The sequence below is a fragment of the Furipterus horrens genome, unplaced genomic scaffold (genome assembly GCF_987537825.1).
Source record: "Furipterus horrens unplaced genomic scaffold, mFurHor1.1.pri manual_scaffold_31, whole genome shotgun sequence".
NCBI classification, from domain to species: domain Eukaryota; kingdom Metazoa; phylum Chordata; class Mammalia; order Chiroptera; family Furipteridae; genus Furipterus; species Furipterus horrens.
Window position 1 is genome coordinate 797,540 of NW_028327201.1, and position 144,179 is coordinate 941,718.

General features: G+C 42.3%; 2 protein-coding genes across 2 annotated transcripts in view; both read right to left on the bottom strand.

Moving 5' to 3' along the window:
- Positions 1–32,554: 32,554 nt before the first annotated feature.
- LOC149990062 (A-kinase anchor protein 4-like) lies at positions 32,555–119,410 on the bottom strand. Its single transcript, XM_090265683.1, has 6 exons — positions 119,294–119,410; positions 40,751–40,846; positions 39,396–39,446; positions 38,768–38,869; positions 33,463–35,598; positions 32,555–32,827 (listed from the first exon to the last, which is right to left on the bottom strand). The coding sequence occupies exons 1-6, from the start codon at positions 119,408–119,410 to the stop codon at positions 32,672–32,674; spliced, it is 2,658 nt and encodes an 885-aa protein (XP_090121809.1). The 3' UTR covers positions 32,555–32,671.
- Positions 119,411–134,247: 14,837 nt separating this feature from the next.
- The window catches only part of LOC149990063 (A-kinase anchor protein 4-like), a 41,097-nt gene continuing 31,165 nt past the window's right edge, over positions 134,248–144,179 (bottom strand). Inside the window, exons 3-7 of the mRNA XM_090265684.1 lie at positions 142,494–142,589; positions 141,150–141,200; positions 140,522–140,623; positions 135,210–137,345; positions 134,248–134,570 (exon numbers count right to left, since the gene is read on the bottom strand). Of these exons, the coding sequence (XP_090121810.1) occupies positions 134,415–134,570; positions 135,210–137,345; positions 140,522–140,623; positions 141,150–141,200; positions 142,494–142,589 (2,541 nt within the window). The 3' untranslated portion in view covers positions 134,248–134,414. The remainder of the gene's footprint in view (positions 134,571–135,209; positions 137,346–140,521; positions 140,624–141,149; positions 141,201–142,493; positions 142,590–144,179) is intronic.

Here is a 144,179-nt window from a genome sequence, read left to right on the forward strand (position 1 = left end):
ATGCAGAAGGTTGTGAAATCCCTGCGGAACCCAAGACTAAGGATGACTGCTTTCTGAAGGGAAAAACACACAGCAATGGTAGGCCGAACCATGGACTCTGCTATGGACAGAAAGAAGTCCTACCCTTCTCTTAACTCAGGTGTAGTTTTTCCCTTATGCGATCCCTTTGCCAACCAGGAGGAGCCGTGACCATCTGTACCATCGGTAATAGGCTTGAGAATCGTGGACCCAACTATGTTCATTAAAGCAGTTCATAACTTGAGTGTAATAGCACTCTCTCAGAATCACAAGTCAATACTGCATGCACAGTGGACCACCCAAGAGACCCAGTAGAAATCACAACTATAGGTGTTCCCATAACAGGGATGTAGACCTCAGACAGGGTTGTACATGAAGCAATCCTGTGAACAGGCTTCAGTCCTCTGGGACAGCAATTATGGAGGCAATCACTTCAGTTTTGAGCAAGAGAGGTGTTCGCCAGCTACAATCATTCTGCGCAGACTGGATGATGTTTCAGTTCTTTCAAAGTTACATCAGCATAAGGCTCCCTGGATCTCAAACATCAGGCAACCATAATGGCCCAAGAATATTAATAAAGCTCCTGTAATCAATACTAAAATAAAATGGAGACCCATGAACTGCTTCAATAATAAAACAATACTTATAAAGGAGCTCAGTGAGCAGCAAAAGAACACAGGTAGATAACTAAAACTCAGGAAAACAAGATACACAAAATGAGAAATTTTCAAAAGAAACAGAAAATGTAAGATAGAATCAAAAATAAATCCTGGAGGGGAGCTGAACTAAAAATATACAATAGAGACCCACCTTGAGCATCTGTCTCACCGAGGAGGGGTGTCAATAGAGGGGCCTGAAGCTAGAGCCCCAACTCCCCACCTCACAGCTCATCCCACACCCCTCCACCCTAGGAGTGCAGGACCCTGAGGAGCTTCATGTCCATGAACAAAATTTTAACAGGTTTGCAGGTCGTGCCAGTTTATCTCTTAAAAAAGATGTGGGAGAGACAAGAGAAAGATGGTGGCAGAGTAAATAGCAGTGTGGTCTGCCTGCTCCCATCGCGGAAGGACTTGGAGTATACACATGGAGCAGAGAGTGAGTGAGAGCAGCTTTCAGAGAGGGCGAACAGGGATGGGAGTGTGGGAACAGCGTGGGAGAGGCCAGTAACCATGGCCTGCACTCTCCAAGCAGAGTCACTGGGCTTCGTAGCCCAGCACCTCTGATGTACCAAAAGGGGCAGCTGCTGACCGGCTCATTAGCCGGGAGCTGCTTGGAAACTGCACTACCACCGTAGGCGTCCTGACCAGCGACATCCGGGAATGGAGTCAGCCAGAAGGTTTGGTGAAACAGTCGGAGGCACAGGAACACAGAGGCCAGCCCTGACTGCAAGGAACTGTGTGGATTAAGACTTGGTAGGGACCCCCGGGGCGGGCAGCCCTGCGCCCATGGGCGCATGCGCACAGAGGCTCTGCCAGACACAAATGCAGAACTGAGCTACAGAGAGGGATGCACATGGGGGAAACCTGAGGGACAACCTGGGATTTGGTAGGGACCATGGTCTGGCAGCCCTGTACCCACGAGCATGCACACACAAATGTTCTGCCAGACAAAAACACAGACAGACCAGTGCTGCACTTTGGAAGCCACACAGAGACTTTTTTGGAAAAGGAGAGGATAAAAGGCCCAAGACTGGGCAAGGACTATGGGCATGCACACCAGCTCATCGGCAGAGTAGAGTTGCTAAACAAAAATGAAGAGCACTACAGGGTACCACAGAACCAGTGGAGGGGGAGACCCCAACTCAGTGCAGGTCATAGCAGAGAGCTGTGGCAGACTCACGAGCGAGAGAATAGCAGCCCTAGAATTTAGCTATATCTCCTCACAGACAGAGAGCCGGAAAGGAAGATATGAAACCCATGGAACTCTGACCAGGGCCAGATCCAGAAAGAGATGAAAGCAGTAAAAACCAGATATTACTGGGGAAAATTCCACCATGGTATTTTTCGTGAGTTATTGTTTGTCCTCTCAGTTTATGCATTTTAAGTCACTATATCAGTTGTTATATTATAGTTTATTCCAAATATCATATGTTGCTCCCCCCTTGTATTACCCCACCTTAACCTCCGATCTCCTCTTCTTACTTTGGTCTTAAATTCTATCTTCTCTCCTATTTCTCTCATTCTGTAAGCTTAAATATGAAAAAAAATATTTTCCTCTCTTAGCATGGTTTTCACTCCTCATTCTTAGTATATCATCTCAGATTCACTTCCCTCACCTTTGGGCATCTCTTAAACTTTTCTTTCTTTCTTTTTACCCTCTTAGTCCCATCCCACTTATATCAACCATAGCCCAAAGGTTGTACTGGGGGAAAGCTCTTTCTTTGGTCTGTTTCCTACCTTCTCTCCCTCTTATTCTTATTCTTCTTTATGGTTTTTGTTTGCCTTGTTCATGCTCCCTCTTGCACTAAATATATAACATATAACTTCTGTATAAACGTAATACTATACACTTCCACTCTCTCACTTCATTCTACCCTCTCTGTCCCTTTTTCAACATACAATGTAAATATTACTTACTGTCTCACATTGCCGTGTCCCTACTCACTACTATTATTACTCCTCCACTTTCCCTCTCAAAAGTCATCTTCCTTTCAGTTAGCCAACTCTTATCTGCTTTTCCTTTAGTATAATAGTCTTAATCTCTTTACATCTATGTTAATGCTACCTCATTTGCTGCTGCTACAGTGATTATGGGTGGGGGATCTTTTGAGGGCATGGGTTTCTTGCCAGGGTTGTTTGTTTGTGTTTTAACATCATCTCCACAAAAGAATTGAACATGTGGTGGGAAGAGTGACTCTCAACTAGTGAGAGGAAAGGTTCCCCAAAAGAGCAATAGAACAACCACAAACACTGAAATACCACCAGACAGCCTAAACACACAGCATAAAGGGAATTCCAAGAGCATCAAGCTCAGGAGATCGAAGAGACTGCAACACTGAATCCCCCAGGTCTCCTATTACAGAAGGTCATACCATGAAGGCAGGAAGTCAAAGCAGACAAATCTAAGAAATAAAAACAAACAAGAAGAGGCACCTAAAATGGGGAGACAAAGAAACAAACCCCCAATGGGAACAAATAAAGGAGGAATAGCCAGAAAAAGAGCTAGATGAAACAGAGGCGAGCAAACTATCAGACATGGAATTCAAAAGAATGGTTATAAGGAAGCTCAATAAACTTGACAAACTCAGAGAAAACTACAACGAACTCCAAGGGAATTGCAGAAAAACTCCAGGGAAACTATAAAGAACTCCAGGGAAGCTATAAGGAACTTACTGAGAACTACGCCAGCATTAAAAAGGACATAGAAACTAGTTATAAGAGCCAGGAGGAAATGAAGAATACAAGTTATGAACTGAAGAACACAGTAGAAGGAATCAAAAGCAGGCTAGAGGAAGTAGAGGATTGGATCAGCGAGCTGGAGGACAAGGTAGAAAAAAATTCCCAGACAGTGCAACGGCAACAACAACAACAACAACAACAAAACACTGAAAAAGAATGAAGAAGGTATAAGAGAGCTTCAGGACAACATGAAACATAACACTATCCATATCATAGGGATACCAGAGGGAGAAGAAGGGGAGCAAGGGATAGAAAGCGTGTTTAAAAAGGGAATGACAGAAAACTTCCCTGACTTGAGGAGAGGAAGACATCATGCAAGTCCAAGAAGCACAGATGGTCCGAATGAAGATTAACCCAAAGAGGCTCACGCCAAGACTCATCGTAATTAAAATGGCAACATTCAAAGGCAAAGAGAGAATCCTAAAGGCAGCAAGAGAGAAACAGTCAATAACACACAAAGGAGCTCCAATAAGACTATCAGTGGAATTCTCAACAGAAACACTACAAGCCAGAAAGGGATGGCAAAACATATTTCAAGCAATGAAAAAAAAGGCCTACAACCAAGACTGCTCTACCCAGCGAGGCTCTCAGTCAAGATGGAAGGTCAAATAAGGAGTTTCCCAGGCAAAAGAAAACTAAAAGAATAAACTTCCACCAAACTGGCATTGCAAGAGATGCTAAAGAGACTGCTTTAAGAAGGTGAAGAAAAAGAGAAAGAGAGAAGAAGAAAGGTACAAAGGGGGGGGAGCACAATGAATAAGTAACTATCTATAATAACCTTAAAAGTAAATAGATTAAATGTTCCAATAAAAAGGCATAGGGTAGCTGAGTGGATAAGAAAACATGACCCACATATATACTGTCTACAAGAGACCCACCTCAGAACAAAAGATCTACACAGACTAAAAATGAAGGGATGGAAAAAAGTATTTCAAGAAAACAGACATAAAAAAAAAAGCGGGGATAGCAATACTTTTATCAGACAAAATAGATTTCACAACAAAGACCATAAAGAGAGACAGAGAAGGACATTTCATAATACTTAAAGGAACAACACATCAAGGAGATATAACCCTGGTAAACATATATGCACCAACATAGGACCACCCAAATATATAAAGAAAATCTTGCAAGACTATGAGGAGAGTATCAACAGCAACACAGTCATAGTAGAGAATTTTAACACCTTGTTATCACCAGTGGACAGATCTTCAAGCAAAGAAGCACCAAGGATATTGAGGCATTGAACAACACTCTAGGTCAAATGAACTTAGTTGATATATATAGAGCCTTTCACACCAGAGAAGCAAAATATACATTCTTGTCAAGTGCACATGGAACATTTTCAAAGAGAGACCACATGGTAGGACACAAAACAAGCCTCAACAAATTCAAGAAAATTGAAATTATATCAAGCATCTTCTCAGATCACAATGGCTTAAAATTGGAAATCAACCTCAAGGGAAAAACTCAAAAACACTTAAACACGTGGCGAATGAATAACATGATATTAAGTAATGAATGGGTTAACAATGACATCAAGGAAGAAATCAAGAAGTTTCTGGAAACAAATGATGATGAATACACAACAGCCCCAAACCTATGGGACACAGCAAAATCAGTCCTGAGAGGGAAGTTCATAGCAATACAGGCTTACCGAAAAAGGACAGAGGAATCCCCAATAAAAAATCTAACCCTACACCTACAAGAACTAGAGGAACAACAACAAACAAAGCCCAGAGTGAGAAGAAGGAAGGAAAACATCAAGACCAGAGCAGAATTAAATGACATAAAGACTCAACAAACAATTCAAAACATCAATAAAACCAGGAGCTGGTTCTTTGAAAAGACAAACAAAATTGACAAACCTTTAACCAGGCTCATCAAGAAAAAAAGAGAGAGAACCCAAATGAACAAAATCAAAACTGAAAGAGGAAAAATCACAACTGATACCACAGAAATACAAAAGATTATAAGAAATTACTACAAACAACTATGTGAAAAGAGATAGGAATGATATGAAACCTGGATGAAATGGACAAATGTCCGGAAACATATCATCTTCCAAAACTGAATCAAGAAGAAACAGGAAGCCTAAGTAGACCAATAACCAAGTGTGAAATTGAAGCAGTAATCCAAAAACTCCCGGCACACAAAAGCCTTGGACTGGATGGCTTTACAGGTAAGTTTTACAACACATTCAGGGGAGAACTAACTCCTATCCTTCTCAAACTACTCCCAAAAATCCAAGAAGAGGGAAGACTCCCAAAATCTTTCTATGAAGCCAGTACTACCCCAATTCCAAAACCAGGTCAAGACACAACAAAGGAAGAAAACTACAGGCCAATATCGCTGATGTACATCGATGCTAAAATCCTCAACAAAATATTGACAAACCGGATCCAGCAGCACATTAAAAAGGTCGTCCACCACGAGCAAGTGGGATTCATCCCAGGCATGCAAGGATAGTTTAATATTCACAAATCAATAAACATAATGCACCACATAAACAAAACGAAAGACAAAAAAAAAATCACATGATCATATCCATAGATGCTGACAAAGCATTTGATAAAGTAAAACACCCATTTTGATGAAGACACTCAGAAAAATGGGAATTGAGGGAGCATACCTCGACATAAATAAAGGCCGTATACGAGAAACCTGAAGCCAACATCGTATTCAATGGGCAAAAACTGAAACATTCCCCCTAAGATCAGGAACAAGACAAGGATGTCCACTTTCTCCTCTCTTATTCAACATAGTTTTGGAAGTCCAAGTTACAGCAATCAGAGAAGAAAAATAAATAAAAGGCATCCAAACTGGAAAAGAGGAAGTAAAGCTATCATTATTTGCAGATGACATGATAGTGTACATAGAAAGCCTTATAGATTCCACCAAAAAACTACTCTGCCTAATAAGTGAATTTGGCAAAATAGCAGGGTACAAAGTCAATATTCAGAAATCAAAGGCATTTCTGTACACCAACAATAAAATGTTAGAAATAGAAACTAGAAAAAAACCCATTTGCTATAGCAACAAGGAAAATAAAGTACTTAGGAATAAACTTAACCAAGAAGGTAAAAGACCTGTACTCGGGAAACTACAGAACACTGAAGAAAGAAATTAAGGAAGATACTGATAAATGGAAGCATATACCATGTTCACGGATGGGAAGAATCAACATCATTAAAATGTCCATACTACCCAAAGCAATTTATAGATTTAACAGAATCCCTATTAAAATATCAACGACATATTTCACACACCTAGAATAACTACTTCTAAAATTTATAGGGAACCAAAAAAGACCACGAATAGTTGCAGCAATCTTGAGGAAGAAGAACACAGTAGGAGGACTCACAATGCCTGATATCAAACTGTACTACAAAGCCACGGTGATCACGACAGTCTGGTACTGGCATAAGAACAGAAATATAAATCAGTGGCACATAGAGAGCCCAGAAATAAACCCACGTCTCTATGGTCAACTAATATTTGACATATGGGGAAGAAACATAAAATGGAGTGAAAAGAGCCTCTCCAACAAATGGTGCTGGGAGAACTGGACAGGGACATACAAAAATATGAAACTAGACCACCAACTTACACCACACACGAGAATAAACTCAGGATGGATCAAAGACTTAAATGTAAGCCGTGACACCATAAAAGTCCTAGAGGAAAACATAGGCAGGGAAATCTCAGATACTCAATGTAGCAACATTTTCACCAACATATTTCCTAGAGCAAAGAGGAAACAAATGGGAGCACATCAAACTAAAGAGTTTCTGCTCGGCAAAAGAAAACATAAGCAAGATGAAAAGTGAACCAACCATATGGGAAAACATACTTGCCAATGTTACCTCAGACAAGGGTTTGATCTCCAAAATATATAAAGAACTTATAAGGGTTGGTGAAATATGGGGTGGTCTTCGGGCTTCACTTTAAAACTGGATTCTCTTTTCTATCCTAATGGCTTGGACATAAAGCGCCCAGAGGTGTGTGTGTGTGGGGGGGGACTAAAATACTCCCCTCAGCCCAAAATTAGTACAGTGGACAAAAGGGCTTCGGACAGGTGTGATGTGTCTTGCACACCCTCTGTGAAAAAAGCCTTTTTCTTTTTCCTAAAGTGGCACATGGAAAAATTGTCTTCGGTAAAGATTTATTTCATTTACTTACAGCACATGGGCATGAGGACTAAGGGAGTAGGAGGTGAGCAGATTGGAAAGGTGCCTGGCAAGCACACAGTAGGTCTGCAATAAATATTAGCCAAGCAGGATTTCTTGGGCTGTATCCTGAGCCCCATTCTCTCTCCTCCCTACACCCTTCCTCTCACTTCTATTCTCTCCCAGAACTTTGACTTCTTCTGTAATGATTCCCAAATGTATTTGCAGCATGGAACTCTTTCCTGAGTTTCACATTCCTGTAGCCATATGTCCCTTGTTAATAATAAATATAAAGTTTATGAATAAACCATGTTGATTGCTAATAAGCCGTCTTCCCTTAGAAGCAGCACTTACAAGAATGTTCTTGACTTTTTATTTGAGCCAGTCCAAGTTTATTTATTTGAACAGTCCACTTCAACACAGGTGTCCAGCTCTAGTTGTAAACTGGGAGAGGAACATGAAAGGTTGGGGAAGGAAATTAACAGTGTGTGTAGGACTGCCTCTGAATTTCTGCTTGTTATCCAAAGCAGGTGTATATTCAAAGATAGCTCTACCCTTCAACCCTTATCACCTTCCTACCACAAAGTCATGAACACTGGGATTGTTGAGAGTGTGGTCAAACATGTGATCTCAAGGACCCTGACAACAGGCTATAAATGCTCCAGAACAGGAGACATATTCTGGTGATAAATAGCTACCTGGCACTTTGTTAAGGCTCCACATGCCTTAACCCACTTAAACATCATTATCAACTCCAAGGTGAGTGCTGACAATAGTCACATTTTCAGGTGGGTTCACGCTGGAATAGTAAAAGTTGCTCAAGATTACACAACTAGAAAGTAGAGGAACAAGAATATGAACACGTACTGTCATACTCCAGAGCCTCACTCTGTTCATCAAGGTTCCTTAACCCCAGCACGAGTGACATTTGGAGCCAGATACCTGTGCTGTGGAGGACCTCCTGTACACTGTAGGATGTTTAGCAACACCACTGGCCTCTACCCACTAAATGTCAAAAGCAAACCCCAAGTGGTGACAATCAAAAATGTCTCCAACATTGCCCAATGCCTCCTAGGGAGTAAAATTACCTCCCATTGAGAATCCCTGCTATAGATGGGAGTGGGCTAGTTTAGAGATTAAATAAGTTGCCGATCAATGATAACTAGTAAAGAGTCCAACCTGTATTCAAACCTAGCATGACTTGATGCCATATATTATGGCATATTAATCAATATGGCAGAAAAAACAAGAGCCTCCTCCACCACCACCCCCCAAAAAAAGAAAGAAAGGAGGAATAAAAGAAAATAAATAAGATGATTCTTTTCAAATGATTTGCTTTTGTTTAAAGCAAAAGAAAGAGAACAGAAGTAGTCCCTAAAGACTGTTAAAGAAACAGACTGTCAAAGATTGTTTTAAGAAAAAGAGTCTCTAATGTACTTAAACTTAACTAAGAGTACGCAGGAACATTCTATGAAGCAGTGTTTCCCAGACTCAGCTGTGTATTATAACGTCCCAGGGAGCTTTAAAAATACTGATATGAGTCCCAGCCCCAGGAGATTCTCATTTAATTGATCTAGGATGTGGCCAGTGTTTAGGGATTTTTAAAGCTCTCCATGTGTTGCCCGCATGAATCCAAAGCTAAGAACCACTGCTATAAACAATTAAACTAACCTTATCAATTATGCATATTAAATTGATTATATTTCTTTAGCTTAATAGAAAACCAAATGGTTACTTAATAAACTGACTATGTACACTATTCTCAACATCCATTGAGCTACTGATCATCAAATTTGTAGACATCCATAGCATTCTATAGCCAGAAGGGAAGTATTCTCTAGTTCCTAACCTTTGGGCCATCTAGCCTCCCATCATTATTTGCAATAGAAAATGAGCAAAAAAACTTGGAAAGGATATTTGTTATTTCATAATTTTTACAACATCGTAAAAACAAATTTTAGTTATTGGATAAAATCTGGTTTAGAATGGTTTTGAGGCTCTAAACATTCTTTTTATTATTCCAATATGTTTGACTGAGTGGTTTTTTCTAAAAGTTAACCTTGTCTCTACTATCATGAATAATCTAGAACTCAGTAGATGCATCAGTTTCTAATATGTGATTTATTCAGATGACAATAGGGCCTTATAGGTTTTCGTTAAGATAGTCTTCAAACTATGGAAATGATAACCATTTTTCTCAGCGAGCTTTCTGTCACAAAGACCAGGGAATCTTGTCTAATATGAACATAACCCTGCTGTTCACTCCAAGTATACTTCTTTTCCTTCCCTGGGCAATCTACACCTGCACATAAGCAATAAAACAGTGTGTGCGTTCTGATCATTTCTCCAATACCGATGACCATTTCTAATCACACTGGACAAAAACTTGTCTAGCAATTTGCATTGATTCTTAGAAGACGGTCATTTCTCAAACACGCATCTAAATGTAGGTCATTTCTCACATACTGATCCATGGAATCTGCAAGGTTCTTCAGAATTAAACAAAAGAAACCAAAAATTATGTCCCGTTACAAGTTATCTTTCAATCACTACTCTGAAGATTAAGGGGTGGGTTTGCTTATTCTGTTTTGTGGTTTTTGCCCATTTTGTTGGGGCTTTTTTGGAGTAAGAAGAAGGCTGGGAAGTATAAAAACCTTTCCCCAGCCCTGTAAGTTTATAAATACCTTTCAAGAGTTGGATGGAGCTCAATAAGCTATGGTAGAAATGCTCTTCAAAAGAGTCTATACTTCCGTAATGGCTACCATTACATTGGAGCCTTACTTTAGACACCAGAACTCAAAATAGCACTGACTCTGGGTAGCAGCAATATCTGAATTTATCTAACACCTAGATTCCCAAAGAGTTATGTGTAATTTAATTACATTTAATTCTGTTTTACTTATACAAACGGTCCACTATATCCTGCAGTTAACTCTTTCATTTAAAACAGATGAGGGCAGAGAGCACAAATGCTTACTTCTTTTGAGTCTCCATTGCATCTAGTAACCTGGTTTATGTTTAAAATATGCTTTTGTGTTCAAAATACGTGCTATTTCTTGGTTGTCAGAGGTAAATGATTCTTGCATCACAAATGATTATTCTCTAATTTCTGCTTTTCCTTGTTCCATTGCTCCTTCTAAACTAGAGAGAAATTTAGACCAGGATAAAGCCTATGAATGGAAAGGATGAAGTGACAAGGAAAAAGAATGGTGCAGATGTGAGCGTGGGTTTTTTGATGACTGTTGATTACTTGACTCTGGCTTTCAGTTTCCATCGATTGGTTGGGGTCGACTGGATTGACTACCATTATGCTTTGTTTCTGAGAGTGAGCATTTTATTTTCCGTGCAGCAGCATGCCCCTCGTGCATAGGTCATTTCCCTGAGACCTCAAGTATCCAGGAAACAGTCAAGAGCTAGGAAATAAGTCTGAACACTTCTGAGCATCCAAAATAGATATGGCCATTTCCCCACTGTCCAAAACCTTACATAAAGTGGTAAGCCCTTTAGAGCTCCCTGCACGTAATTCTCGTAAACTGAACTGTGTGAGTTTCTAACAAGGCATGTTAGAAGCAGCACATTTGTTAGGAGGTTTGCAAAAATAAGGCTGCCAAAGCCTGAGACACTGGCAACCACGAAATGGCACCTGAGAGACAGCAAGAGAGAAAAAGACCAAACAACAGCAACAAGATAGAAAACCTGACAAAACAAGAATCAGGGAATCAAAACTCAGATATCTGATCATGCCTTGTAGAGGCAAATAACCCTATAGTTGGACTGCATGTAAGGGCAACATTGTATTCTAATGGGGAGAGGTTGAGTCATGGTGACAAAACTGAGAAAGCCAAGAGTAAGATACACCCAGGAAACTGTTGGAGGGGGCAGAAAAGTATGCAATATGCTTTAGATCTATAGCCAACATCGTTTTGCAGTTGTTTTTGTGTTTAAGTGAGCGAAGATCATGGGGGGAAATGATATCTTAATTCTTAACCAGTTAACAGTTTTTAACAAAAAATCCATTCTTATTTAAATGATTTAAATAAGTCATTTAAATATGCCACATCCTCCGTAACATGCTGGATACATTAGGCATTACTGTATTTCGAGCAAAGCATGAAAATCTCTTTAGAAGTGTCGTGTTCTACGAAGTGTCACCATTACAGCAATGGAAGGAGAGACAGAGAGAGGAAGAGATACAGAGAGACAGAGATTCCAAGTTCTGTCAGGGTTATTACAGTTCCATCTTCCTTGCGTTTCTTTTCCAGCCACATGTGCTTTCCATTTTGACATAGTTACTAACACAATATTTAATTCATTCTGCTTTTATTTTATTTACTATCCACCAGACTTATCTTTCCATGTACCTCCATAATAGTCACAATTTTCGTTTTGATGGCTGCCATGTTCCTAAATTGCTTCCAACTTCACTAATTATCCATAAGAACTAGTGTAATAAATAAACATCTATACATATATAGCTATTATGTGCTTTTGTAGTTCTGAATTACAAATGTACCTAAGGTAGAGTAAGAAACGTACCTGAAGAGTGACCAGCTTTACAAGACTGTGGTAAAAATAAGGTCAAAACACTAATCAAAGCCCTCCTCCTAAGATTAGCAGTAATCTAATCCCTGGAGATCTGTTCTCCCACTGCTCTGCATTGCCCAAGATCCTGGGGATTCATTCAAATTCTTCACTGAGAGAAAACTAGGTACTTACACCATCTGGCGGACACTTCGTGACACTGCTTCAGTTAGTCCTGTACCGTGGCCCCGACGACCCCATGCACCTCATGGGCAACATGCACGGCTCTTATACTGGGAACACTCCTTGCCCACCTGTGAAGGGGGCCCGGTGGGCATTAGCATTCCTCTACTAACAGAAGAACACAGAGAAGCTCTGAGAAGTGGTTCCCTGACCAAGGCGTCACAACCAGTAAGGGACAAAGGCAAATGTTTCATCCCCTAAAACAAACCGTTGTCCATTTCATCACATGATCTCATCATGCCAAGCAAAATCTGAAAATATTGGTGGGGGGGCACTCGTCGTCGTCGGCAGCCGTCCGTCTCGAGAGACGATGGTGTAGCTTCTTAAGAGTCTATCTGCACCGCCGAGAATGGCTGTGCAGTCCGACTCGGGAGTGACATGGTATCTGTCTCCTCCCGTGTTGAATCGACATCTTGTGATGACGCTGAAGCTACAGAGCCTGGGCAGGGTAATATGGAGGGTCTGCTGTTGCCCATGCAGCAGACCCCCCCTCTCTTCGCAGCTGAAGGGTCCAAGGGAAAGACGGAGTCGATACAGCTTGGGTTCAGGTGCGCCGCAGGAGTTGCCGGTGTTGACTACAACGTCAAACCGCCTTAGGGACTCCGGCTCCGGATTTTCTGTCGGGGTTTACTCCCTTAGCCTTTCCCCTGAAGAGGTATGCCGCAAGGCAGCGGAGGTTTTTTGGAGTCAGAGTTTTCCTTCTCTGATGTACCCTGACTGGAAGATCGAACCAGCGACACTTAGCTCGCAGGCCGACGCTCAATCCACTGAGCTAAACCAGCCAGGGCACAATTCACCTGATTTTTTAACTGTGAGGGACACACTGTACCATATATATAGGTCTGCTTCTGTATCATAACTTTTAAAATATCTTGTGAAAACAGAAAACATACCATATGTGAAATGATGCTCCAAAACACCCTTACACATTATTGGGCTCAAATAATTTTAGTCAGTTGAAATTAACAGTGTTATTCTTTTCCTTTTCATTGAATATATTGGGGTGACACTGGTTAACAAAATTATACAGGTCTCAGGCGCACGGTTCTACAGCACATCATCTGTACACTGTATTGTGTGTTCACCACCCCAAGTCAAGTCTCCTTCCATCACCAGGTACCCTCTTTGCCCTCCTCCACCTCCCTAGACCTTCTCCCCCTTGGAAATCACACTGTTGTTGGTGTCCATGAGGTTTTTTCCTCTCTCCTATTTGCTCAGTCCCTCTACCCAGCCACCCAACCACCCCCAGACAGCTGTCATCCTGCTCTCCATCTATGACTCTGTCTCTATTTTGCTTGTTAGTTCAGTTTGTTCATTACATTCCACATAAGAGTGAAATCGTATGGTAATACTTAGAGATTAACATAAAAAACAACGTGAAAGAATCGAGTTGGAAATGCAGTCTCCAAACAACACATTATGGAACTTCAGATGTGTAGTTACACTCATTTCCATGTGATGATATGTCACTGCAGCCTATGGCTGTGAGATGAATTCACTTCCTATTTGCTTTTGAAAGTGTTTCTCCAGCAATAACTCTGTATAGCTGTGCCCTCTGCTGGATGGAAATGGGTACCACTTTGTGGAGCTGTGCAGAGATGTGGTGTGTTATAATTCCATCTATTTAGGCAGAAATTTTCATTACTTGAAGTCTGAGTAATATTTCATAAATTAGTTGGCTCCATCCCACGCCATTCCTCACTCATCTTTATAAGTTACCGGTAAAGAATCTCATCTACTGAAGATTCAAAATACTGTTAACGATTAGGTCAGTACTGTTTATCTGCTGATACTGACTTGTTACTTCCAAAAAAAGTACTCATGAATTAATATAATAACATAAATACAGATTAATCTTTTTGGAGTCTCCCGTGGTTCAAGAAAATGCATCATGAAACCTCTCATTAGAGTATTTAAGTTTGCAAATATCCAAAGAACCACAAGTATCATCCCATTTAATTTCATTGGGCCATTAAGCAAGTGTTCATTTCCAGGTGGTATGCTATGTTTCAAAGACACAGAACCAAATAAGGCATAGCCCCAGTTCTCAGGAGTTTTACCATGGAACAGAAGATGCTGAGAAGGAAATGGACAATTGTGGAGTAACACACGTCATGAACACTGGGCATAGCTCAGATGCCCCTTCATTGAAGGACTTGCTTCAGCCTCAGAAAGCCACCTCACCCAACACCATGCCCCCTTCCCGGGGCTCCTGTCCAGTGACTGCTGCCTATGAGAGAACAAAGGCCCTGACATCTCAGTCTAACTTGGACAACTGAGAAAGGCCATTTTAGCTCCTGAGATGCCTGCGGGTTCCACAGAGGCTGTTGTTAGGCCACATCCAAGTTCAACTCTTCTCTCTAGCTCAGTGCTTCTCAACTGGGGGTGATTTTGCAGCCCCCCTCCCCCAGCCGCATACTTGGCAATGTGGAAACAGTTCTGGTTGTCACAACTTGGGGAAGGAGAGTGGTGTGTGGGTGCTACTGACATCCAGAGGGTAGAGGACAGGGATGCTGCTAAACGTCCACAATTAGCAGCCCCACCGTAAAGCATTACCCATCTAGGTCAATATGCCAGCAGTTGAGAAATCCTGTCTACCCAGTCCTGCTTCTTTCATTTCCCTTTCATAGGTGTTGGCCCCGAGGTCATTCCTTAATAAACATCCTGCACACTAAATTCCGTTGTTGAGTCAGCGTTTGGAGGAACGGTTACAAAAGGATCTATAACAAGAACCCATTTTGGTTTTATATGTGTGTATATAAGCAAGAGAGTGGCATGTATGTGTTGAAATGTATTAGTATAACACAAACCTGGAAGGACATACTCTAAAGATGAAGAGCCGGTATTTTACAGTAATGGGACTGTGTCTTGTTTCCTTTTGTGCTTAAGTGCCTGGTTTCTGAGATTTGTGTATTTCTTCTTGTGATCTGTTCTGTGCAGAGAGCACATGTTACTTTTGCAACTTGGGGAGGGAAAGTGGGGTAATTGCAAAGAAAGAGGGCATGGCCAATAGTATCAAACATTGCAGAGAGGCCAAATAATGCCAGATAATAGCTAGGAAGAAGCCAGCAGAGAGCCTCGGGGAGGTGGCTGTAGAAGGCGAGGGAATCAAAGTAGGTCGTTTTCTACAGCAGTAGGACCACAAAGAGAAGTTGAAGAATAGAAGAGTAAGGTGCAGGAGATGAAAAGTCGACCAAACCGATTGCCAAGATCAGAGCCTGGACGAGATTGATGCAGACGCAAAAGGGGCTGGGGAGAAGACATGTGCTGATGTAAGACAGAGGTGTGTAATTGGGCAAGGTGCGTGTGAGGGCGTGGGTTTGGATGCCAAGAACACAAGAATGGATTGGCCCAGGCAGAAGCCAAGAGCCCTCTTCTTCTAAAACAAGACGCACGGTCATTACGGAGTTCAGATGGCAACACATTTTGAAGTGATAAATTCTGCAACTGGTCATCTTCAATTTTTCAGTAGGAGGTGAGGTCGTCCACTGAAAGAGCGTCTGGGTGGCGGGACAGGAGTTTGCCAGGAAGGTGAAACGGAAGGGAAACGAGCGACCCAAAGCCCTGCCTGAGAGGGCATGCTCCTAGGAAACTTACCTTTCCTTTACCCAGTTTCAAAGTAAAATCTCAGGAGTGTTAGCACTACCGACATCACCGAGGCCAGGGAACGGGCTCCCAACCAGCGCTTCTCTACAACACTCAGGTGGCAGAGGGCTCCCGGAGGGCTCTAAAAGGCCCACCTGGCAGGATCAGCCACACCTGTACATCTCCACGGGGCTTTTGGGCACTCAGTATCACAGTCTGGGATTATTCTGTGCTACTTCCTGCTTTAGGGAACGGTGTCTGAAGATTTCCTTGCCTTGCCGTGGGGTTTCAAGAAGCTGTACAACCTCTCGCCGGGTCTTCTGGCATATCTCAATCTGATCTCCAGCTGCTGGGACTTCTCCAGAGTATAAAAAAGAGGGCATGTCATGCTGCAGCTGGAGCCTCGTTTTCTCCTAGCTCTCCCGGACACACCTGTCCACCCCCAGGACACGCTGATATGAGATCATTGTTAGCATATGGTCTTAATAGAGCGTGGAATTTTTAGGTGCTTTGTTAAAAGAAATGGTTCTCAACTGGGAGTAATTTTGCCTCCATGCCAAGGGGAGATTCGGCCATTTTGCTGAACATCCTACAATGCACAGGGCAGCTTCCACAACGAAGAATGATCTGTCCCCAAATGTCAATAGTGCTGAGGGTGAGAAACCCTGCTTTAAAGAGTTCCTTATCTGCAAGGACCTTTTCTTTTTTAAAATCCTCACTCCAGGATATGTTTTTAGTGATGAGAGAGGGAGACGGAGAAGGAGAGGGAGAGGGAGAGAAGGAGAGAGATTGATTGGTTGCCTCCTGTATGCACCCCGACCAGGAATCAAATCTGCAACCTATTGGTGCAGGGGAGACACTCCATCAACTGGGCCACCCAGCCAGGGCTGCAAGGACCTTTTTAAAGTCTTCCTAAAACCCATATAAGGGTTATTTTTAATTTGAAATTAGTGTCTAAAATAAATCAAAGAAAATGCCAGATGAGAGTGACGAATGGTAGGATTTATAAATGTCCACAAGATGGCACTGAAACACAGACGAAAATTCAATCTTCTCCAGCCTCCATTTCAGAATGCAGTTTCTCACTCACCCTGGTCAGCTTTCTAGGGTAACAAAAGCCCATCCTTTTTCTAAAGGGCTTGTCACTTTTTTGTGCCTAGTGTTCCCTACCACCAGTATTTTCATGCAAGTGAATTAAAATGATTAATGACTAAAACTTAGCCTGGAACATAAAAAGAACAGGGCCACCTACTCGATCAGCTACAGAATTTGCGGGAGAATCTGCTAGCTTCTTGCCTTCTTTTTAGCTTAACATTTAGCTGGACACCTGGCTAGCAGACATTTCCAAGACTCCAGTACCCTTAGGATGGTCAAGTGACAAAGCTCTGGCCACAAGTGGGATTTAAGCAGAAGTGTTGTTGGAGACTTCTGGGTAATACCCTTAAAGAAGTGGTTCTCAACGGGGGGGGGTGACTTTGCCCCTAGGGGACATTTGGCCATGCCTGGGACATCTTTAATGGTCACAACTGGAGGATGCTAGTAACCTGTAGTGGGTAGAGCCCAGGGATGCTGCTAAATATCCTACAATGCACAGGACAGCCCCCCAAACACAGAATTACCCAGCTTCCAATGTAAATTGTGCCCCGGTGGGAAAATGCTACCTCAGAGGAACAGGGCATGCCACGGCTTCCCATACCTCTCTTCCCACTGGCTGTGACGGTACAGTGGTGCACCATCTTGGTCCATGTGGGCCAAGGCAACAAATCAGGGAGCATGAAGCTACAAGATAGGTGGCATCTGAGTCCCTGAGCCAGTGAATCTACCTTACCACTCTGAACACCTTCCACCCAGAGACAGAATATATACACACACACTCATGGCACTATAGTCCACATACTCGTAGTACTCCAGTAACTGCTCTACCTCAAACATATCTACTCTAGACCTGTCTGTTCTGCCTTACCCAGGAGGCCCTTGGCATTTTCTCCCTCCTACTTACCCCTATTTTTCTCATGGTCCTTCTCCCCTGATGTGGCCTCTTCCCTAAGGCAGATATTTCAACAGCCCCCAACTGATTTATCAGCCTCACTCCATACCTGACCTTTCCCAGAAGATACTACACTCCTAACCACTCCCCATACACCCCCACCTCCACCCCCATTCTATCCATAGATATTTCATTTTACCCCACATTCATTTCTTAAACAGAGCAAAACTACTAAAAAATGTCAGTATCATGAAAGAGCAATAAAAAAATCTGGGGAACTGTTCTAGATTGCAGGAGACTAAAAGATGGCAAAACGAAATATATGGATTGTGGATAGGGTAGAAACGAGTGGCAGTAGAGGCCATTATGGGATAGTTAAGGAAAATTGAATATGAATTGCATGTGGAAGAATGTCCTTGTTCCTAGGAGATGCATACTGAAGTATTTAAGATTGAATATCATGGTGTCTGCAACCAACTTCCGAATGGTTCAGCAAAATAAGGATTATTTTATATAATAACTACATATTCATAAGTTTAGTCAGTTGGGTGCTAGATAGATTTTAGATAAAGCAAGATGGCAAAACATTAATAATGGGTAAAACTGGATAAAGGGTCTATGAGTACTCATTGTACTGATTTTCCTTTGGGTTTTATTTTTTCCCAAAATATAAAGGGCTAATAGAACATCACTTGAAGAATGTTTTTCATAATACACGTGCTTCTGCTGTAGTCCAAAACCAAGGAATCAAGACTTTTCCTGGGTGGGACTTGGGAATCTGCATTTTAAAAGTCCTAGCGCCCCAAGTAAGAAACACGCCTGTGAAACTGCATCTCAGACCCGCCTCTGCCTCCTCTGGTCCTGGATTTCCTTCAGAACTTAAACCTTGACACTAGTTATTTTTGACAATGTTGAAAGCAGGTGCAGCTAGGGATTGGGGGTGGTGAGAAGAGCAGTGAACTGAGGATATGTTCGGGAGCACTCCAGTATTTTAAGATGGGCAGACAAGGAGAATTCCATGAGACATCAACAAGGAAGGGCCAGGGAAGTAAGATGGTAGAAATGCCAGGAGTGCACGTATATACTTCAAAAGAGGATAGAGATAGATGACAAGGCATTCTAGGTGCGCCTGCTCTAGAAGTTGCATCAGGATGAGGAAAACTAAGTTGTTACATCAGTTCAGAAATGGGTCATTTGATGCCAGAGTAGATTTTCTTGGCCAGCCCTCTCTTCCTTCCAGTTGCCAGTATGTGCCGTGGGACTGGCTGACAGAGCCACCTGATATCTCAGACGGGAGAAATTTCTTTTCCAAAAAAAGCAAGGTCTCTGGGAGAGAGATGCTATCAAGCCCCAGAGAGAAAGTTTAGCAGTTAAGGGGGGTTTCCTTTGCTTCTTCCTCCTGCTGAATTCTGGGACGGGATTTATAGTTCTTGGGAGGCAGTGTACAAAACCACCTCAGAGTCACAGAAAATACTCCTGTTTGACATTTGAGAGTGAAGCGGTTGGGGATCATGGAGCCTGGAATCTACGGCTCCTAGAATTGGGTGGTAGTGAGAGTGTTAAATACAAGCTGTGAGACTTGACGAAGGGAAGTAAAAACCTACCACTCCTTCACCAATTGACTCCATCACAGCTGGGGTTTTACAGCCCCAGTCATAAGGGGCACCCTTTCTCGCTCTTACTTGCCCCGCTAAGACGTGTGTGGACCCAGGTATGGATAAATCCTCTTCACTTTCAGTGGAGCTCAGTGAGGCATTTTTAAAAATGTAAAATGAAAGAAGGATACAAACAGAAGTTAACAAAGGAAGTAAAGAACAGTTGGTCAGGACAACGGTCCATTTGATCCATTCTTCCCATAGCAGACGGAGCAACTGCTCCAGAACACAAATCTCACCCTGAAAATGCCAGGCTCAGACCTTTTAAGTGGTTTTCCATTGACCTCAGAAAAGAGTCCAAAATTGTAAATGACACACAAGGCCTTTCTGATACTAGCTGACGTTTGGCTTTGTCACCCATCACTTCTCTTCACACACTCTACACTCCAGTTACCACTTTTGTATCTGTATGGCCACTGAAATCAAGCACAGTAGTTAAGAGTACAGACTCCAGAATCAGGCTACCAGGCCTTAATCTCAGACGTGAGCAAGACTCTGATCCTCTCTGCCTTCATTTCTTCAGTGACAAAACGAGGCTACCAACAGAGGTGCTTTAAGGATCAGATAAGAGGCCTGCCACAAAGTCAGCACACAATATATGTTAGCTGTTCCTCAACAAACAATGATTGGCTGACTGCCTGTCACGTCCATTTATCACATGCTACTTCTCACCTAGAGGAAAGGCAGACATGTAAACAGGACATTATCATACGTTGTGATCAAAGTGAGGATAGAGCTGTGTGAGCCAGAGGGAATAACTCGTGGGTTTCCTCCCTCGCACCCTTCCCTCAGCTACATTCATCAAAGGTGTTACTTCAAATTCAACTTTTAGCCAGGCCCTGAGGCTTGAGAAAAGTAAATAATTTCCAATTTAATGCTGGCATTAGAACTTTAGGCACTGGCATAGTCCTACTGCCTGTTAAAATATCAAAATACTTTCATATTGCTTAGCAAATGCCCTGAGCACCTGAAGTGTTCTGGCTCTCGGGAGCACTGACTGGACACCATCAGCGTCCACCCTCGTTCCCCCTATGGCACATGTGTGGCAGCTTGTCCGACACTGTTCTTTTGCTCTCATACCCCACCCCGATGGTAGCAACTCTAGGCACTGTGAGCAAATGGGAATTACCAGTTTGTTCAAGCCAGCATTCATTTGGATATCACCTTGGCTTGCACTTGGGGATACCGCCTGCTCTATGAGTCCTAGGAGCTGTCTCTGTTTGCTTGTTGAGACGCCTGTTGTCTTAGGATAGCTTTTGGCCTTCTTTTGGGCCATGGCCTATGCCTGCAATACTCTTTGGAAACCTGTGCCTATCCACCAGCCTGGCTTCCTTCTAGCCATCTATCTACCCCACGTGAGAGGTTTCTGTTGCCTCCTAAAGGCACCCAATCCATTCTGTCGGTATTACCAGCTCTACGTACGCTAGGACTTATCATGACATGTGGCATTAGGAACATGTCCTGGTATCTATGAAAGAATACAAAGTGAGAGATTTGGAACCAGAGCTATCTGTCCTTGAATCCCAGCTCTACCATTTCTTAACTCTCTGAACTTGAGCAGGGTATTCAGCTTCTCTGGGCCTCAGTTGCCTCACCTGCAAAATCAGATAATACTAATATGTACTTCATAGGGCTTTGGGGAAAATTAAAAGACATAGTAGTGAAAAGCACTTAGAAGAATGCCTGGTACATAGGAAAAGCTCAGTAAATGTTATTATTGCTATTGTTACTATTCTTATTATTTTATATCGAAGCTTTAATGGGCACATTGAGCATATTTTCAAATAGTTTTACCTTGCTTGCCTTTTCGAGTGGCTCAACACCTCCACAAATGTAGGTACGAAAGACATTGATTAGCATGCCAATTTCCAAGGGGAAGAAACTGATGCTCAGCTATATTAAGGGATTAAGTGACATTAAGTGGCAGTGGTGAATGACACATTTTTGACTCCCTATTTTCTGTCATTTTCCCCACCTGGGAACACTGAAATAGGTGGATCATTATTTATTCAATAAAAATTTATTAAATGGCTACTATGTACCAGATATTGCGCTAAGCACCGAGGATACAGTAGTGAGCAAGACTGACATTCTAGTGGGAATAAACAGTCAATAACCAAACAAATAAGAATATAAATGACATATCAATTGGTATGATGAAAATAAAACAGGGTGATGTTTAAAGAATAACTGTGAGAGTTCGGTGAAGGAAGGAAGGCTTTTCTGAGGAGGAGACTTTCATGACAAGAAGACAAGCTGGAACCCTTTTCTTTTCTTTTCTTTTCCTTTTTTTTTCTGTGTGGTTGCCTCTCACTCGCGCCCGCAACTGGGGACCTGATGTGCAACCTGGTAATGTTCCCTGACTGGGAATCGAACCAGCAACACTTGATTCTCAGGCCGATGCTCAATCCACTGAGCCACAGCAGCCAGGGCTTGGAACCCTTTTCACATTTGATATGTGACTGGGATCTGGGAGGGAAGTTCTCACAGAAAGGAACTTCCTGCTCTGGGCCTCCACAGACAAGTGGAAGAAGCAGGAGGGAGGGCTGCAAGTTAAGGGTGGCTCAGGGCCTAAAGTCAGAATTAGAGACTTTCTGGAGAAGCACAAAAGCAAAGAAACTTGTGAATAGTGCAAGGCATTTTCCTTACAAGTATTTATTAAGTCTATATTTTTCAATTAACTTTACTGAGATATAATTTAGATAGAATAATGTTCAGATAGAATAATGTTTACTAATTTCAAGTGTATAGTTTGCTGAGCCTTGAGAAATGTACACATAAACCTGCACTAACCACCCCCCTCTGTTATTATCAAGGTGCATAGATGACATTTCCATAACCCTAAAACATTCCCTTGTGAATCTTTGCAGTCAATTATTGTGAGGTATTTTGTATAATGTCCCTCGATTTGAGTTTACCGAATCATTTTCATGATTACGCCGGAGTCATGCTTTTTTTTTTTTTTTTTTTTTTTTTTTGCAAAACTGCCATAGAGGTAATGTGCCCTTCTCTTGACATCATGTCTGGAGGTAGGTGGTGTCAATGTCTTTACTGGCAATGTTAACCTTGATCACCTAATTAAAATGTGACTGATGGGGTTTATCTATTGTAGTTACTCCTTTTCCCTTTGTAATTAATAAATATTTTGTGGGAGGAGTGATATCCCATAAAGATTTACACTGGCATTGTATGAGACCTATGTGTTGAATTAGAGAATATTGTTTTGTTTTATTTAGTTATAGTAGAAGCATAGTCTGTTTCTGTATTTATCAGCTTTCCTCTATTTTCCTCGTTCATGTTTTATGGCTTTGTTTTTTAATAAACACGGGTTCTGAATGAATAGGAAAACAGTGTGAGAAGAATGGAAAGAAACATAGAGAAGCAAACTTGGATTTGAATACCAACTCTCCCACTTACTGATCACATGACCTTGCAAAAGTCTTTTAAACCTAAGCCTCTAGTTTCTCATCGGTAAAAATGGCTAATAACAAACCACGTCAAAGGTTTTAGGAAGAATTATAGCACTTAGTAGTGTCTGGCACTCAGTAAGTGCTCTGTAAATGCCATTTCTTGCCTTCCTTAATATGCCAGTGTTTAATATTGTCATTGTCTTTCTCTGACTGGGTGGCTCTAGGATATAGAAACACAATCAATTTTTAGATGTTTTTCATGTTCTGACAGCACAAAGACTTTAGTGCAGGGGTAGTGCTCAACCTTTTACATGTTTCTGAGTCGCTGGGGAGAAAGAATCTGGAACTGTTTTAGTTGATGGCAAATTCTTACACCTCACTAGTATTTTCTATCTTATACTTCTGCAAAGTTCACTTATTACTTCTGGTATTAGGGGACGTGATTTTCATGGATGTACAAATATATATCATTTGCAAAAGTAGCATTTTTATTTGTCTTTTTTCCGTATTAGAACTATTTTAAAGCAGAATTTTGAAAGGTCGATTTTGTGTTGTCCCTGTTTTCAAGCACAATTAATGCAATATGAGCTTTGTTGGGAAGATGTACTCCTATGTTCAGCAAGAGAGGAAACACTACAGACATCCTTCTCCTTCTCCCTGATATTTGTAAGGTTTCAGTGAAACTTTGATTTCTCTGCTTTTTCCTTGCTCCAAGTTTTATTTCCCCTTTCCTAAACTTGTTTGATTTGTTCCCTACGTTCTTTAAGCAGGAGCCAATGTATTGGCTTCTTTTGTACTGATACACGTTTTTAGGACAAGACGTTCTCTAAGTACTGCCTTGGCAATATAATGCCTACCCATTTTTGCTTTTGCCTCAAGTTCCATTATGGTTTGGCATGGCACTGTTACTGTATCTTCTGTATCACAATCAAGGAATTTTTTGCATTAATTTTTTATTGAATTTGTTGGGGTGACATTGGTTAATAAAATTACAATCTATAGGTTTCAGGCGTACAGTTCTATAATAAGCCTTCTGTATATTGTATTGTGTGTTCACCACCCCTAGTCATATCTCCTTCTGTTAGGGATAAAGAAGCAAGCCAGTGACTCTCAAACCAGCAGGAGAAAATTAACAGATGAATCATGGAAAAGGGGCGAGGGAACGACATTCTGCAGCTCCTCACACATATCTCTGGGCTCAAAAGGAGAAAGACTGTTGTCACCAAACACAGAGAAATGGGAAGATGTAGCTAGATAACTTGGCAAGTACAGTAAGTTGGACATAGACCTATAACTAGATTACCCTTAGTTAATCACACCCTGAGTTAAGTAGTTAATCACATTAGAATAGATTGTGAACCCGGATTAACCAGTAGTGGAGAAACCGGGGAGAAGGAGAGGGGAGGAGAGCTCATCGCCTTAGTATAAAACCAGTTTACTTTGTCTACTTTGCGCGCACATGCTCCTGGCTGGTGGTGCGCCCAGCTCCGCAGACTCACGAATAAATGCCTCGCTTTGCTGCTCAAGTCCTGTGTACCAGTGATTTATTGTGAGCGTTTCTCACCCTTCCATCACCATTTTTCTCCCCTTTATCCTCTGCCTCCCCCAATTCCTTTTCCCTTTGGTAATCACCATACTGTTGTCTATGTCTATGAGGTGGGTCTTTTTTTCCTTTTTCTTTTTTGGCTTAATTTCTTCACCTTTTCCACACAGCCTCTCAACCTCCCTCCCTTGTGACAGTTGTCAGTCTGTTCTCTACCTGTTTTGTTTGTTTATTTTGTTCATTAGATTCCACATATGAGTGAAATCATATGGTACTTGTCTTTCTCTGACTGCTATTAATTTTGACTTAAAAAAACATTACACAGTATGGAATTTCCTCAAAAAACTAAAAATGGAACTGCCTTTTTACACATTGATTCCACCGCTGGGATTATACCCTAAGAACCCTGAAACACCAATTCAAAAGAACCTATGTACCTCAATGTTCATAGCAGTGTTATTTACATTAGCTAAGGGCTGGAAACAGCCTAAGTGCCCATCAATAAGTGAGTGGATCAAAAACTGTGATGCATTTACACAGTGCAATACTACACAGCAGAACGAAAGAAGGAACTCTCGCCCTTCACAAGAGCATGAGTGGACCTGGAGAATATTATGCTTAATGAAATCAGCTAGCGGTGAAAGGCAAATACTATACGATCTCACCTAATACAGGAAGCTAATGAACAAAGCAAACAGACAAATGAGCAAAATAGAGCCAGTGATATATAAACAAAGAGCAGACTGACAGCGACCAAAGGGGAAGGGGAAGGGGAAGGGGAGTAATGGGGGAAAGAAAGGGAAGGGTCGAGTCAAGGAGCAAGTATAAAGGACCCATGGTCATGAGCAAAAGGTAAGAACTGACTATGAATGTGGGAGTGGGGGTGGGCGGGGCAGGGGAGAGCAATGGGAAAAGGATTAGGACAACTGTAGTTGAACAACAATAAAATTAAAAATTAAAAAACTAAAAGCATATTAAAATAAAAATAGTACATTGAAATATTATTTATCTTGATTACTGAGTTTTCTGGTACCCCCTTAAAATGTGACCCTGAAGCAAGTGCTTCTAACACTTCACCTCAACACAGCCCTAGACCTGCAGTAACCTTCTAGATGAGTTATGCTCACAACTTCCTTTTAAAATGGATGCCTGATGCTCAGATAGACTAAAACTGTTAGAGATAGCAAACCAATTAATTACACCACCTATCAGGAGATAATTGTGATTTTCCCCTCCTTCTTCTCCTGTCTTCCCTTTTTACACGTTGGGTTCGCGGCTCAGCAGAAATCTTTGCCCATTTCCAACTGTTGGCACTGAGGAAGGCCGCATTGCTAATATGGTGCCGGGGAGCACTTCTCAATTTATAGAGGTGAAAGGCCAGGGTCCCACCCTCCAGGGATAAACCTCAAGACTGCAGAGCTGTTCCAGACACTTGCCAGGGCCCTTTGAGGCCCAAAGCATTCTTTTCTCTCTTGGAGTTTGTCAATTAGTTCTGGCAAAAATCAAGTTTCCTCACCCTGATCTTACCTCATCTACACAGGTTTCCCTGAGAAAATATGGAAAAGAAACTCTTATAATCCTGAAATATCAGAAGTAAAAAAGCCCTCAAGGAGAATCTTACCCCAATGCCTTCCACTTAACAGCACTTATAACTTCCTGTGCTGTATCTCCACAGTCCCAGGAATCCCTAAGGCTGCCTCATAATAAAAATCAGGAGCAAGTCAAGAGCCAAGTTAATCAAGGAAGTAAACTACTATGGGTCCCAGTTATGCTCAGGGAGATCTGAGTCATCAGAAATGCAGCCCTGGCCCTGTAACTTGTTTATTAAGGATTTTCCTAAGGACAGAGACAAGGATCTGTAGTGGCTCAACTCCAAAGCTCTTCATGGGGTGGGATGGGACTGCAAAAGATTTGACTAGCTTTCATTTGAGTTGTGGAGCTTTAAAGGTTCTGCTTTAAAGGGGCCTGCCTTTCCTTCTGACAGGTCCAGGCACTGTGAAGGTAAAGTTTGCCTCCATGCCTCTTATCCCCCACCCCTCACCCCGTAAAGTGTCTCTCTAGGTTACATTGTCAGAGAATTTTGTTTTTATTTTAAAATATATCAAGAACACTTGCAAATGTGTTAGGATGGGCTTTGAGACATACAGCTTCCTTCACATAGCCACATTTATAAGATTCACCTTGTGCAAAGCATCACATCCATTCCTCCAGCTTAAACAGTGAGGGTAATTTCTGGCTACATTTTACACGTGAAGAAACAGGCTTACAGTCTAGGTGACTCTGTAAGGCCACGTAGCTAGTAAGAGGCAAAAGCTTTGACTTTTGAATTCAGAAGGATGCCACATCTTGTGCTTGTTCTACAAAGCCACTCGCACCTCAAAGGTGCTAAGGTATGCCACAGCAAACTAGCTAGTAGAGGACCACAGGGTCGAAACCACTATCTTGATCTCATCTGATCTGCAATGAATTCTAGCATTATAATTGACTTCTGAGAAGCATACAACAAATCTAGGAACTTAGTGCTAGTCTCAATGGAATTCGCATAGCATGGCTATGAGGAATTTACCATTCTGTAGTTTATTCTCAGAAAAATTTCCTTTCAGACTGGTAGAAGACAAGGAAATCTCATCAATTGAAGGAAATGACTTATAAGGAAACTTTATTCACACAGGGGGGAGGATCAGAACACATTGTAGTTCAGTCAGTAAATACTAAATAGCCATGGCTAAATAGTAAGTACTAAATAGCCACATGCAGTTGATATGGAGTGTGTGTGTGTGTGTGTGTGTGTGTGTGGGCGTGCGCGAGCGCGCGCGTGCATGTGGCAAGTGGTCACAATGTCCTTGAGTAATATACCTATCAATTTTTTTTTGTCTAAGCTAGCTGTCCTGTCATGATGACTGTAGTCAAGAACCCTGCCTCAACACCCATGAATTTCTCCAGCTTATCCTTACATAAAAGAGTGCCTTAGTATGCAGGTGCCACACTATCTCACAGTTCTTGTTGGCCCTGTGCTACTTCTGTTTAATTTCTTATATATATGAGTCCCTGTTGTCCAGGCAGTATGGATAATTTGTTACTGTCTTGCCTGCCGCCACGAGAATAAAGTTGGTGTGAATTCCTTCTGCAACGCCCCACTGTCATTTTGCAGTCTCACTGAATCCAAAGTTAACCTGCCTGGAGCTGAGCTCCTGCGGCACTTGGTACAGTCAGCAGGACTTGCCACAAACGAAAGCTATGGAGCAGGGGTCAGCCACGGGGCACGGCCACTCAGGGTGGGCTATCGGGTTGGCCTGCATGGATATGTGGTTCATGGTGGTGACCGTGTTGGAGGCTTCGGTGCCCCTGCAAGATTGGGAGAGGGTAGAAGTGACTCCTGAGGTGAGAGAAGAGGCTCTGCTGAAGATAGGGGGCTCTCTAGGGAAGAAAAGTGCCTGGGTAGGGGCTGGTGCTGTAGGCTGGCTATTTCTCTGTTCTGCATAAAGCATTCAGGGAGTTGCTTGAATTGGAAGCCCAGGTCCGAGAGTTGAAAGAGGACCTGTCTCAGGAGCAGGAATTGAGGGCTGCCTGGGAGAAAACATGGGAGCTATTAGAGGTGGAAGTGGCCACCCTGAGGGCCTGGATCAGGACTGGTTTTGTGACAGGATCAGAGGTACAGGTCATAGACTCCTCGGAGGATGAGGATGAGGAGGAGGATGTTGGGGAGGGCTAGACCTCACCCATTTCAGCCATGCCTGGGGTGGCGGTGGTGGTAATGCAGAAGATTAAGACTAAGTGTCCTTGAATGACTGAGGGTCAAGCCAGCCCCCTCTGCCAGTCACAGAGCACTCCACAGTGCATCCGTACTTGCAAGCAGAGCTGGTGGATTTGGGGAGCTGCTTCTGGCAAAAGGCGTCAGAATCTTTGGCGGCTTGGTTGCTAAGATTATGGGATGTAGGGGCGGGTGGCATTTTACTTCCTGGCCAGGGAATGGGTAAGCTTGTATCCAACCCCACGCACCCAGTGCTGAGGCAGCAGCTGCAGAATGCACACGAGACTCCAGGCAATCATTCCCTGTTAGATTGGATCAAGGCAGCTGATCGCATTACGTGGCCGAACCCAGGAGATCTTCCATCTACGTCCAGCAGGTGGCAGTTGTATACTGGGTTACAGCAGCTATTAGGAGAACTGGGACTGAAGGATGCTATTTATACTGTAATTTGAAAACTCATGGCCTGGATGAAGAAGTGTTCACAGCGAGAATAAGGGATTTGGTCCTACAAACTGCACTGTAGTAGTTATTCAGACCCAACAGAAACTACCCTGGGGAGGGGAGTAAAGGTGTGGTATACAAAACCAGGGAGGGACCTGATACCTGCTATTGTGTTATCTCAAGATATCTCTTTAGCATGCAGCCTACCGGACGAGCAAGACCTACCTTTGTTAGTACCACTAAAACCTATTTTTAAAATCACCCTTAGGGTCAGTCTGTAGCAATGTGTACATGGACTGGGCATACACCCTTTGCTGAGGTGGCAAATGCCTTGGCATGCAGTGTCAGCACAGAGACGCCAAGCAGAATTGCCACCGGCTTACCATGGAGAGCATGGATCCTTTGTTCCTGTCTCACCTGCTGCCACAAGAATAAACTTGGGACTTCTGGCCAAAATGGAGACATAGGTAGACACGCTGCATCTCCTTCCACAACTGAAAAGGAATACAACTACCTCAAAACTGGAGACACCCAGAAGTTCCAGAAAGTCGAGCTGCATGGAAGTTCAACAAACACAGATTTAAAGAAGAAAAACTCATCCAGAGAGGCAGGAGGGATGGAGCCGGGGCAGAGAGGAAGCAGTGAGGTGGCAGTGGCAGCTGTGGCATCGGCAGTGGCAGACCAGTGGAAAACGCAGTCACACCTTTAAAAAAAGTAGGGAGGAACACCTGGGGAGAGCTCTCAGCACCAGACCAGACAGTGCAGCTCACAGTTCCAGCACCAGGGAAAATAAAACCCATTGCTCGTGACTGAAAGCCAGTGGGGGTTGGGGCATGGGTAGAAGCTGCTGGTCTCTCAGCAGAGTTCCTTTGTTTAGAGGCCCTCATAGTCCTAGAATGCCACAAACCCACCCATTCTGGGAACCACAGCCAGAGAAATAGCTAGAGACAGCCAGTTCCACACAGGAAGTGGGAGAAGTGCCTGGAAAAGGGGCGAGGGTTGAGCAAGCAGCTTTGTTCCCTCTCAGACTCCTCTCCCTCATATGGCACCACAACGTGGCCAAATGGGTCGCCCCATACTAACGAAGACCTAAGGCTCTGCCCCTCACAATGTAGCAGTTGTGACAGCTCTACTAACACAGAGGCAAACACAGAAGCCTCTGAAGTTAATGAGACAGAGAAGTATGGCCCAAAAGAGAGAACGGATCAAGGTTCCAGTGGAAGAACTAAGCGATGAGGAGATAGGCAACCTAACAGACTGAGAGTTCAAACCACTGGTGATAAAGATGCTCACAGATGTGACAGATATGCTGGAGTGTGGCAAATGCAGAAGGGAACAAGTGAAGGCTAAGTTAAGTGAAACCAAGGACAATCCACACAAAACCAATAGTAAAGGGAAGGAAGTCTGGGTTCAAATCAATGACTTGGGACATAAGGAAGAAATAAACAGTCAACCATTGTAGAAGGAGGAAACAAGAATTGAAAAAAAAGAATGAGGACAGGCTTAGGAACCTCTGGGACAACTTGAAACGTGCCGTCATCTGAATCATAGGAGTGCCAGAAAGAGAAGAGGAAGAGCAAGAAATTGAACCTTATGTAAAAATAAATAAATAAATAAATAAATAAATAAATAAATAATGCCAACTTTGGCAAAGGGAAGAGACATACACGTCCAGGAAGCACAGAGTCCCAAACAAACTAGACCCAAAGAGGACCACACCAAGACACATCACGATTAAAATGCCCAAGGTCAAAGATAGAGAATCTTCAAAGCAGCAAGAGAAAAGCAGAGTTACCTACAAAGGGGTGCCTGCAAGACTATCAGCTGATTTCTCAAAAGAAACTTTGCAGGCAAGAAGGGACTGGTAAGAAGTATTCAAAGTGATGAAAAACAAGGATTTACAACCAAGATTACTCTATCCAGGAAAGCTATCATTTAGAATGGAAGGGCAGATAAAGTGCTCCCCAGACAATGTGAAGTTAAAGGAGTTCATCATCACCAAGCCCTTATTATATGAAACGTTAAAGGCACTTATTTAAGAGAAAGAGGGTCAAAACTATGAACATTAAAATGACAACAAAGTCACAACTATCAACAACAGAACCTAAAAAATAAAAACAAACCAATAAAAGTAAACAGGCAACCAGAATAGGAACAGAATCATAGGCATAGGGATCATTTGGAGGGTTATCGGCTGGGAAGGGGAAGGAGGAGAAGTAGTGCAGGGATTAAGGAGCATAATTAGTAGGTACAAAATAGGCAGGGGGACATTAAGAATAATATAGGAAAGGGTGAAGCTGAAGAACTGGTATGCACAACCAATGGACATGAACTAAGGGGGGTGGGACTGCTGGAAGGAAGAAGGATACTGGGTGGAGGGGAGCAAAGAGAAAAGAAATTGGGACAACTGTAACAGCATAATCAATAAAATATACTTAATTAAAAAAATCAACTTGGCACCTTCCTCCAAAGAAACCCTTTTGTTCCTCTAATGTGGGACATTGAAAAATTAATACCTGCCTTTTGTCATCTAGTGGTTATGGATTGAATGATGTCTTTTAACCCTGTTGCCAAAACTGTTGTCCCGAGAATACAACAAGGATGCCAGCCCGTTAAACCAAGCACGCCATTGTCCGGGGACAACCAACGGACCTGGAGTCTGCAAGACCCTTCCCCATGTGAAAAGACCACCCTCCCCTCCACACCCCCATTCTTATTAGCGATGTCTGGACCCAAGGGTAGGTAGGCCGACGGCCATGTCCAGAAGCAGCTAGAGGAGCTCCAGACCGTCACCCATTGTCCTTTATAAGATTATAAAGGGTCTTAAGTCTGAGAGGGGGGATTGTTATTTTTTATTGTTAGAATAATTAGTTAATTGATTAATTAATTAATTTAAAAAAAGAACAATATAGGAAAGGATGAAGCCAGAACTTGAATGTACGACCCATTGGTATGGACTGGGTTGGGGGGGTTGCTGGGGGAGGGGTGCTGCTGGGTAGAGGGGAGCAAAGGGGGAAAATTGGAGCTATTGTAACAATATAATTAATAAAATATACTTAAAAATAAATAAATAAACTTGGAATGAATTCCCTCTCAAACACTCCACTGTCACTTTTTGGTCTCACTTAATCCAAAGTTAACCTGCCTGGAGCTGAGCTCCTGCAGCACAGTAGCCCATCTGCAAATTCCTGACAAAGACCGAGAAAACCGTACCCTCGGGATTAGAGGGGAGATTATCAAGTTATATGTGTAATGTGGCAGAAACAGGGGGTCCACAGGTGGCAAACCTCTGGATCATAATGGACAAACCATATTACTTAGAGATTTGGACATGAGTTATATCTTTATGTCTTGGGTGCTCAGAAAATTACCTAAGGTCAGATATAGACCCAAGCCCAACACTGTATCACTAATCCTTGGATTTAGACCCACTCCCCTCTTTTGCCTCAGATATATCTGATTAAGAAACACGACTTTTTTTTTCTAGCCCTGGCTGCTGTGGCTCAGTGGATTGAGCATCGGCCTGCGAGCCAAGTGTCGTTGGTTCAATTCCCAGTCAGGGCACATGCCTGGGTTGCAGGTCAAGGTCCCAGTTGGGGGCTCGTGAGAGGCAACCACACATTGATGTTTCCCTCTCTTTCTCCCTCCGCTCCCCTCACTCTGGAAATAAATAAATAAATAAAATCTAAATAATAATAAAAAAGTTAACAATAGAACGTATATTTTAAAAAAAGAACACAACGACTTTTTTTTTAAAATTTTTTAATTCATGTTGTTGCCTAGCTTATTTAACACTTTGTACTTGCATAGTCCAACTGCTCAGACGTATTGGGAAAGACAGTCGTGTAGTGTGTTGTTCAACTTGCCTAATGAAGGGGCGCCCAGATGGCATGGAATGCTGCTGTGGGGATGGGGTGACTAGCTACAGAGTTGTTGAAGGGACTGTTAGTTTACAAGTTAGTGAGCAGCCAGTCCAGCAGTTGTTTTCTAGCCATGTTGTCCATGGCTTCATCCAGTTGTCGTTCCTTGGCAAACCTCATTACTTCTCGAAGGAGATCTCCAATACTGTACCCCTTCTCTACTGCCTTAGCTGAAACTTCTGGAAGCTGTGGAGGGAGCAGAGATAGCTTGAGTCATGTGATACTTTTGAAGAAAGGTCTCAGGTGGATAAAGTGAACTACCCCCCTCACCCACCTTTCCGCCCATGACTAAGATTAGAGTAAAAGCTTTCGCTGATCCAGGACTGCCTTCCCTCTCCTTTTTCCTTGACCCTCCTCTAATGTCATAGATCAAAATGAAAAACATAACTTCATTTTGAGCATCAAAAAACAAAACCTGGAATCAGTTGTCTTTACTAAATACTTCTCTCCAAGGCCTGGGTCTTTTGGTTAGTCTGTGCTGATTGCTAGGTCAAGGTTAGGGGTGGCCATCTCCCCCACCTTCCTAAAACATATTTTACCAAGCAGTTTGTTTAAAGGGTCACTGAATTAAAAAAAAAAAAAAAAAAGCTAATCTTTCTCGCCTCCTCTTGGCTGAAATGTGCAGACCCCAAGGTGCTACAGCCTCAATTAATGGTTCATTGCTTTTGTGTCTTTTTATGAGGATAAAGTAATTCATAAAGCACATAGTAAAGAGCATACTTGAGAAAAATTTGGACTGCTCGTGAGCCCTAAGTACAGTTTTGCCTCCCTTCCCCTGCCCAGTCTAACCATCTTTCTTCTTGTGCTTTGCCATTGCTTACCTTCTCCAGTTGTCCATCATCATCTCTCACGAAACAGAGCACAGGCACCTTAAATTGGGAGGCTGCAATCCACTGCAGGACAGCCTGGAGCTGTTTCTGCAAGCTACTTGTTGAGCACCAATTATTGATGATGACTTCCGGCCCAGAAAACTCTCGATAGTTCTGTGACATTGCACTACTGTGACTGCATCTGGGGCCACCAACTTGGAAACTTGGGTTGTGTACCAAGGCTGCTTGTTCTTCCAATTCGGCCAGGGCTTCCCTGTTGTTGTGATACCTAGCCATGATAAGGCACAGCTTCCTCACAGGTTCTACCAGTTGATTGATGAATTGCCAGTTCATTTGCATCATCCCGCTGGCAAAATCAAGGTCTAAATTCTCCTGGAATTGTTTTTCCCCTCTCTTGGACATTGAAGTTGCTTTGTTTGGCCTGGGCTCAGAAGGCTTGCTCTCCCCTTCAGATTGCTCTTCACTGTTGAAGGAGGTCTCACTGAGCAGTTTCTGAATCAGTGATAGAATGATGTTTGACATATCGGACTTTTGGCACTCCGCCTGTTGTTGAGTCTCCTTTACAGAGGTAGATGGCCCAGGAGCTCCACAAGATTCTAGATGTTTCACTGAAAGTGCCTTGGCACTTTGGTCACTTGCGTTCTTTTCAAATTGGGCACTCTGAGTCCTATGGCCTATGGTGGAACCAGGATAGTCATCTTCAAGTGCATCTTTGGCCTCGGCCTGCTGGGTCAGGTGGTACTGAATCAGCATAGGGGCAGAGACAATCAAGTCCTTCGCCAGTGACTCTGTGGAAGGGCTGATCTTCTCTCTTTTTTCTTCCTTACTCACGCATGCTTTGCCAGCCATCTCGCCTTGGTTTCGTTGTTTTTGGTTCCACATGGACAGGCTCTCCTTGAGGATGTGTTCACCAACTTTTTCAGCGCTAATCAATGACTTGCACTCCTCTGGTTTTATTTTGCATTTGTCCTTCCCCTTCAATTCAGTTTTCATGGTGGAGAATTCAAGATTTTGGTTTTGACTTTGGTTATCGTATTTGGGACTGTGGGAGCCGGCCTTCAAGGATGCGTACAACAGAGGCTGTGATTTAGACTCCTTCTCTCCAAGCAGAACAGTAGCCAGGCGCTTCAGCATGGCCTCCATTATATGTGTAGCATTTTGTTTTCCGTGGTTGAACAGACTCTTCTTGACAGCTGAGATAAAGTCGCAGTCAGTCATCAGGGCCGCAGTGATATTATGCAGGTTCTTCAAGCAGGAATCAATCAAATCAGAGACAACTTCCTGGGTGTGTTTTAACAACACCTTCTTCAGGACCACACAAGTGGGAATTGGCTTCCCAGGAGTATGCACTTTCAAGGTCTTCAAAACGGAGACCATCAGGTCAGATGCCACCTGATTTGCATAAACCGTGAGTCCTTTACTGATAGAGTGTGAAAAATCTTTGCTCTCTTGTTGGCACATCTCTTTGTCTACCCCCTTGTTCTTGTTGGATAATTCACTATACATAAACTTTTTCCTGCCACCTTCCCTGCCCTCTTCTCCAGTGCCCCGCCTTTCCACATAGGATATTTCCTCAGCATCATGGGCCATTTCAGAAACGATCTTGCTCACAGAGCTGCGGGGAGTGTTTTTCCCTTTGTCCCCAGAGGGTGGATAGATTGAATGACGAAAGCATTTGCTTCCATTTTCCAACTTCTTGATTTCATTACAAGGCATCTCCATTACCAGATTAGATAGCCGGATGATGGTGAAGGAAAGGTCATCCATGGGACATTCTCCCTCAGGAGAGATTACTGCCCTGTTAGTGCTAGAAGATTTTGCTGGAGAGGTGGAAGGACTCTGATTTTTGTTGGTATTCTTGGCTGCAGTCATGTCTACATGTGGGCTTTGAGGTCTATTGGCCATGTAATCGATATTCAGTTTATCATCATAGATGCTGTAGCAGTTTGCAGAGGGTAATTTGTGATGTTCATCTTCATCTCCTATTTTATGTTTGCAGCTAGAGGCTGAGGGACTTAGTGCATGTTCGAAACCCAAGGCATACTTCTGGATATCATTTAGAAGCCAATTTACAACAGTTATAGGATCAGAGGGAGCTTGTGTGAAAAGGCATATAGATCCGTCCATCTAAAAAAAAAAAGAACACCTAAGAGTTTGGGGAGGCTACTTTCCCCCCTTATTTTATTTAGAAGACATATCTTTCTAAACTGCATACATTAGGGGTTTACCCTTTAGGATTTGCATGGAAACATAATACATAATTATATCCCTTTGAGCACAAGTGGTAGCGTGTCAATTTCACATGAGCACGTGTGCTTATCTCAACATGTGTCAAAAATGTATAAATGTGTCTGTCATGTGTGTGTGTGTGTGAATAACAGTATAGCAATTCATAAGTGGGGACATCTCAGTAGATGTGAGAATGTTCAGTCTGTGTTGTTAGCGTGTGTGTCCGTGTGCACATGTCAGTGCACATGTATGCCTGCCTGTGTGTAAGCCTGTGTAACAATGTGTTGACATCAATACCGATTTTATATGTTTCCTGTACGGGCCAACGTGTGCATGATAGCGTGTACATTTTGTACACTGTGTGAATGTAAAAATGAATGTGTATGTCAGTGTGTCTGAATATGTAAATGACAAGTGTCGATTTGAGTGATCTGCATGTTTGTTTATAATACAAATCTAATAGAATGTATCATGGAGCTATACCTATATGTGTATTAATCCTGTCTGCAGCGCGGCCTCCTGAGACTCAACGGTTTGGCTGAACTAAGTGGCTGGGTTGGTGAAGAATGGGGTGGTTTGTGGGCTTCACTTTAAAACTGGTTTCTCTGTTCTATCCTAATGGCTTGGACCGAAAGGGCCCAGAGGTCTAAGAGTGGGGAAAGCTAAACTATTTCCCTCAGCCCAAACTAAGTAGAATGGGCAAAAGGGTTTTGGACAGGTGAGATGCGCCTGGCACACCTTCCTCCAAAGAAGTCCGTTTCTTTTCCCTAATGTGGAACATTGAAAAATTAATCCCTGCCTTTTGTCATCTAGTGGTTATGGATTGAAGATGTCTTTAAACCCTTTTGCCAAATCTGTTGCCCCCAGAATACAACAAGGATGCCAGCCTGTTAAACCAAGCACGCCGTTGTCTGGGGACAGCCAACTGACCTGGAGTCTGCACGATCCTTCCCCATGTGGGAAGGCAACCCTCCCCTCCACACCCCCACTCTTATTAGGGATGTCTGGACCAAGGGTAGGTAGGACGAACGACAACCATGTCCAGCTTGAAGCAGCTAGAGGAGCTTGAGACCTTCGCCCATTGTCCTTTATAAGATTATAAAGGGTCTTAATGTCTGAGAGGGAGGGATTGTTATTTCCTATTGTTAAAATAACTAATTAATCTTTTATTTATTAAAAAAAAAGAATAAAAAAAGAATAAATTCACATGTTAACATATATAGTAATTAATAGATAATAGATAATACATCAATAAATGTTTATGTTCAATGTGGATCGGTGCTAATATAATGACTGTGTATGTCAATAAATTGGGTATCAGTTTATGTTATATTTATATGCTACGTGAATGATTGAGAATGTGTGTCAGTGTTGCACACACCCTGGGTATTTGAGTACTTGTGTGAATACGTGAGTGGGGATGTCATTGTATTTGTGTCAAGGTATGTATCAGTGCATTCAAATGTTGTTAGTGTCACTTTGCTTAAGTTTGTATGTGTGCGTATCAACATGAGGTATATTTACAGAGTGGGGCGAAAAGTAGGTTTGCAGTTGTATGTATGGAAAATAATAAGTAATAATTCAAGAATAAACCGTTTCACATACTCATAACTGTAAACCTACTTTTGCCCCACCCTGTGTAAGAGTGCATGCCTATCACCTGAACTTGTACAGTCACTGTGTTTTGATCGAGGCTCATGTGTGTATGTTTATGTGTAGTGTGCATGTTTATGCATAGTGTGCATGGATGCATATATAGATGTTGATGTGTCACATGTGGGTATGTCAATGCAGCTGACTCTATACCTTTGTGTAGGTGAGTCATTGTTTATGAATATACACACACATGTGTTGTTTCAATGCTTGTGTGTGTTCACCAGTGTCATATGTAGACACGTAGCCAGGGATGTGTGTGTCACGGCTCGTATAAATTATTTTGTATATATTGCTGTGTGTCAGTGTAAATTATGTGCATATACTCATGTCTAGATATGTGTATATGTATTATACATGTCTTCCACTCCTTGCTAAGTACCATCGTCCTCTTTACCCCTTCCATTGCTTCATCTCCTTACTTTCTACTGAATCCCTAGAAGTTTGAGGTCATGATAAGTTCAACATTTTGAAAATGGGTTTAGGTTACAATCAAGGACACCTGCATTATGTGTAGGAAATATGTGCTGCACTTTTAAGAATAAACATTAGGTATAATTTATCCCTTTCTTAAGACTTCAAAATGGAGTCCTCCTTCCAACTAAACCCAAAACTCTTTGAAGAATATTTTTAAACTTTTTTTCTTCCTTAGGAGCCACTCTCATCACTCCAAATGTGTCTGAGGCCAGAAATGTTGTTCCTGGTTATAAGATAAGCATAGAGATGCAGAACAAAAAAAAAAAAAATTGACTCCTTTGAGATAAAACCAAATATCCTATTTCAATATCAACTACTCCAGGTTTGTAGGACTGTGAAGGTGACTTGTCATGGGCCAGGAGCCCAACAGATATAATTTAGGTAGTTACAGAAAAACAAAAGGACTTGCATGTGACAGTGGTATCCAAATCGAATTGCTTCTAACTTTACGCTACCTAACAGTCTGTAATCTCTTAGGCAACAGGTTTGGGGAACAAGCCACTACAGTTCTTGGTCATTGTGGATTCTCTCTGTTCCATATATGCTTGTTCTTTTTTTATTTTTATAATTTTTTTTTTTTTTGGACACTGGGCAATGTGGAGCACACAAGCCCAGTAGAAGACAACAGAAAGCACTGAAAAAGATCATGCTTTCATTCCACATCTTTGTTAGGATAAGGGTAGCAAGATTCTGTTTGGAGTAGGGACCTGCAATCAGGGAAGGGCATTCTGAACCTCTGTGATTAGTGCCATTGTTAGATACCTGGACATTAAACTTACCTGACTTTGAACTTAGGCCTGTGAACTCTGGAATATCATAGTAGTCAAATGTAGGGGCTTGTTTGGAAATATTTCTCTTACCTTTTGTGAACCAGAGTCTTCGGAGTCAGCACTGGACTCTGGGAATTAGAAAGGGTGGACTCGGAAGCTAAGCATACCTTAGACTGGTTTTGCTTCTCGGTAGCCTTGATTATAATAACTTCTTTCTCTTTCAGATGGTGTTGCGTTAGGTCACCTCCGGAACAGGAACCACCAGCATCCTATGGGATGAAGTGGTGAGATTCTTATGAATAACTGCTTTTTGAGACTTCTCCAAGCTGCCCTCTCCAAAACATGAATGTCATATCTCTTATCTTTTCCTTTCAATGGAGAAGGATAAGTAGGCTTGTGATGCTAGCTAATGTTTGAAGAATGAGATATTGTTCTCCTCACAAATTACTACCCCTCCAGAGGCATTCACAAATCCATAAATCTTAGGAATCATATTTCATGAATCGTCAAACTTTTGGACAGTTTTCTCACTGTTCTGACATGCTACCTTCCATGCTGTAATTCTTTCAGGCCTACCAGCAAATTAAGTTCCTTCTAGAATGAGATTTGGCATCAAGAGTGACAGTATATTCTCAACCGGGGGTTTGGGGTTTTCAAAAATGATGGCTGCCCACCTGAATCTCCTCCATCCTTCCACCCTCTGGCACAGACTTTCCCTTTTATTATGCTGCCACTGATAACTCTTTCAGCAGTTTCTCACTCATTCCAACTCTGGGGGGAGCAGAGAATACTCACCTTGGAACCTTTATCTTCCACTTTCAGGGTGGACACATCGACAAAGCATATCTGCACCAAATTAGGACAGCGTATTGAGGAAAATTCTAGAGAAAAGACTGCGGTTTCTCTTTGAGACGATAAAGCACCTACCGCATAGGGGTTCTTGTGAGGATTGATTGAGAGTGAATACAAAGCTTTCAGCAGAGTACCTGTACATAGTAAGTACTCAATAAATGCTATTAGGCAGAGAGAATCTTATCATTATTGTATTTCCTAGATAAGAATACCTACCTGTCAGAGATGCCCAAATTACAATACCTACATTTACTGAAAAAAGTAAGAAGAAAGGTGCCTTGCCCAACTGACGCAAACTCAAAGCTGAAACTTACATTAGAACTCAATTCAGGAAACTAAAGAGCAACACAAACAAACGAACTAAATAGGCAAAGACTAGAATAGTAGTCAGTAGGGGGGAGGGGGGAGCGGGAGAAGGGGGATAAGTAAGGGAAGGGTCTAGTCGAGGAACGTATATGAATGACTCATGGACATGGACAACGGGGAGGGATATAACTGTGGGAGAAGGGATGAACTGGGAGGGAGGAGCAATGGGGGGAAATGGGACAACTGTAATTGAATAACCAAAAAATAAAATTATAAATAAATAAATAAATAAATAAATAAATAAACATTAAAAAAAAAAAGAAACCAATTCCCTGACTTTCAGTTAGAGCACTTTCAACTACCATAGTGTTCCCCAAAAGTGGTGTTTTTACTACTGATGTTATAGAAAACTTTAAGTGATACATGGATAAACATTTCTGTGTTTAATATATGTACTTTTTTGTTGTTTAGTAGGAAAAATACATACTAAAACATAAAACCTGTGACATTATGTATAATATTGCTTAGGTTGATGGTAATTTTTAAACGTCAGTCAATTAAAAAAGCATTAAATACATAACAGTACAAATGGCATTTGAACGTGATAAAAAATGTGAAGTATTACACATTTTGCCCTCCTGTGGGAGTCCCACTTGAGTGCAACTTACTTGTAGCTAGCTGATATTATTATGATTCCATTAGGCTGCTAAAACTAGGCAACCACCACTCCTCCCTCCCCTGAGGCTCCCCCCACCCCCCTCCCCAGCTACTCTTCATTCTCTCCCTCCCTTCACGTGTCCCTCTGTGATGTATAAGCATACTGCGCCCCGCCCCCACCCCAACCCCCACCCCCCAGCCCACAAACTTTACTGAACTTGATATCTTAGAGAAACGACACTATTACCCTCCATTAGTCTATTCTGGGTTCCAGGATATCTGTATCCATAAAGCAATCCTTTCCACCCCTTAGTGGGAGTAATTTAGTATCTTACCACTTTCCGTTCCTGTTCTTGCTGTCCTTTTGGGCTATGGAGCTTGACCTTGCACACACCCCTGGCGCTGTGTAACCACTCAATATTATCAGGCCTCTGGAAAGACAAAAGAAAAGGAATCCGAAAGGCTTATATATGGTTTTTAGAAACTGGCTCAGTTTGGATAAGAAGGCCCTGGAACTCAGCTATGTAGTTCATATTGGGTTAGGCTAGAAACTGGTGGGGTGAGTAGTGGGAAAGGGATTCTCTGAAATTATCAGGATCATTTTAGCATACTTCGTTGGGAAGCAAATTTAAAAGGAAGTATAGAGAACGTGGAGATTAACTTTAGAGACTTATTTCTACTAAACTCCACTAAATCTCACCTGCCTCTACTTCCTTTGCCATTCTTAAGCACCTTCAAGGAATCAAGCATACCTCATCCCCCTTAATTGAATTTTAGTTAACCCCAGTTCAACCAGAGCCTTTCTCATGATATAAGGAGTGAAATGGGATAAACAGCTGTAACACTTACCACATAGAGCCATTGGAAAAGACTAAGGCCAACACTAGTAGAGTGAAAAAATAACCTTTTTAATTAAAACAACATATGAGATCCCACAATAGAACAAGATTCTGAACACTGAGAAAACTCGGTCTAATAGCTATAAAAACCAGGCCCCGATCCCATAGAACCATACTTAATTTTATTTTTGAAAGAATAATCATCTCTGCCAACTTCTCTTACCACTCCCCACCAGCTACCACCCCAGCCTGGAATTAAAAGTAAAAAGAAAGTGGAAAAAGCCCTAAATAATGTTTGTTATGTAAGACCTTAGACCCATGTACAGGAAGACACAGTTATGGGTTCAGTAGAATTGTTTTGGTACCTCGTACTTGGATTTGACTTTGTTTTTTAACTAACAAGAGAAACTTTTTGCCAAATGGTAGAGGGCTATTGAATTCCTCTCCTCCAACTTCCTTCAAAATTTAGACCCCTTTAACCTCTAGCTCCCTTCTCCTCTTCCCCTCTTTTTCCCCCTCCCTTCCTCCCTTTACCTTCTTCCATTTTTCTCTCCCTCTCTCCCTCCTATACTCAGCTATCCTTTCACCGGATAGTATTACATGCCTACCCTTTATGACCCCCCCAACCCTCCAAGATCTTTGAGGTTCTCCCAAACATTTAGGAAAAGGCTTCCCATACCCTCAAAAGAGGGGGTTTCTTTTTTCCCAGAACTAGAGATCACTAGCCTAGAAACAAAGAGAGGGAGGCAAAGAGGTCTCTCGTGTCCAGATTCTAAAGAACTGTAAAAAAAACAAAACAAAAAACAACAACAACAAAATATATAAACTCATTACCTTGATAATGAAGTTCTTTTGGCTGAAAATGTGCCACCTAGAAAGGAGATATGTCCCTTTAGATGGATCTGGGCAGTGTCAAGTTCTCGGGTACCCGCAGCTGGCTGCTGCCCTTGTCAGCAGTTGGACAAGACTGAAGGGCCAAAGCCTTTCCTGCTGCTTATGACCCTGGGACATGACACCAGAGTTTGTTGGGTCACAATGCCTGAAACCATAGCAACTGCAGCAAAAGTGTAGCAGGCTGGCAAACTCAACATCTCTTCATATGAAAACCACCTCAAGCTGCCTTCTGTATGACAACCTTCTGTTCTCTCTAGAAGGGTACACATAATCCTTTCATGTTTTGTCCAGTTCACAACACCTTGAAACCTCCTTTCTCTTTCTTCTTCTTGCTGGACTTCCAGAACAATCTAATCATACTCGTTACCAGTAGAGTCTATTTTTCACAGAGCAGTGTTGATTTTCACATCTTAGCTTAATTTTCTTTGGTTTCCCCCCTGAAGGTTCAGAGTTAGAGACAGAGTTAATCAAAGTCCTTTCTGGGTATCCTGAATGAAGGTATGAAAATAGAAAGTTGGAGACTTCCTTAGCAGCTTCTGTGGTTTTATCTCGCCATTAAGACACTTTTAGTCAAAAAGAAGTTCAGAAGACTTGTGCAATATTGGAGTAGGTTATTTCATAAGAACTTGAAATAATTCTTTTCTCGTGCATTTGGATGCTATGATAATCCTTCCAGTCTGACATAAGATGTTCGTTCTTTCCTCAACTCCCCATACTCTCCTAAAGCCTTGACCACCAGCTAGTACTAGGACTTCTACTTCATGACATTGCTGTTTCTTTCTATAGCTGACAATAACAGCACAAAGTTGGGTGTCCTTAGGATCCTGGGTGCCTAACTGGTCCAACAAGCTCTAACCTTCATCATGAAACATTATTAGCCCAGAATAAAAGCCAATAGTCTTGGGACAGGGTCAGCCTTTCAGAGGCTCCTCAAGCCCCTCTTTATTATTCTCCACTATCGCCAGTGCTGGGTTTCTTGGTACGGTATTCTTTAGAAGGTCATCCATTACACTTTGGGGTGCCTTTAGCTTATCCCCAGTGTGGAACCACTCGCCCACAACCAAATGACTTGCAGGGCGCTCAAGTATTATTTTGTTCTCTCCTTTTATTTTTTCCACATGTCTCCACTTTAACCTCCTACATGAGAAGAACTGCATCTGAAGTTTTAAAAGATCGGTTGAGATGACTCTCCTAAACGCTAGGGTTTCATAGTCTTGGTCTGACTTCATTTGTTACTTTCCCTGTTACCTCTAGGATTTCATGTCTTAAACTTGTTGTCCAGTTCTGATCTTTTTAGTTCATGGCATCGAAGAGAAACAGAGCTGGACATCTGTTAAAGGTGGCAAGGTAGATTTTATTCAGGCTACTGCAGTAGAGGAGAGACTTTAGATAACTAGAGCTCAACTCCAGTGCAACAAAAGGCAGGAGCCCTTTAAATGCTGGGGTGTGCTAAAGGAAAAGTATTGAGGGACATTTTGGGGGCCAACGGAGTTTGATCACCATGATCAGGGCCTCTGCGTTTGCTAACTGGCACTTATCAAAGTTGAACTCCTATCCTTCCATAGAGATTGGGAAACAGAGGCTCTGTCTTTCTTGATGATTACATTTCGAAGGGATGGCTCCCAGGTCCTGGAAACAGATATTTCTGGGTTGTAGAAGATATGTCTCAGAGGGACAGAGAAAGGATTTACAATTACAAGTTCTGTAAATGCTCTATGAAAAGGGAGGGGAGGCAGGGGCCCATGGTCAGGTTTTGGCTGAAACAGACAGGGAATTCTTTTGGCAATGTTGAGCTTTCTCAGGCCGGTATATTAAGGAGGCTGGGATCATCATTCTAAGGACATGCCTTGAGCTCATAAAAACCGAAAGTTGGAGTTTTTATAAGCCAAAGGTGAGGCCTAATTGAGAAGAAGGTTCAGATAAGCCTGACTATATCAAACCATTATGTTATATACCTTAAATACACACAGCTTTTATTAAAAATTAATTTTGGTCAAGAAGGGAGCTTTCGTCAATAGCGATGGGCTAAAATCCACAGTATAAAACTTGTTTTTCCTTTACCACCCTTTTGTCACGGGGAACTTCTGATATTTAAGTTGGAGCTCCTGTGTCTGGCTCATGTCTATGGAATAAGAAGCAAAGAAAGGAAATGTTTATTTATTCTCCAAGCACAAGAATGTATATCCCTAAGGTTAAAAAAACAAAACAAACAAACGGACAAACAAACAAACAAAAAACCCTCTGTGTCTCCAAGCCCAGAAGGGAAAATCTGTGATCTGGGCCTGGAAAAATGTCTTATCAAATCCTCCAAACGACAAAGAGAGAACTCTTATTGATGATTAGAGCCCTGTCCCATGGTACCCCAACCTTGTCATCCTGGAGGCTAACAAGAGCAGTTTTTGGATGATAAACCAGTAATGAAAATGCAAGGAGGCTCAGTCATATGGTACTGCCTCTTCTTTCTCTTAAGCTGCGGAGGCTCTCAGAGTGTCCCGTATTGACAGATGGGGAAGAAAGGATGTTCAGAGTCAAAAAAAAAGGAACATGCTACATTAGTGTGTGGATATGTGTAAAGTAGTATGCACTTAGGTTATCCTCTAAGAGACAAACATAAATATGTTAAACCCAGAAGCTTTGGTCACCTTTTTTTCCCCCTAAGACCATCATTCATTTTCTAGCCTTGTTTATTCTATCCAAATATCTTCTCCTCCATACAAACTTGTGAATAGCCATACAAATCACACTTTAACTATGCTTTCAGTTTGTATTTGATTTGAAAGAGCTATTAATAAAAATGGAACCTGTGTTTGTAATGTAATTATTATGAATAATGGCAACATGAAGTTGAACTGAACCGAACTATCAGCCTTCATGAAACTGGTCTGCCTGTCAGTGCCACCAAGTATCTTTCAGCCTCAGATTTAGCCTCCCTAATTTAGTTTATGCAATGATACTGTGACCATTAGGTTTAATCAACTTTTCCTATTCTTGGATCACCTACACTGAAACCTTGAAGACAGGTTCTCTCTTTCTCTTCGTATCCGTGGTGATACGGGCTACAGAGTTGGGCTCAAGAAACAAATAACGGTTTTGAAAGTTCAGGCAGGAAACATAATTCAGAAAGCATGGAGTCATGGAATCTGAAATAATAACAAAGATTTTGGTTAGCTATTTGAGTGGGCAGCGTTCTTCATAAAGCAAAAACTCACACTTCAGGCATGCCTCAGAATCACCTGGAGAGCGTATTGAAACAGATAGTTGGGCCCCCTCCCAGCGTTTCTAACTCTGCAGGTCTGAACATTTGCCCGGTGCTGTGTTTTGCATGCATTATCTCATTTATTTCTCACGCAGCTGTATGATATGGGTACTATTTTAATCCAGGTTTTATTAACGGCAAAATGGAGCCCAGAGAGGCCATTTGATTGGTGGTTCAGCCACTTCCGGTATGAGCCACTTCCAGTACGAGCCGCTTCCATTATCTTGGGGACGGGGGTTTACGTGTGTGTGCTCAGAGATTAGCACGCGTTTACTCTCTTCTAGGGTCCGAAGATGCAGAAGAGGAATCCCCATAGCAAAAAAAGCAAGGGTAAAAGGTACCTAGTCTGAATTTTTGGCCCTCTCTGGTGGTTTCAAGCCTGATTGAAAAGTGTTGATCGGTTATCTCGCCCTGCCGGTGAGCATGCTAAGGTCGGCGCACCACCTGTTGGCCCTTAGTGTGAGGCCGTTGGTCTGAAACCGTCGGTCGTGAGGCCGCTGGTCTGACGTGGTAATTCCGAGGCGGTTAGTCCCTTATCTCTCTGCCCCTCATCTGTTTGTTTTGTTATGTTCTGTTTTGTTTCGTCTTTTTCCGTTACTGACTGGTGGGGAGCGGCTCTCCCGTGTGTAGCTTTAGCTTTCAATCCATGTATGGCTTGTTAACGGTGCTTTAAAAAAATGTTTATGTCAGAGCTGGAGAAGTGGCTGAGGAAACTAGGCTGTTAGTCGGGATTCTTTTTCGTTTTTTATCAGACCAACAAACTTTTCTGACAGAAAAGTATTTAAATGTAATATTAGTTGCTGACAGTTTTTCTCCTTCCCTCCAGAGAGTGTCTTTATTTGTCAATAAATGTTTCAAACAAAGGCCTCGGAGGAAAGAAAGGGGATCTGGAAGCATAAACCTCTTCAGGTTCCCTCATAGTGCTTATAGGCATCGATCCGCCCACACACCCTTCAGGATCGCCCCTGGTTTTAGGGACATTTAAATAGGATGAAGACTGCCCTAGTCTTCAGCTTTGTCAGGTAGTTGCCCCGCAGGGATGTCAGACTTAACCTTTCTGTGCCTGTTGCTCTCAAAGCTAGATGGTAATGAGTTCGTGTGGCCACTAGGAGTTCGCAGCTGCTTGGGAAACGTGTTTCCACACGGTACAAGATCACTCCATACAAAAACCCATTTTGCCAAGGCATTCCTCAAATTAAAAGGGAACTCGGCGAATCCCCCCTCTAGAATAACTTGCATCCGAAAACCTGCCGTTTTATGTATGTTACATTTATAACCTAATATTTCATAATTATTTATAATAGAGATGACACACTTATAACATTAATGTACTATTTCCTTAGTAGTCCCATCATAAAGATGTGTTAGGTTCAAGGAAGAACTTCGCCTAACTCTCTGTATAGACTCTTAAGAGTTGCTCATGTACTTAGACACTCAGTAATCATTCTTGGTGATGTTGGGCTGAATATGACAACAGTGACTGTACTGGCAATAATGGTGTGCCGAACAACATGTCCTCTGAAATCCTTAGCAGTTGTATTTTAGCCTTGCTTTGGCACGTATCATGTTCTTTCGTGTGTTGGTAGTTATTTCATTATGAGCGTTACCTTTCCAAATACAGAATGAGCGTGTTTTACTCATTGTCATTTCTCCTGCCAGGGGTACTATTAGGTTCATATATATTAGTAAGTGCTTAAGGCTATTTATATAATTCAAAATCAGTGTGTGCATCGAAAACTGATATGTTTGTTATATGTCTGTTATATCGCAATTTTTTTTTAAAAGAAAGAAAATTACTGATAACGGTTGTTCAAGAATTGCTGTGCCCAGAACCTTATAGAACTGCTTGGCCGTGACCAAGAACATTGGACTATTTTGGTACAAATTGCCTGGCTTATTGAACCAACTTCCTCACTGGTTCCATGGAGTCTTTCCTGTCACTCTTCAACAGACTTTTTAAAGAACCAATATATTTTATTACCCACTGTAATTGTATAACAGCTTCATTGACACCTAATTCAAATACCATCCATATAAAGTGTACAATTCAGTGACTTTCAGTGTACTCACAGAGTTGTGCAGTCATCACCAAAATAGATTCTAGAACATCTTCATCACCAAAAAAAGAGACCTCATGCCCTTTAGCTATCGTAACTCCCCCAACTCTATACCTCTCCAGCTGTTGGCGGCCAGTAATCTGCTTTGTGGATGTATAGATTGACTTATTCTGGACATTTAATATAAATGGAACCATATAATAGGTAGTCTGTTGTGACTGCTTTCACTTAGTATAGCTTTTTGCAATGAAGAGGTGTGACAACTTGTATGGAAATGCTGTTTATGAGGACAGCTCATTAGAGACAGTGCCAAGGGCTTTCATTAGGGGCTGGTCCTCCAGGCACCCTCTGCCTAGCACATACCAAAATCCCAGAGTCCCAGGGGGAAAGCTGTTGTTCACCATAAATCATATTGTTTGCACAAACAGTTAAGGTACAATAAGCTACTCTCATCAGTTGGGATAGTGGGAGCCCTTCCCTCCGACCAAATCCAAGTTCCTAGATCCCAGCCAAGGGCCAACCTTGCAAGCAGGATTTTCAAAAACGATAGCATTGTCGGGCCCACTATGTTAACTCTTCTCTGCACAGATTTTGATACAGATTGTATTGATTCTGTAGATCAATTTGAGGGCTGCCATCTTAACAATATTAAGTATCCTACTTGATGAACATGGGATGTCTTTACATTTGTTTAGGTCTTTAATTTCTCTCGATATTTTGTGGGTCTCGGTGTACAAGTCTTGTAGTTCTTTGATTACATTTATTTTCTAAGTCTTTTATTATTTTTGATGTCATCGTAAGTAGAATTGTCTTAATTTTATTTTCACATTGTTTCTTGCAAATGAATACAATTGAAATAGAAATACAATTCAATAGAAATACAACTGAGTTTTGTATGGTCTTATGTCCTGTACCCTTGAGCTGGTTTATTAGCTCTCATAGCTTTCTTTTTGTGCTCATGGATTCCTTGGCCTATTAACGTGGATTGATTTTTTTGAACCAGCCTCGCATCCCTAGAATAAACCTCACTAGGTCATGGCATATAATATACTTCTTATATTTGGATACGTTCTGTTTGCAACAGCTTGCTAAAGATTTTGAGTCTATTTTCATGAGGGATATCGGTCTGTAGTTTTCTTTTCTCATACTGTCTTTGTATGGTTTGGTATCATGGTAAAAGTGTTCTCATATAAGTAGTTGTAAGGTATTTCCTCCTCTTCTGTGTCTTAGAGAGATGGTATAGAATTGATGTTAGTTATTCTTTAAACATTTAGTTTCATTCTCCAGTGAAATATTTTGGGCCAAAAGACTTTTTTTAATTACAAATGTAATCCCTTTAAAACAATGGAACTATTCAAATTATGTATTAAATACTGAGTATATCCTGGTCGTTTCTGATTTCCAAGGGATTTTTCCATTTCAATTAAGTTGTCAAGTTTATATCTATCATAGGGTCTGTAATGATATCCTTTGTTTCATTTCTGTTATTGTTAATTTGTATTTAATTGTCAGTCTTGCTAGAGGTTTGTCAATTTTATTGATCTTTGCAAAGAAACAGCGTTCTGTTTCATTAATTTTCTCTATTGATTTTTCTATTTTCTATTTCATCAATTTTTGCTTTTATCTTGAATATTCCCTACTTTATCTTTGCTTTGGATTTATTTTGCTCTTCTTTTTCTAGTTTTGATGTGGAGCTTAGATTGACTTTTAGACGTTTCCTCTTTTCTAATATAGACAGTGGGCTATAAACTTCTCTTGCAGCACTGCTCTGTGTCCTACAAACTTTGATGTATTGTATTTTCATACTCATTCAGTTCAATGCGTTTTTATTTGCCTTAATATTTCCCCTTTGATCAATGAGGTGCATTGTTTAGTTTCAAAGTATTTGGGGATATTCCTGTTACTTTTGTTATCGATTCCTTTGTGGTCAGAGGTAACACTCAATGATAATTTCGCTTGTTTTATGTTTGCTGGTTTGTTTTATTTATTTATTTTTCCTTTTATTTATTTATTTATTTATTTATTTTGGTTTTTCAATTACAGTTGTCCCATTGTCCCCCATTGCTCCCCCCACCCAGCCCATCCCTTCTCCCACAATCATATCCCTCCCCATTGTCCATGTCCATGAGTCGTTTATACATGTTCCTTGACTAGTCCCTTCCCTTACTTATCCCCCTTCTCTCCCTCCCCCCTCCCCACTACTGACTGCTATTCTAGTCTTTGTCCTATTCAGTTCGTTTGTTTGTGTTGCTCTTTAGTTTCCTGTATTAGGGGATATCATACGGTATTTTGCTATCTTTGCCTGGCTTATTTCACTAAGCATAATTCTCTCTAGTTCTATCCATGTTGTCGCAAATGGCAGGAGTTCCTTCTTTCTTTCTGCTACATAGTATTCCATTGTGTAAATGTACCACAGTGTTTTGATCCACTCATCTACAGATGGGCACTTAGGCTGTTTCCAGCACTTAGCTATTGTAAACAGGGCTGCTATGAACATAGGGGTGCATAGGTTTTTTTGAATTAGGGTTTTAGGATTTTTCGGGTATAATCCTAGCAGTGGAATCGCTGTTTCAAAAGGCAGTTCCATTTTTAGTTTTCTGAGGTAATTCCATACTGTTTTGCATAGTGGCTGCACCAGTCTGCATTCCCGCCAACAGTGCAGTAGGTTTCCGTTTCTCCACATCCTGGCCAGTATTTGTTGTTTGTTGATTTGTTGATGATGACCATTCTGACAGGTGTAAAGTGGTGTCTCATTGTGGTTTTTATTTGCATCTCCCTGATGGCCAATGATGTTGAGCATTTTTTCATGTGCCTATGGACCTTCTGTATGTCCTCTTCGGAGAAGTGTTTGTTCAGGTCCTTCGCCCGTTATTTAATTGGGTTGTTTATTTTCTTGATGTTGAGTCATATAAGCTCCTTATATATTTTGGAGATCAGTCCCCTGTCTGCGATATCATTGGCAGATATGTTTTCCCATATGGTTGGTTTCCTTTTCATCGTGCTGATGTTTTCTTTTGCTGAGCAGAAACTCTTTAGTTTGATGTAGTCGCATTTGTTTATTTTTTCCTTTATTTCTCTTGCCTTAGGAGATGTATCCGTGAAGATATTGTTACGTGGGATATCTGAAATTTTCCTGCCTACGTTTTCCTCTAGGACTTTTGTGGTGTCACGTCTTACATTTAAGTCTTTAATCCATCTTGAGTTTATTCTCGTGTGTGGTGTAAGTTGGTGGTCTAGTTTCATTTTTTTGCACGTCCCTGTCCAGTTTTCCCAGCACCATTAGTTAGAGAGGCTCTTCTCACTCCATTTTATGTCCCTTCCTCCTTTATCAAAGATTAGTTGACCATAGAGGCCTGGGTTGTTTTCTGGACTCTCTATTGTGTTCCACTGATCTATGTGTCTGTTCTTATGCCAGTACCAGACTGTTTTGATCACAGTGGCTTTGTAGTATTGTTTGATGTCTGGTATCGTGATTCCTCCTGCTGTGTTCTTCTGTCTCAAGATTGCTTTTGCTATTCGGGGTCTTTTTGGTTCCATATGAATTTTTGGAGTATTTGTTCTAGGTCAGTGAAATATGTCAATGGCATTTTAATAGGGATTGCATTGAAACTGTAAATTGCTTTGGGTAGTAGGGCCACTTTGATGATGTTGATTCTTCCCATCCAAGAACATGGTATTTGCTTCCATTTTTTTTTGTATCTTCCTTCATTGTGGCGTGATTTTCAGTGTACGGGTCTTTTTATCTCTTTGGTTAAGTTTATTCCTAGGTATTTTGTTTTTCTTGCTGCTATAGTAAATGGTATTTTCTCTTTTGCCTCTGTCTCCGATAGTTTATTGTTGGTGTACAGAAATGCCTTAGATTTCTGTATATTTATTTTGTACCCTGCTATTTTGCCAAATTCACTTATTATATCGTGTAGTCTTTTAGTGGGGTTTATAGGGTTTTCTAGGTATGCTATCATGTCGTCTGCAAATAGTGATAGTTTTACGTCTTCTTTCCCAATTTGGATGCCTTCTATTTCTTTGTCTTGTCTGATTGCCGTGGCTAGGACTTCCAACACTATGTTGAATAGGAGTGGAGAGAGTGGACAGCCTTGTCGAGTTCCTGATTTCAGGGGAACGCTTTCAGTTTTTGTCCATTGAGTATGATGTTGGCTTCGGGCTTCTCCTATATAGCCTTAATTATGTTAACGTATGCTCCCTCTATTCCCATTTTGCTGAGTGTTTTCATCATCAATGGGTGTTGTACTTTATCAAATGCTTTCTCTGCATCTATAGATAGGATCATGTGATTTTTGTCTTTCATTTTGTTTAGGTGATGTGTTATATTTATTGCTTTGAGAATATTAAACCATCCTTGCATCCCCGGGATGAATCCCACTTGATCATGGTGTATGATCTTTTTGATGTATTGCTGGATCCTGTTTGCCAAAATCGTATTGAGGATTTTAGCATCTATGTTCATCAGTGATATTGGCCTGTAGTTCTTTTTCTTCGTTGTGTCTTGACCTGGTTTAGAATTAGGGTAGAAAGAGTTTGGGATTTTTTCCCTCTTCTTGCATTTTTTGGAATAGTTTGGTTAGGGTAGGAGTTAGTTCTTCCCTCAATGTTTTGTAAAATTTGCCTGTGAAGCCATCCGGTCCAGGGCTTTTGTGTGCAGGGAGCTTTTGGATCGCTGTTTCGATTTCCTCCTTTGTTATTGGTCTGTCGAGACTTTCTACTTCTTCTTGGTTCAGTTTTGGAAGGTTATACGTTTCTAGAAATTTGTTCATTTCTTCTAGGTTGTCGAATTTCTTGCCATACAGTTGTCTGTAGTAATTTCTTACAATTGTTTGTATTTCTGAGGTATCAGTCGTGATTTCTCCTCTTTCCTTTCTGATTTCGTTTATTTGTGTCTTCTCTCTTTTTTTCTTGATGAACCTGGCTGGAGGCTTGTCGATTTTGTTTATTTTTTCAAAGAACTAGCTCTTGGTTTTGTTGATTTTTTGGAGTGTTTGTTTAGTCTCTATGTCACTTAGTTCTGCTCTGATCTTGAGGATTTCCTTTCTTCTTCTTGCCCTAGGCTTTGTTTGTTGCTGTTGTTCTAGTTCTTGTAGCTTTAGGATTAGTTTTTTATTTTTATTTTTATTTGAGCTTCTTCTGTTCTTTTCAGATATGCCTGTATTGCTATGAACTTCCCTCTTAGGACTGCTTTTGCCGTGTCCCATAGGTTTTGGGCTGTTGTGTGTTCATTGTCATTAGTTTCTAGAAATTTCTTGATTTCCTCTTTGATGTCATTGTTAACCCATTCGTTATTTAATAGCGTGTTATTCATTCTCCATGAGTTTGGGTGTCTTTGATTCTTTTCTCTGAGGTTGATGTTTCGTTTCAAGGCATTGTGGTCTGAAATGATGCTTGATATCATTTCAATTTTCTTGAATTTGTTGAGGCTTGTTTTGTGTCCTATCATATGGTCTATCTTTGAAAACGTCCCATGTGCCTTTGAAAAGAATGTACATTTTGCTTCTTTGGGGTGAAAAGTTCTATATATATATATATATATATCAGTTAAGTCCGTGTGGTTTAGTGTGTTGTTCAATGCCTGTATATCCTTGGTGTTTCTTTGCTTGGATGATCTGTTTGTTGTTGATAATGGAGTGTTGAAGTCCCCTACTATGAGTGTGTTGTTGTTAATATCCTTCTTGTGGTCTTCTAGTATTTGCTTTATGTATTCGGGTGCTCCTATGTTGGGTGCATATATGTTTATCAGTGTTATATCTTCTTGATGGACTGTTCCTTTAAGTATTATGAAATGTCCTTCTTTGTCTCTTTGTATTGCCCTTGCTTTGAAATCCGTTTTGTCTGATATGAGTACTGCTACCCCAGCTCTTTTGTCAGGTCTGTTTGCTTGGAATACTTTTTTATATCCCTTTACTTTCAGTCTATGTAAATCTTTTGTTTTGAGGTGTGTTTCTTGTAGAAAGCAAATATGTGGGTCCTGTTTTCTTATCCATTCTGTTACCCTATGTCTTTTAATTGGAGCATTTAATCCATTTACATTTAAGGTTATTCTCAACATGTATTTATTCATTTCCCTTTGTAGCTCTGTTCCTCTACTCTTTATATACATTATATATATATATATATTTTTTTTTCTCTTTCTTTTTCTTAGACTATTCCCTTTAGCATCTCTTGCAATGCTGGTTTGGTGGAGATGTATTCTTTTAGTCTTCCTTTGTCTGAGAAACTCCTTATTTCCCCTTCTATTTTGAGTGAGAGCCTTGCCGGGTCGAATATTCTTGGTTGTAGGCCTTTGTTTTTCATTGCTTGAAATATTTTTGACCATTCCCTTGTGGCTTGTAGTGTTTCTGTTGAGAAATCGGTCGACAGCCTTATTGGAGCTCCCTTGTAAGTTATTTGCTGTTTTTCTCTTGCTGATTTTAGGATTCTCTGTCTTGGAATGTTGCCATTTTAACTATGATGTGCCTTGGAGTGGGTTTTGGGGGGTTCCTCTTTATTGGAACTCTCTGTGCTTTCTGGACTTGCATAACTCTTTCTCTCATCAGGTTGGGAAATTTTTCTGTCACTATTTTTCCTATCAGTTTATCTATTCCTTGTTCTTCTGATTCCTCTTTGATTCCAATTACTCTTATATTGCTCTTCCTTATGCTATCCTGCAACTCCCTTATCTCTTCTTCATACTTTTTAAATCTTTTTTTCATTTTGCAGTATCGTCTGAGAATTTTTTCCTACATTGTCCTCTATCTCACTAATACGATCCTCTGCTTCGTTTAGTCTGCTTTTGACTGATTCTACTGTGTTGTTCAGTTCAGAGATTGCATTCTTCATTTCTTCCTGGTTCTTGTTGATAGTTTCTATGTCTTTTTTATGCTGGTGTAGTTCTCTGCAAGTTCCCTGTAATTTTCTTGCAGCTGTTGGTAACTTCCTTGGAGGTTGTCGTAGTTGTTTTTGAGGTTGTCGAGTATATTGAGCTTCTTCACCATCATTGTTTTGAATTCCATGTCTGACATTTGGACTATGTCTATTCCATCTACCTCAAAATAAAACTACCATGCCTCCTTCTTGATTAGAGCACCTCAAGTGGTGAACCTCTTTAGTTTGATAACCCAGCTTGCTTGAACAGACTCACATATTAAAATGGTAAAAGAAAGAGAGAAAGAGAGAGAGAGAGAGAGAGAGAGAGAGAGAGAGAGAGAGAGAGAGAGAGAGAAACAAATAAAAAGAGAGAGTGAGAGAGAGAGAGAGAAAGGAAGAAAGAAAGAAAGAAAGAAAGAAAGAAAGAAAGAAAGAAAAGAAGGAAAGAAGGAAGGAAGGAAGGAAGGAAGAACAGAATGGTAAGATATTGAGTATAGTACAACCTAGTAAGATTCTAAGAAGGGAACCATCGGGAAAGGTTGCCACTAATAAGGATGACTTAGGCTGGTCTTTATAAGTTTAGAACAGTCAGAGAAGCGTATTCTAAGCAATGGAAATTGCATAAAGGCTTGGAAGAAGAAACACATAGGACGTGGTGTCTCCTGAGAACGAGGCAGCCTCCCCAGGGAGTGGTGATTTTTGAGGGAGGTATGGAGAGCTCTGGAACAAGGAAGGGGCCTTTCAATTTGATTTCAGAAGTGCTAGAGAGTCACTGTGTGTCCTCGAACAGCTAGAGCAATGTAACAAACCTAGTACTGTGTGACATTAGGACTACAGCAGTTTTCAGGAAAAGCTTACTGGAGAAGATGTGTCGGGGACAGAGGTCACCTGAAGATGAAAGTGCAGACTTGGGAGCGGACAAGAAGAGAAGCAACAGAGCTTGGTTCAAGATTGGAGTCAGGGAGCAGAGAGAGGGAACACTCAAAGCTCACTCTAGGGTTTCTAGCTTGGGTAGTGTTGTAGGTTGAATTGTGTCCCTTTCAAATTCACATGCCTAAGTCCTAATGTGCAGAACTTCAGAACATGACCTTAATTTGGAGACGGTCTCTACAGAAGTGATCAAGTTAAAATGACGTTATTAGGGTGGCCTCGATTCATTATGATTGCTGCCCTGGACACAGGGAGAAACCATGCGAAGACAAAGTTGGGGGTCAGGTGTACCACAGATTTCCAGCAAAACAGGACGCTCTCACAAGAAACCAACCTGCCAACACCTTGATCTTAGACTTCTCTGGCCTCTATAACTATGAGAGAATGAATTTCAGCTGCTTTTTACTTATTACTTTTTTAAACAAAAGAAATGTAGTTTCTCACATTTCTGGAGGCTTGCTTAAGATAAAAGTATCATCACGGTTGATTTCTTCAGAGGTGTCTTTCTTAAGCGTATAGATGACCATCTCCCTGTGTCTGTACATGTCTGTTCTCTGTCCATCTCTGTGTCTAAATTTCCTCTTTTTAAATCCACGCCCACTTTGATTTTATTTTAATTTGATTACCTCTTTAAGTATCTCCAAATACAGTCACATTCTGAGGTACTAGAGGTTAGAACTTCAACATATGAATGGGGGGAGCATTCAGCCCATACAGGGAAAGAAGAAAACACAAAAGGGGAGGCAGATGAAAAGAAGGAAAAAAGGGTGAAGGGTATGTATCAGTTTTGAATGGCTTCCTCTGCAGGTCATAGTAATTCACAGAGTATTGAACCAGGGCTTTGCTTTTATCACTGACATTAAGTTCGATGGGGGTGGTGTGCCAACACTGGCTCAGCTGGGAAAAAAAGGTCGTCAAAGACCAGGCTCTTGCACTATTTCTACTCTGCCATCTTTGCGTTTTTCATCTGAATGCTGGTTGTGTCGCGGGGACAAGATTGCTGTTGCAAACCCAGAGATTCTGTCTGCCTTCAAGACAGGAAGATGGGGAAATAGGCTCTACCGATGATCTCCCTTCTCTGTCCTTTTCATGGAGAAGCCAGGTCTGTCCCGGAAGCCCCCTAACACATTTCCATTTATGTTTCCTTGGCCATAATTGGGTCACGTGGCCAGCCCTGGCCACCAGAAACTCTGGCTTCCCATATCCTTTGGTAAGAGGCAGCAAGGAAGAAGGGGGTCAAGATACCTCATGAATTAGTCAATCAAGTTCAGGTTAGGGAGGGAGAGAGGAGTGAGCAAAAAGAATAGTAGGGAGCTGGGGGAAGAGAAGAAGAGGAAACTTGTCTGCAATCATTTTTAATTACTTTATGAAAAAGGTGAAGTTTTCAAATGGTAGCCCTTTCCAGGGTAATCCCCTCGTCTAATCATTAGTTATTGTAATAGCCAAAGTATAGTTCAATAGCTAAACAACCTCTCATCTCTTGGCAAAAACATATGCATTTCTGCTGCTTTGAAAAGAGTAAAAAATAAAAGAATTGTGTTTGGAAATAACAATACTTCAGAGACAGGCCTTAAACGCTTTCTTTGTCCCTTAAGAAAAGCCCTGCAGAGATATGGCCAAACCAATGTAAGAATCAGCATTCAAAAGAGGAAGGGAGCCCACCCATGAGGGCCCTCAGGGTAAATTTCATGAAAAATCTGGAAGGGATACCTACATGCAGGTACTACTGGCAGGCTCAGGTTTCAACTTAATAGCAAGTAAGGGAGTTCAATAAGTTACTTGGGAATAAACATGGAGATTCAAGGAATCCCTGAAAACATATACATAATAATTTTGGAGTTGAGGGAAACTCTGATTAAAATAAAAATGTTTTAGTCCTGGCATTCAGAGTAAGATATACAAGAGGTCAAGAGGCCAAGGAGAGCCCTAACCAGTGTGGCTCAGCTGGTTGGGCATCATCCATTAAAGTGAGAAGTCACTGGTTCAATTCCTGCTCAGGGCACATGCCTGGATTGCAGGCCAGGTCCCCATTGGGGCACCTGTGACAGAGGCACCCGATCGATGTTTCTCTCTCACGCCAATGTTTCTCTCCTCTTTCACAGAGGGCCAAGCACTGAGTGAGGTTGCATAGGACAGGTCACAGAGGGAAGGTCACCAGGGCAGGTCACAGAGGGCAGGTCATGGGGGAGTTCAAAGAGGCACGGCTGTGAGTGAGGATATAGGGCCAAGTAATGGAGGGTAGGTCACCAGGGCCAGTCACAGAAGTCATGTCACTGAGGGAGGTAATGGGGAGCAGGCCACAAATACCACATGAAGGAAGCCAGAGCTTAGAGCCGGACACACAGGCCTGGTCACAGTGGACAGTCACTGAGTACAGGTCACAGATGGATGCTCCCAGGGGGCAGGTCGCAGACAGCGGTCATAGCATGTTACTGAGGGAGGTCATAGAATGCAGGTCAAGGAGGGCAGGTCCCAGGAGGCTAGTCAAAGCATGAAGCTTTCAGAGAGCACGTCACAGACAGCAGGTCCCTAGGGCAGGTCACTGGAGCCCAGGTCACAGAGGGTACAATAGACCGGGCATGTCACAGATGGCAGGTAAGAGAGGGCCACACACACGGAAGGCAGGTGACTGAGGCAGGTCACACAGAGCTGCTCACTGATGGCAGGAATGAAGGAAGTTCACTCGGGCCGCTCACTGAGCAGGGTCACAGAGGGCAAGTCACAGACAGTAGGTGACAGAAGGCAGGTAACACAGAGAAGGTCAGAGAGGGCAGGTCACAAAGGCATTTCAACCAGGGTAGGTAAGATAGGCCAGGCCTTGGAAGTCATGTCACTGAAGGCGGTAAGAGGGGGCAGGTCCCAAAGCCCAGGTGAAGGAAGCCAGGTCTTAGGGCAAGTCATAGAGGCTAGGTCGCAGAGGGCAGATCACAGAGGTCACGTCACAGAGGGCAGGATACTTAAGGCAAGTTACTGAAGGCTGGTCACACAGGGCTGGGCACACAGGGCTGGGCACTGATGGCAGGATGAGGGAAGTTCACCAGGGCAGGTCTCTGAAGGAGGTTACAGAAGTCACAGAGGCTCAGGCACTAAGTGAGGTCCCATAGGGTGGGTCACCGAAGGCAGGTCACTGAAGGCCGGTCACAGAGGCAGGTCATAGAAGGCATGTCACCGAAGGACGTAATATGGGGCAGATCCCAAATCCCAGGCGAAGGAAGCAAGGCCTCAGGGCAGATCACCGTGGTCGGGTCACGGATGGCCGAACTGAGGACAGGACACACAGATCACATCACTGAGGGTAGGTCACAGAGGGCTGGTCCTGATGGAAGTACTGAGTGAAGGTCACTAGAGCAAGTCACTGAGCGAGGTCATAGAGTGCGAGTGACAGGGCGGTGGCTCACAAAAGACAGATGACAGAGGGCAGGTCATGAAGGAGGTCACAGATGTGAGGGAGAGCATACAGGGCAAGACACTGAGGGAGGCCAAAGAGAGCATGTTACTGAGGCAGTCACAGAGGGCAGGCATCAGAGGGCAGGTCACTGAAGGCAGGTGAGTGGGGGCTGGTTACTGATGGCTGGTCACACAGGGCCGGGTACTGATGGCAGGACTGACGGAAGGTCACTGGGGCAGCTCACCGAGAGAGGTCACAGAAGTGAAGTCACAGAGGGCCAAGAACTGAGTGGGGGAGGTCGCATAAGACAGGTCACAGAGGGAAGGTCACCAAGGCAGGTCACAATGGGCAGGTCATGATGGAGGTCAAAGAGGGCAGGGTAGTGAGTGAGGACCTAGGGCCAAGTCTCCGAGGGTAAGTCACCAGGGCAAGTCATAGAAGTCATGTCACTGAGGGAGGTAATGGGGAGCAGGCCACAAATACCACATGAAGGAAGCCAGAGCTTAGAGCAGGACACACAGGCCTGGTCACAGTGGACAGTCACTGAGTCCAGGTCACAGATGGATGCTCCCAGGGGGCAGGTCACAGACTGCGGTCATAGCATGTTACTGAGGGAGGTCATAGAATGCAGGTCAAGGAGGGGAGATCCAGGAGGCTAGTCAAAGAATGAAGGTTTCAGAGAGCATGTCACACACAGCAGGTTCCTAGGGCAGGTCACTGGAGTCCAGGTCACAGAGGGCACAATATAGCTCATGACAGGTTTTCAGGATGGAAGGTATACACTTTGGAAGATGATGCTGCAGAACTACCAAGAATGGATTGGAGAAGAGAGAAATCAGGTAAGAATTGAATAGTATGATCTAGGAATGATGAGGTCCTGAACAGGGGAGCAGCAGTAGGAATTTAAAGAAAGAAATTAAAGTCCAATTGCAGTGACATCTTCTCAAGCAGCAGTGAGAGCAGCTGCTCCTTTAGTTTCGCTCTGCCGCCCAAGGATGACAACAAGAAGAAAGATGTGAGAAAGCTAAAAAGACAAAAGATCCAGTGAACAACCTGGGGACAAGGCCAAAAAGAAGAAGTGGCCCAAAGACAAATTTCAGGCCAAGCTCCATAACCAAGTCTTGTTTGACAAAGCAACATGTGAAAAACTGTTAGGAACTTCCTAAGTACAAGCTTATAACCCCAGCTGCTGTCTATGAGAGACTGAAGATGTGCAGTTCCTTGGCCAGGGCCGCCACCCTTCAGGGGATCCTCAGTAAAGGCCTCATCCAACTAGTTTCAAAGCACAGAGCTCAAGTAATTTACACCAGCTGTCCCAGCTGTTGGTGAAGATGAGTGGACAACAGGTCCCATCAGCTATACATTTTGAAAAATAAAAATGTATTAAATCAGTAAAATAAAAAGAGTACAGCTGAAGAGGTAAAAAAGGCAGGGCCTAGCAATAATAACTGGATGGGAAGGATAAGGGGCTCTGGATGAGTCAAACATGATACTAAAGTTCCTACTCCAAGGGCTGACACGTAGGAGCAAACTTTAGAAGAAATCTTCCTTAGTACTTCATCAAATCTTCACACCAATCAATAATTGGTTCCCAGGGAACATTAGAGCAATCCACTGTGTCCTTGGAAACACTCGTAAGACAGCTATTTCATATATGTAATTCTAAAGTGTTAAAAGAATATGGATTTTAAAACTCTTTTACTGCTTTACCTAAGCCACCTCAATTAGTTTAGAAGAGTGACATATGACAGATACTTGAGCAAGATTAATAAAAGGGGCATCCTATCCAAAAAAGAAGGGGTATATCCAGGATTCGACCACCTCCGAAATAGGTGTGTATCCATACGAAGCAGAGGATAATGTCACGAGGACAATCTGCTCGTGTGAGAATGAGACAGTACGTGACTCTCAATTCCTAAGCTTTTTGCTCTCCTGAAGTTTTTTCATACTGTCATGCATCCAGGCCTTCTCCTGTGATTGTAAGTTTGCATGTAAAGCAATTTTCAGTCCCTATAGTTATTCCAGCAACAAGTGCGCCATACGACACTCACATAATATATTTGAAAATAAGAAAGGTATTCAGTAATTACAATTACTGCTTCCTGTTTTACATAAACCAGTGCAACAGCACACGTGGAAGCCATTGGAACCTGATCATAGACTTTTTAGGATCCACAATCTGGTCATTGCTAATCTCCCGAGAACTGATTGCTGAATACAAAATGACGATCAAAGCATCACTTTAAATCACAATGTGTCTATTTCTAGGTAATATTCCCATTTTACCATCTCTTGTTTAATAATATCACAGCCCTTGAAATAAACCCTGCTAATAAAAATAAATATAGCACTTAACATTAAACTGAGAACAGCAAGTCCAAATGGAAAATAGGTAAGAATCTAAAATGTGTAATTAAAATATTGTTCTCATAAGTTATGAAACGGTTTAACTTCTGCTTCAGAATAGCCATTATGTTTTATAAGAATGTACTGTTACCAAATACAACAGACCTTAAAGAACTGCTCATCGAAATTTTTCAGTTTCTTCCAGTCTTTGGCTCTGAACAGTTCTAGCGTGTTGAAAAAGCTTTTGTTGCTTGTTGAACAAAATCTACATGTATAGAAGAAAAAAAGCTGAGATAAAATGTGGTTAGTTTAACAGCTAGCAAAACATAATTCTGTATTCCCGGCAAAAGGATCATTTTTTAAGTCAGCATTTTTAACAGTTTCTGTGTTAACTTTTATAACAAAGTTCAAGCATTTGTGCTCCCCAGTAAAATACAAAAAATATAATAATAGTATACATCAGTCCTTGAGAAGAAAATTTCCAATCCTACACCATACATAGTTATTAAATACAATAATTCCAGGTAGTTTCAAAATCCACATATGGCCCTTACAATCAATGCTTTAGCAAAAAGTAAGTGAAAACCATGCAACAATCTTACTTAGTAATTAGGCGAGAAAAATTATTTCCTAACAATATTCAAAGCACGTAATAATTATTGGTCATTCAGCATCCACACAGGTGACTTTTCCAATAATGCAGGCCTTTGAGTTCTTTGACCTAATCTTTGAAACAATTTTGTCTCCTTCCCTAGTTTAACTGTTTACTGACATGTTTGTACCCTAGATTCTGTCGTCCCCAACAACTGTGACATCTATATGATACGAAGGAGAGCAGCCTTATATAGAAACTGTGTGTCAGATCTTCTGTAGAAAAATTTTCAACGACCTTATTATATATAGGACCTCATTTATCCTCAGAACAAACCTATGATGTAGGTACTCTTATTACACTCCTTCATAGATGAGGGACACTGAGACGCAGAGATACATAATCTGCCCGTGGCTCCACAGTTAGCAATTAGTCAATCAGAAATGGATCTCTAACATTATGGCTCCACAGCCCAGGGTCTTGACCACTCCATACAATATGCTTTCTCTCTATGTCTCCCAACATTTGTCCTCTACCTCCCTATGTTTGTTGCTCACTCCCTTTCATACTACAGCTCAGTACTTATCAATACCTAAGACCGATTGAATCAATCACTTTTCACTGCCCCCTGTTGCGTCACATGTCTTTACTTTCCTCCTTCCCAGCTAAATTCCATGGTCAATCATAATACCTACATCCCTGCTGTATATTCCTTGTCCCCTTCTCATTCTGTCCATGTGCATGTACAAATCCCACCGTGAAAAATCCAACCCGCCAGCTGCTCTGCCACAGCATTGCATGCTAGTCTCCCAATGGACTCATAATCACTATAACACTAACCTAAGTTAGGCCCATAATGATGCTTGGCAATGATATTTCCCAAGTCCATTCACTGGCCCCCTCCCAGGAAATATTTCCTATTCTTGTCCTCTGCCCCCCAAAAGCAACACTGCCCTGGCTGGTGTGGCTCAGTGGATTGAGCGCTGGCCTGAGAACCAAAGGGTCACTGGTTCAATTCCCGGTCAGAACACATGCCTGGGTTGTGGGCCAGGCCCCCATTTCGGTGTGTGTGAGAGGCAACCACTCATCGATGTTTCTCTCCCTCTCTTTATCCCTCCTTTCCCCTCTCTCTAAAAACAAATAAATAAAGTTTTTTTAAAAACCTGCCTTAAAAAAAAAAAAGGTGAGTCCATGTGAAAAACAGTTATTTTGAACCAAAACAATATTAAATTTAAAATAAACAAATACTATTTGATTCTAACCTGACATTGAAGGCTCTGTGTGCGCAGGATTTTCACATAGTTTAAGCAACAGAACATAATGCGCACCGCTTCCATACGTAGTTATTTTGGAGAACTCAGCTGTAGGTTTTTAAAAAGAAAATCAAAGTACCTTACTCAGGATAGTCACACATTTAATATTTGCTGGATTTAGGGAACATTAATACTTACTCAGTCTTTCATAGGCGCTCAATAAATGGCAGTTGTTTTATTAATGGTTAACATTTTTAATGGACTTTATATATTAAAGAAGCATGTGGTTCTGACGCTGAAGAGTGTATTTCCCAATGACCCATTAAACAAAGACAGCAATAGACTGGGATAGACACTTTTATCTTTAGTTTGAGTATCTGAGGAATATTTAAAGAAATTGCACACACCTGTGATAATCATAAAGAGTTCTTCATGTTCAATAAGGTGATTAATCCCTCTGTTGCTTATTAGCAGCTTCTTCTTTTTTTTTTTTTTTTTTTTTTTTTTTTTTCTGTGCTTGTCTTCCCAGATTAGGGTAACATCTTGCCAACGAAGTGAACTGAATACATTGGAACTGGAGGTTAACTTTCCTCATACTAATGGAAAGGAAGGAATAACGTTAGTGGTACCAGGGCCATTAGATTTATCTAGTTCAGTTTCTGTCTCCACCGTTCCTTTCCTGATGCTTTACAGTACTAAAATGCTTTCTGCTCTCAGTACAAGACTGTAAGTTGAGTGACATAGTGTAAATTCACTAGGTTTATTGAGGCTGGTCTGCCCACATTTGGGCACCAGATGAGGCCACACACCTGGGTGTCAGATGATGCAGAGATGCCTCCAACGCCCCAGCTCGGTTGGAAACTACTCTGTCCAGCAGAGGTTTCATGACCATGGTGGAACAAGTCTATCCAGGACACTGTATTTTATCTGGGGAGTAGAGAGGCACCTGTTCCCTCTAGTGGAGAAAGTGCAAGACCTCCATTCCTCAGGCTTTTTATTGAGAAGGGTACATATGAGAGATACAAGTCAAAATTCATAAATCATCAATAGCTCTTAGGCACCTGGATTACAGTTGGCAATTACAGATTACAAGTACCAATATAGAGGGCACAGTGACCAGTCTGTGTCAGCGTCTATTAAACCTCTTGACACAACGTTAGCATTAGGTGCAAGGTTTCATACGTTCCTTGCCAGAGATTGCTTATAGTTAACTAAGAGATAAGCAAAACAGAGCACGCTCCAAAGCATAATAAGCGTTCTTTAAATCCAATTCCCATGGAAACCCTCTGAATGGCCTTTGGCCCTGTCTTCCTCATTGCCTTCCAGTGTTCTGTTGAGACTTAAAGACAACCCAGAGGGGCCAGAGGCAAGTCTGGCTCACGGCCAGGGTTACAATTCCCGAAGCCACAATGATCATTTCCCCACATCTCCCCCTTTTTTGTTTTTTGTAATACCCATAGTAGAAAGGCCTATAAAGCTTGTTACTTGCTTTTCTCACATACGATCACGGGTAAATTACTTGTAGACACATGGGAGGACACAGTACGACAATGACCAATAAATGTCCAGCTGCTCCTATTATCCATCTATGTAAATTTAGTCCTTACAACCAATTTTTAGGGTTAAGCCATTGAAGATTATTACTTAGGGTTTGAAACACTTTTTGTTCAGCAAGCTGCTTAATGTCCATAAGTTTAAATTGTAGCCAATCAATTGGGCCTTTTAGATTGGTGGGAAAGGCATCCCATAGATGATGTATTGTCAGCCCTAGAATGCTGACTAGAGTTACATTTTACTGGAGTGACACATAGTCTTAAGAATCCAGGGTTGCAGGCAAGCTGTTGTCGGGTGACCAGGGCATCCTGTCATTGCTTCAGCCAGAGTATGGCTGATTCCGTGGCTGAGAATTGGGCCAGGATTTCCTGATTAACATGGCTCTGCAACAGAAGATCTTAGGGACCAGTCTGTTGTTTAGCCAGGGGCTGTTCAGGGCCTTGAGCCTTCCAGGTCTTCAGTAAGACTTGGGCCCCTGGGCGGAGTGGGTGTGGGGGCTTGTCAGGTGGATAGATAAACCTGCAATGAGCAAACTTGTACAAAATGGTTAATTTACATAATAACTTATAAACCAGACTTTAGGTCTATAAGACTGTGGAGCTAGCCAGTCACAGGGCCTTTGCTGGAATGATAGTATTTTTGATGATGTTACAAACCAGGACGTCCTCAGTATAAAGCGGAGACCAGCCTATTTCTGTAATTAACGGGTTAAACAGTGGCAGCTATTCCCTGGAAGGGAGTTGGGAGTGTAGCGTGCCTCCCTGTTCCTGCTCTGAAACTAGACAAAGAGAAACAATTTTATTTTTGGTGATTACTGCATTCCTTTAATGTGCTTAAAAGTGGGCTATTCTCATTTTTTAAGGACCTTGATAATCTTCACAGAGGCTAGAGAAGGCAGGGGAGATAGCAAGCTTAGCACTGCTCGTTCCTGGCACTGCAGCTTCTAGATCTAAAATTTACAATGTTTCAAAGACATACATGCTTACTTGTACTTCTTATTTCTTTTCCGCTTCTATTTCTATTCTCGAGTTACCCACTCAAATGTCCTTTCTTCCCATGCCACGCACAATCTCTTTCCTTTATGCCTTTTTACCCTTTCTTTACCTTCTTAATTCCTTCTTTTTTCTTCCTTTTCCCTCACTTTATTTTTTCCTCTCTTCCCCCTACACAATTCTCTTTTAACTTGCGCACACCGTCTACGACTAACTCGGACTTTCTGCAACATATGTAATTTTTTTGACCCAGCATTCTACAAGAAACATAATGAATTTTTTAAAACTTACATCTAATTAGGTTGCTAAATTATTTCGATTCTTTGGGGAGGACTCCATACTCCCCCTTTTTAGCTTTTTAGGAAAATTTTTAAAGGTATGTTGGGCTTTGTAGCCTGGTTTATTATCAGTTTTTATTTGCTGTGGTCGACCTAAGAAATTAAACGCCTGGAGCCAATATGCTCGAATATGTTTGGCTGATTTTCCTGCAAGAGCGGAGGCATGCAACACCTTAGAGTAAGTACTTATTGATATATGGAGGTATTTACATTTTTAAAGTAGGGGGTAATGAGTGACATTTGTTTGTTAAATTACTTGCGGGGCCAATCCTCGAGGGTTGGTCCCACTGCTGGGTGTTGCTGCACCCAGCCCCTGGCAGTCTGCGCATTCCCGGGTAATTTGCTTAGCTTGAGAACGGGAAATGCCAAATTCTCTGAGAAGTGCTTGAGAAGTTTGGTGGTAAAACTGATGAGAGGCAACTGCCTTTCGGAAGGTAGTTAATACACTGACTAAGGCATCAGCATGTTCGTTGCCTTTTGCCACAGGGCCTGGGAGGCCTGAATGAGAGCGAATATGGGTGACAAATATGGGATGCGCACTCCTATCAACCGAACTTTGTAAAGTTAGGAATAAACGAAGTAAGTGGGGGTCTATAGACCCCTTAAGTAAAGCTTGATCTATGTGGAGTATAGTATACACCAGATACCCAGAATCACAGACGAGATTCCGGGGTTCATTTGGCCATTGTTGGAGGGCCGTAATGGCTGCAGAGAGTTCAGCTCTCTGGGTGGATGAGCAGTTGTGAGGTACACAATTTTTTCAACTCTGTCCTTCCCTGTATGTGATGGCTGCTTTTCCAGTTTTTCCTGATTCATTTACATAAATAGTTTTTGCTCCAGATATTGCGGTAGGACTAATTTTACTTCTAATATGTAAATTTAATTGAGGAATATTTTATAAAAGTTTATCTGAAGGAAGATTGATCTTGAGCTTTTTGATAGAATCAGTTATTGTGCATTGAAATTTCAAGGGTTGACAAAAAGCTTGTAAATAAATTTGAGGTAAGGGTGTTGAAAAGATAAATAAGCTGGCGAGTAGTCATACCGAGGCTAGGCCTTGGCCAATTGATAACACCTAACAATTGTTGGAGATTATTGCGAGTTAAAGACTTTGGAGAATTAATTTGGAGCATTTGAGGCTGCCAAGGCTTCAACTGTTGTACTTCCTTAGGAGCTGCTTGTAAGCCTGCCTGGGCTGTAGATTGCTGGAAATGAGCAAAGGTATTAGCCAATTGTTTCTGAGCTTTTTTGTAACATTTTCTTCTTTGACAAAGCTATCCAAGTATTTCAAAATGTATTAAGCCTGATTGGTCTGGAGTTTTCTTCTTTCTGGTAAGAAGAAAATAATAAATCTTTGAGATATTTCAAGGGCCCTTTGAAACCCCTGAGGCTCTAAGGAAGTCTTTCACATTTTAAATCTTTGAAATCTTATCAACTACGGAATATATATTATGAAATGATATTTGACTATTTACTTAAAGTGATAATAAAAGGTTTATAATATTAATATAGACTGACAAAAATTCAGTTGAGAGACATGAATTTTTGAATAGTAGCTGAATATTTGAGTAATATGCCACACTATATAATTATTTTACTAAACAGAACCTTAGTTTTTAGGCAATTAGAGGAAAAACATTTTTACAGTTTTTCTGTTAAGGTCTTGGTCAAGCAGGAGTAGGCGGACATGGGTCAGTCAGTGGAGGGAGCAAGAGACATGATGACTTTCCAGGATCCCAGAGGGAAGGGGTCTGCAGTGTCGATCGTTTGGCAGTGCTCCACATATTCCCCTTTTCCTCCCCCTTTCCTACTTCTGTCACAGCTGTGGCACCTCTTAAACCTGAGTTATTTCCTTTAGTTTCCCTTTGTTTTTCTGGGACCACAGTGCTTTGAGCCACGGCAGTATGCAGTAAATTAATCAGATGCCTTTCCTTCATCTGGCATCCAGTTCCTTGTATTAGTTGCTGGAGTAATCTAAAGTAAAGCTATTGTTCTTCGGATAACCCTGACCCCATTCTTTCATGGGTAGTGGGCCCCCTTTTGTCAGTTTTGGTTTTGCCCTCTTATCCTGCCTCTCTTTTGAAGTGGACCATACTTTTTCTGACTCTAAACTAGGGATTAATTGGTGTAGTGGGTCGAAGTGTGCTGCTTGTGAAAAGGGCTCCCAAGGGTGTCACACCATGGTCATCCCAACCTCTCTTACGTGTCTCGGTTTCCCTCCCAGTCGTCTAGAACAACTGGAAGGTCTCGGCGTGCTGAATGACCAGTTCTTATTTCGCACGTCCCCAGACGAGCCACGAATGATATGACTGTGAGTAGAATGTCCTACGAGGCCCTTGCATGTCTCATGGTTTGACCCCCGACACCTCTGCTAGGTCCCAACTCACGTAGGGACACCCGAGAATTCGGGCCAGAGGGAGGAAGTGCCTCTTATTTCAGAGCTCGGTCATCGCCGGAGCCCTCATACAAATCCCATTTCTGTCCTAAAGCTTCTCTGGCTCTCACAAAATCCTATTCAGGGGGAAACACCACAGGGGTCGGACAGTGAGTGCTTGTGACTGTGTTCCTGGGTTGCACGGACTTTGGCTTGTGGCTGGCAGGTGCCTAGTGCTCTAACCCGGTCCATGTGCCAGCTTATCCTGTCACAGGAGTCTTACAAATGGCAAGTAGCCTATTGGCTTATAAGTGCTTGTCCTGTGCCCGTAAGATTGTGCTGACTTATTGAATGAGAGAAGCCAAAATGGTCCCTTAGTGAGTGAGAGGAGACAAAGACGAAACCAAAACTCCCGCCAGAGAGAGTGGCAGAAAGAAGAAAGACCCCCCCTCCCTTTTCCTAACCACACAGGCAGCCTTTTCCAGAGGGAACCTGGGGGCTGCAAGCCCTTACCAGGGGCAGAGGCACCAAAATTCCTGTCCATGCAGTGCGGTTGTCCATGGTTAGGCTCTTGGTCCCACAGCCATTCCAGGCGTCACTTCTCTTGAGTGCCCTTGCCCAGGCACCAGATGAGGCCCCACATTCAGGAGCCAGATGAGGCTGACCTGCCCCATGTTTGGGCACCAGGTGAGGTGCAGTTGCCTCCAATACCCTAGGCTTGGTTGGAAACTTCTGTCCAGCAGAGGTCCACGACCAGAGCGGAACAAATCCATCCAGGACACTGTTATTTTGTCGGGGGGTGGGGGTAAGGGAGGTGGCTGTTCCCTCTAATGGAGAAAGGGCAAGACCTCCACCCCTCATGCTTTTTATTGAGAAGGGTACGCATGGGAGATACAAGTCAAAACTCATAAATCATCAATAGCTTTTAGGTGTTTGGATTACAGTTGACAATTACAGGATACGTGGACCAGTACAGAGGGCACAGTGACCAGTCCGTGTCAGGGTCTATTAAACATCTTGACAGCACTGTGGCATTAGGCGCAAGGTTTCATACATTCCTTGCTAGAGATTGCTTATAGTTAACTAAGAGATAAGAAAAGCAGAGCATGCTCCAAAGCATAATAAGCATTCTTTCAACCCAGTTCCCATGGAAACCCTCTGAATGGCCTTCAGTCATGTCTCCCTGATGGCCTTCCAGTGTCCTGTTGAGACTTAAAGACAACCCCGGGGGTAGGGGCAAGTCTGGCTCGTGGCCAGGGTTATAGTTCCCAGAACAAGTTTATTAATCACTTTAAGTTTATGGTGTCATAAACATCACACAGCTCTATCTTCAGTCTTGAAACTGATTTGCCCAAGTACTGGACGTGTGGCTAGCATAAACATTTGTATCCAGTCTTCCTCTTTCCCGACTGGTAGCTCACAGAACAGTGCTTTTCCATTAGGATTCTGTCATTTATTTTGTTTATCGCTTCCTGGCCCTTTCGCACAGGACAACCCTAAACTGGTGACTCAGGTTTCAGAAAGCCACTCAGTAAGTCAAAGATAAAGTTATTTCTCTTCTTTTGCTGGTCCCGCCTCCTTGCAAGCTTTATCTTCGCGTGAACGATGTTGAACTGCATTGCAACATACACGCACTCAATGACAAAAGATAAGCAAGCCCTTTGCAACGTGTCTCTCCATCTGCCCAAACAGAGAGTACATTTTTAGTCCGAAGTCGGACATTTTTTGCATCAAGAAAAACATCGTTTTTTGGTTCTCACATAGAATAATTAGTACCATAAAGCAGTAAGCTCAACCCAGGTTTCTAAGGTCAAGTCAGAGGCTTGAGTGCTATGCCCAAGTCTAAGTATGTCTTGTAATTTCAACAGTCGATGTCCTCTTTGCTTAAAGACTTTGTTCATTGGTCCCTCACCTGCCCCCCCCCCCAGCCCCCAGCATGTTATACAGCTGTGTAAGATATGGCCGAGTTCCCAGGCAGAAAGCTAACGAATAGGCATCGTCAGTAATTGCCCATGTGAAGACCACAGTGTCAATGGTCGTTGGTGTGCTTCTGGAAGAGTTCATGTTCTTAACACAGCAGGTGAAACTGTTAATGGTTAAAAATCATTGTTCTCTTTGTCTGAGTACAAGTAATTTTGGAGTTCTGTTAAAAATTAATTTCCCATATTTTATAAATGTTTGCCTTCAGTCTAATAGGACATACTAACAAAAAATTGTGTCAGAATAGCAATAATATTTAATAAGTGCAGATGCTCTGTTTTATGTGAAAGAATGAAGATTTTCCTTGTCTATGTTGGCCGATGAGCAGAACAGGTGAACCTTCCATTTGGCCCCACAAAAGCAGTTAACAATTTCTCTTGAATCAAAACAGGAAGGAAATTTCTAGGGCAGCCTTCCTGCATGGGGACCATCTTGTCCTCACGCCCTTGAGATGTCGTTCTCAGGCTGCTATCACATGACCTCCAGATGACCCCTCAGAAAAAAGGGGAAATAACAAGTGTCATGGGGAGAGTGGAGTAAACAAAGGCTTTACACATTGCTCGTGGTACTTTTAAATGCTACAGTGGCTGTTGAAAATGGTTTGGTGTTCCATCAAAAGCTTCAACATATAATAAGTACATGATTCAGTAATTCCACTCCCAGGGATACACCCCCACCCCCCTAATAAAAACATTTAAAAACACGGAAGTATCAACATTCAAAACAGCCAATGATGGAAGCAACCCAAGTGCCCATGGGCTGACGGATGGATAAACATCCTGCAGACTATCCATGCAATGGCACAGTATACAGCCATAAGAAAGAGTGTTAAAATGTGGATGAGCTCTGAAGCCATTATTCTAAGTGAAAGAAACCACACACCAGAGGTCACATAATGTATGATTCAATGTACATGAAGTGTCCAGAATAAGCCAGTCCGTAAAGGCAGAAAGTAGTTCAGTGGTTGCCAGGGATTCTGGGCAGGAGGAATGAATGAAGAGTTGTTACTGGGTAAAAGATTTCTTTCAGGACTTGGCAAAGTGTTTTGTAAGAAGACAGGCTTGATAGTTTCACAATACGGTGAACTTACGCAATGCCACCGAATGGAATACTTTACAATGATTAATTTTACAATGTGTCAGTTTTGATTTCAAGCAATTTTAACTATAAAAATAACACTTTTCAGTCCACTGTCATAAAATAGTCCAGTATTTGGGGAAAACTAAGCTATTGATTTTAATGCATCAATTTAAAATAATAGGAAGCCCATTGTTGCTTCCATGTAAACGTGCTTGATGAAAAATATCACTCTATTCCTTTCAAATATTTCATTCCTTTTATTGATTCTAGAGAGAAGGGAAGGGAAGGAAGGAGGGAGGCAAGGAAATGCCCTGACCGGGTTGTGGGATGACACCCAACCAACTGAGCCACACCAGCCAGGTCAAAATCACTCTACTTTTTGAAAATAAAATAAGTACTGAAAGTGTGGTTTTGACTTAAATGTGGGCAAAGGCTCTTAGTGGACACTTCTCCAAAGAGGACAGACAGACGGCCAAGAAACCTATGAAAAAATGCTCAATGTCACTCATCATCAGAGACATGCAAATTCAAACCACAATGAGATATCACCTCTCACCTATCAGAATGGCTATCACCAATAAATCAACAATGGTGTTTAAGCAGCCTCTTGAGAGAAGAAGCGCTATTAATTGATTTGTCAAAATTATAGACTAGGGAACAGAGATGTCAGGTCACAATATGAGAGTCACGCAGCTGAAGAGAAGCAGAGCTCAGACTCAAACCCGTATCCGTCTTTTGGAAAGCCTCTCTGATTTACAAACATTGACTGTGAATGTACCACACTATTTACCGTCCCCCAAAACTGGATAGGCTAGAGGGTAGGTCTTGATATCTTTCTCCCTCTCCTCCACACTAACAACCTGTTGAAAGCCTACAGTTATAGAAAAGTCCAGCTTGGCCTTCTCTTGTGGATTGCATGTGGAGTGGGATGGCTTTGTCTGGCCCTAGAGGCTGGGATCCTGGGCTGTGCTGGGTCTGTCTGGAGCCATCAGCCCATGAAGGCTTATCTGGGGCATCAGTTGCCAATTCTGCATCCAGTGGACCCCATGTTGGTGGCTTGAAATCGGCCATGATGGGAGAATTTACATCGTGAAAATAAGAAGACCCTAGAAATCAGACCTGCACTCTCCCCTCCCAAGGGCCTGTCCCCAGCACGTCACTGCCCAGGACTGACCACAGAAGGTCACCTGGAGCTCATTAACGGAAGGGAGAGCTACATCACAGGGCAGCTCTGCCCCCCACTGTAAATGACTATGAGAGAGGAAGTGTGTGCCCTCTGCCCCGACGACAGGAGCCTGTCTCTGAACATAATGTCCGTTGGCAGTGAGTGTGCTTAGAGCAATACACACTGAGCTCAGATTCCACATGGGAGAGGTTCATCCTGACCTCCGATCATCCTAGGTCAAGGGCTCTTTGTGGGCTCATCCCTTCCCAGGAAGCATGTTGTGCTGATGACCCTGTCAATACACATTTGTCTGAGGGTAGACCCAAGGTCCTTGGTCGTGCCACGGGACCCTGGGTCCCTGATTTGCCTTCCTCTGGCTTCCAGGTGTTTCATCCATTCAGTTTGTCCCCTCTGTTTTACTTTATTTTATTTCATTTCATTTTTATTTACTTTCAAAATCCTCACCTGAGGATATGTCGTTTATTGATTTTAGAGAGAGGAAGGGAGAGAGAGGAACATCGATGTGAGAAATATGGATCGGTCTCCTCCCAAACATGGCCCACACAGGGATCAGACCCCCAACTCAGGTATGTGCCCTGACTAGGAATCAAGCCTGCAACCTATTGGTGTACAGGACAACATTCCAAACAACGGAGCCACCCTGGCCAGGGCTCTGTAGGTCATTTTCAATTGACAGAGTTTCCTTGGATATCACCTGCACAAACATATCATGCCTCATATGTCCTGGCAGGTTGAGAAGAGGTCCTTAACAGGACGTGGAACCGAATTTTGTGTCTGAGTGCACAAACTTGCATGTGTGTGATTGTGTGTCTGATGTGTGTGTGTGTATGTGTCTCAATCAAGGGAGGACAGAGCTGTTATCCTTTTGGTTTTCCATGGCACCCTTTGTTAAAAACTCTCCTGCCCCTCAATGCTTATTCCATGAGAACATCAGGTATTCTCTCTATATTCATTTATTAATTTATTCATCCATTCATTCCTTGGATTGGTTGGGGTGTAACTGACTGAGAGCTAGATCAATGCTGTGCATCTATGGAAACCAGTTTCCATAGAGAACGGTTTGTTGACATTCCATTCCAGTTTCCATGGCAACTAGGGTAAGCCATTTTTTTCTGGTGGCAGAAACATTTACAGACTGGAGAGCTGCAGTAACGGTAGAAACATCAAGACTAGTCGGTGTCTCCAATCAATGTGAGTCCTGTGTGTGTGTGTGTGTGTGTGTGTGTGTGTGTGTTGCCAGTGTTTGGCCTTTAGTTGGACATTAAGAGCTCTGATCCTTCCTGTTTTATAAGAGAGGATGGCAGCTCCTCTTGTTGTGGGCTAGGGTGGTTGAGTAACCTGTCATACCCCATCCCCATGTCAGTGTCCTCAGTGACATCTGTTGCATGAGGGTATTGTCACCTGAGTTCTTGAAAGCAGAGATCCCCAAGTATTTCTCTTTTACACCTCTGCTTACTTACAGTGATTGTCACATGAACCCTTAAAGCCATAAGCTTATTCATTTACACCTGCTCATAGTAAAGAGCTATTATGTGTGTGATGTGAGAGAGAGGATTTGAAGCCTGCAAACAAGACAAATAGGCAGGGTTGGAAGATGTAAGGTAACTTTGTGTAACCTGCGGGATGATATTGTGCTCACCCTGAGTCGCTCACACACACACACACACACAAAGAAGTGTGTTCTCTACCAGTCAAATGTCCTCGTATCATACCATTAATTACAGTTAAGTAAACAATTCAGATCAGTTAATGGCTCCTTCTTTATTGTACAAGCATAAATACAAGTTCCTTCTTGAAGGCTCTGTGTTTTTTGGTTATGTGTTGGAAAGTGAATGCTGCTGATGTTACAGTTTGTATATGTTTATTTGTGTTTCTAAAGAAAAACAGCTTTTGTAGTATGTACCATTGCGTTCTTTATCAGGGATGCGCCTCCAGAAGAAGCAGGTTCCAGGTAAAGGTTACCCATGCCTTTCAGCTCAGTCCTGTACACTGCTGTATGATCCTGACACTGCACTCTGCCCATTCCATTTTCCCTCTGCCTTCTAGCTGCCTGTGAGGCTCAACCAGGGGGCCACGGGCAGTCTGGACATGACACAGTGACACAAGCAGCTGTACCTTCCTCTCCATTCCTGCTCCTCTTGGGGCCACCCCAATAACGGCCCTTCATATGACAGGGGCAGGGCATGTGATTGCAGTAGGGGCCAGCACCGACAGACTGGTGAACAGTCTCCTGACACATCGGAGTCCCAGGTCAAGGGCGGGGGTGGCCCCTCTCAGATCCCAGAGCTGCGGCTGGAATGCTTCACTTTTCCCCATCAACAGTGGGAGGGGTCTTGGGTTTGAGCATCCTTCCCTTGACCTCCTGGAGAAACCACACAGAGTTGGGCAGCCCCTTTTCCTTACAAATCTGAGCCCAAGCTCTGAGGCCTCCTCCTCTAGGGTCATGAGTTCTCAGAACCACCATTGCTTCCCCTGTTTTTTCCAGACCTACAGGTGCCCACTCTGCCTACCATGGCATCCTTCTTTATTTTTTAAGTATATTTGATTGATCATGTTGTTACAGTAGTCCCAATTTTACCCCCTCTGCTCCCCCTCGGCCCAGTACCCCCCTTCTTTCCAGCAATCCCACCCCCATTATTCATGTCCACTGGTCGTGCATATACGTTCTTTGGCTTCCCCCTTTCCTATATTATTCTTAACTTCCCCCTGTCTATTTTGTACCAACCGTGGCACCCTTCTGAGTGTCCCATTGCTCCCTCTTTGCTTTTCCTGGACTCCAAATCATTCTATTAAACAATAAGACGGCCCTGCCAATAAGCAGGTTGGCTTTTCTTCTTTTCGCTTCTAAGGTCTTGCATTTTGCTTTGGTTCCTAGAAGTTTTACTATGAAGAGCCTATATGTGTTTGTACATGTGCTTGCATAACTGTGCTTGTGTAGGGGTGTGTGTGTGTGTGTGTGTGAGTGTGTGTGTGAATGAATGAAGATAGTGGTTTGGACACACGAACTATACCACATGAAATGATTCTTTATCTTGGAAAATTGCTGGCTATTGCTCTTTCACACATTCTGCAACACCCCTCTCTCTGCTTGGACTGCTATAATTATCTTTGTGTGTTTCTTTGCTCAAGTGCTCATGCTTCTCCTTCTCTGAGTAGATGGCCCAAAAAGTGAGTTCCTGCTTGTTTGTTAAGGAGAAATTGGGAGACAGAGCTTGGTAATTGGCTGATGCATGTATCTTTAGAGTCAGATCTGATTATTTGCAGGTGAGACAGAAATCTAACTTTTTTATTCCTTTGAGAAAACTGAGGACAGTTCATGCTTTTCCAGTTTGTAGTAGTTCTCGTTTAAATAGTATGTATAAGAACAACCCACATCTCCAGGTAGGCGTGCCATCTATGCATTTGTGAAACTAGTGAATGACATAAGAAAAAATGTTCCAAGATATCACATCTCACTCAATCATTCTACAAATAGAATTTAAGCCCAATGAAATCTTTATTGTTCTTTTTATTATTATTTCTTACAGCCAACTGTAGATATTGATCTCAAAATAACATTTCAGTTAAAAGGATATATAAAACAATGCTTAAAGTATTCAGACGATGCAGCTTAGACAGTCCATGGATATTTAATTTGGCTCCAGACTCCTAACCATTTCTTCTGCTTGTTCATATTTAAATTTCTTATGACAATATCTGCCCTATGACTGTATGAGAAGCTTCAAAAAAAGCAGTGAGAAGGTTTATGCTGAATTCATCTGGGAATGAGGGGTGCAAAAATAGGCAAGAATGTATTTTCTTCATAACAGAACATTGAGAGTGTTGCTCTGTTATAACAAAGGGAACTGCCAAGTCACGTTTTTATGGAAATACAAGTTTGGGGGACAGTTCAAATCACAAAACCTGCCATTTCAAAGAAGCTCCACGAAACTGCTAGTCACTGTAGGGAGGGGGAGTTGGGGTGAACATGAAAGAACGTCTGGCTCTGGGGGTGGTGCTGAGGGCGGTGTTGGGGGCTCTCTCTTGGAGACACCACCTTCAGAGCACTGGCTCCTCCCTTTTTCCTTCAGAAATGATTACAGCCCTCACAGGGGAAAGGAGAATAGAGCTTCCAAATAGTTCTTCCAAAACTCGTGGCTGTTGATTGGGGACACGAAAGCTCTGTCTTCCACTTCTTTGTTTGCTCAAGCAAAGAGCAGATGGGATAGAACAGAAGTTATACCAGGACCTGAAATATCAAAGCTAGTGCATTTGAGAACTTGATTTCCCAATGGCCTGAAATGAACTATGAAGCTAGAGGTTACGGAGTTGCTATTGATTGTGCCCCCTGTTGTTTTGTCTTCTTCTGTGTATCCTCTCTCTTCGGGCATTTCAGATGTGATTGTGAACTAAAACATTAGAAGCATCTTCATGTCCAAGTCTCCGAGAATTTGGGGTTACTTTATTTTTTTGAATATATATATATATATATATATATATATATATACATATATATAATTTTATTTTATTTTTTATTGGTTTTCAATTACAGTTGTCCCATTCTCCCCCCCACCTTGCTCCCCGCCCCACCCAGCCCACCCCTTCTCCCACAGTCATATTCCACCCCATTGTCCATGTCCATGAGTCATTTATACACGTTCTTTGATTAAACCCTTCCGTTACTTATCCCCCTTCTCTCCCTCCCCCCTCCCCACTACTGACTGCTATTCTAGTCTTTGTCCTATTCAGTTCGTTTGTTTGTGTTGCTCTTTAGTCTCCTGTATTAGCGGATATCATATGATATTTTTCTTTCATTGCCTCGCTTATTTCACTAAGCATGATTCTCTCTAGTGCCATCCATGTTGTCACAAACGGCAGGAGTTCCTTCTTACTCTCTGCTGCATAGTACTCCATTGTGTAAATGTATCACAGTTTTTGATCCACTCACCTACAGATGGGCACTTAGGTTGTTTCTAGCACTTAGCCATTGTAAACAGGGCTGCTATGAACATAGGGGTGCATAAGTTCTTTTGAATTGAGGTTTCAGGATTTGGGGGGTATAATTCTAGCAGTGGAATCGCTGGTTCAAATGGCAGTTCCATTTTTAGTTTTTTTTGAGGTAATTCCATACTGTTTTCCATAGTGGCTTCACCAGTCTGCATTCCCACCAACAGTGCAGTAAGGTTCCCGTTTCTCCACATCCTCGCCAGCACTTGTTTGTTGATTTGTTCATGATGGCCATTCCGGCAAGTGTAAAGTGGTATCTCATTGTGATTTTTTTTATTTGCATTTCTCTGATGGTTAGTGACGTTGAGCATTATTTCATGTGTCTATGAACCCGCTGTGTATCCTCCCTGCAGAAGTGTTTGTTCAGGTCTTTTGGCCATTTTTTAATTGGGCTGTCTGTCTTCTTGGTTTTTAATGAGTAAGTTCTTTATATATTTTGGAGATCAACCCCTTGTCTGAGGTATCATTGGCAAATATGTTTTCCCATATGGTTGGTTTCCTTTTCATCGTGCTGATGTTTTCTTTTGCTGAGCAGAAACTCTTTAGTTTGATGTAGTCCCATTTGTTTATTTATTTATTTTTATTTCCCTTGTCTTAGGAGGTGTATCAGTGACAATATTGCTACATGGGATATCTGAAATTTTCCTGCCTGTTTTTCTCTAGGACTTTTATGGTGCCACTACTTACATTTAAGTCTTTGATCCATCTTGAGTTTATTCTCATGTGTGGTGTAAGTTGGTGGTCTAGTTTCATTTTTTTGCATGTCCCTGTCCAGTTCTCGCAACACCATTTGTTGAAGGGGCTCTTCTCACCCCGTTTTCTGCTCCTTCCCCCTTTGTCAAATACTAGTTGACCATATAGACCCGGGTTTATTTCTGGACTCTCTATTCTGTTCCATTGATCTGTATGTCTGTTCTTATGCCAGTATCAGACTGTTTTGATCACAGAGGCTTTGGAGTATAGTTTGATACCTGGTATTCTGATTCCTCCTGCTGTGTTCTTCTGTCTCAAGATTGCTTTGGCTATTCGGGGTCTTTTTTGGTTCCATCTAAATTTTTGAAGTATTTCGTCTAGGTCTGTGAAATATGTCATTAGTATTTTAACAGGGATTGCGTTGAATCTGTATATTGCTTTGGGAAGTATGAACATTTTAATGATGTTGATTCTTCCCACCCACCAACATGGTATTTGCTTCCATTTATTTGTACCTTCCTAATTTCTTTCTTCAGTGTTACATAGTTTTCTGAGTACAGGTCTTTTATCTCTTTGGTTAAGTTTATTCCTAGGTACTTTGTTTTTCTTGTTGCTATAGTCGATGGGATTTTTGTTTGTTTGTTTCTATGTCTGATATTTCATTGTTGGTGTACAGAGATGCCTTCGATTTCTGTATATTTATTTTGGTACCCTGCTACTTTGCCAAATTCACTTATTGTGTCGAGTAATTTTTTCGTGGAGTCTGTAGGGTTTTTTAAGTACACTATCATGTCATCTGCAAATAATGACAGTTTTTCTTCCTCTTTCCCAATTTGGATGCCTTTTATTTCTTTTTCTTGTCTGATTGCTGTGGCTAGAACTTCCAACACTATGTTAAATAGGAGTGGAGAGAGTGGACATCCTTGTCTTGTTCCTGATCTCAGGGGGAATGTTTTCTATTTTTGTCCCTTGAATATGATGTTGGCTTCAGGTTTCTCAATTATAGCCTTAAATATGTTGAGGTATGCTCCCTCTATTCCCATTTTGCTGAATGTTTTCATCATCCATGGGTGTTGTACTTTATCAAATGCTTTTTCTGCATTTATTGATCATGTGATTTTTGTCTTTCATTTTGTTTAGGTGGTGTATTATATTTATTGATTTGCAAATATTAAACCATTCTTGCATCCCTGGGATGAATGCCACTAGATCGTGGTGTATGATCTTTTTAATGTGTTGCTGAATCCAGTTTTCCAATATTTTGTTTCGGGTTTTAGCATCTATATTCATCAGTGATATTGGTCTGTAGATTTTTTTCTTCGTTGTGTCTTGACCTGGTTTTGGAATTAGGGTGATACTGGCTTCATAGAAAGAGTATGGGATTTTTCCCTCTTCTTGGATTTTTTAGAATAGTTTGATTAGGGTAGGAGTTAGTTCTTCCCTAAATGTTTTGTTAAATTTACCTGTGAAGCCATCCGGTCCAGGGCTTTTGTGTGCCTGGAGACTTTTGATTACTATTTCAATTTCACTCTGTGTTATTGGTCTGTTCAGGCTTTCTACTTATTCTTGATTCAGTTTTAGAAGATTGTATGTTTCTAGAAATTTGTCCATTTCATCTAGGTTGTCAAGTTTCTTGCCATACAGTTGTTTGTAGTAATTTCTTACAATCCTTTGTATTTCTGTGGTATCAGTCATGATTTCTCCTCTTCCATTTCTGATTTTGTTTATTTGGGTCCTCTTTCTTTTTTGCTTGATGAGCCTGGCCAAAGGCTTGTCGATTTTGGTTTTGTTTGTTTGTTTGTTTGTTTGTTTTTTCAAAGAACCAGCTCCTGCTTTTGTTGATCTTTGGAAGTGTTTGTTTAGTCTCTCTGTCATTTAATTCTGCTCTGATCTTGATGATTTTCTTCTGTCTACTCTCCCGGGCTTTGTTTGTTGTTGTTGTTCTAGTTCTTGTAGATGTAGGGTTAGATTTTTTATTTGAGATTCTTCTATACTTTTCATGTGAGCCTGTATTTCTATGAACATCGCTCTCAGGACTGCTTTTGCTGTGTCCCATAAGTTTTGGGCTGTGGTGTATTCATTATCGTTAGTTTCCAGAAACTTCTTGATTTCTTCCTTGCTGTCATTGTTAACCTATTCATTTCTTAATATCATGTTATTCATTCTCCATGAGTTTGGAAGTCTTTGATTTTTTTCCCTTGAGGTTGCTTTCTAGTTTCAAAGCATTGTGGTCGAAAAGATGCTTGATATGATTTCAATTTTCTTGAATTTGTTGAGGATTGTTTTGTGTCCTATTTATTATGTGGTCTATCTTTGAAAATGTCCCATGTGCCGTTGAAAAGAATGTATATTTTGCTTGTTTGGGGTGAAAAGTTCTATATAACAGTTAAGTCCATTTGGTTTTGTGTGTTGTTCAATGCCTCAATATCCTTGGTGTTTCTTTGCTTCGGAGATCTGTCTATTGAGTGTGTCGCTGTTGATATCCTTCTGGTAGTCTTCTAGAATTTTCCTTATATATTTGGGTGCTCCTACGTTGGGTGCATATATGTTTACCAGGGTTACATCTTCTTGATGGATTGTTCTTTTAAGTATTATGAAATGTCCTTCTTTGTCTCTTTTTATGGCCCTTGCTGTGAAATCCGTTTTGTCTGATGTAAGTGTTGCTACCCCAGCTTTTTCTTTCCTGTCCGTTTGCTTGGAATACTTTTTCCATCCCTTCACTTTCAGTCTGTGTAAATCTTTCGTTTTGACGTGTGTCTCTTGTAGGCATCATATATGTGGGTCATGTTTTCGTATCCTTTTCAGACCCTATGCCTTTTGGTTGGAGCATTTAATCCATTTACATTTAAGGTTATTATTGACATGTATGTATTCATTTCCCTTTGTACCTGTGTTCCTCTCCCTCTCTTTCTTCTTTCTCTTAAAGCATTCCCTTTAGCATGTCTTGCAATGCTGGTTTGGTGGAGACATATTCTTTTAGTCTTCCTTTGTCTGGGAAACTCCTTATTTCACCTTCCATTTCGAAGGAGAGCCTTGCTGGGTAGAGTAGTCTCGGTTGCAGGCCTTTGTTTTTCATTGCTTGGAATATTTTTTGCCATTCCCTTCTGGCTTGTAGTGTTTCTGTTGAGAAATCGGTTGCTAGCCTTATCGGAGCTCCCTTGTATATTATTTGGTGTTTTTCTCTTGTTGCTCTTAGGATTCTCGCTTTGTCTTTGAATGTTGCCATTTTAATTATGATGTGCCTTGGAGTGGGCCTTTTTGGGTTCATCTTCATTGGGACCCTCTGTGCTTCCTGAACTTGCATGACTTTTTCTCTCATCAGGTTAGGAAAATTGTCTGTCATTATTTTTTCTCAGGTTGTCTATCCCTTGCTCCTCCTCTTCTCCTTTTTGTATCCCTATGATTCTAATGCTCTTTAGTCCCATGTTGTCTTGCAGTTCGCTTCAACCCTCTTTATTCTTTTTGAATCTTTTTTCATTTTGTTGTATTGTCTGGGAATTTTTTTCTACATTGTACTCTAACTCACCGATCTGATCCTCTGCTTCATTTAGCATGCTTTTGATGGATTCTACTGTGTTCTTCAGTTCAGAAATTGTATTCTTCATTTATTCCTGGTTCTTATTAATAGTTTCTATGTCCTTTTTTATGCTGTTGTAGTTCTCTGTAAGTTCCTTGTAGCTTCCCTGAGATTCTTTGTGGTTTCCTTGGAGTTCCTTGTAATTTCCCTGGAGGTTTTTGTAGTTTTCTTTGAGATTGTCAAGTACATGGAGCTTCTTTATAACCATTCTTTTGAATTCCGTGTCTGATAGTTGGCTTATGTCTATTCCATCTCTCTCTCTTTTCTGGGGATCCCTCCTTTCCTTTCATTGGGAGGATGTTTCTGTGTCTCCCCATGTTGGAGTCTTCTTGTTTGTTTTTGTTCATTAAAATTGATGGCTTCGATTTCCCGCCTTTGTGGTATAAGATTTTTTATAGGAGTCCTTGGGGATTCAGTGGTATAGTCTCTTCGATCTCCTGAGCCTGACGCTCTTGGGATGCCCAAGTTTCAGGAGTCCATATAGAGTCTGGGTCTGTAAGGCAGCGTCCTTGGTGGCTTCGGAGTGAGCTGGAGCGGGCACCTTCAAAGCAGCAGCATGCCTGCATCCTTACTAGTTCAGGTCACATGGCTGATTCCTGACTGCACACTGCACAGCTGCTTCTTGTCACATGGCTCCTACAACCTGCTCCACCACGTCATGAGGCACTCCTTTACACTTCTCTTCCATGCTCCTTCTTACTCCAGCTCTTAGCCCAAAACCGCATGGCCCCTTCTTTCACACCAGACCTCATGGTCAATGGAGGGGCCCTTCTACATCTTTTCAAACAGCATGCCCCCCTTCCTGACGGCTCCCCTAATTTTCAATGCTGACCCTATCCACCATAAATCATTGCTATGAAAAGTATCTTAAGCCTTATCATCTGCCCTTTCACCCAGGCAGCAGCACAGCTATTATCTAGCTCCCAGCCTGCCATTGGCATGCAAAGTACCTTAAAAGTACTTCCCCAACCTCCAACCATGGGCTGTGGGGACTTTCGGGATGTCTCCCCTGCCTTGCTACATCTTGCATCTTGGTGTGGTCCTCTTTGGGACCAACTTGTTTGTGACTCTGTGTGCTTCCTGGACTTGTATATCTAGTTCCTTCACCAAATTAGGGAAGTTTTCCTTCATCATTTTTTCAAATAAGCTTTCGATTTCTTGCTCTTCCTCTTCTCCTTCTGGCACCTCTGTGATTCAGATGTTGATATGCTTAAAGTTGACCCAGAGGTTCCTAAGCCTCTCCTCATTTTTTTTTTTTTAATATTCTTGTTTCTTCATTCTGTACTGGTTGATTGGTTATTTCTTCCTATGTTTCAATACATTGATTTTAACCCTGGCTTCCTTCCCTTCACTATTGGTTTCATGTGGCTTTTTCTTCATTCCACATAGTGTAGCCTTCGCTTCTTCCCTTATGCACTTGCCATACTCAGTTGTTTCTCTGAGCATCCTTATTAGTAGTGTTTTGAACTCTGTGTCAATTAGGTTGGCTCTGTCTTCCTCGCTTAGTTATCCCTCTGGAGCCTTGATCTACTCTTTCTTTGGGGCCATACTCCTGTTTGCTCAACTTGCCAGCCTCCTTTGTTTGCCTCTGCGCTTTAGGTAGAATTGTTGACCTTGTTACTTTTAAGGGGCGGAGCCTTAGGTTTTCGTCAGTGCTGCGCGACCTGTTTCAACGCCTTGTGATGCTGTATGTGGGGAAGGAGTCAGAGGGGGAACAATGGTGCTTGCCCAGCACCTGCCACTTTTCCAGTCATTTCACCTGCTTCCCATATGTGACCGGCACCCTTGTAGCCGTGGCTCTGGTGATGGTTCCCAGAGTGGGTGGGTTTGCACACATTCTAGCACTGTGGGGGCCCTCTGAACTCTCCTGAGAGACAAGCAGTTTCTTCTGCCACACCAATCCCTCTGGTTTTCACAGTAGAAACAGAAAGGCTTTATTTTCCCGGTGCTGGAGACATGAGCTTTGCGGTCTGAACTGGGAGTGGGGTCGCTCCCCAGGTGTCCCTCTCAGTTTCTATAATGTATGACCACTGGTTCGCCAGCTGCAGCCACTGCTTTGCCGCCCCCGCTGCAGCTACACCTCATCCTCTCGCCCCAGCTCCTAGTCTCCGCCCCTCCCACCATCTGGATGAGTATTAATTCTTTATAGATTTGTTTGTTGGGCTTCTATGCGGTTCAATTCTCTTGCAGTTCTAGGTGGTTCTTTGTCTTGAGGTAGATGTAATCCTTACGGTTGTGCAAGGAGGTATGATGTGTCCACCTACACCTCCACTTTTGCCCTGGGGTTACTTTAAATGTTAGTTTGTGTTGTTCAGAGTTCTGGTTTTAACACATTGTGACTGGTGTGCAAAAGAGGATCGAGATTTACATACTATTCTATCTGTCTATCTATCTACCAATCATGTATCCACTTCCCACACACACCTTTAGAGAGAGAATTGAGTTGCAATCTTAGTACAAAATAGGAGAGGAAAATTATCTGCAACATTATGTACCAACCCTTAATGGAAGATGTTTGAACCATGGATCAAAGCATACGATGGCAGGACAATTTACTGTTTTCATTCAACACCCTTCCATTTGGTGATTGTCTCACTTAAGGAGGTGTTGTTTTACTAGTTGGAAAGTTAACTGTGGCTGATATTTTGGTTGTCTCCTGAAAGTGGTCCACTAAAGGGTTTGACACTTGAAAAGATGTACACACATGTGAATATGAGAGAATATTCAAAATGTTTCTACAATTTCAAAAGTGGTTTTCTATGTTATATAATATATGTATAAACAGAATAAAATGTCTCGAGTCCATGCATTACACATTTGCAGTAAGCATTCCTAGGTGTTAGATTAGATTATTGACGCTTAGTATTTGTCCCACTCTCTAATTTGAAACATCATTTTGGGTTTTCCATGTGCGTTTTTGAAATAAGGAACTAAAAGAAACTGCAAATAACATCTATACTAGAAGCAGAAACATGTGCATGCGTGTGTGGAGGCAGAGAGCAAGGATTACGTGTATCAATATCAGGCATCTGTGTCTCTAATGTGATTCTGGGTGATTGCGCGCGCGCGCTTGCTTGTGTGTGTGTGTGTGTGTGTGTGTGTGTGTGTGTGTATGTACATGTGCCTTGGGATGCTGGCTGCTCTCTGGTTGGAGTTGAGGTCACCCAGGCACTCCTGCTTTGTGTGGCAGGCTGGCAAGTCTTGTTGCAGAGAGGCTGCAAGGACTGAGTTACCTGTTTTTCCTTCCTCCTTTCTTTCTGTGCTCAGAGCAGGTACACTAAGTTCTCTAAGGCAGAGAACCTGAAACCTGCATGACAATGTTATGTCCAAATTATACACATTAAGTCACGGTATAGTTCATATATCTATGAGTGTGTGTGAACAAAGCTGCACATGCAGGCATTTACTACCGAAATCATATTCCATCTTCTAAAGAGCATCATTGGAGACTGATAACGGATGAGCTAAAATCTATAAGTGAATTATAATGCCTATCTGTACGGTGAATACAGAAAAGTAGAACCTATGAACATGGTACTTCTGGGTGGGAAGAGGAGGATTAAGAAAAGGATTGCATGTGCATCCCATACAACTAAATGTCTGAAATTTACTTCAAGTTCTTAAATTTCGGAAGGTCCACATTGTCAAGAGATTCACAAGAATGGTGTGAAAGTAGGCACTCACATGAAACGGTGATCAAGATGCTCTTGAGTGAGGAAATGCAATGGTAGGTCATAGGTGCAGGTATGTGCATACGAGTGCACGGGAGATGTGTGGGAAGCCCATTCGCCATCATACTGAGAGCGAGCATCTACAATGTGTCATCTCCTGCATACATTGCTCTGCACGTTTTACATTCTCCACAAGCCCATGTGATGTGTCTTTAGATGGACAAAACAACACACACTAGCATTACAGACCCAATGTTTGTGTCACACACACACCACGCACACACATGCTGCTACTCTGAAAGACTATGAGTCCAAGGAAAAGGAGGACTGTCATGAAAGCAGTAGTGCCCACTCCTGTGGAGTAGGAGGGACTGGCATCAATGGAGTAGCTTCAGTTGGAAATAGATTGAAATGCAAAAAAGGAAGAAAAGAAGCATGGCATCTACATTATAAATAAGATTTAACTAACATTTCTGTTTAAGAATGGCATGCGTTCCAAGGTTGGGGAAGGGAAAATGATGACTCTATCCCCATTTATTCTTTTAAATATATATTTTTAATTATACTGTCATAGTTGTGCCAATTATTTTTCCCCTTGCTCCCCTCCACCCAGTACCCCCTTTCCCTCCAGCTATCCCACCCCCCTTACTTCATGTCCATGGGTCGTGCATGTAAGTTCTTTGGCTTCACCCTTTCCTATATTATACTTAACTTCCCCCTGTCTATTTTGTACCAATCAGTTATGCTTCTTAATCCCTGCACCTTTTCCACCATTCTCCTTCTTCCCCCTCCCAGCTCATAACCCTCCAACTAATCCCCAGACCGACGATTATGCTCCTATTCTGGTTATTTGCTTAGCTTGCTTTTGTTCTTAGCTTTTAGATTCTGTGTTGATAGGTATGAGTTTGTTGTCATTTGAATATTCATAGTCTGGATCTCCTTGTTCTTAAATAAGTCCCTTTAACATTTCATATAATAATGGCTTGATGATGATGAACTCCTTTAGCTTTACCTTGTCTGGGAAGCACTGTATCTCCCCTTCCGTTCTAAATGATAGCTTTGCTGGATAGACTAATCTTGGTTGTAGGTCCTTGCTCTGCATCACTTTGAATACTTCTTGCCAGTTCCTTCCTGCCTGAAAAGTTTCTTTTGGAAAATCGGCTGACAGTTTTATAGGAACTCATTTGTGGAAGACTCATCTCTTCTCTTGCTGCTTTTAAGAGTCTCTCTGTCTTTCACCTTTGGCATTTAAACTACTACGTGTCTTGGTGTGGAACTCTTTGGATCCAGCTTGTTTGGGACTCTCTGTGCTTCCTGGACTTGTATGTCTGTTTCCTTTGTCATATTAAGAAAGTTTTTCTTCACCATTTTTTCACTACATTTTCAATTTCTGGCTCTTCTTCTTCTTCTTCTTCTTCTTCTTCTTCTTCTTCTTCTTCTTCTGGCACCCCTATGATTCAGATGTTGACACGTTCAAAGTTGTCCCAGAGGTTCCTAAGCCTCTCCTCGTTTTCTTCTATTCTTTTTCTTCATTTTGCACTGGTTGACTGTTAATTTCAGCCTTATGTTCCAAACCATTGATTTGAACCCTGGTTTCCTTCCCTCCACCATTGGTTTTGTGTGGATTTTCCTGCATTTCACTTTGTATAGTCTTCACTTCTTCCCTTAAGAGTTTGTCATACTCAAGCATGTCTTTCCAGTCTGTGAGCATCGTTATTACCAGTATCTAACTCTGCATCTCTTAGGTTGGCTATCTCCTCATCTCTTAGTTTTCCCACTGGAACCTTGATCCCTTCCCTCTTTTGGGCCATATTTCTGTCTCCCCAACTTGACCTGCTCCTGTGTTTGCCTCTGTGTCTTAGGTAGAGCTGTTGTACCTGTTACATGGTAAGGGGCAGAGCCTTAGGTGTTTCTCAGTACAGGGCAACCTGTTTCACCACATTGTGGCACTGTATATGGGGGAGGCGTCTGAGAGGGAACAATGCTGCTTGCTCAGCACTCATCCCTTTTCCAGGAGCTTCTCCCACTTCCTGTATGGGACTGGCACACCTCTAACTGTTTCCCTGGCCGTCGTTCCCAGGGTGGGTGGATTTGTGGATGTTCTAGGACTGCTGAGAGACTGGCGGCTTCTTCCTCCACCCCAATCCCCACTGGTTCTCACGGTCAGAAGCAACGATGCTTTATTTTCCCGAGCCCTGGAACCGTAAGCTGTGTGGTCTGGTCTGGAGCTGGGATATATTCCCCAGTTGTCCTCTAGACTTTCATAATGTGTGACTGCACTTTCTGCTGGCCGTCCACAGCCACTGCCTTGCTGCCACTGCCATCGCTGCCTCTGCCACCGCCACCACACCACCTGCTCTCCACCCCAGTTCTGCCCCTCCTACCTGTGTGGATGAGTATTACTTCTGTGTATCTGTTCGTTGGACTTCCATGCCGTGCAATGTTCTGGTAGTTCTGGGTGTTTTTAGTTCTGAGGTAGCTGTATTCCTTCTTATGGTTGTGGAGGGAGGGGAAGCATGTGTACCTGTGCTGCCATCTTGGCTGGAAGTACACCCTCTTCTCTCATTCCCCATTTAACTAACTCGCTTGGATTTCCTAGATTAATATAGAGGTGCATTTGGTACCATTTTATCCCTGGAAGAGCAGTGCACTTCAGAAGCCCAGAGAAGGGTAAAGGGCCTGTCCCACAAGCAGTTGGAGTTCAACAGATCCTGCTCACAGAACCTCGCCTACCACAGTCCACCTGGCATTCGGTAAGACTTTCCCATTGTACTACACATCTCATCTGCAATCATTTGTTTCATGTTGACATTTGGCATGTGTTTTATTTTTGCTCCTCACTGCACAGTCACTACTTCACACTGATTTGGTGCTTGAGGGTGGGAGTCGGGATCCATTTAAACCACCATGGAGAAGCAAAGAGGTGTGTGTCCCAGCCAGTGGCCTGTGCCTGCAGCGATCCTTATGAACGGGAATACCTCTAACACCCACAAGAACTTCATGAACCCCTGGCTTCTATGTTCCCACTCTTGGACATGCTATCATGCTGATACCCATGTCTGTAGATCGGAGGTCATCTCTGACTTCCTTGGGTGCACAGGGCCATGCTCGCACACCAGAAAAGAGACCCTGAAGCATTCCCCTAGGATGAGCCCCGAGGAGCACAAAAGGCACTGGATGTCCAATGGCACAAATGAGATCCTGGACATGACGCCAACCTCCACACACAAGTGATCTTTATTATGCAGTAGTGACAACAGGACACAAAGTGGGTTCAGAGGGCTGTGGAATTCTTCTGGTATCTTTCATATTTTTTCCCAAATAGTTGCCTTGTACTCGGCCTCCCCCAACTCTGCCTGTTACACACCAAAACAGTTCTTTCTGACACTCTTCTTCTTTTCCTTTTCCATATTCCAGTATTCTTCAGTTCAGTCTATCAAAACACAAGTTCCAGCATTTCTGGGAGATTCAGGTGGAGAAGAACAGGTCACACAAGCAATAATCCCTCTCAAGTCCTAGGCAAAAACATGTGGTGAAACACATTGCCTGAGGACAATCCTGCTGTAGCTGTGGGACAGCTGCACCCCTAGACTTCTGTTAATTACCTTTCAATACCCAAGACCAGTCATAATGGACTCCAAATATGTCTTGTGCAGTTGGAAAGGCCAGTTCTGGCCAGCAAGGGTTTTGTCCAGATCCGGACGCTCACCAAAAAATAAGAAGAAAAAGCCATGTTATCTACAAGTTGAAATACTCTCAGTAGGTAAAACTATTCAAGTGAAACGCAGGGAAGTAAAGATCCTAAATGAGTCTCAAGTTGAATCCATCTTCTCTTCGATAGTGGCCCAGCCAAAGGCCAGCGTCCCACCAGGAGAGCGAGCAGCCTACAGGAGAGCTTTGACATTGGCACAGAAGATTCTGAAAAAGAGAGCAAAGTTGGGTCCATCCAGAGCATCAGATGATCCAGAGACCATTACAATGTCTCCAAAGGGGCCACGGATACAGTCTCATAAAAAATCTCGGAAGCCCAAAGGGCATTCACTGAGATGTCTTAGCCAAAGGAAAACCCCCAGATCACTGTTGGTACATTCAGGGGATGAAGACACCCCTGATGGTGACAAATCACAGGTACACACATGTGTCGCTCCTGTTCCAAGAAAAAAGCAAACAAAGTCCTCAGAGAGTTTCAGCATGTGCTCAAACTCCCCATTGCTTTCAGAAGACAACCATGAGAAAGAGGGCAAGGAAAAGACAAACACCTCAAAAGCTAGGTCCCGGAATTGCACAGTCAGGAAGCACGGTGCAGGTGCTAAAAGGGGAGGCGTGCTTCCATGTCGGCCACCCAGTTTCATCGTCACTGTGCCCAAGGCTCTGAAAAGAAAGGCACCATGCAGAAGCTGCCCAAAGACCTCGGCTGTCTCCTCTGACTGCTCCGGGAACATCGAGGACCCTGGAGAGGGTGCCTGGAAGCCAGGCTCCAAAGGTGTGGCAGCACCCTCCAGTGCCTCTAAACCAGGGCTGCGGTATTCACGCCGTTTGGTATGCAAACAAAGGAAGCGGTGGGCACCAGAGTTTCAAAGAACACAGCAGGAACCTCAACCTCTTGTTGACTCAAAGGCTATGAACCCCACCACCGCCATGAAGAAGGATGTTGCCGAGGATGTGGGACAACCGATAGTCAGGAAGAACGGTGCAGGTGCTAAAAGGGGAGGCGTACTTCCATGTCGGCCACCCAGTTTCATCGTCACTGTGCCCAAGGCTCTGAAAAGAAAGGCACCATGCAGAAGCTGCCCAAACACCTCGGCTGTCTCCTCTGACTGCTCCGGGAACATCGAGGACCCTGGAGAGGGTGCCTGGAAGCCAGGCTCCAAAGGTGTGGCAGCACCCTCCAGTGCCTCTAACCCAGGGCTGCGGTATTCACGCCGTTTGGCATGCAAACAAAGGAAGCGGTGGGCACCAGAGTTTCAGGGAACACGGCAGGAACCTCAACCATTTGTTGACTCAAAGGCTGTGAACCCCACCACCGCTATGAAGAAGGTTGCTGCTGAGGATGTGGGACAACCGATCGTCAGGAAGAACAGTGCAGGGGCTGAAAGGGGAGCCATCCTTCCATCTCTGCCACACAGTTCCATAGTCACTGTGCCCAAGGCTCCGAAAAGAAAGGCATCACGTAGCACCTGCCCAAAGACCCCAACTGTCTCCTCTGACTGTTCCGTGAACATCAAGGACCCTGCACAGGGTGCCTGGAAGCCAGGCTCTGAAGGTGCGGCAGCACCCTCCAGTGCCCCTAACCCAGAGCTGCGGTGTTCACGCCGTTTGGCATGCAAACCAAGGAAGCGGTGGGCACCAGAGTTTCAGAGAACACGGCAGGAACCTCAACCTTTTGTTGACTCAAAGGCTCTGAACCCCACCACCGCTATGAGGAAGCATGGCGCCAAGGATGTGCCACAACTGATAAGCAAGGCTGTCCCACAGGAGCTCGGCCCCATTGAAAGAGGAATGGTGGTCTGGTTTAAATTTCAAAACCACCCGTTTTGGCCAGCAGTGGTGAAGACTGTCAGCCACCCAGAGAAGACTGCAAGGGTGCTTCTGATTGATGCAAACATGTGCGCAGCATGGAGCGGCATTCGAGTGCCTCTTCGCAGGTTAAAGCATCTGCATTGTAAGGAGAAGGAGAAACTAATGGAGAGAGCCAAGAAAGTGTACGAGCATGGTGTGAACTGGTGCTTCTCCCTGATTTCCCACTACGGAGAACAGCTCAGTCACGGGTCTTTTGTGGGTTCTTTCCTGGACTACTATGCCGCCGACATCAGCTACCCAATTAGGAAAGCCATCCAAGAGGCGCATCTTGAGGTTGATTTCCCGAAGGTGAATTACGCCGACCTGGAAGATTCCGAGGAGGAGAGCTCCCCAGGCGGGAAGGGGCCCTGCAAGAAAACGCTCCCTGACCAGATGAGGGCTGCTTGGGACCGAGAAAACCAGAAGCTCGTGGACTTCATCGTGAGGAGAAAGGGAGCCGACTCCCATCTTCTGGACATCCTCAAAGGCAGGAAACAGTCCAGGTGGCTGGTGTCATTTATGAAATCAGCCAGATATGTGATCTGCGTTGAGACATACCTGGAGGATGAAGACCAGTTGGATGACGTGGTAGGGCATTTACAAGAGCTCTACAAGCAAATAGACAAGAAGGCGCTGTCTCTGACAAGGGATGACAAAGTAAGTTTTGTTCTGGAAGTCCTTCTGCCAGAAGCCATAATTTGTTCAATTGCTGCCCTTGATGGGCTAGATTACAAGGAGGCAGAAGTAAAGTACCTGCAAGGGCCACCTGTGCATTACCGGGAAAAAGAACTATTTGATAAAAATATCTTAAGGGAAATAAAAAAGAGATCGGCAATCGTGAGCAAGGCGAAATAACTCTCCCCCTGCACCCACACCTTAGCCAAGAGACCTCTCACTCGTAGCATTAGTAAGAAACCCCGACTGCACGAAACGTGTGATCCCTCCATCCTTTACCACACATAAAGACATTCTGGAAATTCGAGAATGTGATAAGTTTGTTTTAGATCTTTCTCTGGCAGTTGTGGGTGGCACGGTCCTCATCATTTTTTGTTCACAAATTAATTTGTTAAAATATCACTGACACCTGTACTTGCCTCTGCTTGCTCAGATGTGTGACTCTCCAGGTCATTTAATAAAGTTGCTTTTGACCGTATATAGTTTGTATTTTCTTATAAGACACACACTCTGTCACTACCTGAAAGAGCCCTGGTAACAGGTACTAAGCAACAATTGCTTTCAAACTCTGAGACGTATTTTACAGAAACGTCACATGAGCTGCTCGTTATTTTCGTGATACATTCATATAAACGATTGAATTCCTTCCCAATATAATTCCTGAGTTTCCCCTGCTATGTGTATTCCTTTGGGGGAAGGGGGCAGGAACATCCCTGAGATGTGAGACCAATGACAGAGATCTTTTTCTATATATTATCACTACCATCAGATGGTTCTTGGAAAGGCAATCTGAAATCCAGACCAAGTGAAGGGATCATCTGCATATAGCCCACCTGTGAGTAAATGAGATCTCAGCATGCAGTAAACACTTGATCAGCCCGTGCTGGTAGAGCTGCTCCTACTGGGCCTCAGGGTTCTCAGCCCTCCTAGGGGGTCTGACGAGTCTTCCAGGGCCAGGACAGTGAAAGACCAGGTCCTCAGCGGGCGCCCCGTGTACATCCTCCAGGGTCTGCTCCACCGTGGGGGCCGCTGGGCGAGTGGGCAGCACCACGTGCTTTTTGGCCTTCGGGCCCGTCATCCCTCACCCCTTCAGTGTCCGGGGCCGGTGGAGGTCCACCTCTGCCTCTGTTTCCCCGCTGAAGTCACCTCACCTCACCTGGGCACGCGCCCAGGGCTGCTGGCACCAGAGGGAAGTCTAGTTTGACTCTTATGAACACATTTCACAACCTGTAGAAACATAGTTTCTTCTATTGGCAAATACACTCGCTTTCAAGAATCACACCTCTAACAAAGACATTTATCAGCAAGGCACTCATTAACAGCTCCAAATCCATTCTACAGCCTCTGCAACAAAAGCCAAAGCAGGCAAACCCAAGACTTGTCTAGCAATCAACGTTTTAGCATTTCAAAATATCTAGATATCCAATAACTTTCACCAAAATTCACTAATTTAGAGAGGAATAGGTGAAGTAAATTAAATCAAGGTGATCAGGTGTGGCTCAGAGTTTTTTTTTTTTCAACACTTTTCATAAGATTTACCTTCCAGAAATTTGCACATTAAGATAGTCCAGATAAGAGTTATTGGACACCAGGCATTTGCATTTCAAAGGCAAACTTTGGTTTTGGAGTTGTGGGCGCGAGGTGAGGGGATGGCATTTATTAGCTTCAGAAGTCTTCTTTAGCTCAGAGATAGTCTCTAAATTTTCTTGTTAACCTTTGAAAAGGTTATCTGTGCTCCTCCTAGAGGCTTTTAATTTCTAAATCAATAAGCTTCTCATTCATTCAGTTTAGTTTTAGAGCCAGTATTTTCTAATTTTGCATGCAAAAAAAAATTAGGCTCCAAAAGAAAACTGTAGTTTGGCCATTTTAAGTTGGTAACACTTCTGGTTAAACCCTCCCCTTTCTTTAATGCACGTACAAGTCAAGGCTTTCTACCAGGAGTATTAATGAGGGCTGGGGGGTGGGAGTTTCTCTGGCTTTGGAGGCACAGTTTACCATGTTAATTTTAGTTTGATTTTGAGATCTGTACAGTCTGTACTTCACATTCACAGAAAGCAATACGAATTGAAAAGCAAAATTAAAAAACCACCCACTCATTTTTTCCCCTCCAGCCCTGCCTTAACCTGGGTTCTGTCAACCTTTAATCTTAGTTCCACTTTGAAGATTTAAAAAGACAACTCAGATAAAGTCAGGGTCTCATACCTTAAAACAGGGAGGTCTGGAATTCCAGTTGAAACTCACCCGAGTTCACCCTTTGGAAAACGAAGAGCCAGTGAGGCACAATGGGCCTCTGCTGATACATAGCATGAGTCTGGGTCTGCAACGTGGTCCGGGGTAAGATTCTTCGGAATCCTGCTGACTCTGTCAAGTTGTTATCGATGTAAGAAACATTTGAAAATACAGAGAATTTTTGGAGAGTTTATTTGAGCCAAATTGATGGCCAGGAAGCAATATCTCAATGGATTCAGAAATGCTCCCACATTTGAATTCACGTGAATCAGAAACCTCTTAGCACTGAAAAGAAAGATATTAAGGTTTCTAAATTTATAACCCTCGGTTTAAGTCTGTTTACTTAACAGATTTATTGTAGTTTATTTGTAAAAACAGAGAACAATGATTGTAGTTTTAATAGTATTATTCTGAAGGTGATATGTAATAATGATAATGAAATGTTTAGGCATATAATGTTGAATGTATGTTAAGTTATTAGCTTTTATTCTCCTCATTATTATTATTATTTTTTTTTTTTACACCATGAACTTGTAATTTTGAGTCATTTAGTCAGGATTGTGGTTTGGGACGTGATGATATAATAGTTCGTTTCTTCATAAGATTTCTTCCTATGTAACGATTGGACTTATGATAGTGGCCTCCTATGAACCAGCTTTTATCAATATATTGAGTTCACCAATAACAAAGAAAATAAAATAACTCTTAATGTGGGGCTCTTCACTTCACAGTGGTTTATAAAAATGCAAATTAGTAACACTTTCTAATATGATGGACAATTTTGAATTATGAAATGTTCTATTGAATTTATTTATTTTAATACTTAATGTATGAGATAAATTTTGGCTTGTAATCGGTAGTATAACTAGTATATTTCATTGTGGGCTCAGAATGCTTGGTTTAGATTTAAAAGTTGAGCTATGAGCATTGTTTTCTCTACTGAATTACACAAAGTCCTTGCTATATGGAAATGGATATAGTATAAAAAAGGCATGCCTTCTCTTCCATAACAATCATTAGTACAGGGGCAATCGATACTGTAGCCCTATAAATCTAACTGAGCCAGGGGCGATACTAAATATGTGTGATTGATTAGCTAAAAACAATCTTTAAGTAATAGCTCAAGTGATGGTTAAAAGTAGTTATAAATAGGGACTTCTGGCCAAGGTGGAGACCTAGACCAACACGCTGCATCTCCCTCCACCACTAAGAAGGAATACAGCTACCTCAAAACTAAACACAATGAGAAGTTTCAGAAAATCAAGCTGCACAGAAGTCCAACAAAGATATAAAGAAGAAATACTCATCCAGACAGGAGGGGCAGAGCCAGGGTGGAGAGGATGCGGTGTCGTGGCAGCGGCGGCGGCGGCGGTGGCGGCAGCAGCAGGCCAGCAGAAAGCACAGTCACACATTTTTTAAAGTCGGGAGGGGCACCTGGGGAGCGTTCCCAGCATCAGACCAGACCACACAGCTCACAGTCCCAGCACTGGGGAAAATAAAGCCTCACTGCTTCTGACTCTGCAAACCAGTGAGGATTGAGGCAGAGGAAGAAACTGCCAGTGTCTCAGCAGAGTACACTTGTTGAAAGGGTCCCCACAATCCTAGAACGTCCACAGACCCACCTACTCTGGGAACAATGGCCAGGGCAACAGCTAGAGAGGCGCCGGTCCCATACAAAGTGGGAGAAGTGCCTGGAAAAGGGGCGAGTGCTGAGCAAGTGGCATTGTTCCCTCTCAGACCCCTCCCCCACAAACAGCACCACAACGTGGTGAAACGGGTAGCCCTGTACTGACAAATACCTAAGGCTCCGCCCCTTATAACATAACAGCAGTGACAGCACTACCTAAGACACAGAGGCAAACAAACTCAGGAGCCTGCCAAGATGAGGAGACAGAGAAGTATGGCCCAGAAGAGGGAATGGATCAAGGTTCTAGTGGGAGAACTAAGTGACGAGGAGATAGCCAACCTAATGGAATCAGAGTTCAGAACAGTGGTGATAAAGATACTCACTGGTTTGACAGATATACTTAAGTATGGCAAGCAAGTGCAAAAGGGAAGAAGTGAAGGCTATGCTAAATGAAGTGAAGGAAAATCCACACAAAACTAATGGTGAAGGGAAGGAAACCAAAGTTCAAATCAGTGACTTGGAACATAAGGGAAAAACGGTCAACCAGTACAGAATGAGGAAACAATTAAGAAAAAAAATGAGGAGAGGCTTAGGAACCTCTGGGACAACTTTAAACATGTGAACATCCAGACCGTAGGGGTACTGGAGGGAGAAGAGGAAGAGCAAAAACTTTAAAACTTATGTGAGAAAATAATGAAGGAAAACTCTCCAAATTTGGCAAAGGAAACAGACATACAAGTCCAGGAAGCATACAGAGTCCCAAACAAACTAGTCCCAAAGAGGACCACACTAAGACACATCATAATTTAAATGCCAAAGGTTAAAGATAAAGAGAGAATCTTGAAAGCAGCAAGAGAAAAGCAAAGAGTTTCCTACAAGGGGGTGCCTATAGGACTATAGGCTGATTTCTCAAAAGGAACTTTGCAGGCAAGAGGGACTGGCAAAAAGTATTCAAGGTGATGAAAAGCAAGGACTTACAACCAAGATTACTCTATCCAGCAAAGCTATCATTTAGAATGAAAGGGCAGATAAAGTGCTTCCCAGACAAGTTAAAACTAAAGGAGCTCATCACCACCATGCTCTTATTATATGAAATATCAAAGGGACTTACTTAAGAAAAGGGTCAAAATTATGAACGTTAAAATGACACAAACTCACAACTGTTAACAGCTGAATCTAAAAAGTAAAAACAAAATCCAACTAAGCAAACCAGAATAGGAACAGAATCAAAGATATGGGGATTATTTGGAGGGTTATTAGCTGGGAGTGGGGAGGGGGATAAATGGGGAAATGGTGGAAGGATTAAGAAGAATACTTGTTTGGTACAAAATAGACAGGGGGAAGTTAAGAACAATATGGAAAAGGGTGAAGACAATGAACTTATATGTATGACACATGGACATGAACTAAGGGGGTGGGATTGCTGGAGGGAAAGGGGTACTGGGCAGAGGGGAGCAAAGGGAAAAAATTGGGACCACTGGAACAACATAATCAATAAAATATACTTAAAAATAATTTTAAAAGAAAAAAAGAGTAGTTATAAATAAATGTTTCGGGACTTCCAGCCAAGATGGAGGTGTAGGTAGACAGACACGCTGCGTCTCCCTCCACAACTGAGAAGCAATACAACTACCTCAAAACTGTAGACAACCAGAAGTTCCAGAAATCCGAGCTGCATGGAAGTCCAACAAACAAAGATATAAAGAAGAAATACTCATTCAGACAGGCAGGAGGGGCAGAGCTGGGGTGGAGAGAATGTGGTGTGTTGGCAGCAGTGACAGGAGCTGTGACTGGCCGACAGAAAGCACAGTCACACATTAAGAAAAAAGTAGGGAGGGACATCTGGGGAACGGTCCGAGCCCCAGACAAGGCTGCACAGCTCACAGTTCTGGTTCCAGGGAAAACAAAGCCTCATTGCTTCTGACTGTGCAAAGCAGTGGGGGGTGGGGTGGCAGAAGAAACTGCTGGTCTCTCAGCAGACTCCATTTCTTTAGAAGGCCTCCATGGTCCTAGAATATCCACAAACCTACCCACTCTGGGAACCACAACCAGAGCAACAGCTAGAAGGGTGCCAGTCCCATACAGGAAGTAGGGCAAGTGCCTGGAAAAGGGGCAAGTGCTGAGCAAGTGGCATTGTTACCACGCAGACACCTCCCCCACGTACACCACAATGCGGTGAAACAAGTCGCCTGTCACTGACAAATACCTAAAGCTCCACTTCTTACAATGTGACAGGTGCAACAGCTCCACCTAAAACACAGAAGCAAACACAGGAAGATGTGAATTGAGAACACAGAGGTATCGCCCAAAAGAGGGAGCAGATCAAGGTTCTAGCGGGAGAACTAAGTGATGAGGAGATCGCCAACCTAACAGACGCAGAGATGAAAACACTGGTGATAAAGGTGCTCACATTGAGCATTGGCCTGCGGACCAAGTGTCGCTGGTTTGAGTCCCATTCAGGGCACATGACTAGGTTGCATGCCAGATCCCCAGCTGGGGATGCGTGAGAGGCAACCGCACATTGATGTTTCTCTCCCTCTCTTTCTCCTTTCCCCTCTCTCTCAAACAGATAAATAAAATAAATAGTCACCCTTGTGAAAAATTAATTCATTAATTAATATTATAAAAAATAAATAAAGTTCTAAAAAGAAAAGGTGCTCACAGACTTGACAAATACGCTTGACTATTGCAAATGCAGAAGGAAAGAAGTGAGGACTAGGCTAAGTGAAATGAATTAAAATATGCATGAAATCAATGGTGAAGGGAAGGAAACCAGGGTTCAAAGCAACAATCTGGAACATAAGGAAGAAATAAATAGTCAACCAGTACAGAATGAAGAAACAATTTTTGAAAATGAGGAGGGGCTTAGGAACCTCTGGGACAACTTCAAACGTGCCAACATCCAAATCATAGGAGGGCCAGCAGCAGAAGAGGAAGAGCAAGAAATTGGAAACTTATGTGAAAAAAAATAATGAAGGAAAACTTTCCTCATTTGGTGAAGGAAATGGACATACAAGTCCAGGAAGCATACAGAGTCCCAAGAAAGCTAGACCCAAAGAGGACCACACCAAGACGCATCATAATTAAAATGTCAAAGGTTAAAGATAAAGAGAGAATCTTAAAAGCAGCAAGAGAAAAGGACATAGTTACCTACAAAGGGGTCCCTATACACTATCAGGTGTTTTCTCCAAAGAAACTTTGTGAGCAATAATGGACTGGCAAGAAGTATCCAAAGTGATGAAAAGCAAGGACCTACAACCAAGATTATCCAGCAAAGCTGTCATTTAGAATGGAAGGGCAGATACAGTACTTTCCAGACAAGGTAAAGCTAAAGGAGTTCATCATCATCAAGCCATTATTATAGTAAATGTTAAAGAGACTTATTTAAGAAAAAGAAGAAGATCAAAACTATGAACATTAAAATGGCAACAAACTCACAACTATCAACAACAGGATCTGAGAAATAAGAACAAAAACAAGCTAAGCAAACAACCAGAATAGGAACATAATCGAAGATATGGGAATCAGTTGGAGGGTTATCAGCTGGGAAGGGGGAGGGGGAGAAATGGGGAAATGGTGCCGGGATTAAGAAGCATAATTGGTTGGTACAAAATAGGCCAGGGGATGTTAAGAGTCGTATAGGAAAGGCAATAGACAAAGAACATACAAGCATGACCCATGGACATGAACTAAGAGCGTTGGGACTGCTGGAGGGAAGGGGGGTACTGGGCAGAGGGGAGCAAAGGGAAAAGAAATGGGGACAACTGTAACAGCCTCATTAACGAGATGTAATTTTTTTTTTAATTGTGAATCATGATTTTGGTATCATGTTTAAGAAAACTGTTAAACCCAAGTTTTGAAGATTTTATTTTATTCTAAAAGTTATATATTGAGTTAATTTTTGTTTAAAGTATAAGATATTAAGGTCAAGATTCATTAATTTATGTATGGAGTTCCAATTTCTGAACATCATTCGTAGAAATGAGTATCCTTTCTTCATTAAACTACTTTTCCACCTTTGTCAAAAGTTGTTGGCTATACTTGTTTGAGACATATTCTAAACTTTCCACTATGGTTGATTGAGCTAGGTTTTTGTTCCTATGCCAATATACACGATCTTGACAGTGAGTCTCATATCTATAACTATTAACTGTAAGTGTTAATGTAACTATATAATAAGTCCTAAAACCAGGTGGTACAAAAGAAGAGCTGTTGTGCACGGGCTGATCTATAGTGCAAGACTATTTTTAGTGATCCTCTGGTGCCATTGATGCCACCCTTCAGGCGTGTTGGTTTCAGAACTGGTTGATTAAAGCTCTGCTGCAGTCTGAAAGTGGTCATCTGTGTGTTGGGCCTGGAGACTCTTTGGAGCATCTCCAGTGCGGGTCAAACTTAGCTGGCACTTTGGCAGGCTTCGACCACTTTGTACAAGTTAAAAGGTGATCTGTGTTTGCTTGCTACTCGTGTTGGACTTGGAGGTACTTGGAAGAGGCTATACACTAAAAGCTGAGGCCAGCTGCCACTTTCCCTAGTCTTGTGGTTGCTTAGTTCAAGCTGTTAAAGGACAAGACCGGTTGCCACTTATGCCAAGCTTGGGGCCACTTGGTGGGATTCACAATGCAAATCAAGCTTGGTCGCTGCTTGTGCTGGGCTTGAGGTCACTTGGCTGGAGCTACAATGTACATCGAGGCTGACTACTATTTGTGTGGAAGTTTTGTGGAACTTTGCTATTTGTGTGGGGGGTTTGTGGAACTTTGAGAGATTCTTTAGCATGAGTTGAGGGCAGCCACTCTTTGTCTGTGGCTTTTGGACTTCTCAGAGAGTCTGAAATGTGAGCCAAATGCAGCTGCCACTTGTGTGAGGTTTGCCGACCTTCAAGAGAGTCTGAGGCACTAGCTGATGGCAGCCACCAGTTATGCCAAACTTCAGAGCCACTTGGGAGATGCTACAAAGTAATCTTCAGTTGGTTGCCACTTAGGCTAGGTTTGGAAGTTCTTGGGAGAAGCTGCAGCGTGAACCGAGACGGGCTGGCATTTGTGCCAGGCTTGAGAGTCTTCAGCGGACACTACCATGCGAGAAGACTCCAGCTGCCAGTCGTGATGTGCTCAGATATGCTTGGTTAGAACTATACTCCAGGCCACGACTGGCTGCCTCTTACAACAAGCTGTGAGCTACTTGATGGGATTTACAATACAGGTTAAAACTGGTAGTTGGCTGTTCTGGGCTTTGGGACACTTGGCAGGAGCTAAAATACCTGCAATGGCTACTGCTTGTGTGGCATTTGTGGATCTTTGAGAGACTGTAGCATGAGCCCAGGGTAGCTATCATCTGTGCGAGGTTTGCAAACTTCTGAGAAAGTCTGCAGTGCAAACTGTAGGCAGCCACCACTTGTGTGAGGTTTGTAAATTTGGGAGAAAGTCCGCCTCATGGGCTAGGCAGGTTGCTTGTTTGGAGAAGTTGCCATGAAATGTTTGGCCAGGGGAGCAAGGAGGGTGGTGCAGAATCACAGGGAGTCGCCAGGGCAGGGAGAAGTGTTAACCAGGTTAGTGGAGAGAACACGTTTGGTACCCACCTGTGCAGGGCCAGCTGAGTGGCAAGAGAATTCAACCAAGTAACAATGACACATGCCAGAACTTCCTTCCTCGGAGATTTGCCCCAACCCCTGCCTTTTAAGTCCTCCCCTTGACATTCAATTAAGGTCTACCTCCTATGTTCCTGGCACTTTCTGAGCTGCACTGGAACTTAGAAGGAGTGAGTTTGTGCTTGGATCCTTTAAGAGCAGCGTATCTATCTCCCACAGCTTTTGTCTCTCAAATGCAATCTCTGCTGGTTTTCACAGACAGATATTATGGGGATTCCTCTTCATGTCACTGGTTACCTGGACTGGCGAGCTGGGTGTGGGCCTGGGATCCCCCACTTCTCAGTGTGGGTGGGGGATTCACTATTGAGCTTCCTCTCCTGTTTTATAATCACCACCCTGTGGGTGTGGACCTGCAGGGTCCACATATTTGCCTCTACTACCAGTTTCAACATGGCTTCTTCTTAATATTCTTAGTTACAGGAGTTCTGTTCAGCTCCTCTTCAAGTAGCTCTCAATGTCTGTTTTTCCATAATTTAGTTGCAATTTCAATGTGCTTATTGGAAGAGGTGAGCTCATAGTATACCTACTCTGCCGTCTTGTCCAAAATCAGGCTTATTCTTCTTAGTTTGCATGGAATTCTTTTTTCTACTATTTTATTTTTTTACATATCTACATCATTATTTATGAAGTAAATTTCTCATAGAATATAGATGGGATGATTTTGGTTGGTATTAATTTGACAGTCTCTGTTAGATGGGCCATTTATATTAAATACAACTATTTATAACTTAAGATTTAATTATGCCACTTTACTATTACTTTTCTTTTAGTTGGCTCTTTTTTTGTTCTGTTAAATCTCCTCTGCTTACCTGTGTGTTAGTTGAATTTTTAAAATATTTTCGTTTGAGATTGGCTCAAGAGAAATTAGCCATCTGAATACTACACCAAAAATATTCTAGAAATCGAACAGATTTTTAGGGACCTGGAAGACTGTAATAAAAGATCTAATGTTTTTGCACTTGGCTTATTTCTTCAAAGGGAGAGTAATGGAGAGTATCTGGGAAAGCATTCAAAAAATATTTTTTGAAAATTCTCCAAATTTGTTAAAAGACTGAAGTCTACGGACTAAAGAAGTTTAGGGAAATCCAAACAAGATAAACTTAATAAATCTCTGATAAGTTACATCATAGGCAAAATTTTAAAAATTGAGGAGTGATGTCACCAAGATGGCAGAATAGCAGATCACCAGCCCGCATCCCCCAAAGAAACAAATATTTCTCAGCCATCCATAGACCAAAATGACTTTGTGGTAGCTTTAAAATCTATGCAGAAGGTTGTGAAATCCCAGCGGAACCCAAGACTAAGGATGACTGCTTTCTGAAGGGAAAAACACACAGCAATGGTAGGCCGAACCATGGACTCTGCTATGGACAGAAAGAAGTCCTACCCTTCTCTTAACTCAGGTGTAGTTTTTCCCTTATGCGATCCCTTTGCCAACCAGGAGGAGCCGTGACCATCTGTACCATCGGTAATAGGCTTGAGAATCGTGGACCCAACTATGTTCATTAAAGCAGTTCATAACTTGAGTGTAATAGCACTCTCTCAGAATCACAAGTCAATACTGTATGCACAGTGGACCACCCAAGAGACCCAGTAGAAATCACAACTATAGGTGTTCCCATAACAGGGATGTAGACCTCAGACAGGGTTGTACATGAAGCAATCCTGTGAACAGGCTTCAGTCCTCTGGGACAGCAATTATGGAGGCAATCACTTCAGTTTTGAGCAAGAGAGGTGTTCGCCAGCTACAATCATTCTGCGCAGACTGGATGATGTTTCAGTTCTTTCAAAGTTACATCAGCATAAGGCTCCCTGGATCTCAAACATCAGGCAACCATAATGCCCCAAGAATATTAATAAAGCTCCTGTAATCAATACTAAAATAAAATGGAGACCCATGAACTGCTTCAATAATAAAACAATACTTATAAAGGAGCTCAGTGAGCAGCAAAAGAACACAGGTAGATAACTAAAACTCAGGAAAACAAGATACACAAAATGAGAAATTTTCAAAAGAAACAGAAAATGTAAGATAGAATCAAAAATAAATCCTGGAGGGGAGCTGAACTAAAAATATACAATAGAGACCCACCTTGAGCATCTGTCTCACCGAGGAGGGGTGTCAATAGAGGGGCCTGAAGCTAGAGCCCCAACTCCCCACCTCACAGCTCATCCCACACCCCTCCACCCTAGGAGTGCAGGACCGTGAGGAGCTTCATGTCCATGAACAAAATTTTAACAGGTTTGCAGGTCGTGCCAGTTTATCTCTTAAAAAAGATGTGGGAGAGACAAGAGAAAGATGGTGGCAGAGTAAATAGCAGTGTGGTCTGCCTGCTCCCATCGCGGAAGGACTTGGAGTATACACATGGAGCAGAGAGTGAGTGAGAGCAGCTTTCAGAGAGGGCGAACAGGGATGGGAGTGTGGGAACAGCGTGGGAGAGGCCAGTAACCATGGCCTGCACTCTCCAAGCAGAGTCACTGGGCTTCGTAGCCCAGCACCTCTGATGTACCAAAAGGGGCAGCTGCTGACCGGCTCATTAGCCGGGAGCTGCTTGGAAACTGCACTACCACCGTAGGCGTCCTGACCAGCGACATCCGGGAATGGAGTCAGCCAGAAGGTTTGGTGAAACAGTCGGAGGCACAGGAACACAGAGGCCAGCCCTGACTGCAAGGAACTGTGTGGATTAAGACTTGGTAGGGACCCCCGGGGCGGGCAGCCCTGCGCCCATGGGCGCATGCGCACAGAGGCTCTGCCAGACACAAATGCAGAACTGAGCTACAGAGAGGGATGCACATGGGGGAAACCTGAGGGACAACCTGGGATTTGGTAGGGACCATGGTCTGGCAGCCCTGTACCCACGAGCATGCACACACAAAGGTTCTGCCAGACAAAAACACAGACAGACCAGTGCTGCACTTTGGAAGCCACACAGAGACTTTTTTGGAAAAGGAGAGGAAAAAAGGCCCAAGACTGGGCAAGGACTATGGGCATGCACACCAGCTTATCGGCAGAGTAGAGTTGCTAAACAAAAATGAAGAGCACTACAGGGTACCACAGAACCAGTGGAGGGGGAGACCCCAACTCAGTGCAGGTCATAGCAGAGAGCTGTGGCAGACTCACGAGCGAGAGAATAGCAGCCCTAGAATTTAGCTATATCTCCTCACAGACAGAGAGCCGGAAAGGAAGATATGAAACCCATGGAACTCTGACCAGGGCCAGATCCAGAAAGAGATGAAAGCAGTAAAAACCAGATATTACTGGGGAAAATTCCACCATGGTATTTTTCGTGAGTTATTGTTTGTCCTCTCAGTTTATGCATTTTAAGTCACTATATCAGTTGTTATATTATAGTTTATTCCAAACATCATATGTTGCTCCCCCCTTGTATTACCCCACCTTAACCTCCGATCTCCTCTTCTTACTTTGGTCTTAAATTCTATCTTCTCTCCTATTTCTCTCATTCTGTAAGCTTAAATATGAAAAAGAATATTTTCCTCTCTTAGCATGGTTTTCACTCCTCATTCTTAGTATATCATCTCAGATTCACTTCCCTCACCTTTGGGCGTCTCTTAAACTTTTCTTTCTTTCTTTTTACCCTCTTAGTCCCATCCCACTTATATCAACCATAGCCCAAAGGTTGTACTGGGGGAAAGCTCTTTCTTTGGTCTGTTTCCTACCTTCTCTCCCTCTTATTCTTATTCTTCTTTATGGTTTTTGTTTGCCTTGTTCATGCTCCCTCTTGCACTAAATATATAACATATAACTTCTGTATAAACGTAATACTATACACTTCCACTCTCTCACTTCATTCTACCCTCTCTGTCCCTTTTTCAACATACAATGTAAATATTACTTACTGTCTCACATTGCCGTGTCCCTACTCACTACTATTATTACTCCTCCACTTTCCCTCTCAAAAGTCATCTTCCTTTCAGTTAGCCAACTCTTATCTGCTTTTCCTTTAGTATAATAGTCTTAATCTCTTTACATCTATGTTAATGCTACCTCATTTGCTGCTGCTACAGTGATTATGGGTGGGGGAATCTTTTGAGGGCATGGGTTTCTTGCCAGGGTTGTTTGTTTGTGTTTTAACATCATCTCCACAAAAGAATTGAACATGTGGTGGGAAGAGTGACTCTCAACTAGTGAGAGGAAAGGTTCCCCAAAAGAGCAATAGAACAACCACAAACACTGAAATACCACCAGACAGCCTAAACACACAGCATAAAGGGAATTCCAAGAGCATCAAGCTCAGGAGATCGAAGAGACTGCAACACTGAATCCCCCAGGTCTCCTATTAACGAAGGTCATACCATGAAGGCAGGAAGTCAAAGCAGACAAATCTAAGAAATAAAAACAAACAAGAAGATGCACCTAAAATGGGGAGACAAAGAAACGAACCCCCAATGGGAACAAATAAAGGAGGAATAGCCAGAAAAAGAGCTAGATGAAACAGAGGCGAGCAAACTATCAGACATGGAATTCAAAAGAATGGTTATAAGGAAGCTCAATAAACTTGACAAACTCAGAGAAAACTACAACGAACTCCAAGGGAATTGCAGAAAAACTCCAGGGAAACTATAAAGAACTCCAGGGAAGCTATAAGGAACTTACTGAGAACTATGCCAGCATTAAAAAGGACATAGAAACTAGTTATAAGAGCCAGGAGGAAATGAAGAATACAAGTTATGAACTGAAGAACACAGTAGAAGGAATCAAAAGCAGGCTAGAGGAAGTAGAGGATTGGATCAGCGAGCTGGAGGACAAGGTAGAAAAAAATTCCCAGACAGTGCAACGGCAACAACAACAACAACAACAACAAAACACTGAAAAAGAATGAAGAAGGTATAAGAGAGCTTCAGGACAACATGAAACATAACACTATCCATATCATAGGGATACCAGAGGGAGAAGAAGGGGAGCAAGGGATAGAAAGCGTGTTTAAAAAGGGAATGACAGAAAACTTCCCTGACTTGAGGAGAGGAAGACATCATGCAAGTCCAAGAAGCACAGATGGTCCGAATGAAGATTAACCCAAAGAGGCTCACGCCAAGACTCATCGTAATTAAAATGGCAACATTCAAAGGCAAAGAGAGAATCCTAAAGGCAGCAAGAGAGAAACAGTCAATAACACACAAAGGAGCTCCAATAAGACTATCAGTGGAATTCTCAACAGAAACACTACAAGCCAGAAAGGGATGGCAAAACATATTTCAAGCAATGAAAAAAAAGGCCTACAACCAAGACTGCTCTACCCAGCGAGGCTCTCAGTCAAGATGGAAGGTCAAATAAGGAGTTTCCCAGGCAAAAGAAAACTAAAAGAATAAACTTCCACCAAACTGGCATTGCAAGAGATGCTAAAGAGACTGCTTTAAGAAGGTGAAGAAAAAGAGAAAGAGAGAAGAAGAAAGGTACAAAGGGGGGGGAGCACAATGAATAAGTAACTATCTATAATAACCTTAAAAGTAAATAGATTAAATGTTCCAATAAAAAGGCATAGGGTAGCTGAGTGGATAAGAAAACATGACCCACATATATACTGTCTACAAGAGACCCACCTCAGAACAAAAGATCTACACAGACTAAAAATGAAGGGATGGAAAAAAGTATTTCAAGAAAACAGACATAAAAAAAAAAGCGGGGATAGCAATACTTTTATCAGACAAAATAGATTTCACAACAAAGGCCATAAAGAGAGACAGAGAAGGACATTTCATAATACTTAAAGGAACAACACATCAAGGAGATATAACCCTGGTAAACATATATGCACCAACATAGGACCACCCAAATATATAAAGAAAATCTTGCAAGACTATGAGGAGAGTATCAACAGCAACACAGTCATAGTAGAGAATTTTAACACCTTGTTATCACCAGTGGACAGATCTTCAAGCAAAGAAGCACCAAGGATATTGAGGCATTGAACAACACTCTAGGTCAAATGAACTTAGTTGATATATATAGAGCCTTTCACACCAGAGAAGCAAAATATACATTCTTGTCAAGTGCACATGGAACATTTTCAAAGAGAGACCACATGGTAGGACACAAAACAAGCCTCAACAAATTCAAGAAAATTGAAATTATATCAAGCATCTTCTCAGATCACAATGGCTTAAAATTGGAAATCAACCTCAAGGGAAAAACTCAAAAACACTTAAACACGTGGCGAATGAATAACATGATATTAAGTAATGAATGGGTTAACAATGACATCAAGGAAGAAATCAAGAAGTTTCTGGAAACAAATGATGATGAATACACAACAGCCCCAAACCTATGGGACACAGCAAAATCAGTCCTGAGAGGGAAGTTCATAGCAATACAGGCTTACCGAAAAAGGACAGAGGAATCCCCAATAAAAAATCTAACCCTACACCTACAAGAACTAGAGGAACAACAACAAACAAAGCCCAGAGTGAGAAGAAGGAAGGAAAACATCAAGACCAGAGCAGAATTAAATGACATAAAGACTCAACAAACAATTCAAAACATCAATAAAACCAGGAGCTGGTTCTTTGAAAAGACAAACAAAATTGACAAACCTTTAACCAGGCTCATCAAGAAAAAAAGAGAGAGAACCCAAATGAACAAAATCAAAACTGAAAGAGGAAAAATCACAACTGATACCACAGAAATACAAAAGATTATAAGAAATTACTACAAACAACTATGTGAAAAGAGATAGGAATGATATGAAACCTGGATGAAATGGACAAATGTCCGGAAACATATCATCTTCCAAAACTGAATCAAGAAGAAACAGGAAGCCTAAGTAGACCAATAACCAAGTGTGAAATTGAAGCAGTAATCCAAAAACTCCCGGCACACAAAAGCCTTGGACTGGATGGCTTTACAGGTAAGTTTTACAACACATTCAGGGGAGAACTAACTCCTATCCTTCTCAAACTACTCCCAAAAATCCAAGAAGAGGGAAGACTCCCAAAATCTTTCTATGAAGCCAGTACTACCCCAATTCCAAAACCAGGTCAAGACACAACAAAGGAAGAAAACTACAGGCCAATATCGCTGATGTACATCGATGCTAAAATCCTCAACAAAATATTGACAAACCGGATCCAGCAGCACATTAAAAAGGTCGTCCACCACGAGCAAGTGGGATTCATCCCAGGCATGCAAGGATAGTTTAATATTCACAAATCAATAAACATAATGCACCACATAAACAAAACGAAAGACAAAAAAAAAAAAATCACATGATCATATCCATAGATGCTGACAAAGCATTTGATAAAGTAAAACACCCATTTTGATGAAGACACTCAGAAAAATGGGAATTGAGGGAGCATACCTCGACATAAATAAAGGCCGTATACGAGAAACCTGAAGCCAACATCGTATTCAATGGGCAAAAACTGAAACATTCCCCCTAAGATCAGGAACAAGACAAGGATGTCCACTTTCTCCTCTCTTATTCAACATAGTTTTGGAAGTCCAAGTTACAGCAATCAGAGAAGAAAAATAAATAAAAGGCATCCAAACTGGAAAAGAGGAAGTAAAGCTATCATTATTTGCAGATGACATGATAGTGTACATAGAAAGCCTTATAGATTCCACCAAAAAACTACTCTGCCTAATAAGTGAATTTGGCAAAATAGCAGGGTACAAAGTCAATATTCAGAAATCAAAGGCATTTCTGTACACCAACAATAAAATGTTAGAAATAGAAACTAGAAAAAAACCCATTTGCTATAGCAACAAGGAAAATAAAGTACTTAGGAATAAACTTAACCAAGAAGGTAAAAGACCTGTACTCGGGAAACTACAGAACACTGAAGAAAGAAATTAAGGAAGATACTGATAAATGGAAGCATATACCATGTTCACGGATGGGAAGAATCAACATCATTAAAATGTCCATACTACCCAAAGCAATTTATAGATTTAACAGAATCCCTATTAAAATATCAACGACATATTTCACACACCTAGAATAACTACTTCTAAAATTTATAGGGAACCAAAAAAGACCACGAATAGTTGCAGCAATCTTGAGGAAGAAGAACACAGTAGGAGGACTCACAATGCCTGATATCAAACTGTACTACAAAGCCACGGTGATCACGACAGTCTGGTACTGGCATAAGAACAGAAATATAAATCAGTGGCACATAGAGAGCCCAGAAATAAACCCACGTCTCTATGGTCAACTAATATTTGACATATGGGGAAGAAACATAAAATGGAGTGAAAAGAGCCTCTCCAACAAATGGTGCTGGGAGAACTGGACAGGGACATACAAAAATATGAAACTAGACCACCAACTTACACCACACACGAGAATAAACTCAGGATGGATCAAAGACTTAAATGTAAGCCGTGACACCATAAAAGTCCTAGAGGAAAACATAGGCAGGGAAATCTCAGATACTCAATGTAGCAACATTTTCACCAACATATTTCCTAGAGCAAAGAGGAAACAAATGGGAGCACATCAAACTAAAGAGTTTCTGCTCGGCAAAAGAAAACATCAGCAAGATGAAAAGTGAACCAACCATATGGGAAAACATACTTGCCAATGTTACCTCAGACAAGGGTTTGATCTCCAAAATATATAAAGAACTTATAAGGGTTGGTGAAATATGGGGTGGTCTTCGGGCTTCACTTTAAAACTGGATTCTCTTTTCTATCCTAATGGCTTGGACATAAAGCGCCCAGAGGTGTGTGTGTGGGGGGGGGGACTAAAATACTCCCCTCAGCCCAAAATTAGTACAGTGGACAAAAGGGCTTCGGACAGGTGTGATGTGTCTTGCACACCCTCTGTGAAAAAAGCCTTTTTCTTTTTCCTAAAGTGGCACATGGAAAAATTGTCTTCGGTAAAGATTTATTTCATTTACTTACAGCACATGGGCATGAGGACTAAGGGAGTAGGAGGTGAGCAGATTGGAAAGGTGCCTGGCAAGCACACAGTAGGTCTGCAATAAATATTAGCCAAGCAGGATTTCTTGGGCTGTATCCTGAGCCCCATTCTCTCTCCTCCCTACACCCTTCCTCTCACTTCTATTCTCTCCCAGAACTTTGACTTCTTCTGTAATGATTCCCAAATGTATTTGCAGCATGGAACTCTTTCCTGAGTTTCACATTCCTGTAGCCATATGTCCCTTGTTAATAATAAATATAAAGTTTATGAATAAACCATGTTGATTGCTAATAAGCCCTCTTCCCTTAGAAGCAGCACTTACAAGAATGTTCTTGACTTTTTATTTGAGCCAGTCCAAGTTTATTTATTTGAACAGTCCACTTCAACACAGGTGTCCAGCTCTAGTTGTAAACTGGGAGAGGAACATGAAAGGTTGGGGAAGGAAATTAACAGTGTGTGTAGGACTGCCTCTGAATTTCTGCTTGTTATCCAAAGCAGGTGTATATTCAAAGATAGCTCTACCCTTCAACCCTTATCACCTTCCTACCACAAAGTCATGAACACTGGGATTGTTGAGAGTGTGGTCAAACATGTGATCTCAAGGACCCTGACAACAGGCTATAAATGCTCCAGAACAGGAGACATATTCTGGTGATAAATAGCTACCTGGCACTTTGTTAAGGCTCCACATGCCTTAACCCACTTAAACATCATTATCAACTCCAAGGTGAGTGCTGACAATAGTCACATTTTCAGGTGGGTTCACGCTGGAATAGTAAAAGTTGCTCAAGATTACACAGCTAGAAAGTAGAGGAACAAGAATATGAACACGTACTGTCATACTCCAGAGCCTCACTCTGTTCATCAAGGTTCCTTAACCCCAGCACGAGTGACATTTGGAGCCTGAAACCTGTGCTGTGGAGGACCTCTTGTACACTGTAGGATGTTTAGCAACACCACTGGCCTCTACCCACTAAATGTCAAAAGCAAACCCCAAGTGGTGACAATCAAAAATGTCTCCAACATTGCCCAATGCCTCCTAGGGAGTAAAATTACCTCCCATTGAGAATCCCTGCTATAGATGGGAGTGGGCTAGTTTAGAGATTAAATAAGTTGCCGATCAATGATAACTAGTAAAGAGTCCAACCTGTATTCAAACCTAGCATGACTTGATGCCATATATTATGGCATATTAATCAATATGGCAGAAAAAACAAGAGCCTCCTCCACCACCACCCCCCAAAAAAAGAAAGAAAGGAGGAATAAAAGAAAATAAATAAGATGATTCTTTTCAAATGATTTGCTTTTGTTTAAAGCAAAAGAAAGAGAACAGAAGTAGTCCCTAAAGACTGTTAAAGAAACAGACTGTCAAAGATTGTTTTAAGAAAAAGAGTCTCTAATGTACTTAAACTTAACTAAGAGTACGCAGGAACATTCTATGAAGCAGTGTTTCCCAGACTCAGCTGTGTATTATAACGTCCCAGGGAGCTTTAAAAATACTGATATGAGTCCCAGCCCCAGGAGATTCTCATTTAATTGGTCTAGGATGTGGCCAGTGTTTAGGGATTTTTAAAGCTCTCCATGTGTTGCCCGCATGAATCCAAAGCTAAGAACCACTGCTATAAACAATTAAACTAACCTTATCAATTATGCATATTAAATTGATTATATTTCTTTAGCTTAATAGAAAACCAAATGGTTACTTAATAAACTGACTGTGTACACTATTCTCAACATCCATTGAGCTACTGATCATCAAATTTGTAGACATCCATAGCATTCTATAGCCAGAAGGGAAGTATTCTCTAGTTCCTAACCTTTGGGCCATCTAGCCTCCCATCATTATTTGCAATAGAAAATGAGCAAAAAAACTTGGAAAGGATATTTGTTATTTCATAATTTTTACAACATCGTAAAAACAAATTTTAGTTATTGGATAAAATCTGGTTTAGAATGGTTTTGAGGCTCTAAACATTCTTTTTATTATTCCAATATGTTTGACTGAGTGGTTTTTTCTAAAAGTTAACCTTGTCTCTACTATCATGAATAATCTAGAACTCAGTAGATGCATCAGTTTCTAATATGTGATTTATTCAGATGACAATAGGGCCTTATAGGTTTTCGTTAAGATAGTCTTCAAACTATGGAAATGATAACCATTTTTCTCAATGAGCTTTCTGTCACAAAGACCAGGGAATCTTGTCTAATATGAACATAACCCTGCTGTTCACTCCAAGTATACTTCTTTTCCTTCCCTGGGCAATCTACACCTGCACATAAGCAATAAAACAGTGTGTGCGTTCTGATCATTTCTCCAATACCGATGACCATTTCTAATCACACTGGACAAAAACTTGTCTAGCAATTTGCATTGATTCTTAGAAGACGGTCATTTCTCAAACACGCATCTAAATGTAGGTCATTTCTCACATACTGATCCATGGAATCTGCAAGGTTCTTCAGAATTAAACAAAAGAAACCAAAAATTATGTCCCGTTACAAGTTATCTTTCAATCACTACTCTGAAGATTAAGGGGTGGGTTTGCTTATTCTGTTTTGTGGTTTTTGCCCATTTTGTTGGGGCTTTTTTGGAGTAAGAAGAAGGCTGGGAAGTATAAAAACCTTTCCCCAGCCCTGTAAGTTTATAAATACCTTTCAAGAGTTGGATGGAGCTCAATAAGCTATGGTAGAAATGCTCTTCAAAAGAGTCTATACTTCCGTAATGGCTACCATTACATTGGAGCCTTACTTTAGACACCAGAACTCAAAATAGCACTGACTCTGGGTAGCAGCAATATCTGAATTTATCTAACACCTAGATTCCCAAAGAGTTATGTGTAATTTAATTACATTTAATTCTGTTTTACTTATACAAACGGTCCACTATATCCTGCAGTTAACTCTTTCATTTAAAACAGATGAGGGCAGAGAGCACAAATGCTTACTTCTTTTGAGTCTCCATTGCATCTAGTAACCTGGTTTATGTTTAAAATATGCTTTTGTGTTCAAAATACGTGCTATTTCTTGGTTGTCAGAGGTAAATGATTCTTGCATCACAAATGATTATTCTCTAATTTCTGCTTTTCCTTGTTCCATTGCTCCTTCTAAACTAGAGAGAAATTTAGACCAGGATAAAGCCTATGAATGGAAAGGATGAAGTGACAAGGAAAAAGAATGGTGCAGATGTGAGCGTGGGTTTTTTGATGACTGTTGATTACTTGACTCTGGCTTTCAGTTTCCATCGATTGGTTGGGGTCGACTGGATTGACTACCATTATGCTTTGTTTCTGAGAGTGAGCATTTTATTTTCCGTGCAGCAGCATGCCCCTCGTGCATAGGTCATTTCCCTGAGACCTCAAGTATCCAGGAAACAGCCAAGAGCTAGGAAATAAGTCTGAACACTTCTGAGCATCCAAAATAGATATGGCCATTTCCCCACTGTCCAAAACCTTACATAAAGTGGTAAGCCCTTTAGAGCTCCCTGCACGTAATTCTCGTAAACTGAACTGTGTGAGTTTCTAACAAGGCATGTTAGAAGCAGCACATTTGTTAGGAGGTTTGCAAAAATAAGGCTGCCAAAGCCTGAGACACTGGCAACCACGAAATGGCACCTGAGAGACAGCAAGAGAGAAAAAGACCAAACAACAGCAACAAGATAGAAAGCCTGACAAAACAAGAACCAAGGAATCAAAACTCAGATATCTGATCATGCCTTGTAGAGGCAAATAACCCTGTAGTTGGACTGCATGTAAGGGCAACATTGTATTCTAATGGGGAGAGATTGAGTCATGGTGACAAAACTGAGAAAGCCAAGAGTAAGATACACCCAGGAAACTGTTGGAGGGGGCAGAAAAGTATGCAATATGCTTTAGATCTATAGCCAACATCGTTTTGCAGTTGTTTTTGTGTTTAAGTGAGCGAAGATCATGGGGGGAAATGATATCTTAATTCTTAACCAGTTAACAGTTTTTAACAAAAAACCCATTCTTATTTAAATGATTTAAATAAGTCATTTAAATATGCCACATCCTCCGTAACATGCTGGATACATTAGGCATTACTGTATTTCGAGCAAAGCATGAAAATCTCTTTAGAAGTGTCGTGTTCTACGAAGTGTCACCATTACAGCAATGGAAGGAGAGACAGAGAGAGAAAGAGATACAGAGAGACAGAGATTCCAAGTTCTGTCAGGGTTATTACAGTTCCATCTTCCTTGCGTTTCTTTTCCAGCCACATGTGCTTTCCATTTTGACATAGTTACTAACACAATATTTAATTCATTCTGCTTTTATTTTATTTACTATCCACCAGACTTATCTTTCCATGTACCTCCATAATAGTCACAATTTTCGTTTTGATGGCTGCCATGTTCCTAAATTGCTTCCAACTTCACTAATTATCCATAAGAACTAGTGTAATAAATAAACATCTATACATATATAGCTATTATGTGCTTTTGTAGTTCTGAATTACAAATGTACCTAAGGTAGAGTAAGAAACGTACCTGAAGAGTGACCAGCTTTACAAGACTGTGGTAAAAATAAGGTCAAAACACTAATCAAAGCCCTCCTCCTAAGATTAGCAGTAATCTAACCCCTGGAGATCTGTTCTCCCACTGCTCTGCATTGCCCAAGATCCTGGGGATTCATTCAAATTCTTCACTGAGAGAAAACTAGGTACTTACACCATCTGGCGGACACTTCGTGACACTGCTTCAGTTAGTCCTGTACCGTGGCCCCGACGACCCCATGCACCTCATGGGCAACATGCACGGCTCTTATACTGGGAACACTCCTTGCCCACCTGTGAAGGGGGCCCGGTGGGCATTAGCATTCCTCTACTAACAGAAGAACACAGAGAAGCTCTGAGAAGTGGTTCCCTGACCAAGGCGTCACAACCAGTAAGGGACAAAGGCAAATGTTTCATCCCCTAAAACAAACCGTTGTCCATTTCATCACATGATCTCATCATGCCAAGCAAAATCTGAAAATATTGGTGGGGGGGCACTATTCACCTGATTTTTTAACTGTGAGGGACACACTGTACCATATATATAGGTCTGCTTCTGTATCATAACTTTTAAAATATCTTGTGAAAACAGAAAACATACCATATGTGAAATGATGCTCCAAAACACCCTTACACATTATTGGGCTCAAATAATTTTAGTCAGTTGAAATTAACAGTGTTATTCTTTTCCTTTTCATTGAATATATTGGGGTGACACTGGTTAACAAAATTATACAGGTCTCAGGCGCACGGTTCTACAGCACATCATCTGTACACTGTATTGTGTGTTCACCACCCCAAGTCAAGTCTCCTTCCATCACCAGGTACCCTCTTTGCCCTCCTCCACCTCCCTAGACCTTCTCCCCCTTGGAAATCACACTGTTGTTGGTGTCCATGAGGTTTTTTCCTCTCTCCTATTTGCTCAGTCCCTCTACCCAGCCACCCAACCACCCCCAGACAGCTGTCATCCTGCTCTCCATCTATGAGTCTGTCTCTATTTTGCTTGTTAGTTCAGTTTGTTCATTACATTCCACATAAGAGTGAAATCGTATGGTAATACTTAGAGATTAACATAAAAAACAACGTGAAAGAATCGAGTTGGAAATGCAGTCTCCAAACAACACATTATGGAACTTCAGATGTGTAGTTACACTCATTTCCATGTGATGATATGTCACTGCAGCCTATGGCTGTGAGATGAATTCACTTCCTATTTGCTTTTGAAAGTGTTTCTCCAGCAATAACTCTGTATAGCTGTGCCCTCTGCTGGATGGAAATGGGTACCACTTTGTGGAGCTGTGCAGAGATGTGGTGTGTTATAATTCCATCTATTTAGGCAGAAATTTTCATGACTTGAAGTCTGAGTAATATTTCATAAATTAGTTGGCTCCATCCCACGCCATTCCTCACTCATCTTTATAAGTTACCGGTAAAGAATCTCATCTACTGAAGATTCAAAATACTGTTAACGATTAGGTCAGTACTGTTTATCTGCTGATACTGACTTGTTACTTCCAAAAAAAGTACTCATGAATTAATATAATAACATAAATACAGATTAATCTTTTTGGAGTCTCCCGTGGTTCAAGAAAATGCATCATGAAGCCTCTCATTAGAGTATTTAAGTTTGCAAATATCCAAAGAACCACAAGTATCATCCCATTTAATTTCATTGGGCCATTAAGCAAGTGTTCATTCCCAGGTGGTATGCTATGTTTCAAAGACACAGAACCAAATAAGGCATAGCCCCAGTTCTCAGGAGTTTTACCATGGAACAGAAGATGCTGAGAAGGAAATGGACAATTGTGGAGTAACACACGTCATGAACACTGGGCATAGCTCAGATGCCCCTTCATTGAAGGACTTGCTTCAGCCTCAGAAAGCCACCTCACCCAACACCATGCCCCCTTCCCGGGGCTCCTGTCCAGTGACTGCTGCCTATGAGAGAACAAAGGCCCTGACATCTCAGTCTAACTTGGACAACTGAGAAAGGCCGTTTTAGCTCCTGAGATGCCTGCGGGTTCCACAGAGGCTGTTGTTAGGCCACATCCAAGTTCAACTCTTCTCTCTAGCCCAGTGCTTCTCAACTGGGGGTGATTTTGCAGCCCCCCTCCCCCAGCCGCATACTTGGCAATGTGGAAACAGTTCTGGTTGTCACAACTTGGGGAAGGAGAGTGGTGTGTGGGTGCTACTGACATCCAGAGGGTAGAGGACAGGGATGCTGCTAAACGTCCACAATTAGCAGCCCCACCGTAAAGCATTACCCATCTAGGTCAATATGCCAGCAGTTGAGAAATCCTGTCTACCCAGTCCTGCTTCTTTCATTTCCCTTTCATAGGTGTTGGCCCCGAGGTCATTCCTTAATAAACATCCTGCACACTAAATTCCGTTGTTGAGTCAGCGTTTGGAGGAACGGTTACAAAAGGATCTATAACAAGAACCCATTTTGGTTTTATATGTGTGTATATAAGCAAGAGAGTGGCATGTATGTGTTGAAATGTATTAGTATAACACAAACCTGGAAGGACATACTCTAAAGATGAAGAGCCGGTATTTTACAGTAATGGGACCGTGTCTTGTTTCCTTTTGTGCTTAAGTGCCTGGTTTCTGAGATTTGTGTATTTCTTCTTGTGATCTGTTCTGTGCAGAGAGCACATGTTACTTTTGCAACTTGGGGAGGGAAAGTGGGGTAATTGCAAAGAAAGAGGGCATGGCCAATAGTATCAAACATTGCAGAGAGGCCAAATAATGCCAGATAATAGCTAGGAAGAAGCCAGCAGAGAGCCTCGGGGAGGTGGCTGTAGAAGGCGAGGGAATCAAAGTAGGTCGTTTTCTACAGCAGTAGGACCACAAAGAGAAGTTGAAGAATAGAAGAGTAAGGTGCAGGAGATGAAAAGTCGACCAAACCGATTGCCAAGATCAGAGCCTGGACGAGATTGATGCAGACGCAAAAGGGGCTGGGGAGAAGACATGTGCTGATGTAAGACAGAGGTGTGTAATTGGGCAAGGTGCGTGTGAGGGCGTGGGTTTGGATGCCAAGAACACAAGAATGGATTGGCCCAGGCAGAAGCCAAGAGCCCTCTTCTTCTAAAACAAGACGCACGGTCATTACGGAGTTCAGATGGCAACACATTTTGAAGTGATAAATTCTGCAACTGGTCATCTTCAATTTTTCAGTAGGAGGTGAGGTCGTCCACTGAAAGAGCGTCTGGGTGGCGGGACAGGAGTTTGCCAGGAAGGTGAAACGGAAGGGAAACGAGCGACCCAAAGCCCTGCCTGAGAGGGCATGCTCCTAGGAAACTTACCTTTCCTTTACCCAGTTTCAAAGTAAAATCTCAGGAGTGTTAGCACTACCGACATCACCGAGGCCAGGGAACGGGCTCCCAACCAGCGCTTCTCTACAACACTCAGGTGGCAGAGGGCTCCCGGAGGGCTCTAAAAGGCCCACCTGGCAGGATCAGCCACACCTGTACATCTCCACGGGGCTTTTGGGCACTCAGTATCACAGTCTGGGATTATTCTGTGCTACTTTCTGCTTTAGGGAACGGTGTCTGAAGATTTCCTTGCCTTGCCGTGGGGTTTCAAGAAGCTGTACAACCTCTCGCCGGGTCTTCTGGCATATCTCAATCTGATCTCCAGCTGCTGGGACTTCTCCAGAGTATAAAAAAGAGGGCATGTCATGCTGCAGCTGGAGCCTCGTTTTCTCCTAGCTCTCCCGGACACACCTGTCCACCCCCAGGACACGCTGATATGAGATCATTGTTAGCATATGGTCTTAATAGAGCGTGGAATTTTTAGGTGCTTTGTTAAAAGAAATGGTTCTCAACTGGGAGTAATTTTGCCTCCATGCCAAGGGGAGATTCGGCCATTTTGCTGAACATCCTACAATGCACAGGGCAGCTTCCACAACGAAGAATGATCTGTCCCCAAATGTCAATAGTGCTGAGGGTGAGAAACCCTGCTTTAAAGAGTTCCTTATCTGCAAGGACCTTTTCTTTTTTAAAATCCTCACTCCAGGATATGTTTTTAGTGATGAGAGAGGGAGACGGAGAAGGAGAGGGAGAGGGAGAGAAGGAGAGAGATTGATTGGTTGCCTCCTGTATGCACCCCGACCAGGAATCAAATCTGCAACCTATTGGTGCAGGGGAGACACTCCATCAACTGGGCCACCCAGCCAGGGCTGCAAGGACCTTTTTAAAGTCTTCCTAAAACCCATATAAGGGTTATTTTTAATTTGAAATTAGTGTCTAAAATAAATCAAAGAAAATGCCAGATGAGAGTGACGAATGGTAGGATTTATAAATGTCCACAAGATGGCACTGAAACACAGACGAAAATTCAATCTTCTCCAGCCTCCATTTCAGAATGCAGTTTCTCACTCACCCTGGTCAGCTTTCTAGGGTAACAAAAGCCCATCCTTTTTCTAAAGGGCTTGTCACTTTTTTGTGCCTAGTGTTCCCTACCACCAGTATTTTCATGCAAGTGAATTAAAATGATTAATGACTAAAACTTAGCCTGGAACATAAAAAGAACAGGGCCACCTACTCGATCAGCTACAGAATTTGCGGGAGAATCTGCTAGCTTCTTGCCTTCTTTTTAGCTTAACATTTAGCTGGACACCTGGCTAGCAGACATTTCCAAGACTCCAGTACCCTTAGGATGGTCAAGTGACAAAGCTCTGGCCACAAGTGGGATTTAAGCAGAAGTGTTGTTGGAGACTTCTGGGTAATACCCTTAAAGAAGTGGTTCTCAACGAGGGGGGGTGACTTTGCCCCTAGGGGACATTTGGCCATGCCTGGGACATCTTTAATGGTCACAACTGGAGGATGCTAGTAACCTGTAGTGGGTAGAGCCCAGGGATGCTGCTAAATATCCTACAATGCACAGGACAGCCCCCCAAACACAGAATTACCCAGCTTCCAATGTAAATTGTGCCCAGGTGGGCAAACGCTACCTCAGAGGAACAGGGCATGCCACGGCTTCCCATACTTCTATTCCCACTGGCTGTGACGGTACAGTGGTGCACCATCTTGGTCCATGTGGGCCAAGGCAACAAATCAGGGAGCATGAAGCTACAAGATAGGTGGCATCTGAGTCCCTGGGCCAGTGAATCTACCTTACCACTCTGAACACCTTCCACCCAGAGACAGAATATATACACACACACTCATGGCACTATAGTCCACATACTCGTAGTACTCCAGTAACTGCTCTACCTCAAACATATCTACTCTAGACCTGTCTGTTCTGCCTTACCCAGGAGGCCCTTGGCATTTTCTCCCTCCTACTTACCCCTATTTTTCTCATGGTCCTTCTCCCCTGATGTGGCCTCTTCCCTAAGGCAGATATTTCAACAGCCCCCAACTGATTTATCAGCCTCACTCCATACCTGACCTTTCCCAGAAGATACTACACTCCTAACCACTCCCCATACACCCCCACCTCCACCCCCATTCTATCCATAGATATTTCATTTTACCCCACATTCATTTCTTAAACAGAGCAAAACTACTAAAAAATGTCAGTATCATGAAAGAGCAATAAAAAAATCTGGGGAACTGTTCTAGATTGCAGGAGACTAAAAGATGGCAAAACGAAATATATGGATTGTGGATAGGGTAGAAACGAGTGGCAGTAGAGGCCATTATGGGATAGTTAAGGAAAATTGAATATGAATTGCATGTGGAAGAATGTCCTTGTTCCTAGGAGATGCATACTGAAGTATTTAAGATTGAATATCATGGTGTCTGCAACCAACTTCCGAATGGTTCAGCAAAATAAGGATTATTTTATATAATAACTACATATTCATAAGTTTAGTCAGTTGGGTGCTAGATAGATTTTAGATAAAGCAAGATGGCAAAACATTAATAATGGGTAAAACTGGATAAAGGGTCTATGAGTACTCATTGTACTGATTTTCCTTTGGGTTTTATTTTTTCCCAAAATATAAAGGGCTAATAGAACATCACTTGAAGAATGTTTTTCATAATACACGTGCTTCTGCTGTAGTCCAAAACCAAGGAATCAAGACTTTTCCTGGGTGGGACTTGGGAATCTGCATTTTAAAAGTCCTAGCGCCCCAAGTAAGAAACACGCCTGTGAAACTGCATCTCAGACCCGCCTCTGCCTCCTCTGGTCCTGGATTTCCTTCAGAACTTAAACCTTGACACTAGTTATTTTTGACAATGTTGAAAGCAGGTGCAGCTAGGGATTGGGGGTGGTGAGAAGAGCAGTGAACTGAGGATATGTTCGGGAGCACTCCAGTATTTTAAGATGGGCAGACAAGGAGAATTCCATGAGACATCAACAAGGAAGGGCCAGGGAAGTAAGATGGTAGAAATGCCAGGAGTGCACGTATATACTTCAAAAGAGGATAGAGATAGATGACAAGGCATTCTAGGTGCGCCTGCTCTAGAAGTTGCATCAGGATGAGGAAAACTAAGTTGTTACATCAGTTCAGAAATGGGTCATTTGATGCCAGAGTAGATTTTCTTGGCCAGCCCTCTCTTCCTTCCAGTTGCCAGTATGTGCCGTGGGACTGGCTGACAGAGCCACCTGATATCTCAGACGGGAGAAATTTCTTTTCCAAAAAAAGCAAGGTCTCTGGGAGAGAGATGCTATCAAGCCCCAGAGAGAAAGTTTAGCAGTTAAGGGGGGTTTCCTTTGCTTCTTCCTCCTGCTGAATTCTGGGACGGGATTTATAGTTCTTGGGAGGCAGTGTACAAAACCACCTCAGAGTCACAGAAAATACTCCTGTTTGACATTTGAGAGTGAAGCGGTTGGGGATCATGGAGCCTGGAATCTACGGCTCCTAGAATTGGGTGGTAGTGAGAGTGTTAAATACAAGCTGTGAGACTTGACGAAGGGAAGTAAAAACCTACCACTCCTTCACCAATTGACTCCATCACAGCTGGGGTTTTACAGCCCCAGTCATAAGGGGCACCCTTTCTCGCTCTTACTTGCCCCGCTAAGACGTGTGTGGACCCAGGTATGGATAAATCCTCTTCACTTTCAGTGGAGCTCAGTGAGGCATTTTTAAAAATGTAAAATGAAAGAAGGATACAAACAGAAGTTAACAAAGGAAGTAAAGAACAGTTGGTCAGGACAACGGTCCATTTGATCCATTCTTCCCATAGCAGACGGAGCAACTGCTCCAGAACACAAATCTCACCCTGAAAATGCCAGGCTCAGACCTTTTAAGTGGTTTTCCATTGACCTCAGAAAAGAGTCCAAAATTGTAAATGACACACAAGGCCTTTTTGATACTAGCTGACGTTTGGCTTTGTCACCCATCACTTCTCTTCACACACTCTACACTCCAGTTACCACTTTTGTATCTGTATGGCCACTGAAATCAAGCACAGTAGTTAAGAGTACAGACTCCAGAATCAGGCTACCAGGCCTTAATCTCAGACGTGAGCAAGACTCTGATCCTCTCTGCCTTCATTTCTTCAGTGACAAAACGAGGCTACCAACAGAGGTGCTTTAAGGATCAGATAAGAGGCCTGCCACAAAGTCAGCACACAATACATGTTAGCTGTTCCTCAACAAACAATGATTGGCTGACTGCCTGTCACGTCCATTTATCCCATGCTACTTCTCACCTAGAGGAAAGGCAGACATGTAAACAGGGCATTATCATACGTTGTGATCAAAGTGAGGATAGAGCTGTGTGAGCCAGAGGGAACAACTCGTGGGTTTCCTCCCTCGCACCCTTCCCTCAGCTACATTCATCAAAGGTGTTACTTCAAATTCAACTTTTAGCCAGGCCCTGAGGCTTGAGAAAAGTAAATAATTTCCAATTTAATGCTGGCATTAGAACTTTAGGCACTGGCATAGTCCTACTGCCTGTTAAAATATCAAAATACTTTCATATTGCTTAGCAAATGCCCTGAGCACCTGAAGTGTTCTGGCTCTCGGGAGCACTGACTGGACACCATCAGCGTCCACCCTCGTTCCCCCTATGGCACATGTGTGGCAGCTTGTCCGACACTGTTCTTTTGCTCTCATACCCCACCCCGATGGTAGCAACTCTAGGCACTGTGAGCAAATGGGAATTACCAGTTTGTTCAAGCCAGCATTCATTTGGATATCACCTTGGCTTGCACTTGGGGATACCGCCTGCTCTATGAGTCCTAGGAGCTGTCTCTGTTTGCTTGTTGAGACGCCTGTTGTCTTAGGATAGCTTTTGGCCTTCTTTTGGGCCATGGCCTATGCCTGCAATACTCTTTGGAAACCTGTGCCTATCCACCAGCCTGGCTTCCTTCTAGCCATCTATCTACCCCACGTGAGAGGTTTCTGTTGCCTCCTAAAGGCACCCAATCCATTCTGTCGGTATTACCAGCTCTACGTACGCTAGGACTTATCATGACATGTGGCATTAGGAACATGTCCTGGTATCTATGAAAGAATACAAAGTGAGAGATTTGGAACCAGAGCTATCTGTCCTTGAATCCCAGCTCTACCATTTCTTAACTCTCTGAACTTGAGCAGGGTATTCAGCTTCTCTGGGCCTCAGTTGCCTCACCTGCAAAATCAGATAATACTAATATGTACTTCATAGGGCTTTGGGGAAAATTAAAAGACATAGTAGTGAAAAGCACTTAGAAGAATGCCTGGTACATAGGAAAAGCTCAGTAAATGTTATTATTGCTATTGTTACTATTCTTATTATTTTATATTGAAGCTTTAATGGGCACATTGAGCATATTTTCAAATAGTTTTACCTTGCTTGCCTTTTCGAGTGGCTCAACACCTCCACAAATGTAGGTACGAAAGACATTGATTAGCATGCCAATTTCCAAGGGGAAGAAACTGATGCTCAGCTATATTAAGGGATTAAGTGACATTAAGTGGCAGTGGTGAATGACACATTTTTGACTCCCTATTTTCTGTCATTTTCCCCACCTGGGAACACTGAAATAGGTGGATCATTATTTATTCAATAAAAATTTATTAAATGGCTACTATGTACCAGATATTGCGCTAAGCACCGAGGATACAGTAGTGAGCAAGACTGACATTCTAGTGGGAATAAACAGTCAATAACCAAACAAATAAGAATATAAATGACATATCAATTGGTATGATGAAAATAAAACAGGGTGATGTTTAAAGAATAACTGTGAGAGTTCGGTGAAGGAAGGAAGGCTTTTCTGAGGAGGAGACTTTCATGACAAGAAGACAAGCTGGAACCCTTTTCTTTTCTTTTCTTTTCCTTTTTTTTTTTTTTTTTTTTTTTTTTTTTTTCTGTGTGGTTGCCTCTCACTCGCGCCCGCAACTGGGGACCTGATGTGCAACCTGGTAATGTTCCCTGACTGGGAATCGAACCAGCGACACTTGATTCTCAGGCCGATGCTCAATCCACTGAGCCACAGCAGCCAGGGCTTGGAACCCTTTTCACATTTGATATGTGACTGGGATCTGGGAGGGAAGTTCTCACAGAAAGGAACTTCCTGCTCTGGGCCTCCACAGACAAGTGGAAGAAGCAGGAGGGAGGGCTGCAAGTTAAGGGTGGCTCAGGGCCTAAAGTCAGAATTAGAGACTTTCTGGAGAAGCACAAAAGCAAAGAAACTCGTGAATAGTGCAAGGCATTTTCCTTACAAGTATTTATTAACTCTATATTTTTCAATTAACTTTACTGAGATATAATTTAGATAGAATAATGTTCAGATAGAATAATGTTTACTAATTTCAAGTGTATAGTTTGCTGAGCCTTGAGAAATGTACACATAAAGCTGCACTAACCACCCCCCTCTGTTATTATCAAGGTGCATAGATGACATTTCCATAACCCTAAAACATTCCCTTGTGAATCTTTGCAGTCAATTATTGTGAGGTATTTTGTATAATGTCCCTCGATTTGAGTTTACCGAATCATTTTCATGATTACGCCGGAGTCATGCTTTTTTTTTTTTTTTTTTTTTTTTTTTTTGCAAAAATGCCGTAGAGGTAATGTGCCCTTCTCTTGACATCATGTCTGGAGGTAGGTGGTGTCAATGTCTTTACTGGCAATGTTAACCTTGATCACCTAATTAAAATGTGACTGATGGGGTTTATCTATTGTAGTTACTCCTTTTCCCTTTGTAATTAATAAATATTTTGTGGGAGGAGTGATATCCCATAAAGATTTACACTGGCATTGTATGAGACCTATGTGTTGAATTAGAGAATATTGTTTTGTTTTATTTAGTTATAGTAGAAGCATAGTCTGTTTCTGTATTTATCAGCTTTCCTCTATTTTCCTCGTTCATGTTTTATGGCTTTGTTTTTTAATAAACACGGGTTCTGAATGAATAGGAAAACAGTGTGAGAAGAATGGAAAGAAACATAGAGAAGCAAACTTGGATTTGAATACCAACTCTCCCACTTACTGATCACATGACCTTGCAAAAGTCTTTTAAACGTAAGCCTCTAGTTTCTCATCGGTAAAAATGGCTAATAACAAACCACGTCACAAGGTTTTAGGAAGAATTATAGCACTTAGTAGTGTCTGGCACTCAGTAAGTGCTCTGTAAATGCCATTTCTTGCCTTCCTTAATATGCCAGTGTTTAATATTGTCATTGTCTTTCTCTGACTGGGTGGCTCTAGGATATAGAAACACAATCAATTTTTAGATGTTTTTCATGTTCTGACAGCACAAAGACTTTAGTGCAGGGGTAGTGCTCAACCTTTTACATGTTTCTGAGTCGCTGGGGAGAAAGAATCTGGAACTGTTTTAGTTGATGGCAAATTCTTACACCTCACTAGTATTTTCTATCTTATACTTCTGCAAAGTTCACTTATTACTTCTGGTATTAGGGGACGTGATTTTCATGGATGTACAAATATATATCATTTGCAAAAGTAGCATTTTTATTTGTCTTTTTTCCGTATTAGAACTATTTTAAAGCAGAATTTTGAAAGGTCGATTTTGTGTTGTCCCTGTTTTCAAGCAGAATTAATGCAATATGAGCTTTGTTGGGAAGATGTACTCCTATGTTCAGCAAGAGAGGAAACACTACAGACATCCTTCTCCTTCTCCCTGATATTTGTAAGGTTTCAGTGAAACTCTGATTTCTCTGCTTTTTCCTTGCTCCAAGTTTTATTTCCCCTTTCCTAAACTTGTTTGATTTGTTCCCTACGTTCTTTAAGCAGGAGCCAATGCATTGGCTTCTTTTGTACTGATACACGTTTTTAGGACAAGACGTTCTCTAAGTACTGCCTTGGCAATATAATGCCTACCCATTTTTGCTTTTGCCTCAAGTTCCATTATGGTTTGGCATGGCACTGTTACTGTATCTTCTGTATCACAATCAAGGAATTTTTTGCATTAATTTTTTATTGAATTTGTTGGGGTGACATTGGTTAATAAAATTACAATCTATAGGTTTCAGGCGTACAGTTCTATAATAAGCCTTCTGTATATTGTATTGTGTGTTCACCACCCCTAGTCATATCTCCTTCTGTTAGGGATAAAGAAGCAAGCCAGTGACTCTCAAACCAGCAGGAGAAAATTAACAGATGAATCATGGAAAAGGGGCGAGGGAACGACATTCTGCAGCTCCTCACACATATCTCTGGGCTCAAAAGGAGAAAGACTGTTGTCACCAAACACAGAGAAATGGGAAGATGTAGCTAGATAACTTGGCAAGTACAGTAAGTTGGACATAGACCTATAACTAGATTACCCTTAGTTAATCACACCCTGAGTTAAGTAGTTAATCACATTAGAATAGATTGTGAACCCGGATTAACCAGTAGTGGAGAAACCGGGGAGAAGGAGAGGGGAGGAGAGCTCATCGCCTTAGTATAAAACCAGTTTACTTTGTCTACTTTGCGCGCACATGCTCCTGGCTGGTGGTGCGCCCAGCTCCGCAGACTCACGAATAAATGCCTCGCTTTGCTGCTCAAGTCCTGTGTACCAGTGATTTATTGTGAGCGTTTCTCACCCTTCCATCACCATTTTTCTCCCCTTTATCCTCTGCCTCCCCCAATTCCTTTTCCCTTTGGTAATCACCATACTGTTGTCTATGTCTATGAGGTGGGTTTTTTTTTCCTTTTTCTTTTTTGGCTTAATTTCTTCACCTTTTCCACACAGCCTCTCAACCTCCCTCCCTTGTGACAGTTGTCAGTCTGTTCTCTACCTGTTTTGTTTGTTTATTTTGTTCATTAGATTCCACATATGAGTGAAATCATATGGTACTTGTCTTTCTCTGACTGCTATTAATTTTGACTTAAAAAAACATTACACAGTATGGAATTTCCTCAAAAAACTAAAAATGGAACTGCCTTTTTACACATTGATTCCACCGCTGGGATTATACCCTAAGAACCCTGAAACACCAATTCAAAAGAACCTATGTACCTCAATGTTCATAGCAGTGTTATTTACATTAGCTAAGGGCTGGAAACAGCCTAAGTGCCCATCAATAAGTGAGTGGATCAAAAACTGTGATGCATTTACACAGTGCAATACTACACAGCAGAACGAAAGAAGGAACTCTCGCCCTTCACAAGAGCATGAGTGGACCTGGAGAATATTATGCTTAATGAAATCAGCTAGCGGTGAAAGGCAAATACTATACGATCTCACCTAATACAGGAAGCTAATGAATAAAACAGACAAATGAGCAAAATAGAGCCAGTGATATATAAACAAAGAGCAGACTGACAGCGACCAAAGGGGAAGGGGAAGGGGAAGGGGAGTAATGGGGGAAAGAAAGGGAAGGGTCGAGTCAAGGAACAAGTATAAAGGACCCATGGTCATGAGCAAAAGGTAAGAACTGACTATGAATGTGGGAGTGGGGGTGGGCGGGGCAGGGGAGAGCAATGGGAAAAGGATTAGGACAACTGTAGTTGAACAACAATAAAATTAAAAATTAAAAAACTAAAAGCATATTAAAATAAAAATAGTACATTGAAATATTATTTATCTTGATTACTGAGTTTTCTGGTACCCCCTTAAAATGTGACCCTGAAGCAAGTGCTTCTAACACTTCACCTCAACACAGCCCTAGACCTGCAGTAACCTTCTAGATGAGTTATGCTCACAACTTCCTTTTACAATGGATGCCTGATGCTCAGATAGACTAAAACTGTCAGAGATAGCAAACCAATTAATTACACCACCTATCAGGAGATAATTGTGATTTTCCCCTCCTTCTTCTCCTGTCTTCCCTTTTTACACGTTGGGTTCGCGGCTCAGCAGAAATCTTTGCCCATTTCCAACTGTTGGCACTGAGGAAGGCCGCATTGCTAATATGGTGCCGGGGAGCACTTCTCAATTTATAGAGGTGAAAGGCCAGGGTCCCACCCTCCAGGGATAAACCTCAAGACTGCAGAGCTGTTCCAGACACTTGCCAGGGCCCTTTGAGGCCCAAAGCATTCTTTTCTCTCTTGGAGTTTGTCAATTAGTTCTGGCAAAAATCAAGTTTCCTCACCCTGATCTTACCTCATCTACACAGGTTTCCCTGAGAAAATATGGAAAAGAAACTCTTATAATCCTGAAATATCAGAAGTAAAAAAGCCCTCAAGGAGAATCTTACCCCAATGCCTTCCACTTAACAGCACTTATAACTTCCTGTGCTGTATCTCCACAGTCCCAGGAATCCCTAAGGCTGCCTCATAATAAAAATCAGGAGCAAGTCAAGAGCCAAGTTAATCAAGGAAGTAAACTACTATGGGCCCCAGTTATGCTCAGGGAGATCTGAGTCATCAGAAATGCAGCCCTGGCCCTGTAACTTGTTTATTAAGGATTTTCCTAAGGACAGAGACAAGGATCTGTAGTGGCTCAACTCCAAAGCTCTTCATGGGGTGGGATGGGACTGCAAAAGATTTGACTAGCTTTCATTTGAGTTGCGGAGCTTTAAAGGTTCTGCTTTAAAGGGGCCTGCCTTTCCTTCTGACAGGTCCAGGCACTGTGAAGGTAAAGTTTGCCTCCATGCCTCTTATCCCCCACCCCTCACCCCGTAAAGTGTCTCTCTAGGTTACATTGTCAGAGAATTTTGTTTTTATTTTAAAATATATCAAGAACACTTGCAAATGTGTTAGGATGGGCTTTGAGACATACAGCTTCCTTCACATAGCCACATTTATAAGATTCACCTTGTGCAAAGCATCACATCCATTCCTCCAGCTTAAACAGTGAGGGTAATTTCTGGCTACATTTTACACGTGAAGAAACAGGCTTACAGTCTAGGTGACTCTGTAAGGCCACGTAGCTAGTAAGAGGCAAAAGCTTTGACTTTTGAATTCAGAAGGATGCCACATCTTGTGCTTGTTCTACAAAGCCACTCGCACCTCAAAGGTGCTAAGGTATGCCACAGCAAACTAGCTAGTAGAGGACCACAGGGTCGAAACCACTATCTTGATCTCATCTGATCTGCAATGAATTCTAGCATTATAATTGACTTCTGAGAAGCATACAACAAATCTAGGAACTTAGTGCTAGTCTCAATGGAATTCGCATGGCATGGCTATGAGGAATTTACCATTCTGTAGTTTATTCTCAGAAAAATTTCCTTTCAGACTGGTAGAAGACAAGGAAATCTCATCAATTGAAGGAAATGACTTATAAGGAAACTTTATTCACACAGGGGGGAGGATCAGAACACATTGTAGTTCAGTCAGTAAATACTAAATAGCCATGGCTAAATAGTAAGTACTAAATAGCCACATGCAGTTGATATGGAGTGTGTGTGTGTGTGTGTGTGTGTGTGTGTGTGGGCGTGCGCGAGCGCGCGCGTGCATGTGGCAAGTGGTCACAATGTCCTTGAGTAATATACCTATCAATTTTTTTTGTCTAAGCTAGCTGTCCTGTCATGATGACTGTAGTCAAGAACCCTGCCTCAACACCCATGAATTTCTCCAGCTTATCCTTACATAAAAGAGTGCCTTAGTATGCAGGTGCCACACTATCTCACAGTTCTTGTTGGCCCTGTGCTACTTCTGTTTAATTTCTTATATATATGAGTCCCTGTTGTCCAGGCAGTATGGATAATTTGTTACTGTCTTGCCTGCCGCCACGAGAATAAAGTTGGTGTGAATTCCTTCTGCAACGCCCCACTGTCATTTTGCAGTCTCACTGAATCCAAAGTTAACCTGCCTGGAGCTGAGCTCCTGCGGCACTTGGTACAGTCAGCAGGACTTGCCACAAACGAAAGCTATGGAGCAGGGGTCAGCCACGGGGCACGGCCACTCAGGGTGGGCTATCGGGTTGGCCTGCATGGATATGTGGTTCATGGTGGTGACCGTGTTGGAGGCTTCGGTGCCCCTGCAAGATTGGGAGAGGGTAGAAGTGACTCCTGAGGTGAGAGAAGAGGCTCTGCTGAAGATAGGGGGCTCTCTAGGGAAGAAAAGTGCCTGGGTAGGGGCTGGTGCTGTAGGCTGGCTATTTCTCTGTTCTGCATAAAGCATTCAGGGAGTTGCTTGAATTGGAAGCCCAGGTCCGAGAGTTGAAAGAGGACCTGTCTCAGGAGCAGGAATTGAGGGCTGCCTGGGAGAAAACATGGGAGCTATTAGAGGTGGAAGTGGCCACCCTGAGGGCCTGGATCAGGACTGGTTTTGTGACAGGATCAGAGGTACAGGTCATAGACTCCTCGGAGGATGAGGATGAGGAGGAGGATGTTGGGGAGGGCTAGACCTCACCCATTTCAGCCATGCCTGGGGTGGCGGTGGTGGTAATGCAGAAGATTAAGACTAAGTGTCCTTGAATGACTGAGGGTCAAGCCAGCCCCCTCTGCCAGTCACAGAGCACTCCACAGTGCATCCGTACTTGCAAGCAGAGCTGGTGGATTTGGGGAGCTGCTTCTGGCAAAAGGCGTCAGAATCTTTGGCGGCTTGGTTGCTAAGATTATGGGATGTAGGGGCGGGTGGCATTTTACTTCCTGGCCAGGGAATGGGTAAGCTTGTATCCAACCCCACGCACCCAGTGCTGAGGCAGCAGCTGCAGAATGCACACGAGACTCCAGGCAATCATTCCCTGTTAGATTGGATCAAGGCAGCTGATCGCATTACGTGGCCGAACCCAGGAGATCTTCCATCTACGTCCAGCAGGTGGCAGTTGTATACTGGGTTACAGCAGCTATTAGGAGAACTGGGACTGAAGGATGCTATTTATACTGTAATTTGAAAACTCATGGCCTGGATGAAGAAGTGTTCACAGCGAGAATAAGGGATTTGGTCCTACAAACTGCACTGTAGTAGTTATTCAGACCCAACAGAAACTACCCTGGGGAGGGGAGTAAAGGTGTGGTATACAAAACCAGGGAGGGACCTGATACCTGCTATTGTGTTATCTCAAGATATCTCTTTAGCATGCAGCCTACCGGACGAGCAAGACCTACCCTTGTTAGTACCACTAAAACCTGTTTTTAAAATCACCCTTAGGGTCAGTCTGTAGCAATGTGTACATGGACTGGGCATACACCCTTTGCTGAGGTGGCAAATGCCTTGGCATGCAGTGTCAGCACAGAGACGCCAAGCAGAATTGCCACCGGCTTACCATGGAGAGCGTGGATCCTTTGTTCCTGTCTCACCTGCTGCCACAAGAATAAACTTGGGACTTCTGGCCAAAATGGAGACATAGGTAGACACGCTGCATCTCCTTCCACAACTGAAAAGGAATACAACTACCTCAAAACTGGAGACACCCAGAAGTTCCAGAAAGTCGAGCTGCATGGAAGTTCAACAAACACAGATTTAAAGAAGAAAAACTCATCCAGAGAGGCAGGAGGGATGGAGCCGGGGCAGAGAGGAAGCAGTGAGGTGGCAGTGGCAGCTGTGGCATCGGCAGTGGCAGACCAGTGGAAAACGCAGTCACACCTTTAAAAAAAGTAGGGAGGAACACCTGGGGAGAGCTCTCAGCACCAGACCAGACAGTGCAGCTCACAGTTCCAGCACCAGGGAAAATAAAACCCATTGCTCGTGACTGAAAGCCAGTGGGGGTTGGGGCATGGGTAGAAGCTGCTGGTCTCTCAGCAGAGTTCCTTTGTTTAGAGGCCCTCATAGTCCTAGAATGCCACAAACCCACCCATTCTGGGAACCACAGCCAGAGAAATAGCTAGAGACAGCCAGTTCCACACAGGAAGTGGGAGAAGTGCCTGGAAAAGGGGCGAGGGTTGAGCAAGCAGCTTTGTTCCCTCTCAGACTCCTCTCCCTCATATGGCACCACAACGTGGCCAAATGGGTCGCCCCATACTAACGAAGACCTAAGGCTCTGCCCCTCCCAATGTAGCAGTTGTGACAGCTCTACTAACACAGAGGCAAACACAGAAGCCTCTCAAGTTAATGAGACAGAGAAGTATGGCCCAAAAGAGAGAACGGATCAAGGTTCCAGTGGAAGAACTAAGCGATGAGGAGATAGGCAACCTAACAGACTGAGAGTTCAAACCACTGGTGATAAAGATGCTCACAGATGTGACAGATATGCTGGAGTGTGGCAAATGCAGAAGGGAACAAGTGAAGGCTAAATTAAGTGAAACCAAGGACAATCCACACAAAACCAATAGTAAAGGGAAGGAAGTCTGGGTTCAAATCAATGACTTGGGACATAAGGAAGAAATAAACAGTCAACCATTGTAGAAGGAGGAAACAAGAATTGAAAAAAAAGAATGAGGACAGGCTTAGGAACCTCTGGGACAACTTGAAACGTGCCGTCATCTGAATCATAGGAGTGCCAGAAAGAGAAGAGGAAGAGCAAGAAATTGAACCTTATGTAAAAATAAATAAATAAATAATGCCAACTTTGGCAAAGGGAAGAGACATACACGTCCAGGAAGCACAGAGTCCCAAACAAACTAGACCCAAAGAGGACCACACCAAGACACATCACGATTAAAATGCCCAAGGTCAAAGATAGAGAATCTTCAAAGCAGCAAGAGAAAAGCAGAGTTACCTACAAAGGGGTGCCTGTAAGACTATCAGCTGATTTCTCAAAAGAAACTTTGCAGGCAAGAAGGGACTGGTAAGAAGTATTCAAAGTGATGAAAAACAAGGATTTACAACCAAGATTACTCTATCCAGGAAAGCTATCATTTAGAATGGAAGGGCAGATAAAGTGCTCCCCAGACAATGTGAAGTTAAAGGAGTTCATCATCACCAAGCCCTTATTATATGAAACGTTAAAGGCACTTATTTAAGAGAAAGAGGGTCAAAACTATGAACATTAAAATGACAACAAAGTCACAACTATCAACAACAGAACCTAAAAAATAAAAACAAACCAATAAAAGTAAACAGGCAACCAGAATAGGAACAGAATCATAGGCATAGGGATCATTTGGAGGGTTATCGGCTGGGAAGGGGAAGGAGGAGAAGTAGTGCAGGGATTAAGGAGCATAATTAGTAGGTACAAAATAGGCAGGGGGACATTAAGAATAATATAGGAAAGGGTGAAGCTGAAGAACTGGTATGCACAACCAATGGACATGAACTAAGGGGGGTGGGACTGCTGGAAGGAAGAAGGATACTGGGTGGAGGGGAGCAAAGAGAAAAGAAATTGGGACAACTGTAACAGCATAATCAATAAAATATACTTAATTAAAAAAATCAACTTGGCACCTTCCTCCAAAGAAACCCTTTTGTTCCTCTAATGTGGGACATTGAAAAATTAATACCTGCCTTTTGTCATCTAGTGGTTATGGATTGAATGATGTCTTTTAACCCTGTTGCCAAAACTGTTGTCCCGAGAATACAACAAGGATGCCAGCCCGTTAAACCAAGCACGCCATTGTCCGGGGACAACCAACGGACCTGGAGTCTGCAAGACCCTTCCCCATGTGAAAAGACCACCCTCCCCTCCACACCCCCATTCTTATTAGGGATGTCTGGACCCAAGGGTAGGTAGGCCGACGGCCATGTCCAGAAGCAGCTAGAGGAGCTCCAGACCGTCACCCATTGTCCTTTATAAGATTATAAAGGGTCTTAAGTCTGAGAGGGGGGATTGTTATTTTTTATTGTTAGAATAATTAATTAATTGATTAATTAATTAATTTTAAAAAAGAACAATATAGGAAAGGATGAAGCCAGAACTTGTATGTACGACCCATTGGCATGGACTGGGTTGGGGGGGTTGCTGGGGGAGGGGTGCTGCTGGGTAGAGGGGAGCAAAGGGGGAAAATTGGAGCTATTGTAACAATATAATTAATAAAATATACTTAAAAATAAATAAATAAACTTGGAATGAATTCCCTCTCAAACACTCCACTGTCACTTTTTGGTCTCACTTAATCCAAAGTTAACCTGCCTGGAGCTGAGCTCCTGCAGCACAGTAGTCCATCTGCAAATTCCTGACAAAGACCGAGAAAACCGTACCCTCGGGATTAGAGGGGAGATTATCAAGTTATATGTGTAATGTGGCAGAAACAGGGGGTCCACAGGTGGCAAACCTCTGGATCATAATGGACAAACCATATTACTTAGAGATTTGGACATGAGTTATATCTTTATGTCTTGGGTGCTCAGAAAATTACCTAAGGTCAGATATAGACCCAAGCCCAACACTGTATCACTAATCCTTGGATTTAGACCCACTCCCCTCTTTTGCCTCAGATATATCTGATTAAGAAACACGACTTTTTTTTTCTAGCCCTGGCTGCTGTGGCTCAGTGGATTGAGCATCGGCCTGCGAGCCATGTGTCGCTGGTTCAATTCCCAGTCAGGGCACATGCCTGGGTTGCAGGTCAAGGTCCCAGTTGGGAGCTCGTGAGAGGCAACCACACATTGATGTTTCCCTCTCTTTCTCCCTCCGCTCCCCTCACTCTGGAAATAAATAAATAAATAAAATCTAAATAATAATAAAAAAGTTAACAATAGAACGTATATTTTAAAAAAAGAACACAACGACTTTTTTTTTTAATTTTTAAATTCATGTTGTTGCCTAGCTTATTTAACACCTTGTACTTGCATAGTCCAACTGCTCAGACGTATTGGGAAAGACAGTCGTGTAGTGTGTTGTTCAACTTGCCTAATGAAGGGGCGCCCAGATGGCATGGAATGCTGCTGTGGGGATGGGGTGACTAGCTACAGAGTTGTTGAAGGGACTGTTAGTTTACAAGTTAGTGAGCAGCCAGTCCAGCAGTTGTTTTCTAGCCATGTTGTCCATGGCTTCATCCAGTTGTCGTTCCTTGGCAAACCTCATTACTTCTCGAAGGAGATCTCCAACACTGTACCCCTTCTCTGCTGCCTTAGCTGAAACTTCTGGAAGCTGTGGAGGGAGCAGAGATAGCTTGAGTCATGTGATACTTTTGAAGAAAGGTCTCAGGTGGATAAAGTGAACTACCCCCCGCACCCACCTTTCCGCCCATGACTAAGATTAGAGTAAAAGCTTTCGCTGATCCAGGACTGCCTTCCCTCTCCTTTTTCCTTGACCCTCCTCTAATGTCATAGATCAAAATGAAAAACATAACTTCATTTTGAGCATCAAAAAACAAAACCTGGAATCAGTTGTCTTTACTAAATACTTCTCTCCAAGGCCTGGGTCTTTTGGTTAGTCTGTGCTGATTGCTAGGTCAAGGTTAGGGGTGGCCATCTCCCCCACCTTCCTAAAACATATTTTACCAAGTAGTTTGTTTAAAGGGTCACTGAATTTAAAAAAAAAAAAAAAAAAAAAGCTAATCTTTCTCGCCTCCTCTTGGCTGAAATGTGCAGACCCCGAGGTGCTACAGCCTCAATTAATGGTTCATTGCTTTTGTGTCTTTTTATGAGGATAAAGTAATTCATAAAGCACATAGTAAAGAGCATACTTGAGAAAAATTTGGACTGCTCGTGAGCCCTAAGTACAGTTTTGCCTCCCTTCCCCTGCCCAGTCTAACCATCTTTCTTCTTGTGCTTTGCCATTGCTTACCTTCTCCAGTTGTCCATCATCATCTCTCACGAAACAGAGCACAGGCACCTTAAATTGGGAGGCTGCAATCCACTGCAGGACAGCCTGGAGCTGTTTCTGCAAGCTACTTGTTGAGCACCAATTATTGATGATGACTTCCGGCCCAGAAAACTCTCGATAGTTCTGTGACATTGCACTACTGTGACTGCATCTGGGGCCACCAACTTGGAAACTTGGGTTGTGTACCAAGGCTGCTTGTTCTTCCAATTCGGCCAGGGCTTCCCTGTTGTTGTGATACCTAGCCATGATAAGGCACAGCTTCCTCACAGGTTCTACCAGTTGATTGATGAATTGCCAGTTCATTTGCATCATCCCGCTGGCAAAATCAAGGTCTAAATTCTCCTGGAATTGTTTTTCCCCTCTCTTGGACATTGAAGTTGCTTTGTTTGGCCTGGGCTCAGAAGGCTTGCTCTCCCCTTCAGATTGCTCTTCACTGTTGAAGGAGGTCTCACTGAGCAGTTTCTGAATCAGTGATAGAATGATGTTTGACATATCGGACTTTTGGCACTCCGCCTGTTGTTGAGTCTCCTTTACAGAGGTAGATGGCCCAGGAGCTCCACAAGATTCTAGATGTTTCACTGAAAGTGCCTTGGCACTTTGGTCACTTGCGTTCTTTTCAAATTGGGCACTCTGAGTCCTATGGCCTATGGTGGAACCAGGATAGTCATCTTCAAGTGCATCTTTGGCCTCGGCCTGCTGGGTCAGGTGGTACTGAATCAGCATAGGGGCAGAGACAATCAAGTCCTTCGCCAGTGACTCTGTGGAAGGGCTGATCTTCTCTCTTTTTTCTTCCTTACTCACGCATGCTTTGCCAGCCATCTCGCCTTGGTTTCGTTGTTTTTGGTTCCACATGGACAGGCTCTCCTTGAGGATGTGTTCAGCAACTCTTTCAGCGCTAATCAATGACTTGCACTCCTCTGGTTTTATTTTGCATTTGTCCTTCCCCTTCAATTCAGTTTTCATGGTGGAGAATTCAAGACTTTGGTTTTGACTTTGGTTCTCGTATTTGAGACTGTGGGAGCCGGCCTTCAAGGATGCGTACAACAGAGGCTGTGATTTAGACTCCTTCTCTCCAAGCAGAACAGTAGCCAGGCGCTTCAGCATGGCCTCCATTATATGTGTAGCATTTTGTTTTCCGTGGTTGAACAGACTCTTCTTGACAGCTGAGATAAAGTCGCAGTCAGTCATCAGGGCCGCAGTGATATTATGCAGGTTCTTCAAGCAGGAATCAATCAAATCAGAGACAACTTCCTGGGTGTGTTTTAACAACACCCTCTTCAGGACCACACAAGCGGGAATTGGCTTCCCAGGAGCATGCACTTTCAAGGTCTTCAAAATGGAGACCATCAGGTCAGATGCCACCTGATTTGCATAAACCGTGAGTCCTTTACTGATAGAGTGTGAAAAATCTTTGCTCTCTTGTTGGCACATCTCTTTGTCTACCCCCTTGTTCTTGTTGGATAATTCACTATACATAAACTTTTTCCTGCCACCTTCCCTGCCCTCTTCTCCAGTGCCCCGCCTTTCCACATAGGATATTTCCTCAGCATCATGGGCCATGTCAGAAACGATCTTGCTCACAGCGCTGCGGGGAGTGTTTTTCCCTTTGTTCCCAGAGGGTGGATAGATTGAATGACGAAAGCATTTGCTTCCATTTTCCAACTTCTTGATTTCATTACAAGGCATCTCCATTACCAGATTAGATAGCCGGATGATGGTGAAGGAAAGGTCATCCATGGGACATTCTCCCTCAGGAGAGATTACTGCCCTGTTAGTGCTAGAAGATTTTGCTGGAGAGGTGGAAGGACTCTGATTTTTGTTGGTATTCTTGGCTGCAGTCATGTCTACATGTGGGCTTTGAGGTCTATTGGCCATGTAATCGATATTCAGTTTATCATCATAGATGCTGTAGCAGTTTGCAGAGGGTAATTTGTGATGTTCATTTTCATCTCCTATTTTATGTTTGCAGCTAGAGGCTGAGGGACTTAGTGCATGTTCGAAACCCAAGGCATACTTCTGGATATCATTTAGAAGCCAATTTACAACAGTTATAGGATCAGAGGGAGCTTGTGTGAAAAGGCATATAGATCCGTCCATCTAAAAAAAAAAAAAAAAAAAAAGAACACCTAAGAGTTTGGGGAGGCTACTTTCCCCCTTATTTTATTTAGAAGACATATCTTTCTAAACTGCATACATTAGGGGTTTACCCTTTAGGATTTGCATGGAAACATAATACATAATTATATCCCTTTGAGCACAAGTGGTAGCGTGTCAATTTCACATGAGCACGTGTGCTTATCTCAACATGTGTCAAAAATGTATCAATGTGTCTGTCATGTGTGTGTGTGTGTGAATAACAGTATAGCAATTCATAAGTGGGGACATCTCAGTAGATGTGAGAATGTTCAGTCTGTGTTGTTAGCGTGTGTGTCCGTGTGCACATGTCAGTGCACATGTATGCCTGCCTGTGTGTAAGCCTGTGTAACAATGTGTTGACATCAATACCGATTTTATATGTTTCCTGTACGGGCCAACGTGTGCATGATAGCGTGTACATTTTGTACACTGTGTGAATGTAAAAATGAATGTGTATGTCAGTGTGTCTGAATATGTAAATGACAAGTGTCGATTTGAGTGATCTGCATGTTTGTTCATAATACAAATCTAATAGAATGTATCATGGAGCTATACCTATATGTGTATTAATCCTGTCTGCAGCGCGGCCTCCTGAGACTCAACGGTTTGGCTGAACTAAGTGGCTGGGTTGGTGAAGAATGGGGTGGTTTGTGGGCTTCACTTTAAAACTGGTTTCTCTGTTCTATCCTAATGGCTTGGACCGAAAGGGCCCAGAGGTCTAAGAATGGGGAAAGCTAAACTATTTCCCTCAGCCCAAACTAAGTAGAATGGGCAAAAGGGTTTTGGACAGGTGAGATACGCCTGGCACACCTTCCTCCAAAGAAGCCCGTTTCTTTTCCCTAATGTGGAACATTGAAAAATTAATCCCTGCCTTTTGTCATCTAGTGGTTATGGATTGAAGATGTCTTTAAACCCTTTTGCCAAATCTGTTGCCCCCAGAATACAACAAGGATGCCAGCCTGTTAAACCAAGCACGCCGTTGTCTGGGGACAGCCAACTGACCTGGAGTCTGCACGATCCTTCCCCATGTGGGAAGGCAACCCTCCCCTCCACACCCCCACTCTTATTAGGGATGTCTGGGCCAAGGGTAGGTAGGACGAACGACAACCATGTCCAGCTTGAAGCAGCTAGAGGAGCTTGAGACCTTCGCCCATTGTCCTTTATAAGATTATAAAGGGTCTTAATGTCTGAGAGGGAGGGATTGTTATTTCCTATTGTTAAAATAACTAATTAATCTTTTATTTATTTAAAAAAAAGAATAAAAAAAGAATAAATTCACATGTTAACATATATAGTAATTAATAGATAATAGATAATACATCAATAAATGTTTATGTTCAATGTGGATCGGTGCTAATATAATGACTGTGTACGTCAATAAATTGGGTATCAGTTTATGTTATATTTATATGCTACGTGAATGATTGAGAATGTGTGTCAGTGTTGCACACACCCTGGGTATTTGAGTACTTGTGTGAATACGTGAGTGGGGATGTCATTGTATTTGTGTCAAGGTATGTATCAGTGCATTCAAATGTTGTTAGTGTCACTTTGCTTAAGTTTGTATGTGTGCGTATCAACATGAGGTATATTTACAGAGTGGGGCGAAAAGTAGGTTTGCAGTTGTATGTATGGAAAATAATAAGTAATAATTCAAGAATAAACCGTTTCACATACTCATAACTGTAAACCTACTTTTGCCCCACCCTGTGTAAGAGTGCATGCCTATCACCTGAACTTGTACAGTCACTGTGTTTTGATCGAGGCTCATGTGTGTATGTTTATGTGTAGTGTGCATGTTTATGCATAGTGTGCATGGATGCATATATAGATGTTGATGTGTCACATGTGGGTATGTCAATGCAGCTGACTCTATACCTTTGTGTAGGTGAGTCATTGTTTATGAATATACACACACATGTGTTGTTTCAATGCTTGTGTGTGTTCATCAGTGTCATATGCAGACACGTAGCCAGGGATGTGTGTGTCACTGCTCGTATAAATTATTTTGTATATATTGCTGTGTGTCAGTGTAAATTATGTGCATATGCTCATGTCTAGATATGTGTATATGTATTATACATGTCTTCCACTCCTTGCTAAGTACCATCGTCCTCTTTACCCCTTCCATTGCTTCATCTCCTTACTTTCTACTGAATCCCTAGAAGTTTGAGGTCATGATAAGTTCAACATTTTGAAAATGGGTTTAGGTTACAATCAAGGACACCTGCATTATGTGTAGGAAATATGTGCTGCACTTTTAAGAATAAACATTAGGTATAATTTATCCCTTTCTTAAGACTTCAAAATGGAGTCCTCCTTCCAACTAAACCCAAAACTCTTTGAAGAATATTTTTAAACTTTTTTTCTTCCTTAGGAGCCACTCTCATCACTCCAAATGTGTCTGAGGCCAGAAATGTTGTTCCTGGTTATAAGATAAGCATAGAGATGCAGAACAAAAAAAAAAAATTGACTCCTTTGAGATAAAACCAAATATCCTATTTCAATATCAACTACTCCAGGTTTGTAGGACTGTGAAGGTGACTTGTCATGGGCCAGGAGCCCAACAGATATAATTTAGGTAGTTACAGAAAAACAAAAGGACTTGCATGTGACAGTGGTATCCAAATCGAATTGCTTCTAACTTTACGCTACCTAACAGTCTGTAATCTCTTAGGCAACAGGTTTGGGGAACAAGCCACTACAGTTCTTGGTCATTGTGGATTCTCTCTGTTCCATATATGTTTGTTCTTTTTTTATTTTTTTTATTTTTTTTTTTTTTGGACACTGGGCAATGTGGAGCACACAAGCCCATTAGAAGACAACAGAAAGCACTGAAAAAGATCATGCTTTCATTCCACATCTTTGTTAGGATAAGGGTAGCAAGATTCTGTTTGGAGTAGGGACCTGCAATCAGGGAAGGGCATTCTGAACCTCTGTGATTAGTGCCATTGTTAGATACCTGGACATTAAACTTACCTGACTTTGAACTTAGGCCTGTGAACTCTGGAATATCATAGTAGCCAAATGTAGGGCCTTGTTTGGAAATATTTCTCTTACCTTTTGTGAACCAGAGTCTTCGGTGTCAGCACTGGACTCTGGGAATTAGAAAGGGTGGACTCGGAAGCTAAGCATACCTTAGACTGGTTTTGCCTCTCAGTAGCCTTGATTATAATAATTTCTTTCTCTTTCAGATGGTGTTGCATTAGGTCACCTCCGGAACAGGAACCACCAGCATCCTATGGGATGAAGTGGTGAGATTCTTATGAATAACTGCTTTTTGAGACTTCTCCAAGCTGCCCTCTCCAAAACATGAATGTCATATCTCTTATCTTTTCCTTTCAATGGAGAAGGATAAGTAGGCTTGTGATGCTAGCTAATGTTTGAAGAATGAGATATTGTTCTCCTCACAAATTACTACCCCTCCAGAGGCATTCACAAATCCATAAATCTTAGGAATCATATTTCATGAATCGTCAAACTTTTGGACAGTTTTCTCACTGCTCTGACATGCTACCTTCCATGCTGTAATTCTTTCAGGCCTACCAGCAAATTAAGTTCCTTCTAGAATGAGATTTGGCATCAAGAGTGACAGTATATTCTCAACCGGGGGTTTGGGGTTTTCAAAAATGATGGCTGCCCACCTGAATCTCCTCCATCCTTCCACCCTCTGGCACAGACTTTCCCTTTTATTATGCTGCCACTGATAACTCTTTCGGCAGTTTCTCACTCATTCCAACTATGAGGGGAGCAGAGAATACTCACCTTGGAACCTTTATCTTCCACTTTCAGGGTGGACACATCGACAAAGCATATCTGCACCAAATTAGGACAGCGTATTGAGGAAAATTCTAGAGAAAAGACTGCGGTTTCTCTTTGAGACGATAAAGCACCTACCGCATAGGGGTTCTTGTGAGGATTGATTGAGAGTGAATACAAAGCTTTCAGCAGAGTACCTGTACATAGTAAGTACTCAATAAATGCTATTAGGCAGAGAGAATCTTATCATTATTGTATTTCCTAGATAAGAATACCTACCTGTCAGAGATGCCCAAATTACAATACCTACATTTACTGAAAAAAGTAAGAAGAAAGGTGCCTTGCCCAACTGACGCAAACTCAAAGCTGAAACTTACATTAGAACTCAATTCAGGAAACTAAAGAGCAACACAAACAAACGAACTAAATAGGCAAAGACTAGAATAGTAGTCAGTAGGGGGGAGGGGGGAGCGGGAGAAGGGGGATAAGTAAGGGAAGGGTCTAGTCAAGGAATGTATATGAATGACTCATGGACATTGACAACGAGGAGGGATATAACTGTGGGAGAAGGGATGGGCTGGGAGGGAGGAGCAATGGGGGGAAATGGGACAACTGTAATTGAATAACCAAAAAATAAAATTATAAATAAATAAATAAATAAACATTAAAAAAAAAAAAAAGAAACCAATTCCCTGGCTTTCAGTTAGAGCACTTTCAACTACCGTAGCGTTCCCCAAAAGTGGTGTTTTTGCTACTGATGTTATAGAAAACTTTAAGTGATACATGGATAAACATTTCTGTGTTTAATATATGTACTTTTTTGTTGTTTAGTAGGAAAAATACATACTAAAACATAAAACCTGTGACATTATGGATAATATTGCTTAGGTTGATGGTAATTTTTAAATGTCAGTCAATTAAAAAAGCATTAAATACATAACAGTACGAATGGCATTTGAACGTGATAAAAAATGTGAAGTATTACACATTTTGCCCTCCTGTGGGAGTCCCACTTGAGTGCAACTTACTTGTAGCTAGCTGATATTATTATGATTCCATTAGGCTGGTAAAACTAGGCAACCACCACTCCTCCCTCCCCTGAGGCTCCCCCCACCCCCCTCCCCAGCTACTCTTCATTCTCCCCCTCCCTTCACGTGTCCCTCTGTGATGTATAAGCATACTGCGCCCCGCCCCCGCCCCCACCCCCACCCCCCAGCCCACAAACTTTACTGAACTTGATATCTTAGAGAAACGACACTCACCCTCCATTAGTCTATTCTGGGTTCCAGGATATCTGTATCCATAAAGCAATCCTTTCCACCCCTTAGTAGGAGTAATTTAGTATCTTACCACTTTCCGTTCCTGTTCTTGCTGTCCTTTTGGGCTATGGAGCTTGACCTTGCACACACCCCTGGCGCTGTGTAACCACTCAATATTATCAGGCCTCTGGAAAGACAAAAGAAAAGGAATCTGAAAGGCTTATATATGGTTTTTAGAAACTGGCTCAGTTTGGATAAGAAGGCCCTGGAACTCAGCTATGTAGTTCATATTGGGTTAGGCTAGAAACTGGTGGGGTGAGTAGTGGGAAAGGGATTCTCTGAAATTATCAGGATCATTTTAGCATACTTCGTTGGGAAGCAAATTTAAAAGGAAGTTTAGAGAACGTGGAGATTAACTTTAGAGACTTATTTCTACTAAACTCCACTAAATCTCACCTGCCTCTACTTCCTTTGCCATTCTTAAGCACCTTCAAGGAATCAAGCATACCTCATCCCCCTTAATTGAATTTTAGTTAACCCCAGTTCAACCAGAGCCTTTCTCATGATATAAGGAGTGAAATGGGATAAACAGCTGTAACACTTACCACATAGAGCCATTGGAGAAGACTAAGGCCAACACTAGTAGAGTGAAAAAATAACCTTTTTAATTAAAACAACATATGAGATCCCACAATAGAACAAGATTCTGAACACTGAGAAAACTCGGTCTAATAGCTATAAAAACCAGGCCCCGATCCCATAGAACCATATTTAATTTTATTTTTGAAAGAATAATCATCTCTGCCAACTTCTCTTACCACTCCCCACCACCTCCCACCCCAGCCTGGAATTAAAAGTAAAAAGAAAGTGGAAAAAGCCCTAAATAATGTTTGTTATGTAAGACCTTAGACCCATGTACAGGAAGACACAGTTATGGGTTCAGTAGAATTGTTTTGGTACCTCGTACTTGGATTTGACTTTGTTTTTTAACTAACAAGAGAAACTTTTTGCCAAATGGTAGAGGGCTATTGAATTCCTCTCCTCCAACTTCCTTCAAAATTTAGACCCCTTTAACCTCTAGCTCCCTTCTCCTCTTCCCCTCTTTTTCCCCCCTCCCTTCCTCCCTTTACCTTCTTCCATTTTTCTCTCCCTCTCTCCCTCCTATACTCAGCTATCCTTTCACCGGATAGTATTACATGCCTACCCTTTATGACCCCCCCAACCCTCCAAGATCTTTGAGGGTCTCCCAAACATTTAGGAAAAGGCTTCCCATACCCTCAAAAGAGGGGGTTTCTTTTTTCCCAGAACTAGAGATCACTAGCCTAGAAACAAAGAGAGGGAGGCAAAGAGGTCTCTCGTGTCCAGATTCTAAAGAACTGTAAAAAACAACAACAACAACAACAACAAAATATATAAACTCATTACCTTGATAATGAAGTTCTTTTGGCTGAAAATGTGCCACCAAGAAAGGAGATGTGTCCCTTTAGATGGATCTGGGCAGTGTCAAGTTCTCGGGTACCCGCAGCTGGCTGCTGCCCTTGTCAGCAGTTGGACAAGACTGAAGGGCCAAAGCCTTTCCTGCTGCTTATGACCCTGGGACATGACACCAGAGTTTGTTGGGTCACAATGCCTGAAACCATAGCAACTGCAGCAAAAGTGTAGCAGGCTGGCAAACTCAACATCTCTTCATATGAAAACCACCTCAAGCTGCCTTCTGTATGACAACCTTCTGTTCTCTCTAGAAGGGTACACATAATCCTTTCATGTTTTGTCCAGT

What these genes read in the sequence shown, in the direction of transcription:
- LOC149990062 (XM_090265683.1), bottom strand. Translation starts at nt 119,410, where the DNA reads ATGGTGCACCACTGTACCGTCACAGCCAGTGGGAATAGAAGTATGGGA. An exon ending in AAGAACAGGAACGGAAAGTG is followed by an intron (nt 39,447 to 40,750) that starts GTAAGATACTAA and finishes AATTTGGTGCAG; the next exon opens with ATATGCTTTGTCGATGTGTC. An exon ending in TGGAAGATAAAGGTTCCAAG is followed by an intron (nt 38,870 to 39,395) that starts GTGAGTATTCTC and finishes TTCATCCCATAG; the next exon opens with GATGCTGGTGGTTCCTGTTC.